At 43.3% G+C, this 137,890-nt stretch overlaps 14 protein-coding genes across 28 annotated transcripts in view; 10 read left to right on the forward strand and 4 right to left on the reverse strand.

The window, feature by feature from the left end:
- The window catches only part of grwd1 (glutamate-rich WD repeat containing 1), a 10,600-nt gene extending 3,408 nt beyond the window's left edge, over positions 1-7,192 (forward strand). The window contains exons 1-7 of the mRNA XM_023830136.2: positions 1-796; positions 1,135-1,252; positions 5,136-5,289; positions 5,400-5,613; positions 5,878-6,023; positions 6,118-6,309; positions 6,646-7,192. The exon at positions 1-796 is cut by the window's left edge and continues 3,408 nt beyond it. Of these exons, the coding sequence (XP_023685904.1) occupies positions 559-796; positions 1,135-1,252; positions 5,136-5,289; positions 5,400-5,613; positions 5,878-6,023; positions 6,118-6,309; positions 6,646-6,954 (1,371 nt within the window). The 5' untranslated portion in view covers positions 1-558 and the 3' untranslated portion in view covers positions 6,955-7,192. The remainder of the gene's footprint in view (positions 797-1,134; positions 1,253-5,135; positions 5,290-5,399; positions 5,614-5,877; positions 6,024-6,117; positions 6,310-6,645) is intronic.
- Positions 7,193-7,527: 335 nt separating this feature from the next.
- Positions 7,528-11,178, reverse strand: cdc42ep5 (CDC42 effector protein (Rho GTPase binding) 5). Its single transcript, XM_023830150.2, has 2 exons — positions 11,001-11,178; positions 7,528-9,878 (listed from the first exon to the last, which is right to left on the reverse strand). The coding sequence occupies exon 2, from the start codon at positions 9,871-9,873 to the stop codon at positions 8,953-8,955; it is 921 nt and encodes a 306-aa protein (XP_023685918.1). The 5' UTR covers positions 9,874-9,878; positions 11,001-11,178; the 3' UTR covers positions 7,528-8,952.
- Positions 11,179-21,947: 10,769 nt separating this feature from the next.
- Positions 21,948-29,281, forward strand: LOC111853345 (Fc receptor-like protein 4). Of its 2 annotated transcripts, none has more exons than XM_023830124.1 (12): positions 21,948-22,098; positions 22,198-22,260; positions 23,053-23,289; positions 24,061-24,303; positions 24,507-24,791; positions 26,730-27,041; positions 27,459-27,737; positions 27,845-27,952; positions 28,159-28,251; positions 28,487-28,540; positions 28,775-28,803; positions 28,894-29,281. In XM_023830124.1, the coding sequence occupies exons 1-12, from the start codon at positions 22,068-22,070 to the stop codon at positions 28,996-28,998; spliced, it is 1,839 nt and encodes a 612-aa protein (XP_023685892.1). In that variant the 5' UTR covers positions 21,948-22,067; the 3' UTR covers positions 28,999-29,281. The 2 variants fall into 2 exon arrangements, with proteins under 2 accessions (XP_023685892.1, XP_023685893.1); XM_023830125.1 differs by having other exon boundaries at positions 22,222-22,260.
- A 1,357-nt stretch (positions 29,282-30,638) lies between these two features.
- On the forward strand, positions 30,639-42,672 carry leng8 (leukocyte receptor cluster (LRC) member 8). The gene is made up of 15 exons (XM_023830110.2): positions 30,639-30,916; positions 31,855-31,975; positions 32,588-32,722; positions 32,809-32,883; positions 33,004-33,430; positions 33,516-33,645; positions 34,066-34,236; positions 34,325-34,567; positions 34,669-34,842; positions 35,234-35,528; positions 35,616-35,717; positions 36,253-36,321; positions 36,404-36,533; positions 36,625-36,832; positions 36,924-42,672. Exons 1-15 carry the CDS (start codon positions 30,876-30,878, stop codon positions 37,084-37,086), a joined length of 2,484 nt encoding a protein of 827 aa, XP_023685878.1. The 5' UTR covers positions 30,639-30,875; the 3' UTR covers positions 37,087-42,672.
- An 89-nt stretch (positions 42,673-42,761) lies between these two features.
- Positions 42,762-61,129, reverse strand: rbfox1l (RNA binding fox-1 homolog 1, like). The gene is made up of 12 exons (XM_023830143.2): positions 60,683-61,129; positions 57,159-57,395; positions 53,801-53,980; positions 53,510-53,563; positions 53,331-53,423; positions 53,175-53,232; positions 53,017-53,076; positions 52,788-52,926; positions 52,280-52,319; positions 51,732-51,799; positions 51,522-51,603; positions 42,762-51,132 (listed from the first exon to the last, which is right to left on the reverse strand). The coding sequence occupies exons 1-12, from the start codon at positions 60,767-60,769 to the stop codon at positions 51,088-51,090; spliced, it is 1,143 nt and encodes a 380-aa protein (XP_023685911.1). The 5' UTR covers positions 60,770-61,129; the 3' UTR covers positions 42,762-51,087.
- Positions 61,130-63,067: 1,938 nt separating this feature from the next.
- Positions 63,068-65,429, forward strand: rps9 (ribosomal protein S9). The gene is made up of 5 exons (XM_023830163.1): positions 63,068-63,164; positions 63,931-64,044; positions 64,128-64,250; positions 64,518-64,704; positions 65,190-65,429. Exons 2-5 carry the CDS (start codon positions 63,948-63,950, stop codon positions 65,365-65,367), a joined length of 585 nt encoding a protein of 194 aa, XP_023685931.1. The 5' UTR covers positions 63,068-63,164; positions 63,931-63,947; the 3' UTR covers positions 65,368-65,429.
- A 143-nt stretch (positions 65,430-65,572) lies between these two features.
- LOC111853358 (uncharacterized) lies at positions 65,573-70,359 on the forward strand. Of its 3 annotated transcripts, none has more exons than XM_023830144.2 (2): positions 65,573-66,811; positions 67,119-70,359. In XM_023830144.2, the coding sequence occupies exons 1-2, from the start codon at positions 66,328-66,330 to the stop codon at positions 67,745-67,747; spliced, it is 1,113 nt and encodes a 370-aa protein (XP_023685912.1). In that variant the 5' UTR covers positions 65,573-66,327; the 3' UTR covers positions 67,748-70,359. The 3 variants fall into 3 exon arrangements, with proteins under 3 accessions (XP_023685912.1, XP_023685913.1, XP_023685914.1); XM_023830145.2 differs by having other exon boundaries at positions 65,573-66,610; XM_023830146.2 differs by having other exon boundaries at positions 65,573-66,563.
- A 2,980-nt stretch (positions 70,360-73,339) lies between these two features.
- mboat7 (membrane bound O-acyltransferase domain containing 7) lies at positions 73,340-79,438 on the forward strand. The gene is made up of 9 exons (XM_023830134.2): positions 73,340-73,485; positions 74,361-74,440; positions 74,553-74,682; positions 74,787-74,913; positions 75,198-75,354; positions 76,621-76,816; positions 76,962-77,114; positions 77,477-77,650; positions 77,939-79,438. Exons 2-9 carry the CDS (start codon positions 74,365-74,367, stop codon positions 78,330-78,332), a joined length of 1,407 nt encoding a protein of 468 aa, XP_023685902.1. The 5' UTR covers positions 73,340-73,485; positions 74,361-74,364; the 3' UTR covers positions 78,333-79,438.
- Positions 79,439-80,902: 1,464 nt separating this feature from the next.
- Positions 80,903-90,182, forward strand: tmc4 (transmembrane channel-like 4). The gene is made up of 16 exons (XM_023830116.2): positions 80,903-81,112; positions 81,364-81,541; positions 82,000-82,148; positions 82,267-82,422; positions 83,072-83,157; positions 83,292-83,437; positions 83,721-83,868; positions 84,193-84,351; positions 84,464-84,618; positions 85,194-85,320; positions 85,412-85,509; positions 85,681-85,864; positions 87,406-87,536; positions 87,876-88,031; positions 88,331-88,409; positions 88,914-90,182. The coding sequence occupies exons 1-16, from the start codon at positions 81,076-81,078 to the stop codon at positions 88,986-88,988; spliced, it is 2,064 nt and encodes a 687-aa protein (XP_023685884.1). The 5' UTR covers positions 80,903-81,075; the 3' UTR covers positions 88,989-90,182.
- Positions 90,183-91,107: 925 nt separating this feature from the next.
- Positions 91,108-100,667, forward strand: leng1 (leukocyte receptor cluster (LRC) member 1). Its single transcript, XM_023830155.2, has 4 exons — positions 91,108-91,380; positions 91,942-92,124; positions 98,624-98,913; positions 100,202-100,667. The coding sequence occupies exons 1-4, from the start codon at positions 91,249-91,251 to the stop codon at positions 100,410-100,412; spliced, it is 816 nt and encodes a 271-aa protein (XP_023685923.1). The 5' UTR covers positions 91,108-91,248; the 3' UTR covers positions 100,413-100,667.
- Positions 100,668-102,544: 1,877 nt separating this feature from the next.
- lmtk3 (lemur tyrosine kinase 3) lies at positions 102,545-119,670 on the forward strand. 3 transcript variants are annotated; one of them, XM_023830087.2, is made up of 16 exons: positions 102,545-103,046; positions 105,000-105,032; positions 105,827-105,956; positions 106,108-106,181; positions 106,348-106,466; positions 106,826-106,913; positions 107,065-107,213; positions 107,328-107,412; positions 107,543-107,661; positions 108,495-108,644; positions 108,752-116,069; positions 116,301-116,461; positions 116,730-116,860; positions 117,311-117,639; positions 117,784-117,877; positions 118,400-119,670. In XM_023830087.2, the coding sequence occupies exons 2-16, from the start codon at positions 105,000-105,002 to the stop codon at positions 118,522-118,524; spliced, it is 9,105 nt and encodes a 3,034-aa protein (XP_023685855.2). In that variant the 5' UTR covers positions 102,545-103,046; the 3' UTR covers positions 118,525-119,670. The 3 variants fall into 3 exon arrangements, with proteins under 3 accessions (XP_023685855.2, XP_023685852.2, XP_023685853.2); XM_023830084.2 differs by lacking the exon at positions 105,000-105,032 and adding an exon at positions 105,527-105,660; XM_023830085.2 differs by lacking the exon at positions 105,000-105,032 and adding an exon at positions 105,527-105,660 and having other exon boundaries at positions 118,548-119,670.
- Positions 119,671-121,202: 1,532 nt separating this feature from the next.
- On the forward strand, positions 121,203-125,981 carry prpf31 (PRP31 pre-mRNA processing factor 31 homolog (yeast)). Its single transcript, XM_023830130.2, has 14 exons — positions 121,203-121,391; positions 121,856-122,074; positions 122,164-122,224; positions 122,349-122,432; positions 123,083-123,180; positions 123,393-123,499; positions 123,610-123,779; positions 123,861-124,018; positions 124,145-124,234; positions 124,641-124,768; positions 124,856-124,928; positions 125,177-125,305; positions 125,497-125,595; positions 125,700-125,981. The coding sequence occupies exons 2-14, from the start codon at positions 121,856-121,858 to the stop codon at positions 125,817-125,819; spliced, it is 1,536 nt and encodes a 511-aa protein (XP_023685898.1). The 5' UTR covers positions 121,203-121,391; the 3' UTR covers positions 125,820-125,981.
- A 476-nt stretch (positions 125,982-126,457) lies between these two features.
- Positions 126,458-134,385, reverse strand: cnot3a (CCR4-NOT transcription complex, subunit 3a). 5 transcript variants are annotated; one of them, XM_023830108.2, is made up of 19 exons: positions 134,077-134,385; positions 133,544-133,653; positions 133,261-133,328; positions 133,093-133,167; positions 132,617-132,706; positions 132,397-132,525; positions 132,199-132,294; positions 131,886-132,099; positions 131,573-131,706; positions 131,210-131,266; positions 130,187-131,051; positions 129,944-130,049; positions 129,726-129,867; positions 128,824-128,925; positions 128,411-128,510; positions 128,088-128,286; positions 127,880-128,012; positions 127,654-127,779; positions 126,458-127,573 (listed from the first exon to the last, which is right to left on the reverse strand). In XM_023830108.2, the coding sequence occupies exons 2-19, from the start codon at positions 133,566-133,568 to the stop codon at positions 127,475-127,477; spliced, it is 2,760 nt and encodes a 919-aa protein (XP_023685876.2). In that variant the 5' UTR covers positions 133,569-133,653; positions 134,077-134,385; the 3' UTR covers positions 126,458-127,474. The 5 variants fall into 5 exon arrangements, with proteins under 5 accessions (XP_023685876.2, XP_023685873.2, XP_023685872.2 ...); XM_023830105.2 differs by having other exon boundaries at positions 131,886-132,105; positions 133,544-133,649; positions 134,077-134,384; XM_023830104.2 differs by having other exon boundaries at positions 131,886-132,105; positions 134,077-134,384.
- A 1,299-nt stretch (positions 134,386-135,684) lies between these two features.
- tfpt (TCF3 (E2A) fusion partner) overlaps positions 135,685-137,890 on the reverse strand; it is a 3,915-nt gene continuing 1,709 nt past the window's right edge. For 4 of the 6 annotated variants that reach the window (XM_023830159.2, XM_023830158.2, XM_023830160.2 and 1 more), the window contains 2 exons: positions 137,841-137,890; positions 135,685-136,955 (listed from right to left, as the gene is read on the reverse strand). The exon at positions 137,841-137,890 is cut by the window's right edge and continues 106 nt beyond it. In XM_023830159.2, the coding sequence (XP_023685927.1) occupies positions 136,848-136,955; positions 137,841-137,890 (158 nt within the window). In that variant the 3' untranslated portion in view covers positions 135,685-136,847. The other 2 variants (XM_023830162.2, XM_072716645.1) reach the window with 2 other exon arrangements.

The raw sequence follows: 137,890 nt of genomic DNA on the forward strand, positions 1-137,890 counted from the left end.
CCCTTAAAATTTCACACACGTCCTAATTCTGCAGTCATGCTGATAACTTCCGTGCTGTGCAATGATAATATTTTTTTTAAACAAAAGGTCATAAAGTTCCAGATGTGTGGTTAAGTGCTACATACCACAAGAGCATTGCACAACTATGCAGTGCACACCCAAGTGACTCTTCACTTCATACAAAAACCACGGCAACAAGGCCAAACACCAAATATTTAGCACATTGTGTTCTGCTTTCTATAAGCATTTTTTCTGAAATATAATATCTAATACACGGATGCCCAGTTACTTTAAAATGAAGACGTTTTCCAGATTACTTCTTGTTTGTGAAACAAACTTCTTGTACATTTAATTTTATTCTGCAGATATGTCTAAAGCTTAACCACGATAAGTAAAACCAACTGGAATTCCTCTGGTACCACTCTTATCTTATCGGTTCCATGTCATTGTCTAGAACGAATGTTAAGTTAAACGAAGCAGAAAATAACATGCGACTGCCTCAGGCAGCCATTTCGGCAGAACTCGGTTTCCCAGGTTTCCCCTGTAATATTGACGGAAATGCGTTTTACTAAGATGTCCGCGCCCGGCAAAGACACGTTTCCCACAGCAGCTGATGCGATGGAGGAGATGGAACAAAGTAGTAGCGAGGAGGACGAAATGGAAGAAGACGAAGAAGAAAACGAAGGGGGAGAAAGGAAGGAAAAAGTTTACGTGCCAGGAAGAGAGGTGTTAAATCCAGGAGAACAGCTTGAAATGGACCGGTCGGCTTATCGGCTGTATCACGAATGTCAGACGGGTTCGTCATACGCCTTACATTCTACATAACATAAGGCAGTAAAATATACTGCGTAATTCTAGACAGCTTGGTACATGTAACAACGCATTAATTACGATGGTTCTGCAAGATCGATATTTTGAAATTGTAAACGTATTTTTTTTATTTGCACGTATCTTAGCTGTCTTTTTAATGCAGCTGATGTAGATGTGATTCCAGCAGTCTAGCTATGTAAAAGTAACTCTCAAACAATCACCGTACTACTTCGTTAGGCAAGTTAAATATTTTGACAGAGAATTATGTCTGTTATGTTATTGTTATCTTTGATTTACCCAGTGCGTCCCTCCCTGTTTTACCAGGCGCCCCGTGTCTTAGTTTCGATGTGCTGAGAGATGCGGATGGAGATGGCAGGGAACAATTTCCCCTGTCAATGCTACTCTGTGCTGGTACCCAGGCTGATTCAGCTAATGCTAACAGGTAAATGCCGTCCAGGGCAGTGACATCACTCTAGGTTGGGCATTTTGGGGGTTGGGTTGGTCTCCACCCATTTAAAGGGTTCCAGGGGGGAGTATTCAGAGCGTGCAAATTCCACACATTCTTTAAATTCACACCTAAAATTCCTCAGACTTTTAAAATTGCAGGTTGCAAAACACCTATCCCAGGTATGCTAACTCAACAATCAGTAACAAGTAGTATAGGTTAAACATGTACATAGATATACATTATTTTTTTTTTAAATTTTAGTATGACCATGAACAGTATCCAAAAAAAAGGGCTGTGGGTAGACTGCCCCATCACCTTGAGTGTGTCAAAGAACTATAGTGCCATTTCCTGAGACGGCACTCACTAACTGAACCGTTCCACAAAACAGTTTACAGATTCAGTATGTCCGGTGCTTTACGAATCCGTCTTGGATGTCCGTTCCGTGTCAGAGGAGGTGTTACTGGAGCGTCCGTGTGTGTGATGAGTTTATTACGCAGCCAGGACTGGAAGACCCTTGCATTTCCCCAGCGTCTGTCATAACTGGTGCACTGACCGTGGTGGGTGTTGGTTGCGTGTCAGATGCTGGCTGTACAATGCTGGGATAGCAGGCCACCATCTGGTCAGCATGCCGGTTCCACTGTTGTTTCGATCCAACCTCGACCTGGTATGATACTGGACCAGTTTGCGATGCGACAGTTCCCGTCGTCCACTTTTCCTCCCCCTTCCGGTAGTCGCGGACTAGAACCGGATCCCCAACACCGAAACTCCTGACCCTAGCGTGTGTGTCCCTGTAGCGTCGCTGGGTCTGTTGCGCTTGGTCGACCACTGCTGCCACACACGGTCGCAATAGATCAAGACGCGTGCGAAGCTTGCGATGGAGGAATAGCATGGCAGGCGTTTCTTTGGTAGTGGCATGAGGCGTATTCCTGTATTGCAATAAGAAGGCGTCCAAACGCTGTTAGACAGAGGTTGTTCCCCGTGAAGACCTCAGGGAGTGTTTAAATGTCTGCACAAAGCGCTCTGCTAGGCCGTTTGTTGCGGGGTGAAAAGGAGCTGAGCGTTTGTGCTTGATGCCATTAGATGTTAAAAAGCTGGCAAACTCCGCAGACGTGAACTGAGGCCCGTTGTCACTAACAAGGACCTCGGGTATCCCCTGAGGACTTCAATTGATTTTGCCGATGAAGTTGAGTCCATCAAGATGACTTCTATATATGATTCCTAATGCTTCACGCTCAATCTGAGCATAATTCTGCTCGGCTTTACTCAACGTGCGGGAGGCAAAGGCTATGGGCCTTTCAGCACCATTAGGCAGTCGGTGGGAAATGACTGCTCCGACACCATAGGGTGAGGCATCGCAGGCGAGTATGACTGGGAGTCTAGGATTATAGTGGGCCAGTACACGCTTGCTTGCTAGCTGCTCTTTCGCCGCACAGAATGCCTCCTCGCATGTCTTGGACCACTCCCACTTCACATCCTTATGCAACAACGCATTCAACGGGTGCAGAAGGGTGGACAGATTCGGAACGAACCGCGCATAATAGTTAATGAGTCCAAGAAAAGAGCGTAACTGACTCGTGTCGGTCGGCGCCGGAGCATCCACAATGGCTCGGATCTTATCCGGCGATTTGTGGAGTCCTGCTGAATCGATTGTATGACCTAGATATGTGAGCGAGCTCCTAAAAAATTCACACTTCTTCTTCTGGACACGAAGTCCAAATTTTTCCAGACGACTCAGTACTGCATCCAAATTCCTAAGATGATGTGCATCATCCTGGCCAGTCACTAGTATGTCATCAAGGAAACAGTGGACATTTGGAAGTCCTTGTAACACTTGATCCATTATCCTCTGAAAAATAGATGGGGCGGATGTAATTCCAAAAGGTAATCGATTGTAACAAAACATGCCCTTATGTGTGGTGATTGTGAGATATTTCCGTGAATCTGCACTAACTGGTACCTGGAGGTAAGCCTGTGAAAGGTCCAGTTTGCTGAACCGATGCCCTCCAGACAATGCAGCAAATAGATCTTCAATGCGAGGTATCGGATAATGTTCGATACACAAATCTTGATTTACAGTTACCTTAAAGTCACCTCAAATTCTCACGTCACCACTTTTCTTAATTACCGGTACTATGGGGGTTGCCCACTCACTAAACTGAACTGGGGTGATCACTCCCTGCTGGAGAAGGCGCTCAATCTCAGCTTCCACCATCGGCCTCAAGGCATATGGTACTATGCGAGCTCGACAGAACTTTGGCTTCTCACCGGGCTTCAATGTCAGTGAAGCTTCAAACCCCTTGAGCGTTCCGAAATCCTTGCTGAATACTTCGAAATGGCGATTTAGAACATTGTCCAGGGTCTCACTGGCCTTGTGCATGGTTCTCACCGTTTTAATTTCCTGCCAGTCAAGCTTGATGTTCCTCAGCCATTCACGGCCAAACAGTGGGGGTGACTTCCCCTTTAACACATATAAGGGTAATCTGGCCTTCTGTTTATTCATTTTCACCCATACTTTCAACCTTCCCTCTGACACCGGTCTTCCGTAAGGGCATGTGGGCAGATTTGGCCTCATATAATTCTCGTGACATCAAAGAGACTGCCGCCCCGGTGTCTAACTCCATCTCAATCCTCTGACCTTCAATCTTGGGCTTAGTCATCATAGCCAATGCTGCATTGTCCCCAGTAACCGTCATCACCGGCTCAATATCACTTGTTACTGTTGACACCATATGCAGCGTCACTTTAGAGTCTGAGTCTGACGTAAACTCCTTCTCACTATCGGAAGTATCGGCCTCCACCTTATGAATATTTCCTTTCGTTGTATCCTGGAATTTCTTTTTACTGGTTTTTACTACCTGCTTTTGTTTTAGGTAATTCCGATCACTCCTTTTATTTTTACACATCCGAGCAATGTGGCCCTTACACGTCCTGCAGTTGTGGCATTGTTGATCTTTGTAGTAGCAATCACGTTCATTGTGATTTATCCTACCACAACGGAAGCATTTGTCGCTCCCTTGCGACGGCGAAAACGATACTGCATGTACCATCAGTGAACTTTTTAAGTGCTCTTATTCTCTTGCTACTGCTTCCATTGATAATGCGATGTCGACCGCGCGCTGGAAGGTAAGAGCTTCCTCCGTCAGCAATTTCCTTTGAATGCTTTCATTTCTGAGTCCGCATACAAATCTATCACGCATGGCATCTTGCAAATGAGTGCCAAAGTCACAGTGCTCAGATAACCTCTTTAGGACAGCCACATACTGTACAACACTCTCTCCCTCTTCCTGATTTCGTTTATGGAAACGGAATCTCTCCGTAATGATAATGGGCTTTGGAGAGAAGTGCGCGTTCAGAATATCCACCAGGTCTTGGTACATTTTAGTCCCTTGTTTCTCTGGAGCTAACAAACTTCTCAATAAGCGATATGTGATTGCCCCAATGACACTCAAAAATACTACGTCATTTGCCTCAATAAAATGTTCAAACCTTTCGACGTATGTCGACCATTGCTCCGTGGATTCATCGAAGGCATCAATATGTCCCAGAAGCGCCGCCATTCTTGCAGCTGTAGCCTCTCTTTAAACTTCGTGTGGGGGCACAATGGTCGCGCTCTACCTCTAACGGCAAGAGTGGGATCCCATCCTCGTCGCCAACTTATTATATATTCACCATAAAACGTATCGTTATGTACGCATGAACATCAGTCCGCTAGCTCACATAAACCACACATCATGCTTATTCCCGTACTTCGTGACTGACTTTATTCGCACAAGAACAATGCAACACATTCCAGCATAGGGTAGTGTTTCCCACCCCTACCGGTGTGGAGTAGTCACAATAAATTGCCAATACATCACACTCTGCTTCGTGTTAACAGGCTCCTTGTGATGCGCATGCACAATATTTATGGCACGGAGAAAGAGAACGAGGAGAGCAGTGATGAAGAGAGTGATGAAGAGGATGATGAGGAAAGAAAACCTCAGCTGGAGCTGGCCATGCTGCCACACTATGGAGGGATCAACAGAGTGAGAGTGAGTGTTTTGGTGACTATCCATGTTGAATCGTGCCGATTACCATCAGATATTAAGCGTGTTACACACTTTCTAATTTTCTCGTTGTCTTTCTCAACTCTTCGTATTAGGTCATGCAAGAAGCGGAGCGATCCTTGGCAGCGGTGTGGTCAGACAAGGGTCTGGTGGAGATATTTGACCTCAGTCAGCAGCTGGAGGCCGTTCATAGCGCAGCTGCAATGGCCACGTTCTTAAAGCACCAGCAGGGAGAGGCCACGCCTCTCTTCAGCTTTTCAGGTCACATGACTGAGGGTTTTGCTCTTGATTGGTCACCGAAAGTATCAGGTGAGAAATTTTATAAAAATTTGTGATTTATACATAGTAATAACGTGTTAATATGTATGTACAGTTTTCAAAACAAATTTCCCCAAGTATCTTACCTTATTTTACCATCTTGTTGTAGTGCTAATATGGTATTTTTTTGTACTTTAACATTTAATTTATGTTAAATAGTTTGAGTTATTCCTTCAATGATCTACGGTGTATTAAATTCTCATTGTCGGCTACAGTTAGTACATTGTAACGACTCGTCTAATCCCTCTCCAAAAGGTCGTCTAATTAGTGCCGATTGCAAGAAGAACATTCATTTGTGGGAACCGCGGGAGGGAGGGACGTCATGGCAAATCGACCAGAGGCCGTTTAGCTCCCACTGCAAATCAGTTGAAGACCTCCAGTGGTCACCCACAGAAGCCACTGTAAGCAACTAGCAATGAACGTCACCCAGAAAACAAGGATGACAACTGAATCTCTGAAGCCTGATCAGTAAAATACCTCTTGAATCCTCTTTAGGTTTTTGCCTCCTGCTCAGTGGATCAGTCCATTCGTATTTGGGACATCAGAGCTCCCCCTAACTCTATGCTCTCAGTGGATCAGGCACACTCCTCAGACGTCAATGTTATCAGCTGGAATCGGAACGAACCATTTTTACTGTCTGGGGGAGACGACGGACTTCTTAAAGTGTGGGATTTAAGGCAGTTTAAGGTAAGGGCTTGTCGGACACTATTATTTGTTAAAGGATTATTTGATAGCTGACACTGAACGACATTTAGGTATATATTATCAAGTCACATTTCTATGAGTTTACTTGCATTTTAGTAGATTAGATGAGATTAAATTTACTTATTGATTTTTTAAAATTATTAGTCTGAAATGTGACCATGTATTATCTTGAATGTCACTGTAATTGTAAGTATAGACAAAGCCTAGACTTGGTGTTTTCTTTGTATTCTTTTATTCTGTAAGTCTGACTACATTACAGGACCTTGCAGTGATTTGCTGTGCTGATGTATTGCCACCCCCCCCCCCCCCCTCCTTTAGTCCGGACAGCCTGTGGCAAACTTCAAGCAGCACAGTGCCCCTGTGACGTCTGTGGAGTGGAACCCACTGGATTCCAGTGTTTTCGCTGCCGCGGGGGCTGATGACGTGGTCAGCCAGTGGGACCTGTCCGTGGAGGCGTGCGGCGGGGGCCCCAGTGCAGAGGATATTGCGGGGCTGCCCCCCCAGCTGCTGTTTCTGCACCAAGGTCAAACGGAGGTCAAGGAGATCCACTGGCACCCGCAGCTCCCTGGCGTTCTGCTGTCCACGGCTCTGTCGGGTTTCAACGTCTTCAGAACCATCTCTGTTTAGTGGGCGGGGGCTGACTCTTTTCCTTCCCCACTAAGCCCTCTGATGCCCCCCCCCCCCAGTTCTGCCTTTGATCACCATGTGCTGTCTATCTCTGTTGAACAGTCCGCAGGCCTTAAATTTCTACACACGACATTCATCTGTGCATAAAATAAATACAGCACTCAGTACCTGTTCTTTTTTATGTCATTGTCACTTTTCAACACATGGCTTTTTGCATCTAAATAGAATAGTAATATTTTATTGCTTCCCATTGTCTTTTTATTTCTCCAGTTTTGCTCTCCATGAGACACACAGACAGGTGAGAGTAGGCCCCCTGTGGTGGGCTTAATGGTGGTATCAGCCTGCTGTCCCTGGGATTTGAACCTGTGACCTACTGATCACAGGTATAGAGTCGTAACTAAGTGAGCCAGACACCACTTGGGTGTAATAACTTACTATGGTGGTCAGGCTTTCAGCCATATTTTGTTTTTCCCAAATTTTCCATTAGTCAGTGTGCACTACACTAATATAAACAACCAATAAGTGAACCTGGAAAATCACTGATGGATTTTAAGGGAAAAGGGCACAAGGAGATACAATTAAAATATTTATTTGATTAACCTGCAGATCTCTACATCCACTATTAAAACACTATGGAGGACTATAAGGAATGCTAACACACAAAAACGAGTTACTAAACAAGAACAATTTATAAATACAAGCTTTTACATATATGCTTCATGATCAATCCCGTACATTCAGACATCTCCTCATTTTGCCTTTACGTTTTGTGCAAGATGATTTAAGAAAACATGCTGAAATCTGAAACCTTGAGGTGAGGTGTTTCACATGTGACTTTATTCATAAAGTATGGAGCACTTTATTCAACTTGAAGAAAGTTAAAGTAAAATAGAGGCCATGACACTCCTGTTTATTATACAAATGTTGTAATGTATCACAACACACCCATGTAAAGCACCTTGGGGCGACTCTGTTGTGAAAGATGCTATATAAAAATGAATTAAACATGGATTGTGTAACATAAAATCACCAAGTCATTTGGTTGTTTATGCCATATTTTAATGGACAGTTCCCTAGCTAACTGATTTTTACAGGAGAATTTTCACACTTCCTTATAAAAATAAGTAACGAATAAACTACTTTATAAAACAAATCTTCCAGCATAAGTATTTGTGTGTAGGCGTTATTGCCATATCCATCAAATAAGATATTTTAGTATAAAGGAAATAACATTTGGTTAATACTGTGGGTTATAGTGATGAGATGCAGAGATGTGGAATTTGCCCAATGTTGCTGTGAACAGAAAACTCCAAGAACATTCAACTTAATCGCCTAACAACATTCAATAAAAGGAAACTCTTGACAAGGATTGATAGACTGTTACATAACCACTGGCAGTTACATATTCTACTTTTAGTTCAGTACTGCTGAACAACACTTAAAATTTTGATTAGATTAAATCTGATTGCTTATATGTAAACATTCATTGTCCCTTTCCCAACAATTATATATAGTTAAACTTCAAGATGTCTGACTAAAATAAAGGAGGATACAAAAATCTCATAGAGACTTTGTCCTGCTCCCTCTGTCCACCTGGAGGAATGTTCTACAAGCTTCTGTCATTCAGAGATTGGTAAAAGCTTGCTGGAGGTCTGTGAAAGTACTGATTAGGAAAAACAATTTGAATTACATCAATTAAACATGCATATGAAACTGTTTCACCAAACAGCACACGGGTTTGAAGATTTCATTTTATCTACAGGAAAACATTACACCAGCATACTGAAAGTGAAACTCGAAAAGGGAGTCACACTTGTCCACTATGCTCCCCTGCTTCCAGTTGCAGTTTGATAACAGATATTCCCAGTTTAACATTTTCCCAGTTCCCTTTTACATGACCAGTTTTAAATAATGAAAAAAAAACTATACATGATTACTGAGGACAATTCAATAGCCACTGCTGCTGTATGATTGGTCACTGTGATCTGGACCCTGCCTCTATAAGCCAATCTCATCATCAAACTCATCCTCGAACGTGTATCCCTGCTCACTGCCGACAAGCTCCTCGTCGGACTCTGTTTCAGCAAGGTGATTATCCTCTCTCCTCCTGTCCAGCGACGTGACGCCCTCGTATTCAGAACTGTGAGAAGAGGCGGGGCTCGGTGGCGAGTCAGCCACGTGATTGGATGGTTCTCCCTCTCTATCCTGCCTTCTGAGAGAGTAGCTTCCAATAAAATTCCCTTTTTTATACTCTCCGTCTGAAGGGCTTATGCACTCTAATTCATTCCTATGCTGATCCAATCCCACGCCATCGACCTCTTGATCAATGATTTCCTCCCTTTTATCGCTAAATCTCACCTTTGGTCTGAAGCTACTCCCCTTCACTTTAAGGCTGCTTTCTGCAGATATTTGCCCTTCTACCTTGCTCTCTAGCAAGCTCCCCTCTTTGCCGTTTACGTCGTTTCTGATGCTCACTAATGACTCCTTCTCGCTCCAGCTGAGCTCCTCGGCCCCGAAACTGCTGCCACTCTCTTCCTTCATACGGCCAGTGCTCCAACCCGAGTCCAGCATCAGTCCATCCATGACTCCGAGAACGTCTCCCAAGATGGACGGACCCAAGTCTAAATCGAGATCCAGGGACAGGATCTCGGAGGATTCTGACTGATGGAGTTCACAGGGCTGTGGGCTGGTGTCGCTGAAGACGTTGCTGTTCGTCGGTGGCTCTGGGCTGGTACAGGAGAGTGTGCCCGCCTCTGATTTTGTGCTAGGTGAGCTGGGACCATGGCTGGAAAGGAAAGAGGTGTCCCCAAACACATCCCCACCCCTGCCTATGTGCATGGTGTGGCGGAAGTCCCCCAGAGGAGCAGAGATCATCGTGGGGTCCAGGCGAGGCCCCCGAGATGTCTTGTGGAGCGGCATGACAGCTGGGGGGGACACACACAATGCAGGACTAATAAACACAGGAAAGGTAGCTGAGGGTGTCAGTGAACACATGCGGTGCTGCTGGTGATTCCACGTTACTACACACTGGAAAACTGTACATTCAAGACAGCAGCAAAATAATTAAGTCACTGAAAAAGACGGCACTGTTTCGTACACTTCACTACTAATACCATACTTGTTACATAATTGTTTTTTAAAAAATTAGCACTTCATAAAATGTCCTGGTAAAGCCAAAGTGCGAGCAACACATTTGTCACTTGGCACCGGCTGTGACAGAGCCGTGCTTGGACTTGCAAGTAAGCCGTATTGAGTCGATGTGTGCGCATATTTCTGAAATCTTTCCCTCGGGGGTGGGTGAACAGCTACAATTGTCCTTAAATTGATTATGAAGGCCACGCATACAAGACTGAATGTCTTACTATGGACCCCACGCACATATTTCAATTAATACAACAAGCTAAACGAGTTTTATGCATGTTCATTTATGTAACTTCATATTAATTTGAAAGGAGAGGAATCGTTCAACGTGCCGTAAAAAAGCGGTATTTTGGCCTCAACGACTTTTATTCTGTAAATAACGCCAGACAGACGTACGCAAAATTAATTTGCCACTACTGTATAGTACAATGATTGTAAAACAACGTAAAAATAGACTATAAATAACACTTTTGTTTTCTTATATTTCGTTCGTTAATGTTAAACCAACTTCTGGCGAATAGTTGAGCGAAAAATGAAAGACAATAAAACATCTGTATCCAACTATATAAAATGACTCTGCTCTGTCTTTACATAAACACAGTAGCGATTATTTCTATAGGGGATAGCGAAGCCCTCGCGCTAGACAACTATATGTCCCACTCTTGTCATTTTTCCAGTAAAAACGTGTGCGCCCTATTCTTCGGCGTCCCCTCCCATTCCACACTGAATTACTTTACTTTCCAATAAATGATACAGACAAGTTTCAGTTCAAAACCCCCCATTTTAAAAGGGACGTGAAGTTCCCCCATGAGTGCAGGAGGAAAACGTCTGCGTTCCTCCGCGAAGCTGCCTAAGGAATTCTCGCTATCGAGTTCATCAAATAAATGCAGAAAAACTAAACTTACTTTGTTTCAGTTGTGCTTGTTTCTGGTTTTCCGCCGGGCCTTTTTTCTAAAGTTCACCTTTTTGATCTTACTTTTTGTTTTTTTTCTCGCCCTTTTTGTACTTCGTTCTTTTTAATATTTCGTTTTTTCCCTTTGGGATGGGCAAGGAAGTGACGCGACTTTTATTTGGGAGTGTTTACAAGTGGAGAGCTTCAGAGAGAATGAGAGTATGAGGAAGACGAGCTGCACGGCATTTAGAAAGGACCATAAATTAATAAACTGAACCATTTCAAATCATAGTAGCGATATGTTCCTATCAAAATTATGATACCATATCGACACTTGATATTTTTTCTCGTTTTATTCTGTGATAGATATACATTTTTCATTGTCACCCTTATTTCACTATATAGGCCTATCTCGGGAAGGTATTTCAGTTGTATTAATAAAAATAATTTATTCTTAGCTATATAAATACGAAATCAACACATTGCGTACGTTTAAATCAGAACAAACATTAAGAAAGTACACTCAGAACTGAAAAAGTCATTCCAAACGGACCAGATTAGACTCTCAACTTCGTGACATATACGAGAGGTGTTATGTCAGGAATGTGCGGCTCATTCAAGAATAATTTCCATACGTCAGCAGCACAGTATATAAATTATGATGTACCGGGACACACCCACACAGAGCCCAGAACCTTCCGATACAGGCTGACTTAAGTATTGGGAAAGTGAAGATGCCAGGTCAGAGGAGATCCCACACTGCAGAAGTACTGCTGGATGGAACAGCGAGGTGGCTTATGCAATTCTCTCCATGAGGGGAGACAAAAAAAACACTATCCCCAGGTCAGGAAGTTCTGGGAAGCGGCCTCATCGCTTAACTCTTATATGAACTTAAACCTAACAACGAGTAGAATCATTCAGCGGTCTAAGGGTATATTCTATTAATATACACATTCTAATAATATGCAAGTACTAGTATATATGCAGAGGAGTTCGCTGCCATTTATCAGAGCTGTGCCTCGTTATCATAAACTCCCCACGCTGCCACTCACACCATGGGCTCTAAAGCAGTTTGGATGCTGTCGGTTGGTGATACAGGATGTGTGTCACACGTGAGCAAAGCCGAACATCCTGGAAATACAATTGTCAATGTATTAACAGGAAGCAAAGGCTAAGCCAAAACATTGTCCTGCGCCTCTGAGTCCCGTTACACAAACAAGAATTTTCATTCTTTTTCACAGCAGGGAACTTTAACACAAAGTTGGCATTTTATTTATTTATTAAAAAAAAAACACAGCACCCAACAATGTTAAATCAGATTTAGATTTAAATAATGTCAGTTAACTGACCCCCGATCTCTGCTCCGTGGAACTTCTGCATGCAAAGCGACTTTTCCAGTCGCCGTATCCAATAACCAGTGAATATAGAAAACTAATTTAACCACGGCTTAGATTAGACGTCAACCACAGAAAGGGCACAGTCACCCATGCACACCTACGGGCAATTTGATAACTCTAATTAATCTAACCATATTTTTGGACTGTGGGAGTGGGGGAGGGGGAAACCCCATGACGACATGGGAAGAACATGCAAAGTCCACTCACACATAGCCGGAGCGGAAGCTTGAAGGTTTGCCTCGGAGGTGTGAGGTAACAGGGCTAACCACTGCACCGCCGTGCCGCCCCAAAAAACTTTTACGCGTTTTTTCCAGGTCGTGGGGGGCCTGCGCCCCAAACTCCCGCACTGTGGGAGGGTCGATTGTATACGTTTGTATTTAATATTTTATTTGACAATATGTTGGGTACAGTGTCAAAAGCTGATGTAAAATAATAATTAAATAATTTTATAAAATATGTTTGACGGGTGAATAAGTGGCCTCACACGTCCAGGGCTGAGGTTGCGATTCCCAGCTGCCCTGCTGTATCTCGGTGTGGAGCTAACATGCGCCCCCGTGTCCTGCGGGTTTCGTCCTGCAATCCAAAGAAATATAGTTATAGACTTACTTGTTTATGTTTCCAGGGGCGTCGGAAATGGGGGTGGGGGGACGAGGGCGCCCCCCCGGCGTCAGAAAAGGGGAGGAGGGGTCGGTCCCCCCAATATTGGCAGACCGCCCACTCCTCTTCCTTGTGAAATTGCACCCTAAAAATTGTTAGGCTTGTTTAAAATGATGAAATCTTAATAACACATCGCACTCCTCCCATCCCGCCACCGCCGAGGCAGATTAGGTCCCCCACCAACCAATGTCAAAATCCTTTTGTGTGCCCAATGACACACTGCTTTCTGCTGTGATTCCCTGCCTCCCGGCTGTGCTTGAATCCAGATCCCTACAACCCTATTCTGGATAAGCAGATAGGAATTGGTGTTTACTTTTTTTAGATAAAATGTTTTCGATTAGGTATTTCGATTAAATATTTGGGCTTCTCATGTACATAAGCAACTACAAAATGTACACACAGGGGGGCGCTAGATAGTCATATAGAATTAAAATGTGGATATAATTTGAGCGCAAGTATCTGTATTCGTAAAACTTGTTATAAATCATATCCATCTATTCAGCAACAGACGGCTTATCTGTTGTAGGGTAACACTGTAACCTGGAGCCTGTGTCTGAAAGCACAGAGCTGGGGACATCCTAGCTATAGGATGCCACAGGTCAGATACAATACAGACAATTTTGGGATGTCAAATTAGAGATGTGTGAATCTGACAACTCAGAGAAGGAAACCCACAGACCACATAGCAATCATCCCTCAGCTCCACACACACACACACACACACACACACACACACACACAGAGCAGAGGCAGAACTCCGGCCCCCAATGCGGGAGCTGTGAGGCCGCAGTGCTACTGACTGAGCCAGCAGGCCACCGAGTTCTTATAGTTCTTTCATTTTCATATTCAACACTCATATACAAATGTAATGTGGCAAAGGTAAAGGAATCATTTTACAAGAGAACATTCCTGTTGCAAGAATGTTGTTCTGCTACCATGCAGCCACAACATAAATAGTGTATTACAAATAACCTGCTAGAAATAGCTAGCTTATTCATGCATATCTATGAAATGGAATAGAATAGAATAAATTTTATAGACATTATGGTCAAAATGTTAGTGCAAAAGGTAATTTGAAATAATACGTACTATTTAACACTATACAAAAATTAAACACGCACAGACACTCAAACATATTTCAGAAGGACTGGGGATGAATACACTCTCCTAAATGTCAATTTAAATTATATATATGTCACGATGCGAGTCCGGGCGATCCGGGAAGCAAGCGAATGAGCCGTGAACACGGTCAAAAGGGATTTATTTAGGGAAACAAAGCCGACAGGGGAGCTCACAGCAGACGACGTCAATGACAGACCTGGGGAAACTAACTCAGATGCGGACTAAATACACAAGACAAGCAGAAAAGAACGGGTAACAGGTGATAACAATCGGGAATTAACATGAGGTAATGAGGTGGGCGTGGCACACAGGAGGAGCGAACAAGCAGGTCATGACTATATATATATATATATACTCACCTAAAGGATTATTAGGAACACCTGTTCAATTTCTCATTAATGCAATTATCTAATCAACCAATCACATGGCAGTTGCTTCAATGCATTTAGGGGTGTGGTCCTGGTCAAGACAATCTCCTGAACTCCAAACTGAATGTCAGAATGGGAAAGAAAGGTGATTTAAGCAATTTTGAGCATGGCATGGTTGTTGGTGCCAGACGGGCCGGTCTGAGTATTTCACAATCTGCTCAGTTACTGGGATTTTCACGCACAACCATTTCTAGGGTTTACAAAGAATGGTGTGCAAAGAATGGTGTGCCCAGTCCTGTGGGCGAAAATGCCTTGTTGATGCTAGAGGTCAGAGGAGAATGGGCCGATTGATTCAAGCTGATAGAAGAGCAACTTTGACTGAAATAACCACTCGTTACAACCGAGGTATGCAGCAAAGCATTTGTGAAGCCACAACACGCACAACCTTTAGGCGGATGGGCTACAACAGCAGAAGACCCCACCGGGTACCACTCATCTCCACTACAAATGCGAAAAAGGGGATACAATTTTCACGAGCTCCCCAAAATTGGACAGTTGAAGACTGGAAAAATGTTGCCTGGTCTGATGAGTCTCGATTTCTGTTGAGACATTCAAATGGTAGACAGTGGCGGAGCCAGGAAATTTTCTGTGGGGTGGCCAGGATGATTATGTGATCATTTTGGGGGTGGCCACGGCCCCCCCCGGCCACCCCCTGCCTCCGCGCCTGTGCATGGATGGCTGTGGTCAGACCAGGGGGGGCCAATAGGGGGGGCCACCGGGTACCACTCATCTCCACTACAAATGCGAAAAAGGGGATACAATTTTCACGAGCTCCCCAAAATTGGACAGTTGAAGACTGGAAAAATGTTGCCTGGTCTGATGAGTCTCGATTTCTGTTGAGACATTCAAATGGTAGACAGTGGCGGAGCCAGGAAATTTTCTGTGGGGTGGCCAGGATGATTATGTGATCATTTTGGGGGTGGCCACGGCCCCCCCCCGGCCACCCCCTGCCTCCGCGCCTGATGGTAGAGTCAGAATTTGGCGTAAACAGAATGAGAACATGGATCCATCATGCCTTGTTACCACTGTGCAGGCTGCTGCTGGTGGTGTAATGGTGTGGGGGATGTTTTCTTGGCACACTTTAGGCCCCTTAGTGCCAATTGGGCATCGTTTAAATGCCACGGCCTACCTGAGCATTGTTTCTGACCATGTCCATCCCTTTATGACCACCATGTACCCATCCTCTGATGGCTACTTCCAGCAGGAATATGCACCATGTCACAAAGCTCGAATCATTTCAAATTGGTTTTTTGAACATGACAATGAGTTCACTGTACTACAATGGCCCCCACAGTCACCAGATCTCAACCCAATAGAGCATCTTTGGGATGTGGTGGAACGGGAGCTTCGTGCCCTGGATGTGCATCCCACAAATCTCCATCCACTGCAAGATGCTATCCTATCAATATGGGCCAACATTTCTAAAGAATGCTTTCAGCACCTTGTTGAATCAATGCCACGTAGAATTAAGGCAATTCTGAAGGCGAAAGGGGGTCAAACACCGTATTAGTATGGTGTTCCTAATAATCCTTTAGGTGAGTGTATATATATATATATATATATATATATATACACACACACACCACGGAGTGTACATAAAGTGCAGTTGCAGTGCTGTAGGTGTTATTATAACAATATTAAATATTGTTATTTAATATTAATTAAGGTTCAAGATTGAAGCAATTTGTTGTCATATGTGCAGTACAAAATGAAATTCTGATTTTGTGCACTGCTGGTACTGAAAAAGAAAAGAAACAGAAACTAAGAATGAAACAATAGCAGAGTAGGTAACATATAAAACAAAATTATCTACCATAGTGTCACGTCACGGGAAAGACGGAAACGAAGGTGGATTTGGGGAGAACCAATAGGGGCTTTATTTACAGTTTTTTTCAGTCGCTAACAAGCGTTTGTCCAAACAGTTGTCACATTTTCAAAACTCTAAACACAATTAGCCCAGCATCGGTCTTTTGTGGCCATACCATTCACACATTTCATGTCGTTTTCACCCAATATGCAGTCAGTGAACACATTTCCACAATCCTTACATTTTCTTAACAGACAAGCTATACCTCCCAACAAAATTATGGACTGTTTTTGTAGTATTTACGAATGTTAACACACAACATCCCAAAATAGCAAAAACAATATTCCAAACCTTAGATACAGTATAAAAACCTCTGCTTCTGCAATGATATCAGTTCAAAAACAATATCAATATCAAAAATATATCTCAGCTGATAATACAGTTTTTTACAATCGCTATGACAGTTTTTTCAAAACATTTAACAAGTTTCCTAAACTCTTAACACGGTTAGCACAACATCCGTCTTTGTAGGCTATACAATTAACACATTTCTTGTTGCTTTGATACAAAATGCATACAGTTAACACCAATTTAAAATGCTTGAACTTCTTTTACACACAAGCTCAACCAAGACCAAAACAATGTAATTTTACAGTCAAATTTACAAATGCTTTAACACTGTATGTCAGAACAGATAACATCATGTTCTAAACATAACTTATATAGGCTAAAGTCAAAGTGAACAGCTGTTTATATTGTGAATTGAAACACAAATATATTCCCTGTATTTTATTCCATTGCCAATGAGAACTATACAAAGTTCCTTTTGAAAGGAACAGTGAGCGCATCAAAGAACTCCGTCACCAATACGTCCAGGTAAGGTTATGCAATACAATCATTACTGTACTATACACAGTGTGTTTTGCAGTAAACTACTCTATAAATCTGGAGTGCATTAGTACATACAGTAGATATACAGTACAGCACAGCATTTACATACACTGTGTGTAATTACTTTCAGAGAGTCATGGAGTTGGAGACCAATCAAGTCCCACATGAAATTATCTATGTTGACGAAGCTGGCTTCAACTTGGCGAAAAGGCGTCGCCGTGGGAGAAACATAATAGGCCAAAGGGCCACAGTTACCGTGCCGGGCCAGAGAAGAGCCAACATCACCATGTGCGCCGCAATCTCCAACAACGGTGCACTCCTGCATAAATGTCAGATTGGCCCCTACAACACCGACCGCCTTCTCCTGTTTTTAGAAGACCTGCACGAAAGACTGGTGCCAGAGGTAGAAAGGGGACCGGTGGGAGACCACTTGCCAATATATGTTATCACATGGGACAATGTGGCATTCCACCATTCCCGTGCAGTCACAGCCTGGTTTGACGCCCATCCAAGGATGATGTCCCATTTCCTTACCCCTTACTCCACTTTCCTCAACCCCATTGAGGAGTTTTTCTCAGCCTGGAGATGGAAGGTTTTTGACCATCGTCCACATGACCAAATGTCCCTCCTGGATGCAATGGATGCTGCATGCCAAGACATCACAGCTGAACACTGCCAGGGGTGGATAAGGCATGCCAAAAGATTCTTCCCACGATGCCTTGCCAGAGAAGATATCAGGTGTGATGTGGATGAGAACATGTGGCCAAATGCAGAAGACCGGGCAGAATAGAAGATTACTTTGTTTTTTTATATTATAATTCCGGTGCTTTTTCTGTTTGTATATCTTGCAGTAATGTCCTTTTGCAAATAAAGTCTGTACTGCAGCAGTTCTGTCTGTATTTTTTTTTACATAAACTGTACATTTTATAAAGCTACTCTGAGATGGTCATTCACTTTTTTGTATTGAATTTCTGCAGCAAAAGAAACAAAATGCATGCATTTACTAAACCCAACAAAACAAAAATGTAGAAAGGCTTCAAATATAAGGGCAGACCTGACACATAAAATAATGCAGTTTCTGTAATTTCAGCTGATGATAGTGTTTTTTTGTCAATGTGTTATGATTGACTAAATGTTCCTGTTGGAAGAGAACATGTGTTACTGTTTTGAATAATTATTTGATTTTAAAACATGTTTGCAGTGTTTTGCTAGACATGGTGTACTGTGGTAGTTTATTATTGTATTTTGAAAATTAGTTTTGGGGTTTAGTTTACAATGTGTGATTTTGAGCATGAAATTAACCGTTTTGTCAATTGTGTGTTTTAGGTGTGATGGTGCGTTAAGAGTTTAGGAAACTTGTTTAATGTTTTGAAAAAACTGTCATAGCGATTGTAAAAAACTGTAAACAAACAATTGAATAATTGACACACAGCTGATTTATGTTGGGTAAATTGGGCCAACCACAGCTTATTCCATTCTGGCTTAGACTCATTGGGGTTTATAAGGCAAGACTTTGAGGAGTGATGTTGATGAAAACATGTGGCCTAACCCTGAAGATCGCAGAGATTAGATGCAAATTTTTTGCCTTTTTTTTAGCCCCCCTCCCCCCCTTTTTATCTTGGCTTTTTGCTGTTGTTTTTTTGTTCAGAATGCTCTTGTGTGTTTCATGGATATTTTGTTCACTGTAAGCAATACTGTAAAACTTTTTCTGTTCTATCATACCGTGTTTCTACTGTACCTCCTGTAGTAAACAGTAAAGAAAAAAAAACTTTTTACTGGAATGCTTTTGAACATACTGTACATGTGGACATACAGTTACCAACCAAGACATTTCTGGTGTCAAAATGGTGGATTGCATGTCTTGCCTGCAAATACCTGTAAAACTGAAACATAAAAGTCTATGCAGTTTTTGTAATGTCAATAATTGCCAGTATTTTGAAACCTGGTGTACTTTGATTGACTGCATGTACCTTGTGAAGTGAAAACAAGTGTTATTCTTTGACAGAATAATTTCATTTTGAGTCAGATTTATTTTGTAAAGTTAGTGTGTGCAGAGAAAGATGTGTTCTATTTTGAAATGAAGAGTTAGTATATATTTAACAAAATGTATTTTTGAGAAGAAAATTATCCATTTGGCCAATTGTGTTTTGTAGGTGTGAGTCTGTGTTAAGAGTTTAGAAAAAGTATCTGAAGTATGGGTAAGCGCTTGTTAGCGATTGAAAAAAACTGTAAACTAAAATCAGTGACATAATTTGACAAATGTGTCAACCTAATGAGCAATGCCTGTGGGATCAAGCCTCTTTCAACTGTTAAACGCTGGAGCAAAGAAGCCCATGCAGTAGTTGCTGTCCCATGCCCATCACTCATTCATGCCTACAATCAGCATATGGGAGGCATCAATCTTTCTGACATGCTGGTACACATGTACAAGACCCCAACAAAGTCAAGGCGATGGTACTTTCCCCTGTTTGGATACATCCTTGACCTGTGCATCTCAATCTGTCTCAAAAGGTTTCGTCTGGCAGTTGGACACTGTTTGAGGCAAGTCAACAAGCCAGCATCTAAAGCTGGCCGACCATCATCCTCCTCTCCACCACACATGTTGCTTCAGAAGAAACGCTACACCCCACGACCCTCACAACCACAACCAGATGTGCGTTATGACAACTATGGTCATCTGCCACTTCACTGTGACAGGCGGGGACGGTGCAACCTCTGTCCAAAGGGTGTGTCGAGGTGGAAATTCCAGAAGTGCAACGTGTTCCTGTGCTTGAATGCACACCAGTAGTGCTTTGTGGCATACCACCAGAAATAAGGGAGCTCTAATTCCCAAAAACCTGCTATTGCAGGTGGTTCCGTTGCTTACTGTTCTGTAAGACAGATTTCCAGTAATTGCATATGTTCATTTTAAAGCCACAAACAAATAACACTTCATCCTCCGCTGATTACTCTCTAAAATGGCTCCTGGGCGTTGGGTATCGCTAGTCATCCTGCACATGAACAGAGGCAGACCAAGCGTGCTTTTTCCTTTCTGTTCACCTGTCTTGATATGCATCACAGCTTTTTTGTTTCCTAGAATAGAAAGTAGAAACCTGAGTAATTCTGAAAAGCAGAACAAAAATGAAAATGACCCCTGAGGACAATTTACTTCCTGATTTGAGAGACAACTGAATGTGAGGAGTTTTGGCCCCTGTTTTGATTGCCAAAGCTAACTACCCTGTATTATCCATCCATCCATTCATCCATCCATTTTCTGTAACCACTTGTCTTATTTGGGGTCTGGGGTCCAGTGCCTATCCTGGAAGCTATGGGTGCAAGGCATGGAACAACCCAGGATGGGGTACCAATCCATCGCAGGGCACACACACACACATGTTTGAATTCATATCTTTGTGGGGACCATCCATTCATTTCTAGGGGTAAAACGCTAAACCCAACAATAACACCCTTAACCCCTACCCAGCCCTAACCTTAACCATAAGTTACCAAACAAAACACAAGATTTTCGGCATTTTTAATTTTTTTGATTGCAGTCACAAATTTTTATAAAATTCAGATTCCCTTTGTGGGTACTGAAAAAATGTTCACCACAATGTAAAAATAACAGATTTTTACCACATTGAGGGGACATTTGGTCCCCACAATGAAATACTGTGGAACTCGCATATAGTGATCAACCTATACAATAGTCATTCCTATACAAATGCTCTTTCATTTCGCATATAGTAGTCCGCTTACAGTACATGACAGTGTGGCGAATGAAAACGACAACAGTCATTTGCTCTAGAAAATACAAACAAGGTTTATAAACAAGACAACAACAGGGATGTATACATGCAGGCGCTACAGTATTATACAGTATTATAGCGTATTTGAATTATACCTAGTTCAGTAATTTCATTTGTACAGTACTGTCATTTGAAAAGCGTTTGAAACAGCTGTATTGTATTTTGAAAGAGTCAATAAAATTCTGTAAATAGCGACGCTGTCCGTTCTATTATATTCATGTAATAAATATACATAGATAGATGGTAATCTGCCTAAGACATAAAGAAAAAGGGAAAAAAACGGATATAACGATCATCTGCTGATAACGATCAATTTCTCAGAGACAGACATGATTACTGTAAACAGATTGCACTGTACATACACAACCCCCAACACACACACACACAGGTGAGAATGAGCTTGGAGTTCACAGCACAGGGTCAGCCAGCATGCAGTGCTACTGCAACTGGAGACTAAAGGCCTTCCTCAACGGTCCGCAGGCATGTGACTATTCTGCTGAGGCTGGGACTCAAATCAGCAACCTTCTGATCACAGGCACAGAAACAATATGACAATGATGCATCGGTTCATTATTTTAATTTGCAGTTCACAGGGGTCAATGTTAATGTCACACCCTGGGGGTATACACGGTCTGCAGACCCCTGTGTGCAGACTGTCTGCAGACCCCCGCGTGTAGACTGTCTGCAGACACCCACACGCCTCCACCATTAATGTTTTCCTGATATATGATTTCAAGGTCTGCTGTGTAAGGCAGAGTCTAAAGCAAGCTTCACCACCAGTAACTCACACTGCCACCTCTGGAAAACCCCTCATTTTCATCAAACTGAAGATAAAACTGCATGTGACAGGAAACATTTCAATGTATATTTTAATCTGCTCCTGCCAGAACAGAGGCAATCATAAGGCAGTAGCGAGAAAAACAGATAAAGCAGCATCTGTACTGCGGCTTGCTAACCAGTTTAGGTTTGACCTGGTAGGATTGACCCCAGATGGATTATCCCATCGTTTTGCAGCTAAACGGTAAACTTTCAGTCTTCCTTAAGTTGTACTTTTTGATTATGCCACTCTGAGATTTCATCACTTAAAATTAAATGCTTTGATATCTTCTTGTGGTTTCAGCTCAATGTGTCTGTTTTCTAACAGTTTTATTAGTCTTCATATCTAATTTCTTCAGTGAAGGAGGTAAGACAATACATATGTGTGTGTGTGTGTGTGTGTGTGTGTGTATGTATGTGTGTGTGTGTGTGTGTGTGTGGATTATGGTTATATTACATTGTGGGGAACAAATAAAAACAATGTAATAAAAATCTGTTATTTTGACATTGTGGGGACCATTTTTCAGGTCCCCACAAAGATCTGTGAATGCAATCAAAAAACAAAAAATATTGAAAGTCTCGTATTTTGTTTGATTACTTGGGCTGGGTAGGGGTTAAGGTCTTCATGTTGTGATTAGAGTTTCCCCCATATAAATAAATGGAGAGTCCCCACAAAAATATAATTACAAACCTGCGTGTTTGTGTGTGTGTGTGTGTGTGCGCGAGCGGGTTTACCTATCCTTATGGGGACATAATGTCCCCATAACATGATAAATATCTGTTTTTTTTCCCTTATGGGGACCGGTTTCCTGGTCCCCATAAGGGAAAACTCTATTTTAAATAAATCGGTGACTGCTATGAAAAAACTAAAAATGCAAAAACTCTTGTATTTTGTTTGGTTACTTATGGTTATGGTTAGGGCAGGGTAGGGGTTAAGGTTGTCATAGTTAGCGTTAGCATTTTTCCCATTGAAATGAATGAGCGGTCCCCATAAGGATATGTATACCCTACATGTGCGTGTGTGTGTGTGTGTGTTTTCCATTTAATATTTTTTGGGTATGCACTGCATGGCTGTTGAGCACTCTATGAAGAAAAAAGCATGTTTATAGTTGTATATGAATGGGCCTTCTGTGATATGTCATCTGTCTTCTGATTCCAGGATATTTGCCCACTCTGTCTATTTGCTCTAATAGGACAGAGGTTTTAAAAGACGAACATGTTCTACTTCAGTGTAGAACAAGTTGCTCAAAGTCAATTTTATGGACAAAGGACAATATAAATTTACGTTACCCTCAAACAAAACAGTTATTAATGAAAACTTCAGAGAAGGACAGTGGACTTTATCAGTGTCAGTGTGAAAATCAGAAAAGTAACACTGTAGATTTAAAAGTCAAAGGTAAGTCTGTCAGACGTCATTGCTGATAATTCAGCTGCAAGACCAGATGAAGAATTTTCTTTTTTCATTGCAATCTAACTTTCATGGAACACAGCAGCTGGATATTAAACATCAAGCAATTCTGTTCAGTTTTAAATAAAATCCAGTTTGACCAAGCTAACATATTAAGGTTTGTGTAAATGTAACCAGACATACTTACAGTACTGTGCAAAAGTCTTAGGCTGCTTAGGAAAATTTTGTTAAATTATCTTTACATTGATGTAAAACTACAGTTTTATGCTGAAGTGTGTTAGTGTAGCCATTTCAAACCCCCAGTATCTGCAGAAACCATCCAATGTACCGAAGTGCACTCAACCACTTGCATACCATGCTGGGCTACATTGTTATCTCATTAAGTTACCAAAGTAAGTTAGCAGGTCATGAAAATTAACAAATACTTGGAATTTGTTACAAATACTGCCCCCGAGGAGAGGTTTGTGAACAGAAGTAGTGTTCATCTAACCATCCAACAAGATAACAGTGACTTTTTGAAGAACAGAAGAAATTCTTGTCACTTGTGTTTCTGTTCATTTGCATATATTCTAGTGTTAAATGTTTTATTTTTGTGATCAAACATACACTTACTATGCAGATATATAGTTTTACGCTATATCCTTGATGGCCTAAGTCTTTTACATAATCCGGTGTGTGTGTGTCTGGGTCTGTGGGTGTTTGTGTGTGTGTGTGTGTGTCTGTGGGTGTTTGTGTGTGTGCGCAAAATGTCTTTCGCAGAGGTCATCATAGAAGTCACATCCCAAACAGTGACAGAGGGAGACACTGTGACCTTTTATTGTCTCACAAAAAGAAACATATATTACTATGACTTCTACAAAGACCAAAGATTCATGATCCGTAACAATGGCGAGATGACCCTAAATAATGTGGCTAAGACACATGAAGGAGAATATTATTGTGTTTCTTATCAAAAATACCCATTATCCTTATCATCATCCAAGATTCACCTCAGGGTATCAGGTAAGGGCTCGCTTTGGCCTGCCTACTATGCTCTGCCCTCTGCTGGTGAGCTTTGCCCAATGAGACCCTCTAAGTCATTGACTAAAGGCTCCCTGCTGTCATCCCAGGTCGCTGGAATTACTGCATTCAGTTTATGGCTGTCAGCTTATTATGGGCATGTGGGATGACTTCACCAAGCTGTGCTATCTCTCTCTCTCCTTCAGACTTCTTCCAGTCTGTCACTCTGTCCCCCCACCCCGGCTCCAGCGTGTCAGACACCTCCTCCCTCTCCCTGCTCTGTGACTCCCACCCCAGCTCCCCCTTAGGCCAGGCTGAGATCCTCTACAGTTTCTACCATGGTTCACAGATCCAGGCAATAACTCACCAGCCCTGGTACAACATTTCCCATGTCCAGTACTCTGTGACTGGTGGGAAATATCACTGTGTGGCCAGCATAGAAAAGAAAAACATCAAGAAAGAAAGTAATGCAGTGAATATCCACGTACAAGGTATGCCCTAGCCACATCTCCATCAGCTGTCTGCAGGCTGTCTGTCTGTCTATAGCCCCATTTCCATTTAACACAAACGTCACCATGCTTTGGCAGTGGTGTGTAGCTCAGTGGGTAAGGATGCTGTACCTCTGTTTAGGAGGTTAGTGTTAGTGGTTTAAATCCCATACCCGAACTGCACCCACTAATCTGAATGCATTGTAGACATAAACACACAACTCTCTCACACATATACATGCACACTTCACACCAACATGGGACGGGGAGGCGATGGGGGCTGAGGGGCCCCCCCTATCTCTCTGTCTCTGGCCCTGCGCGGATGGGGTGGCCCGCCGGGTGGAAGATCCATCATGGGGGGGTTCGGGAGACCCTGGCCGGTGTGGGCGGCCTCCTCTCTTGAGCCGCGGGCCGGGTGGTCCTTGGCTCTGCTGCGCCGTGGTGGGGCCCTGGCGGGCGGTCCGGGGAATCTTGGGACGCTCTGGGCCCTGCTAGGCGGATTGGGGGGTTCGGTTTGGGCTGGGTGGGGGGTCTGCCGCTCCCCGGTCGCCGTGGGTCCGCTCCTGGGTGGGGGGGGGCTCTTTGTCTATATGGGCCCCCCTTAGATCATCCTGCATTGTCGGGGGGGGTGTGCCGGGTCGCTGTGGTGGGTGGTGGTCCGTCCTGCTGGGGGATGGGCTCGGGGGGCTGGGGCCCTTCCGGTGTGTGGGGGGCTGTCCGCCGGGGGGGGGGCGGTGGTCCCGGTTGGTGGGGCCCTTCGGCCCTGGACCCACTTTCCTCGGTGCGGGGGTTGCGGGCGGGACTGGGGGGCTCACCTCCCGTCCCCCCTCTGCAGGCCTCCCTGTACGGGGGTTGGGCTGCCTCCTGGGTTGGGTGGGTGGTTGTCTCGGGGACGCGTGGCCGCGGGCCCTTGTGCCGGGGGGGTGGCGGGGTGATCTCGGTTGCCTGATTTCCCCTGCCTTCGCCTTGGGCCTGGGGGGGGGGGTGCTGTTGCTTCCCCTGACAGCATCAAATGCCAGCACATCCAATGACAAATCAGTTCACACCTACACTTGCACATACAAGAATGGTTGAGCGATCAATATCATTATTATTATTACTTTTTAGTGTGTGTTATCGATATAGGAATTGAAATATACATGTATATGGGTATGATCACGTGTGTATATGCTACATATATATAATACATATGTATAATACCTATTTGTAACATTATTCATTATTATTATTGATATTGTTGTTATAATGTTTGTTGTTTGATGTCCTTGTAATGAGTGTTATGTTTCTTATGGTTGTTTGTATTCTGTATTCCCCTACACTTCATTTTCTCCATCCCAACTACATTATTAGTGTTATTATTTCTGTATACCTTTGTTTTCTTTTTTTTTGTTTTCTCTCCCCCTCTCCCCATGGTGATTAATGTCTGTTATTGTTACGATTGTTGTTTCTGTACCCCCCCCCCCCCCCCCGCTCTTTTTTTTTCCTTCACGGTACTAGGACGGGTGAGTTCGGAGCGGCCACACTCTTTGCTCTTGAATTTAATGTAAAATAAAGTTGTCCTCCGAAGAGGGGGGGTGGTGGGCAATAAAAAAAAAAAAAATCCCATAGTAGTGGGAGTGGTTTCACCATTGACCCCTGGAATGAGGTCCTTATCCCCCAATACCTCCACAGACTCCCTGAATCTGCTTTCTAAAACATTATGTGTTACTTTCACTAAAACTATCTCTTAAACAAATGAATACCATAAAATCTGTCAAAAAGTTAAGGGCTTGTGCATTGGAAAATCTGAAACTGTACTCTCAGTAAACTGACATTAGCACATCAGGAACAAACATGCTATCACTAGAGCTTTATGAATTATTGCAGTTTCCTGTCTCTGGAACTGTCAGGTCTGCTCGGAAAATATCTAATGTTTGCTGTGTTTTCTCATTCCTTCCTTAGCTCTTCCTCTCTCGGGCGTGGCTTTGCAAACATGGCCTCGGGACGGAAGAGTATCCGAGGGCAGCGAGCTCGTCCTCGGCTGTTCAGTGGACACTTCATCCTCGCCCATGTGGTTCAGCTGGTACAGATCCAGAAACAAGTGGAGCGGCTTCGAATCGGGGAATCTTGCCAGAAGGAAGTCACACGAAAGGACAGCACAGATTGTCCTGACCGTGATGAATGAAACTGACTCTGGAAATTATAACTGCTTAGTTTCTTATGAAGATGAAATGGAGGTGGTGCCTAGCCAGTATGTTAACATCAGTGTACTTGGTAGGTTATTCATATATTTTGTTCTTTATTTAAAGGCGGCATGGTGGTGCAGTGGTTAGTGCAGGTGCCTCACACCTTTGGGACCAGCGTTCGAGTCTCTACCATAGCTGCATGTGTGTGGAGTTCGCATATTCTCCCTATGTCATCAAGGGGGGGTTTCCTTTGGGTACTCCAATCCACCCCCCCCCCCCCCAGTCCAAAAACATGCTGAGGTTAATTGCACTACTACATTGCCCCATCCTGGGTTTTTTCCTGCCTTGCCCCTGTAGCCTCTGGGATAGGCTCCAGACCCCCCATGACCCTGAATAGGAAATGTTGTTACAGAAAATGGATGTATGTCTATTTAAAGCTATATAGTTATCATTCATAACTATTTAGTCTAATCCTTACTAACATGTGTTTCCTTCTCCATCACAGTATCGGTCACTGGTGTGAATCTTTCCATCTCCACCTCCAACCACAACACCACCCTCCTCTGTTCAGCTGAGAGTCTCTCTAGATACCTTGTCATCTCCTGGATTAAAGACGGGGCCCCCCTTTCCACCCCGCCATCCCTCCCTTCAGCATACGTCACAGAACAGGAGAAGCTGCACATCGACACATCGCAGTCAGAGACACACGGAACGTACTGGTGCAGCGTGCACAATGAAATGTTGCCTGGAAACTGCAGCTGGAGCAACACCGTGCAGGTTTTTGGTAAACGGGAAACTAAACTTGAAATGGTGCACATGGATTGATGAGTGTGACCTTCCTCTTTTCTGTCACAGGGAAAAATAAGCCATGCATTTTTACTTTAATCACAGCTCATCCAGGAGCAACACATACAGCCTACTGTGTCATACCCCTCAGTCTGCTGGCATTGATTTCCATTGGCTTTTTTGTATTTTGGAAGAAACATTCGCACTCCAAGGGTCAGTATGTTGTGTTTCCAATCAATACATCTTGTGCAATGCCATTACAAGCACCGAAATTCTGTAGAATAATCACAGATACCAGCATGAGGAACATAACAAGGAATTTAAGACAAAGTGTCGAATTTTTCCCCACTTAAGCATCATTTCATACCCTGAATAGGATGGTCTACTGTAACGGTGTTCATTTTGAATTTTCTATTTAGAAATCTCACATTCTCATGTACCACAAGTTATCCAGGAAGAGAACAGAAGAGACTCCTTGGGTCCAACCTTACATTACAATGTTCAGCAAGACGGTGTGTAATTTATTTTATTTTAAATGAATGTAGATTAACATATTCGCAATTACATCAGTGGCCTGTCCATTGCTGCTATATTAGTAAATGATCTTATATGTTTAAAATATAAGATTTTCATATCATTGTGTAAATGCATGTAGTGAATGTCACTAATTTTTGGGTTTTTTAAATGAAGTTAAATCTTTTCTCGGTTTTGGATATTACATAAACATGAAAATGTGGTTCTTTTCAGATATTGTAGAGGAGGTACACTACGCAGCTGTGAATATAACACAGAAAAACAGAGGTACTTTATGAACGATATGTGTGTCACTAGATTTCCCTTCCATCTCCATTGTGTTCTATGGTGATGTTGGCCAGTTCTGTGAATCTGCATTTCTGATTGGCTGTCCAGAATAGTAATCAATTGTTCACCTCTAATTCAGAACCACCAACTGAAATATGGAAAAATGACAGACACATCTTTATATATGGTGTCTATTAAAAGACTATATCTGATCAATTTTTTTTCTTTTTTCAGGCAGGAGAGACGGAGGGAAAATTGAAGAAGTAGGAACTTTTGGATCATCTAGTGATCTGCATTGTTTCTTACACAACACGAAGTTCTGCTTGACATCTCATGTTTTCATTTTATTTCAGACTTCTGGAGATTCTGCTGTTATCTACTCTACAATTACACATCCCAAACCCTCTTTCAACAGGCTGGACCCTTTATACAGCAACACAAAATCTGTTTTCAACTGAATACATTGTATATATTTAAATATTGTTGTATATATATTCTACATACTGTATAAACATTTGTTACCCCCCCCCCCCACAGAGTACATTGGGGCTTTCTTACACAGACTAGCTTGCCAAAGTTTTAACAAATAATTTTACTGTTGCTTATATTAGCAAGTGTTTATAAAACAGCATGTTTTATAATAATCCTTTATTTTCACTGAAGCTGATTTATATGCTAGTTAAAAAAAAAGTGCACTGATAAGAACTGGTAAAAAAAATAAACATCAGACCTTTAACATCACACCTCAGTCTGTGTGTCACCAATGGTCTCAAGTTACTAAACACATTCTTTTCCACCCTAGATTTCTGACTTTATGAGGGCTTACTAGCCCCCCCTTCAGTCAGGCAGCACTAGTGACCCCCCCCCCAGTCAAGAACAGAATACCACTCTTCCCAGGATATTCATCAGGGCTTGAAAATGCCTGGTGTTCCAGATGGCTGGTCCTGCCCTTATAAGCATATGTACATCGTTTGTGTATAGATATCATATGCACCCTATATTTTTTTTATAACAGTGAAAGAAGGGGCTTTAACGTTTGAGCCAATCTACACAAGTGGCCAAAATTGTCAAAATACTTAATTTTTTTAGAGATTGTAGAACTCTTTTTCCAGTTACTTATTTAATCGTCCAATGTATGATATTTGTAACTTTCTTTGATTGTTTTTAAACATCACCGCCAATATTTGTATAGTAATTTTGAAAGCGTAATGCCAGAAATGCTAGTTGTTTCTACAGTTTTGGCCACTAGTGTATATGCTTACTCACATTCATAAACTATTGGCTCACTTTTTTCATTTCACTGTCCTGCACTAAGCGTCGTAATATAAAAAAAAACTGGGGCAAATGATTCTTTTTGTTATATTTCATAAGATTTCAAAAGGACTGATGCTGTCAAGGAGACATCAAATAAATGCACAAGTTATTGTTTGTTGTGAACTGCCAGATTTTCACTCAAAACATAGGAAATGACTGCATTTCATTGTTTAAACAGCTCCTCATATAAAGCATCTCATGTACCTTGAAAAAGTTCCACTCTTTGGAGTAATATACTTGGTCCAGTCTATGGTTCAAGCACACTACCTCAAATTCAGAAGTTGTTTGCTACTGACAGTTGATAGTAGAGAAGGAGACTGCACAGACAGTAGACAAAGATCATCCTGATCGTGGTGATGATTCAGAGAATGACTGTGCTAAGGTTAAATCTTCTACAAATGAAACCTAAATGTATGAAATTGTCCATTACTGCTACAACCGTGGGGCAACACCTGAAACTGGAACTGAAACTGGAAGTCACGTGGGTGGATCAGCTTTTATGTACACACAGGCTTAACACACAAACTATTGAATATAACACGTGGCCAGGCCCTTGAATAAATAACGAGACAAGTTACCTCGAACCTGTGCAGCTACTTCGGCTGCCCAGAGAAATCGTTTTGATAAATATTAACAAACTCGTTGTGGATTCAAAAGGGAAACGGCCTATGCGGCTTGTTAAAGCTGCTGAGCATCTGTCAGCATGTCAATATATTTTCCAGTATAGTGCGGGGACGGACCTTGCTAATTCCCCACCAATGAGAGTGCGCTGACGTTGGCGACCGAAGGTGTGACTCATGGCCGCCATTTTGTTTCAGCTTCTTCGGAAGTGAAAATAAGTGTGTGATCCGCTTTCTGACGGCCTATCTGTGCCGTAACTATCTCGAAACCATAGAGTTGTTCCCTTATTAAATTCATGCAATTGCAAGAGGTTTCGACGTTTAGGACTTTAGTGAATCTGTTGTTTTACTTTGGGTGTAAGTGATTATCAGGATCGTTAGCAGCTAGCTAGCTAAACAAAATGGCGGCGAAGTCGACCCAACCAGCCCAAACAGCTAACTGGTAAGATTCGTTGGTCTATTGAACAGTACTTTAAATTACATCTATATGTACTTAGTTTTGTGATATTAACGAAACTTTATTTACTTTATTATTGGCTCGGACGTTTAGCCAATTGTCGAATTAGCCGGAGTGCGAACTGTAAAGAGATGTCTATTTATTATTTCCTTTGAAACTCATTTCTATCTCCTATCATAACTTAAATTTCTTAGTCATTGTAATAAGCAAAGTGTCTGTTTAATGTATTGGTTAAAGCACAGCCCCGTTGTACCGTGCTGAGCTCGACGCTCCTCCCCTGCTTACCGGTACCACTGACTGTCATGGCTGAGTATAAGTTTACATTTTAACGTTTAGTTTTTAATGGCAGGGATCGCTACTTTATTGCTAGTCGCCCTGGTGCAGCTGGCTATGATATCGTGCTTCTGTTAAAATGTTAAAACCTACCGTGTGTTGAGGTGAAACGGATGGAGTGTTAAGAATAGATTGTAACTATTTTACCACATGAAATGTGTTTTTATCACAAAGTTCATGTGCAGAATATGTGGCCCGTCTGTATTTAACAGCACAGCAGGGAATATGTTGATACTTATCAAGCAGTACATCGAAACTTCAATTTTAAAAACAGTGTGGTATTTCACCGTTTACATTTTCACTGGTTAGACGAGTTTATATTCATAGTCTTTGAGGGTCAGGGGATATAGAAGCTTTCCAGATCGTTTATATAAAACCATCGAATCAGGCTTAATTGTTCGCTTTTTGACGATCTCATACCTAATTACATCTTGATCGTTGCCCAGTTTTGTGTATTGCTTCTTAAATTTTGTAAATGGTCTTAAATATTTTAAAATGCCTTCACTCTATTTCTCCATGCAGCTATGTAAATGTGTACATTTGCATTTTGTGGCCTTGATTCACGGAGTAATGCAGTCATTGGCTTTCAGGTCGTACGGTCCCAGTTCGGACACCCCAGTTCATGAGAACCCAGAATGGGAGAAGGCACGACAGGCGCTGGCCTCCATCAAGAGCCCCAGCAGCACCAAGAGCTCGCAGGCTGGCGCGCAGGTATGCTGGCCTTGGGCTTTGGAGGCTTTGTGCTCTCTTGGTTTTTCCCCTAAACCTTTGGCTGTTCATAGATCCTTTTTGGAAGTAAAGGCTGCTTCTGCATATTATAATCCCTTTCCTGGACAGGAAGTACAGGGATTGTGATCCGCATGAAAGGATACCCATTTTATCTAGAGCGTGGAAGGGAGCTTTGGTTCTAAGGGAGAGAATACAGATGGAAGAACGTGTGAATGGCACACGCTCAGAGCTAGCGTGGTGATTTAACCGGTAACCAGCCTGAGGCCACAGAGTTAGTCACTGAAGGGCTGCTGCTGGTAATTTACAAATCGTAAAAGTTAGTGTGAGTAGACAGAGTATATCTGCCCCTATGAAAGAAATACCATTTATAAACACTGTAGGATTCTCCATGCAGTAGACTGAATATACTATAGAGAACAGCCTGGATGGTAGGGGTTTCTATTCATTTCCAAACTAAGAAGTGTCTTTTAATGTACTAATCAGTGCCTGATTATTAGGGGTGCTCTCCATAGTTTTCACATGATATTTTAAGTGGCCCTGGTTCTTAATAACTGTGTTAGCATGTGTAGCTAACCTGCGCTCTTTTCACTATAGGCTGGCCAGTACCAGAACCCAGTCTCGGACCCCGTTGTTCTTCAGCAGCAGCAGTACTATCAGTGGTACCAGCAGAACCAGCAGCAGTACGCTGCCTACCACTATCCCTACAATTACTACTATACCATGAACCCTGTGAGTTTACCTGCACGCTGCAGTAAGTGTTCCACTTATTTCCTTACAGACCGTCGGTGTAAATGTCGCCTCTGTTTCATTCCCAGTATGGAGGCAGCTATCCCCAGGGTCAGTATGCCGTTCCAGGAACCTACCAAACTTCCACAACCCCAACTGGTCAGGTATTGAATTTAAGCTGCCATTGGCACGTCTCGCTTGTTTCACGTGTGACAGGAAGCACCTCTGTTGTTCCTGATTCTAACTCCCTTTTAAGTGACGGTTTTTGCATCCCTCTTCTCCAGGCTCCCCCCATGCCCATGCTGGATGACCAGTCATCAGGTTACCTGTCTCAGTCTCAGCCGCCGCCTCCATCTGCCCCACAGCCGCCCCCCCAGAGCCCCACCTCCTCTGAGCAGCCTCCTCCCCCACCTCCCCCACCCATACCACCTCCTCCCAACTCCCAGTACCCCCCACCTCCCGGCCAAGCCAATTATAACCCCCCCGGCATGTCCTACCCCTCCGGAGATTCCAACCAGATGAGGAACTACGGTCATAGCCAGACTAGAGCCGGCTACACCCCGGGCTACCAGGCCCAGGCCGCCTACAGCGCTGCCCAGAGTAACGCCCAGCAGCAGCAGCCCAGCCAGTACGTCGGGGTGGCAGGAAGAGCCGAGCCCGCCGGCAAGAAGGGCGGCAAAGGAGGCCAGCAGCTATGGCACCGCATGAAACGTAAGCGGCCTACATGCTTTACCGCCAGGCGTCTCTGGGCCTGGCAGTCTCCGTGTCTAAACGTGGCTCACCCTCCCATCTCCAGAGGCCCCGGGAGCAGGAGCAGTCAAGTTCAATATCCCCAAGCGGCCGTACGTGATGGCCAATCAGAACTTCTCATCCGAGGAGCACGAGAGCGGGTTGCCCAACCCCATGGGGGTGACTCCTCAGACCCGGTAAGGTGGCCTTTGTTACATTGTCTTCCTTGTAAACCAGTGTGGGACTGTACCGTTTGTTATTTCCTCTCACACTATAATGAATGAATATGTAGTGTGACTCATTTTAGTCCAAAACATTGGTTATAATTTTTTGGGCTTAAATAGGTGACAAACTGAATTTGTGCCTATTTTCCACAGTTGCAGCAGTTACTATAGTGATACATTTCTCATTTCCCCATATCAGGCTTCCGCTAGTCATGCCTTGCTGTTATCCCCTTGCGATTTGCTGGGTCTAAAGCAGCCTGCTTATTGCCGCTGCATCGCTTCCCATATTCCTCCTGAAAGTTGCACGACCTGTTAGTGGAGCTCCTCTAGCTGGGCTCCTCTCCTCTTGAGGCGCTCACCTCTTTTTCTCCTCCTTCCTTCTCCCTCTCCCAGCCCCCAGGACTGGCCACAGGCCATGAAAGAGTATGTGCAGCGGTGTTTCACTGCCTGCGAGTCGGAGGAGGACAAGGACAGGACAGAGAAGGTCCTGAAGGAAGTGCTGCAGGGCCGCCTGCAGGACGGCACGGCCTACACCATCGACTGGAGCCGCGAGCCGCTGCCTGAGTCAGTGCTTCACTATCCCCTGCCTCTGAAAATCGCTTCTTTTTCATTCTCGATGTTGGCTTTTCCTGACCATGTGTCTCCCCTATAGGATAAAAACCAAGCAGTCTCGTTGGGAGGCGGTCCCAGCGCAGCGTCCTACCGAGACCTCTGTCGGCCGCGGGGGCGGGGCGGGCGCAGCCGGCCGGGGCAGAGGCGCCAGGCTGGGCCACTACCGCAACGTCTTCTCGCAGAGGAGCCCCTCGTCCAGTTCGTCCCGCTCCTCGTCACGCTCGCCCTCCCCCGCCTCCCACGGCAGGCACAGGGACAGAGGCAGCCAGAGGCACAGGCGCAGGTCGGTTCGCCGAAAGGGAAGCTGCCCCCCCCTCCCCCCCCTTGGGGTGGGAACATGCGAGTCACCATCGCACCCAACGCCTGCCGCTTCTCGCCCTGCAGTGACTCCGGATCCCAGTCGGACAGTAGCATGTCCAGTGACCTCCGGCCCCAGCTGTCCCGGCGCAACCAGAAGGGCGGCAGAGGTCGAGGGAATGACCGAGACAGGGCCAGAGGCGGGGGAGGAGCTAACGAAAGAGGCAGAGGGAGGGGAGGACGAGCGAACAGGGGGCGCAAGTGAGTATGGGGCCCAGGGGGTGGGATGGGGGTCGCCTCCTGTCCAACTCGTCATGCTCAGTGTGTGACTCAGCCAGTGGCTGTTCTGAAGAGAACAGAGAAACCTCACATGATGGGCCTTTATTATGCGTGGGGGTCCATCATGAGGCATGATAAAGGTGCAGCTTAGAAGGGACACATATAGGTGAGTTTGTGCTTCTCTCATTCCCGCTGGTTTTGTAATCTAGCTGCTGCTGCTCTATGTTGTGGGATGGCAGGGCAAGCGTTGCATTGTCTCTCTCTCTCTGAGGATGGGCGCTAGGCTTTGAGGGGACTGCAGGGGTCTTTAGAGACCTTGTCCGGTTTGGCCCCCTGGGCCTGTAGGCTCATTGTTTCATTACCTGCACTTCAGGAACATGGACGATACCGGGGGTGTGACTGGGAAAAAGCGGAAGGGTGGGAACGCTGGCCTGGATTTCCCGGATCCCAACCGGGAGGCGAAGAAGCAGAGCCGGGCAGCGCGCTTCCACACCAAACTGCGCACTGAGCCCCTTGTGCTCAACATCAACTCCCTGGACGTGCCCAATGGCAGCCAGGAGGGGCTAAGCTGGGAGGACTGCCCCATCGTGGGTACCTGCCAGGACATCACCAAGAACTACCTGAGGCTGACCTGTGCCCCTGACCCAGCCACTGTGCGCCCTGTGCTGGTAGGCCTCGCCTCAGCAGCATGCCACCAGCAGTACTGCCCAGCCTGTATGTCCCTGCATGTCCATGACTCTGCTGCCATCACTCAGGTCTTGCGGAAGTCGCTGATGGCGGTGAAGACCCACTGGCAGACTCACCAGGACTATCCATATGCCTGCGAGCAGATGAAGTCCATACGGCAAGACCTCACCGTGAGTGAACTGCCCGGTGCCGCAGAAAGTGTTCAGTTTTCATACCTAAAAGTATCGACACCCTACTAAAGTGTCAAGTAAAAAAAAATACCTGTTTTTAAAAGTACTTAACTATCAAGGTGGAAAGTACTACCCATTCAAATCCATTGATCTTGCAAAACAAGACCCCATTCTTTAAAATTCACCCTGTACAAGTTTAAAATACAGAATTTTAAATTACAGTGCATCACAGAAAGGCAAACTGAGTTGAAAGAGGATAAGCAGGTGTTTCCAGAAAAAGTGGTGAAACTTGCTGAGCTTTTTTTTTTTTTTATTGGGTGACGGTAGTCATGCAGAAAGTTTGGCTCAGAAAAGTAACGAAGTGAAATTAAGATTTGCAACAACATAAAATGCAAAAGTACAAATCCCAAAAACCGTATTTAAGGACAGTAACCAGGTATTTGTGCTTCATTAACTTTCACCTCTGGTCACACCTGATGGAAAGCTGTGAGGAGAGCCCGCCCTCAGACGACCCCGTCTGTCCGTTTCCCTGCAGGTCCAGGGCGTGCGCACGGATTTCACGGTGGAGGTGTACGAGACCCACGCCCGCATCGCCCTGGAGAAGGTAAGGTGGTGCCTCGATGAGGAGCTATTGGCATCGGCCTGTGGCGTCCCCTGGTGTGGTGACCTCGTGTGTTGTGTGGCAGGGAGACCATGAGGAGTTTAACCAGTGTCAGACGCAGCTGAAGGCACTGTACCGAGACTGTCCCTCCAGCAACGTGGGCGAGTTCACCGCCTACAGGCTTCTCTACTACATATTCACGAAGAACTCCGGAGGTGGGTCCCACCCTTCAGCTCCTTGCACCAAATGGACTTTTTGCTTTTGCCGTCTCCGCCTCGTATCTCACCGGCGCTGCTGTGTCCCCAGATCTGACCACCGAGCTGGTGTACCTGACCTCGGGGCTCCGCGAGGACGAGTGTGTCTCCCATGCGCTGGCACTGCGCGCCGCCTGGGCTCTTGGCAACTATCACCGCTTCTTCCTGCTGTACCGGAAGGCCCCGCGCATGGCCGCTTACCTCATCGACAAGTTCGTGGACAGGGAGAGGAAGCTCGCTCTGCGTGCCATACTCAAGACGTGAGTGGGGAGACGTTGGCGTGCGTCTGCAGCGCTGGCCGCGCTCCTCTGCTCACTCGTCTTTGCTCTCTCGCCCTCTCCTCCTCCCCAGGTTCAGGCCAGCCGTGCCGCTTGAGTATGTGCAGTCCAGCCTGGGCTTCTCCTGTCCAGACTCCTGCCTGGCCTTCCTCACAGCCCTGGGTGTCTCCTTTCTGCCCTCGGATCCCAGCAAGATCGATTGCAAAGCCAGCTCTGCCTGCTTAGCTGCCTCCTGAGCGCGGGGATGGGGGTCGGGGGGTGACGCAACTCGGGGAGGGAGCTCCGCCGTGTCCCGGTGGCAGAGGATAGGGAGCGAAGACAGTTAGCAGGAAGCTGAGGGAGACCACGCAGTTTCACTGGGGAACCTAAGAAGAGGGGAATGAGTCAGAATGATGCGTGCACAGTCCCTAGGGGGGAGCCTCGGCAGGGGGTGGATATCTGGGGAGGAGCGGATCCCTACCTGGATGAGTTTCTAGAGAGAGGGGGCAAGGTTTAGCTGCAAGAGATTATGAAACACACAGGCCACCCAGGCAGTGCTGTTAGAAGACGGCAAATCTCTACTGAGCACAAGCAGCGCTGGTCCTCTCAGAGTCGTAGGCATTTATATCAGGGCTGTCTCCCAAAGAAGTTGCACACAGGATAGAGATTAGGAGAGTTCGGGGTGGGGGGGGGGAGGGGCAGGGTGTCTGAGCTGTAGGTAGTCTGTCCATCCCGTGGTCTTCGCAGAATTTTAAGCTAACAGTGTTTTATGTCATTTCTCCTTCAAGCCTAACAGGGGAAGATGTATCTGAAAACCAAGAAAAAACAAAAATTCGAATCATGAGCCATTAGAGGCCGTCAGTGCAGACAGCCGCCCTCAGCGCCGTCACTTCGCAAGACGGCCGCTCCACCCAGCCCAGGTGCGAGCTCAAGCCCCACCGCGACATACTCTGCCTCGCCATGACAGAAGGCGGCCGCTTCCAAGATGCCAGTGGTTAGTATGTCCTGCTCCAGCCTGGAGATGCCTCTGCCCCCCTCTCAAAGTCTTGACTGAGAAAGCCGAGGATGAAGAATTTCTGCTTTTAAGTGCCCCCCGCCCCCGCCTTACTTGCGCCAGCTGCGGCCCTCTTTCGTTGGGCAGAGAAGCCCGACCGTCTCCACCGAGAAGCAAGTCATGCCACGCCTCCTCGGTGGCTCAAGGCCGTCCTTTCTGGAAGGTATCCCAGGATCTGCCACCACTGAAACCTCGGGAATGAGGCCGCTCCACCCCTTCGCTTCACGCCCTCCGCCGTCACCCCAGCTGCATGGGTGCGGTGGTGACAGGCGTGAAGTGTGGCGTTTGCGTTCTCCCCAGGGCTACGGCAGCGTGCACGTATGTATGGCTGGTAAGGAGGGGACTGCACACGTGTGAGGCGGCTCCACCAACACGCACCACGTAGTCGAGCCCCGGATGAGCAGGACGTGCGTGATGCGGCCAAGGTGTCGGTGTAATGGGGGCTAGAGAGTCGCTCTGCTCTTTGCTAGCCTGTTTTAACCAGTGTGCTAATAAAGCTGAACCCACCCTCCCCCCATTCACAATAACCTTTGATTTGAAAACTCGGGTCCACTTTCTCTGCATTTAGGCTTAATGTACTTCCTCCCAGGTCGTATGCCTGTTTTTATTACGTGCACTAATGTTGTGGTGAAGGGTGTTTTGCTGGGCTGCCCTTACTGGATTTCAGCAGCATTTCTACTTTTTAGTGACTCATGAATTCATTAACTGGAAACTGAAGCGTCGGTTTTGGGTTCTGTAGTTAAACTCGGTCATCTATATCGACGAATGGTCTTTAATGAAATGGTATTAGGAACCTGTGTGGAGGCATGAGGTGCCGGTTTGTGGCATCTCTGTCGAGCCGGTTTGCAGATCGCAGTCGGCTTTTAGGTGCTGCTGAAGCACACGGCCTTGTGTGCATCAGAGTGAGCCGAGCCGTCTGCCGCTGGGTGCGGTGATGGGATCCTGCAGGCCGAGGCCCAAAGGCCGCCCTTTTAAAAATATCCTTTTTAGCTCTCCTTGGGGGGCCTTCTGGAGCATCATCACTGAGCTATTTATGCCGTCCTCCCCCTCGTGTTGGCGTCGCGTTAAGGGACCCTGTGTCAGAAGGGTCAGGGCCATGCGTGTGTCTCATTACTGTATATTAGTTCTTGTCTGTACATTTAGCGTTATTTCTCTTGTACAGGTTTGAAGTATGATCTTTCAATTTACATTTTTACATTTTATGCTGCTGGTAGGTTTTTGGGTTCTCTGCTTACTATTGGGTAAGTCTGAAAGGGAGCAAATGATGACTTTGTATGTTTTCTTTCAGCTGTAGGCAGTGAATTCAGAAATTTAACCCTAACTCCAAATACCTGTTTCTGTATTGTGTGTACAGCTTTAGAGTTCACTTGTTACATGCTTTTGATATCCTTGTAATGTCAACTGTGCCAAAACAAAGCTATTCATATCTTGTATAACTGCTTTTAGACCTTAGTTTTATATTCTATGCATGTGGTACATAACCCGCTGCATGTGTCAGTTTGATGTAAAGTTCTGCATTTTCTTTAAACCGTCACTGTCCTCTGAGAATTCTGTCACCTCTAAAGGTTTAACATGCATTATCTATTAACTTTCCAACTGAACCGGGCTGGCAGCCAATGGACTTACCTGATGCCTGGTTCTTCTAGAGGTGCAGCCATCAGTAACTCTAGTTACTTTTAACCTCCTAGTTTAGTTAAAAATACAAGGATAACTCCCATTAGCTGCAGGGAGGTGTGGAAGAGAGATGGCCCTCTTACCTTTGGTGAACATGGCTTCTGTTTTGGTACAGTTGTCATAAATGTTCTGTCACTGAATATCATATGACCCTCATAGCCAAAGAATCCACAGCAGGTAATGTGAATTTAGCACTTCACTGCTTATTGCTGTGGTGCTCTGATGATTTGGCCACAGGCATGTTCAGTTGTCCTGGGCTTTCTGATGTGATCTGTCACGGTGCTGACAGGTCCATGTGGACGCCCCACACGCTGTGTTTAAAAACATCCATGTCTTTCCTGCCCATTCAGTATTTTCAAGTAAAATCACCCAAAAGACTTTACAATTATGCAGTTAAACTTTCTGTGCAAAGTGGTTTTCCCTCTCCTCCTCTGGTCATATATCTAAGAATGTGGATTGTCTTTGTCTGCCACTGTACTTCACACAAAGCAGTTTCCAAGTGCAGAACATTCAGGCTATTAAGCATTCCAAGAAGAATTCTGCTTCCAAAACCCAAGTCAGTAACAGAGAGCTGCTGCTGTAGTTCCTATTTGGGTGAATACATGGTGTCCTGCAGGTGTGTGTGGGTTTATCTTGTTGTTTTTTTTTCCTTTCTTTTTTAAAAATTTTATTTTGGCTGATATTTTATGTGACTTGTATGCCCAGGTATGTCAGACATTGGGTTGTTTTATTGATTTGTGACAGTCACATCTTCGCACTGTTAACAAGTATGACTCAATCTACCAATTTGCAGTGTGATAACCCCTCTGTGGTCGAAACACCAGTGTGCCCTAGAAAACAGATCATAAAAAACCCTCATGTTTTTCCAATACATCCTCTTGGTTTTGAGGTACGTTTGATCAAGCCTTGTGAGGATGTTTTGTAAGCAAATACATGCAGCTCTGCAGATGTGAATTCTGGGCTTGTTCATCCTAGCATTTGATTTTTGTGCAATGCAGTGGTGCATATTGTCTAGGTGAAGCTGTTACTCTGATAAACAAAGCGGGGGGGGGGGTTCATTCCGATTCAGTGCTTGAAAGGTGGAACGTCTTTCTCTGTTTCTCATGAGCAGATGTTTTCTTTCCCCTCCCTGCAGTCCTGATAGCAGGAGCAAAGCGCTTGGGATGTATGGGGAGAGCTTTTCAATGGCAAGAAGCCAGCTGGAGAGGAGACAATGAAGACTGACCCATCGTACAAGTCGGCTTCTCTTGCCTAAACCGAAATGTCAGGCTTTAATTCCGCAGAGAACCTGTTCTGAAGCCCGTTTGTGTTCTCATTGCTGTGGAATGTGTACACATGTTAGCCAAGGGTGTTTAATATTCTCTCTCATTGTGTAAGGGCTTGTTTCTACTCAAAGGAGATCAAAGCATTTTACCAGCTTTGATGTTAATTTTTGAGGATGTGGTCTCAACCATTTGAAGCGTCACCTCTTGAAGAAGCTCCTTAGGTGGTTCCATGTCAAGTGGAGTTACATTCAGTCATCTAATGGGTTATACTGTAAATCCAGAGATATTTGGGGGCCAGGTTGAGTGTTATAAATTCAATGGGTGATGTGTGCTGGTTTGTGCTTTACTCATGTTGGAATTTCCCACAACCAGCATCTCTGTCATTTTTTAAATTACGAGTTGAATTTTTTTTTTTTTTTTTTTTTTTTTACTTTTGATAGGTTAAGGTATTGTTTAGAAATTTATTACAAAACAATTGTGACCCTTTCAGAGCATTGTATGCATATGTGGTAGTTAATGTAGGATTTTCCAGCTCATTTCCTCAAGGTAATGTTAAGTAAAAATCTGGTGGCATGTTTAGTTTGGCAATTAATTCCTGGAACAAAATTGTATAATCGGTTAGTCAGTTAAATGTTTTGGCCTCAAATATATTTGGATGTACAGTGATGTGTAGTTACAGGTGTCTTGTTTTGGCCCAGAAATGTGACACCCTTGGGTTTCTGTGTGATACATGTTTCTGCATGTGATGATTTATAGCGGTTCTGGCTTTTGTTTAATAGTTTCTGAAGCAAAGTAAATTCCTGGTGAGATTGTTTTGACCTTAATGCTGGTCTGTCCATACTGCCCCTTTTTCTTTTGTTTCCCTAGGATGTTTCTAAGGCTCAAAATGTAATGTTACAACATCTAAAAGTCCCCGTGTCTTACGGGCAAACCTTGTTTAGGTCAGTCATTTGTAACTGCATAGAATGGTCCCGTTTCACATTTAGTCATGTTTTGTTTAGGGCATAAAATCCCCTCAGTATGGATGGGGGTAAAACAAAAATCAAATGTCTTGTCCCATTTCCCTCCCTTTTACTGAAAGGCTTGAGATTTGAGTTCCTTGTTTTTTGTTGGTTTTGGTGACTACCCGGCTAGACACATCCCCTTATCCCAGAATAACTGAGTGTAACTCTGAACGCTGCCATGTTTGTGTGTGAATATGTGATGTTCCTTTATAAACTTTTGTGTCAGTAACTAACACAGCCATTTTCCTTCATGAATGCTCCTCTCCACATCTGTTTTACAAGGATTTACAAGGTCATCTAGGGTTTTTTGTTTTTTTTTGTTTTTTTTGCGCCATTCTGGGTCTGAAATGCTGTCTCCTCTGTCTGCTCCACTGCATCTTAAGCCTAGATAGATATCTGTACATTTTTTCCTCCAGTTCTCTCCCTTTGTTTTTTTTTTTTTTTCTTCTCCTAAATCGTTAAATGTTGCTTCCCTGTAAATAATTAACTATTTGGCAAATGAGTGAGTGTATGTGCTCTTCATGGTATCTGGTTGTTTGAAAATCACCTTTCCTGACCTGCTCTTTCCTCATGTCCCATTCTCTGCTTGCCTCTCCTCTCTCCGTTTCCGCTGGTCTGTCCTGTACCCTCTCCCGCTAAGCCGAATGTTGCGGCCGCACATTTGTTAGTAAGTATCGTTCGAACGCTGCTTTTACCACCCGGTTTCTCTTGCAGCTCGCCAGCTCCCTCTAAAGGATGTGACATGTCTCCCTGCTCTCTTGCTGATGTTGAATGAGAAGGTATACTGCTATTTTGTAAATACCGGTGTAAATATGTCATTTAATAAAACTTGGTTTTGGAAAACAATGACTGGCAAGTTACTGCATCCCTTCTGGGAGCAACGTCCAACAGATCGTAATTAGTTGGTATGTAAATTGACAAAACTTACAACAAAGTGAAGATTAAACTTGGAATTTAATTTTAAAATTGTCTCTGATGACAGAAGGTGATACATAGTACAGCTTGGAAGGCAGTAATGACAGTAGTGTTGGGCTCTCCGTGAAATACAGTACAGCTTTAAAGGCTGGGTCACATTTTACAAGGCACAGTATAGCCACTCTCAAACTGAGAAGTGGGTGATTTAGTGAGTGAGCCGCTTAGAAGGATGAAAGATTAATAGGAAAGAGAATTAGAATAGAATGATGCACAAATGCAGAAAGAGTGCAGGCTACAGTGTATTTTTATTCAGAATTCACAGAAATTAATATTGATTTGTTGAAACTGAATGTCTTGTTTTAAATTGTGTTTTGGTGTAGGATGTGATTATTAGGCCTACACCTGGGTTAGTTCTATAGTGTCTTGTGTATAGTCCTACCAAACAGTCCACATGTGAATGGCATTGGGTTGCTGCTTGGACTTTTATTAGCTAATAGATATCAGGTTTGAAAAATGCTGTTGTATTGGAATGTGCTGTTGGTGTTTGAAGTTTTCAGTTGTGGACAGTTTAATAATCACTGCTGTGTCAATATCTTACATTTCCCTGGTTTGCTGTAACACATTTGCCTTCATTGGAAGGCATTCTGATTGCTGAGTAATGCACATTACTGATGGTATTCAGATCAGCATGACTGACATGCCAGTTAAAAAGTAGTCCATGAGGAGACCTACTGATGGCACGGGAAAGTAGGTCACAGTCAGGCGTGCAAATGGGAGTATCTAAAAATACAGCGGATTTGCCGTGAGTCATACAGCCTGCTGCACATCAGGATCCAACAATAGCTGGAACGCAATTAAAATTGTACTGGAGAACCAGGGAGAAAACGCCTGGCGGAGCAATTTTAATGTGCTGGGATTCCTCGCTGGGACTCCTCACTCCCCTCCTGGCCAGGCACGGTGCCAAACCTTAAGCTGCTCGTTGTATCGGTCTACATGCCAAATGGATGTACATGAACAGAAGCATCATTCATACAAGTAAATTTAACATGTATGATGGCATGAGCAGAGAGCACAACTGGAGCATAACTGACTGGCTACATAAAGTAGAGTGAAGACAAACAGAAGGAAAGAGGGTTACGTTACAAAACAGGAGTGTAGCCGGACATGGCAGAGATCAGAGCAGGAAGGTGATGTTTAGCAGGTAAGAGCAGGCAGGACCGTGTTAAATGCTGAGGGTCAGATAGGGCAGGCGGCTCAGAGACCCACAGTGTGGACGCCGCTTGACAAATTGCCTGGGCAGTGAATAGGAATAAGCTATTCTTTGTAATAAATATGAATTGTTTAAATGGAAAACTTGGACATTAATTTCATAACAAAGAACAAACAGAAACAAAGAACAAAAGCGGCACGATGCCACACAGCTAAGTGCCCTTACTATGGAGTTGGGGTCCAAATTGAAATCGGTGATAAACAGAGTAGAATGTAATTAAATATGACATTATTAGAGGGACTTGATTTGTTCACATGGATATGATGCAGCCTATATGTATAAGTACAGGGTTCTACGGGGGACAGAATTGTTTGATACGAGGAACTAGATTGGATCATTTAAGAAGCACAGAAAAGCAAAACACAGATAAATAGAGGAAATAGAGAAGAATGAAAGTGTAAGCGATCATGTAGCTAATTGGGATAGGAAAGGTTTAGATTAGTACATTCAAAAAGCAAAGTAATGGTAAATAAATATAGTTAAGAAGCAATGGAAAGACAGTTCACACTAAAAAACAATGCAAAGTAAACAGTATAGGTTAGTACAGTGAAGACGGAAGATAAGATGAAAGCAATAGAAAAGATACATTCATACAGGAAAAAAGCAATGGAGGAGTATAGGAGAGCATATATAAATACAATTAAAAGACTGGTATAGAACGAAGCTGTGAAATACAGAGTATAGATTAATATAATGAATTAGCCTAGAAGAGATTTTAATACAGCCTGGACACAATGGGAAGACATGGTATAGTTTCATACAGCAAAAGAAAAGAGATCAGGAAAGAGAAAAGCAATGGAAATCAAAGAATAGATTGGTATAATGAAGCAGCAAAGTTGAGAGATTAATATAGTGCAGAAGCAAGACAGAGTATAGTACAAACGACAATGTACTCAAGTTATAGATTGGTACAGAAAGAAGTAATGGAAAGGAGAGTATAGATAAGTGAAATATCAAAGTAACGAGAGTAATACGGCTTGGAAGCAATGGAAAACAGTTTACAGATGCTCCTCTACTTACAAACGAGATACGTTCTGAACAGCCGTTCGTAACTTGAAATGTTCGGAAGTCGCTATTCAACATCATTTTAAGGGTATACACAAATACAAAGAACTAGGATGCTGGGAGTACGCACACTACGCTGCTGCGCAGTGGGAGTAGTGGCCAGAAGTCAGAATTTGTGCGTAGAAAAAAAATTATGTTGCAGACAGGAAACGGGAGCCTAAAGAACACAATTTGGACTTACAGTCCTTCTCGTTCGTATGTCTGAAAGTTCGTAAGTTGAAAGTTTGTAAGTAGAGGTGCGTCTGTATATCAAAGTAATAAAGTAAAATTACAGACTGGGAGAGAAAAGGCAATAGAACACAAAGTATAGATTAATATAGTGAAGTAGAAAAGTAGAGAAATTGATATAGCCTGGAGCAGTGGAAAACAGAATAACTATAGTAAAGACATAAAACAAAGTTACAGATTGGAACAGAAAAGGCAATGGAAAGCAAAGTATAGATTAGTATAGTAGAAAAGTAGAGAGATTAATGCAGCCTGGAAACGATGGAAAACAGAGAATAACTACAGTAAAGTAATAAAGCAAAGTTATAGACTGGGATAGAAAAAGCAACGGAAAGGAAAGTATAGATTAGTATAGTGAAGTAGAAAAGTAGAGAGATTAATGCAGCCTGGAAGCAATGGAAAACAGAGAATAACTACAGTAAAGTAATAAAGCAAAGTTATAGACTGGGATAGAAAAAGCAACGGAAAGGAAAGTATTGATTAGTACAGTGGAGTAGAAAAGTAGAGAGATTAATACAGCCTGGAAGCCATGTGAAACAGAGAATAACTATAGTAAAGTAATAAAGCAAAGTTACAGACTGAGACAGAAAAGGCAATGGAAAGCTAAGTACAGTATAGATTAGTATAGTGAAGTAGAAAGGTAGAGAGATTATTACAGCCTGGAAGCTATGTAAAACAGAGAGAATAACTATAGTAAAGTAATAAAGCAAAGTTACAGATTGGAATAGAAAAGGCAACGGAAAGCAAAGTATAGATTAGTATAGTGAAGTAGAAAAGAAGAGATTATTACAGCCTGGAGCAGTGGAAAACAGAGAATAACTATAGTAAAGTAATAAAGCAAAGTTACAGATTGGAATAGAAAAGGCAACGGAAAGCAAAGTATAGATTAGTTTAGTGAAGTAGAAAAGTAGAGAGATTCTTACAGCCTGGAAGCCATGTAAAACAGAGAGAGTAACGATAGTAAAGTAGTAAAGCAAGTAAGCAAAGTTACAGATTGGAATAGAAAAGGCAACAGAAAGGAAAGTATAGATTAGCATAGTGACATAGAAAAGTAGAGAGACTAATACAGCCTGGAAGCAATGGAAAACAGGGAATTACTATAGTAAAGTAATAAAACAAAGTTACAGATTGGAATAGAAAAGGCAACAGAAAGGAAAGTATAGATTAGCATAGTGACATAGAAAAGTAGAGAGACTAATACAGCCTGGAAGCAATGGAAAACAGGGAATTACTATAGTAAAGTAATAAAACAAAGTTACAGATTGGAACAGAAAAGGCAACGGAAAGCAAAGTATAGATTAGTTTAGTGAAGTAGAAAAGTAGAGAGATTCTTACAGCCTGGAAGCCATGTAAAACAGAGAGAGTAACGATAGTAAAGTAGTAAAGCAAGTAAAGCAAAGTTACAGATTGGAATAGAAAAGGCAACAGAAAGGAAAGTATAGATTAGCATAGTGACATAGAAAAGTAGAGAGACTAATACAGCCTGGAAGCAATGGAAAACAGGGAATTACTATAGTAAAGTAATAAAACAAAGTTACAGATTGGAACAGAAAAGGCAACGGAAAGCAAAGTATAGATTAGTATAGTGAAGTAGAAAAGAAGAGATTATTACAGCCTGGAGCAGTGGAAAACAGAGAATAACTATAGTAAAGTAATAAAGCAAAGTTACAGATTGGAATAGAAAAGGCAACGGAAAGCAAAGTATAGATTAGTTTAGTGAAGTAGAAAAGTAGAGAGATTCTTACAGCCTGGAAGCCATGTAAAACAGAGAGAGTAACGATAGTAAAGTAGTAAAGCAAGTAAAGCAAAGTTACAGATTGGAATAGAAAAGGCAACAGAAAGGAAAGTATAGATTAGCATAGTGACATAGAAAAGTAGAGAGACTAATACAGCCTGGAAGCAATGGAAAACAGGGAATTACTATAGTAAAGTAATAAAACAAAGTTACAGATTGGAACAGAAAAGGCAACGGAAAGCAAAGTATAGATTAGTATAGTGAAGTAGAAAAGAAGAGATTATTACAGCCTGGAGCAGTGGAAAACAGAGAATAACTATAGTAAAGTAATAAAGCAAAGTTACAGATTGGAATAGAAAAGGCAACGGAAAGCAAAGTATAGATTAGTTTAGTGAAGTAGAAAAGTAGAGAGATTCTTACAGCCTGGAAGCCATGTAAAACAGAGAGAGTAACGATAGAAAAGTAGTAAAGCAAGTAAAGCAAAGTTACAGATTGGAATAGAAAAGGCAACAGAAAGGAAAGTATAGATTAGCATAGTGACATAGAAAAGTAGAGAGATTAATACAGCCTGGAGCAGTGGAAAACAGAGAACAACTATAGTAAAGTAATAAAGCAAAGTTACAGATTGGAACAGAAAAGGCAACAGAAAGCAAAGTATAGATTAGTACAGTGGAATAGAAAAGTAGAGAGATTAATACAGCTTGGAAGTCATGTAAAACAGAGTATAACTATAGTAAAGTAATAAAGCAAAGTTACAGACTGGAATAGAAAAGGCAACGGAAAGCAAAGTATAGATTAGTTTAGTGAAGTAGAAGAGTAGAGAGATTATTACAGCTTGGAAGCAATGGAAAACAGAGAACAACTATAGTAAAGTAATAAAGCAAAGTTATAGACTGGGATAGAAAAAGCAATGGAAAGCAAAGTATAGATTAGTATAGTGAAGTAGAAAAGTAGAGAGATTAATACAGCCTGGAAGCCATGTGAAACAGAACAACTATAGTAAAGTAATAAAGCAAAGTTATAGACTGGGATAGAAAAAGCAATGGAAAGCAAAGTATAGATTAGTATAGTGAAGTAGAAAAGTAGAGAGATTAATACAGCCTGGAAGCCATGTGAAACAGAACAACTATAGTAAAGTAATAAAGCAAAGTTACAGACTGAGACAGAAAAGGCAATGGAAAGCAAAGTATAAATTAGTATAGTGAAGTAGAAAGGTAGAGAGATTATTACAGCCTGGAAGCTATGTAAAACAGAGAACAACTATAGTAAAGTAATAAAGCAAAGTTACAGATTGGAATATAAAAGGCAACAGAAAGGAAAGTAGATATTAGTATAGTGAAGTAGAAAAGTAGAGAGATTAATACAGCCTGGAAGTCATGTAAAACAGAGAATAACTATAGTAAAGTAATAAAGCAAAGTTACAGATTGGAATAGAAAAGGCAACAGAAAGGAAAGTAGATATTAGTATAGTGAAGTAGAAAGGTAGAGAGATTATTACAGCCTGGAAGTCATGTAAAACAGAGAATAACTATAGTAAAGTAATAAAGCAAAGTTACAGATTGGAATAGAAAAGGCAACGGAAAGCAAGGTATAGATTAGTTTAGTGAAGTAGAAAAGTAGAGAGATTAATACAGCCTGGAAGTCATGTAAAACAGAGAATAACTATAGTAAAGTAATAAAGCAAAGTTACAGATTGGAATAGAAAAGGCAACAGAAAGGAAAGTAGATATTAGTATAGTGAAGTAGAAAGGTAGAGAGATTATTACAGCCTGGAAGTCATGTAAAACAGAGAATAACTATAGTAAAGTAATAAAGCAAAGTTACAGATTGGAATAGAAAAGGCAACGGAAAGCAAGGTATAGATTAGTTTAGTGAAGTAGAAAAGTAGAGAGATTATTACTGCTTGGAAGCAATGGAAAACAGGGAATTACTATAGTAAAGTAATAAAACAAAGTTACAGATTGGAACAGAACAGGCAAGAGAAAGGAAAGTATAGATTAGCATAGTGACATAGAAAAGTAGAGAGATTAATACAGCCTGGAAGCAATGGAAAACATAAAATAATTATAGTAAAGTAATAAAACGAAGTTACTGATTTTCAGTATTTGTGCTGCTACTGGTTTTTATAAACACCAGCTTCTACATAAAAGACACACTATTACAACATTTCAAAGCCATTGCAGAACATTTTTCAGTTTTGACAATTGCATTAAGGACGTGAGTGATTAGAGAAAAGTTGCTGAACAGGAAATAACAGAAGCAGAGCAGAGGTGAAAATATAATACAGCAGAAAGCGTACAGCCTGATTAACGCATTGGGGGGAGGGGGGGTGAGAGAGAGAGAGGGGGGGGGGGGAGTGACACACGCTCTGAAGATCTAAGATCTAACAGAGCTGTAAATAGCAATCATACAAACCAGCAGAGAAAAATATGATTAGAATATAGATAAGGAAAAAAAAATAGTGACAGTGAGGTACTGCAGAGGAGGTGTTTTGTGAGAAAAACACCTGACACTGTTATGATTTCACAAGAGAAATGGCAGGGAGGTGAAACAGAGAAACACTCCAAGGAAGTGACTGAAAAGCACAAAGGAAACAGGAAAAGTTCAAAGTGGAATGGAGACCTCACAGTTCAGGGACCATACCGTCACTTTATGTACTTACTGTATTATAGAACGTAATAATGACCATTTTGTCATGACTATTCAGAGTCTTATACACTAGACCAGCAATTAATCACTTTTGAAGGAGCTTTTTATGTATTATATATGCTGTTTTATATGTGTTTAATGTTAGGCTTTTAACATTGAAGGCATTGTCAATGTCTCATGTGTATGGTGGCCTACAGAGGACAAACAGGGCCATGGTTAATGTTGAATAATAATAACACGCAGCAGGAGTAACAGAATGATTCAGAAGCATTTAGTGAGAGGTCATACAGCACAAAGAGGTCACAACAAAACCAAACTGGAGAGAAAGACAGGAAAATACAGAGCAGAAAGAAGGGATGCACAAAAACACAGAAAGGGACGAGTGTAAGAAAACAGAGAAATCAGAGGTTTATTGACTTAAAAGCTAGAGAATGTTACATAGAACAGAAAAGAGAGAGAGTGAAAGATGGCCATACAGTTACTTTTGGAAGGAAGGCCTGAAACAGGAAGTATAAAAAGAAGATAATAACAGAACAGCAGAAGAGAAGCAAAAGAGTGCCATTGGATGGGAATCAGGAAAGTCAGATGGGAATAACCATACTGTGCTTTCTCTTAATTTAGGACATAACCAGAGAAAGGACTCACGTAACCAAAACATAAAATGAGAGGTAGTTTTTATGGCGCGATTAGAGTAGGAGCAGCAGACATTATCATCTTGAGAAAAGTATTTCTGTGAGTCATTTACCATCAACACTGCACTTGTCGTTACTTCATTTCATCCTGTACTTTTGGTGAACGCTCACTATTTACACACTGTCCTGTTTGCTCACACACGCACACACGCACACATACACACTCCAGACACTACATTTAGGACTCTAGCTTTGTCAGGTCTCCTAGCTCTGCAGATATTATTGCACACTCAGTAAAATTAAACACAGTCAAATTTAAAACATCGTCATATCCATAGAATAAGTAGGTTCAGTAGATACCCATGTCCATTTGTGTGCCTGTATGGTACAGCACGCATATAAAATGTCACACTGTCCCACTGCATAGTTCCTGCTATTACAAAAATAACCCACAGACTGCAGCAGCCCTGACTTACACCTCTAGGTGCAAAAGAGCTCCTCATTTGTTGCAGCACTTGAGGTTTCAAAACCAAAGTTGACTATCAAAAAAAAGTTTATATAAACATTTTAAGTCACCCCTTTTCCACAAATCTCTACTTAAATAAATATTCGACTACTCAGCTACATTATATACAGGCAGTGTTAACGTCCTTACGGGCAGTATGTCAAACGTGAAGTGAAACATTCCTCAGCTTGCCGTCAGAGCCCGTCTTCTGATGTGTTGGGACCGGATGGACAGGAAGTGACATCACAGTGGGATCTCCAGGGGCTCAGTATGGTGTGAAGCGGTTGTATCCTCCTCTATACAAGCTTGCCTGTTCATACAGAATAAATTCATCTTAAAACTAAGTTGTATTTGTTATCTATAACATAGGGTAATGAGTCAGCCATCCGAGAAAGATGATTGTCAATTATTTTATCTAAAGCAGGAAGAGCTATTTTTTTTTGCAATGCCATATGAGTGTGAGCTGTATTTAAGATGTCCAATCACAGATTAGGAGCCCATATACTGTAAAACAGATTTATGGGTGGAGTGGCTCTACAATTCTGTGGCCATAGTTACAGGCTGGAATCTCATGGCACGCAGAGTAACTGTTGATTTTTATATTTCATATGTACAATTTGTATAGTCAGTGCAATTGTATATTTTGTAATATATTCTTTTATGACTTTTATGATATTATAAACCCAGTGGTTTTCTCACCATTGTTCCCACTCCATATGTAGCTGTGGGCCCCACAGTATGATGGTATGGATCAGCGGCGGTAGCGTAAACTCTACCATAACTGGGAGAACATTTTCCATGCAAAAAACAAGAAGAAAGATGATCACAGGAGCTGCAGCACATCTTCAGGGAGAACACACCTCCTGTGAGGCATTTCTCTTGTTGTCCAAACGTTTGCTGTCTTCTTACCCATCACTGTAGGTGGCTGTGGCTGCAGAGGCTGATTGAGCTACACGGTATGCAGCTGGATAACCTCCCTGTGGACGATGACACGAGGACGGCGATGAAGCAGCCAAATCACACGCAGCACTGTCTCATTCAAAGAGCACGTCAGTGTCTCCCATTCAGAACGTTTGGTCATGATCAAAACTTTAGAAACCAAACTGCTATTACTGCACATTCATAATATTGTAATCAAAATTTATTACTGCACCTTCTGGTCAATTCAGGTCATTGCCCATTTGTGCAACTATATTCATTACCTATTTTTAAACTGTATTTTTAATTGTCTTTTAGGTGTATGTTTTATGCCTATTTTTCAGTATATAATGCTTACATTTTCAGATTGTCAGTGTTTAAATGTCTTTAACATTTACATTCTGTTTATTACTATCTCCTGCATCATGCTCAACGAGATCATAAATTCATCTCTGTGTATTAATTAATAAATTAATAATATTAATAACAAATTAATAATAAATTGCCCACCAGGGTGACATGTAAATAAAAGGACTTACGTATACTTCTGCTCCATATAGACCATCTTGATACACCACCCTAAAAGCATGCATAGAAACTCTGGTTAGCGGAAAACTCAGAAAAAGGAAACTCGTTGCATTTTACTGGTCTTCATACGGTGGACTGATGTGTGGATAATGTGTTAAGGTGATTCAGAGGCACTGGATGGCACTTTGGCTGAGTGGGCGGACTGTTGCCTCACATATCTGTGTTTGAATCCCACCTTCACTCTGAGTGTGTGGAGTTTGCACAGTTTTCCCATCAAACAAGTTTCCTTTGGGTACTTTACTGCCCTCCCCAAGGACAGAAACATGCAGTTAGGCTAATCGGGGGGCCCTGAAGTGACTGTTTGTAAGTCAAGCTCCTGATTGGATGGATGTGCTTTTGCAGCATGGGGCCCCCAAGGTTTAGAATCCTGACCAGGATAGATGGTTAGAAGATAGAGGGTTAGATGGAAGAGTATGTACTCCATCTTCTGCATACGTATTAGTGCTGGGGGGAGCTTACCCAGGGTAGGCGGGGACAGCGGTGGGCGTGGCAGCTGCTGCAGAGCGAATGGTATTGTAGACCGCACGCCCCCGCCCCCGCAGAGCAGATCCTCTGTATGCCAAGGTGGGCGTGGCCACGGGATATGGGAAACTGGCCACTGGGCACAGAAAGAGGCCAACATCACAGGAGTTATCTGACTGAAAACATCAGCAGATGCACCAGATAAAGCAGCGGCAAAGGCGCTCACCGGTGTACAATTCCGGGGCATACATTGCTCCCATCACTGGATTGATCTTCCATCCAGCAGCTGCAAGGAGAGATCAGATGCGAACTGTATAAAAAGTGTAGAGCCGAGGAGAGGGCCCTGAGGTACCTCTAACAAAAGTGAACAAAATAGAGCCTCACCATTGACCAGTGGAGTCTGTGGCTTCTTAGTGACCACTCTAGCTGTGGCATTATTTACCTGCAATAACAATAACAGACATCCTCCGTGATATTGGACATTAGGAAGGTAATTATAGGTCATCAAAGAGGAAGATATAAGATCGCAGTCTGCCTTACCTCTATTTTCCTTCCTTCAACAATTGTCCCATTCAGTTTCTCCCTTGCTCTGTCTGCTTCCATCGCGTTTTCGAAGGTCACAAAGCCAAAGCCCTGAGCACAGGATGATCGACAGCAAGCTCACACCACTAAGCAAACATACCCCATAAAGAGTCATCCCTCAATTATTCTCTTCCTACCTTTGAGCCACGCTCATTGAAGATTATTTCCACGTCCAAAATCTTGCCAAATTGCTGAAACACAACAATTTAGTACCTTTAATGACCAAAATCCATGACCCAGATCAGGATAAAAGGATGGATGGATGGATGGATGGATGGATGGGTGGATGGATGGATGGATGGATGATAGTACAATGTTTATTCAGAATCATTTTTCATCAATTCCTTTTCATCATCATTTTATAAATATATCGAACATAAATCATGTTGTGTAATTTTGCATAGACGTATGTGCTTTTGTTTACTCACGCCGAACATCTGCCGGAGGTCAGGATCCCGGAATCTAAATGGGATATTTGAGACATGAAGCCTTTTTGGCTGAGCTTTTCCAGAGCCTTCGTCCTCTGCGCCGCCCCCTGCCCCACCTCCCGATGACACAGAGACACTGAGAGCCTGTGGGTCAGAGGTCACGGGGGCTAAGGGGTCATCCTGGGGTCACAGGAGAGGGAAGCAGGCAAGGAGGCGGAGAGGAAGGAACAGGAGGAAACATTTGATGAAGAAGAGGACAGAGATGCAGCAGAGTAAAGAGAGAGAAGAAGAGATAGAAATAAAGAAGTTACAGTGGAGAAAAAGAAAAAAACTGTTAATACTTTTGCAACATGACATTATATATATCCAAATAAAAAGTATTTAAGTATTATTGGTCTCTATCAGGGGTGGTGAACCTGTTCCATGGAGGGCTGGTGTGGGTGCGGGTTTTTGGGATGACCTCTCAATCAGCCAATAACAGTGAGTCCCCAGGACTGGATTTAAGAACCACTGATTTATTATTGGCTGATTTTAGAGGTCATCCCAAATACCCGCACCCTCAGTGGCTCTCCGTAGAACAAGTTCACCACCATTGATCACTATTAAACCACATTGTGTGTGTGTATTATCATTCATGTTCTATTTTTTATCAGTCAATAAGAATGTGGTTTCAAATCCTATTAAAACAACAACATCACTTTTCCAGATCAAGTGTCAAGGCTACTGAACAAGTAAGCATTCCCCATCCAGTGTGCCTACTCAAGCAGCTATGAGGAAGTGTGAACAAATCTTCGTTTTTAGTGAGGTGGCTGAATACATGCCCGTTAGACAAGGAAACGCCAGTACCGTATATTCACCTGCTATTGTGGAAATGAGAGCAGTCAGCGAGTTGAATCAAACAGCTTCAACTCAGAAAGTTTTAGCAGTAGAACAGAGAGGCAGAGAGGCAGTTAATACGTACTGCATCTCAATGATTGTATTCTTAGCAGGTCGGAAATCCACATTTAAAATGCCATACGTACAGTATGAACTAAGACGCTGCTCTTTGACATCAGTGAAATGCCCTCATGCAAACAAAACAAAAGGAGGAATGTGCGTCAAAGCCAAGACATCCACCATCCCACAATGCACCACGATGCCAGTGTGTGTGTGACAACCTAACACAACCAAACTGTTACAACCCGCAAAAACAAAAACAAAAAAAATGGAGGAGAAAATTATTTAATCAAAAACAGCTTGAGCAATAGAAAAGAGAGGGGAGTAAGAGAGTGGAGTGCAATTTAAAGGCAAAATGGAATATAAGAGAAAACGAAAATGGAAAATGTTTAAAAACCTACAAATTTATAGAAGTAGGTTCGGGAGAGTAAGAAAAAAGAAAGGAGGAGAGATTAATGTGGATCAACGAAAAGAACTAATGCAGAAAGATTCTAAGGAATTAGCAATAGATGGAGATTGAAAGCAAATAAGGGACAGAGTTTGCAGAGGTCTGCAGAAAAGCAGTGACAAAAAAACGAAAAGCTAGGAGAACGGAAGGCCACACAGGCAGCAGTTTGTGCCAAAAGCTCGGGGTGGCAGGGAGGGGGATGAAAGGTGTTCAGATATCAGTCTGGGGTCACGGTGCTGCTTTTTTGCCAGAGGTTAAAGGTCATTACCCAAGATTCCAAAGGGGCATTTATTATTAGGAGGGAAGACACAGGGGGAAGACAGACCCATTCATAGCTTAATACAGAGTCATACAAGCACACAGCTCTGCACTGGCTCTCCATATCTAATTTAGAGCCTAGAGCAGCAAATCTCAGGTAAAACATCCACATGTTCATTCTGGCACATGACATTCAAACAGTGGGGTCACAGGGGGGGCGGGGTTGAGTCGGGTGATGGTGTCATGTCACGATGCAAAATGTTTTCTGAACCTGAGCGATATTTCGGAGTGGGAGGGGTCATCCGGTCCGCCTACCCCCCCCACCCCCCCTCCTGGGCGACGTCTCAAATTCCGAATATCAGGATCATGTAACACAGGGGGCTCTAGCAATGGAATATATAAATGTTGCCATAAAACACCTTCAATATGGAAAAACAAAGACGTAACTGTTGGTTATATTAGCTGAATTCACAGGCGGCTTGATTTTGTTGAGATTCTGCACTGCAGTTGGGTAAATGCTCTCTTAGACTTAATATGGGTGTTATAAACTTGACAGCATGATATATACGTATATATATAGACGCTTCCCAGGTTACCATGGGGTTACATTCCAATAAGGCAAAATATTGTAAGGTGAAAATGCATATTTAATGCAGTACACCTAACCTAATAAACATTACAGCCTAGCCTACCCTACATGCTTAAAACATGTACATTAGCCTACAGTTGGGCAAAATCATAAACACAAAGCCTGTTTTATAATAAAGTGTTGAATATTGTAATTTATTGAATAATGTACTGAAGGTGAGAAACAGAATGAAATTGGAATACCCATCGTGAAGTTGAAATATCCATAACATATCCATCGTAACCCAGGGAGCATCTGCATATATATCACCATCATTTATAAAAACAAAATATATCAGAAACTATATACATCTCACAGGATAGCAAATTCTCTGTTTGAGAACCTTACAAAGACTGCATACATTTAATAATGATACACTCTCTCAGTCAGTCACCTTCACATCGACTCCTCTTCCATATGCATCCTTCATTTGGCCCTGACCTGTCCCTGTCCTAAACCTGGTATTTGGACATGTGCACACGTGTTGACACTTATTGGGATTACCTGTTCTATTTCAGGAGACAGTGGATATCTCTGAAAGACACCCCCCCACCCCCCACATTTCCTTACATGGCTGCAGTGCTGGAGGTGAGCGTGTAAATAGCCTACATTTAGGGCAGCTGCCTGCAACCTCCTCTCATCTAACACTGACATGACTGACTGACGCATAGAACACCCACTTTCTGTCCGTAGCCTATGGAATTTGGCCCGAAATAGTTTGCCAAAAACACACTTCTCTCTTATGATGTGAAATGACCTCCTTTGTACACCAATGCAACTTTTAATTTCCAGTCAAAATTGAGGAATGGTCTCTTGTTGACACAAGCTAGGTTGGCTTTTGAGAGTATTTTGTTTTTTAAAAAAGATTAGCATTGATAAGCAAAAAAAAATATTTGTCACAATCAGATGGGCCAAGATAAGGTAAGTCTTGCTTTCCTCTGTACTTTCACTTAACAGGAAATCCCTTTCCTTTGCATCTGTCCATCACTTTCATGCTACTAACATATCATTTTCCCACTACACACAGCTCTCAGTTACACACCCCCCCCCCCCCCCCAGCTCAGAAAGTAAGCCCCTCCCCCCCTTACCGTGCCGCTTGCCGCTAAGGTTTCCGCTCCCTCGTGCTGGGAGCTTTGATAAACCCTCAGCTGGTGATGATCCTGGTACTCTGAACCTGGATGGGCAGGACTAAAATCCAGAGGTGGAAGTCTGCTGGCAGGAGTGGGTGGGGCTTGTCCAGGGGGTGGGTAGGAGGGGGGTGGGGCATAGACTTGGGGGAGGGAGGGGTCCCCGCTGCCAGGCCCAGCCTCCTGACCCGGGGCACCCTGTTAGTAGAGAAAACCCAAAGAAATTAGTAGAAATGCCTGGGGATGTGAACACAGCGCTACATTTTGCTTTTTATTTTTCAAAACGTCACTATGTTGCTATCAAGATAACAGGACAGAAATATTTTAGTGTTTTATAACATAATTCTACATATACGATGGTTTTAGACATTCTGCAGTTATAATAAGCCATGGACTTTTTGATCAGAGGCATGAGTCAGACAGCAAAGAAAGGCTAATAGATAGAGAATAATCTACGCCTATTCTGAGATGGACTGTAATTATCCAAGTGTTTGCCAACTTTCAAAATACAGCTGTAGTTACAGAAGTTATATATGCATCACAGCAGTCCTGACATGCTGAACATTAATAAATTCAGACAAAAAAGATGCTAAAAGAACAAAAACAACAATAATATTTAACAAGCCATAATTAACAAGATACAAGGTTGTTAATTGACCAGTGTACATACAAGCAAACACAGAGAAGCACTCTCAATTATTCAGGAATGGATCTTACCCCCTCACTGCATTCCAAGGAGTATGACTCACGGAGAAAGAACAGCCTCATATTTAATGTCACACAAATTCCCGCCCACAAACACAGAAGTTGCCCCCATTAGCCAATAGGAATGCAAGGCAAACCCCCTGTGGCTTAGTATGTGAGAAGGTCTGGCCAGCTGGAATCATCTGTCCATATCAATCATGTTGCTCAGAAGACTCCCTACCATTTTTATAAAGCTGCTTTTTGATCATTTTGTGTAAAAATGAAAATACTACTTCACAAATATGTAATATGCATAAATACAAACAGAGTGACATTAATACTATACCCTACTCACAAAATCCTTATCTTCTGAAGTTCCAAAACCTATATTTTAAACATCAACTGACTGAAGACCTCTTTCATTGCAAACTACAGTATTTATCCTGAAATGTCAATAACAAAAAGGGAAGTTCCACCTGTGATGGAAAATAGAACTTTTGTATCAATAATAACAGCGAACTTAGCAACGCTGATATGTACTATATATCCTATTATATTCTTCTATCCATCCATCCATCCATTTTCTGTACACACTTCTCCTATGCAGGTATGCAGGTATATATAATTATTGAGAGTATCTTTACCCATTTGTCTATGCACTCTGGTTAATTAATTAATTACATTCACCTGTAGAAAACTGGCCATATTTTTAAAACATTGCCCATTTTAAGGCTTTGCAATGCATGGCCCTTCCATTGGCCTCTGGAATATGTACAAATTGACAGACTAATCTTCAGGCTTGTGAAGACTCCACGTCTCACACTCCAATTTATCAGCCTGCAGACTCTTTTAGCAACTGGTGAGATAAGCTACATTAACCGAGGGTGTCTGCAGTGGGAGAAGCTGAAGGATGAATTGGTTACACATTCCCACAAGCACAGGTGGCCCCTCTTATCCTGGAAAGTCCTTTGGTTGGACACTAAGTTTGGATGGCCCTTGACAGGTGGAGGTCTTTGGCTGCTGCTCGGGAGGGGGGATCATCTGCTGTGGGAAATTCATTCACAGCTGTGCCTTTGACCGGAGCGAGCAGGAATAGCCAGTGTCACGGGACGGGATGGAGACCAGCGCAGATCTCAATGTTAAAGTCACAAGGACGCAGTCAGAATGAATCGGCCCAAGATACAATGATGTCAGTAAAGGTGAAAGTCACAAAGGAATCATTGCTGATATTCTTCACATTACAGCCAGCATTACCCCAGTGATAATGTCATTTGCTATTCCTGTCAGTGTTTAAACAGTACACACAGTGTTATCTGAAAGCCAAAAATAAGCACATTCCTAAAAGTAAACCCAAAACGCTATCACTGTATTTCGATAAATGATGTTAAATATAGCGCCTAAATCAGACGGCTAATCCGCATTTTTGGAGCTTGTTCTGTTTTTATTTTTGGTGCGTGAGCCACGTTTTAAAAAGCTTCATTTGTGAGAACTGTAACAAGCACCTGTAACGGCTGCTCAATGCTTGTCTGAAATGTCTCCCATCCACTCAGTATCATCATGCTTCAAAGTCATTCTCTACTGATCGGTTCCCTTCCTGTGCTCCCTGTATTGAGTCCCCCACTGCAATCCTGCACGGAATAAGTGTTTATGTTAGGCAGGCTTTTTGATTCTTATATTCTGGCAATGTCCCATGCTTTGCAACCAATGTATTCTTTCTTTAAAATGTACACGTTAATACCATTAAAGAAGCCCTGACACGTTTAGTAAAGCAAGACTATGAAGCTAGGCTTCATTACCCTCCATCCCATCCATGTCACCCCCCCCCCCCTCACTGTTGCACCATTTGCTGCTGAGTCCACAGCCCCCCACCCTCTTCCAGCTGTCACTGATTCAGGTCAAAGGTCGCAGCTCCAGTGCCAGCTGTCGGCTAGGTCATCAGCGAGCAATAACGCGGAGCTCGGCAAACACACACTGACACATGGCTCTCACTTACACCTACATGGGCGGAAAGTGAGCAGATGGGTATAATCATCATTTTCACTTCACGTTTTGCATGTATGCAACTGTATGGCCTCACTGATTATCTTTCAACATGCTTGCTAGCCTCTCTATCGCCCCCCTATCTCCTATCAAACCAGAGCACACAGCCACTTGTGCTAATCTGCTCTTTAAGTAGGAGGCTAAAAATATGTCGGACACGACAGGAAAAGATCGCGGCAGAGAAATTCCAGAGACACACAATATCCAGCATGATATTTACTTGTAAAATGTCAGAGCAGTATTCACTAGGTGATGCAATCCCAACTGATCTGTCTTTAGTTACATAGTGTCTTTTGGCCAAGATTTTACTTTTCGGTTAAAACTATAGACATATTTCATCTATTTAGTAGTTATCTGTCTTTGTACAGCCAAATGAGTCTAGCAGATAATTTGTACATATTTCAGAGTTTGTAAGAAATTACAAATATTGCTTTGATTTAGAATGCCGTTTTAAATTGGAGCTCTCTACAATAATAAAAGTTCCCCACAAGATTAAATAGTGATAATATAAATATAAATATAAATAATATAAAAATCGCCCTATCTACACTGCTAGATGTGGTTATATGGACATATGTGGACATATGGTTGTTAATTTTGATTAATTAACTACGTGGGTTAATTAGGTGGGTTGGGGTCGTAAGTCAGCTGTAAGTCTCAGGGGGAAAAGAGGATTTAACAAATGTTACAGGTGATGGAAAATTCAGAGAACAAGACCGATCAGACGATGGACATGCATGCAGAGGGAGAGACTGAATTACCTGAACAATGCTGGGGTAGCAGGAAGCGGTTTGAGGGTAAACAGGCAGTCCATAAGGCTGGAGAATCACGGTAGGAGAGGAGAGCATGATGCAGAGAGATGGAGGAAGGGAGGAGAACGGATGGGAAAGGATGGATGGAGGGGAACCGGTGGAACTGAGAGGACAAGATGAGAGCAGGGAGAAAAAAAAAGTGTACAAACAGAAGGAAAAATAAAAACAGTATCCTAAGGAAAAGAAAGGCAGTCCAGAAGGTGGAAAGAGGACTTAAAAAGGTTGGAAAAGGCACCCGCAGCTTGTTAAGGAAAAAATGTGTTTTGAGGCCACGAGACAAAGAGGGCTGGACAGCTTGCCCGGGTAGAAGACGAGGAGATGGAGTGAGTAGGAAAACATGAACTTCTGCGTGTCTGTCTCTCAGCCAGGCAGCTTGATGGACAGGCACAAATGCAAAGAGTCCAGTTACAGTGCTGCAGAAATAGATTTACCCTCCCCACACCTCAAACCCCCTCCCCATTTTGTCTTGTGTGTCCACATCCATTTACAACTTAACACCGAACTCTCTGCATTGAGGTGGACTGAAACAACAGGTACAGCTCTCTGAACACTACAAAGGAGCACTTCCTTTTAGTGATGTATTTATGCAGCACCACTTGCTGCATGCAGGTCTGTCATCAGCTGAGCTCCACGCTATAGTGGCTGTTGGTAACTTCCGGAAGTAAAGCCATTGTCAGGGATGCACCGTTGACATTCATGCATGCTTCACACAAACTTCTTTCTCAGATCATAGGTATAGTATAGAGATTGATTTACCTGTACATTTCCAGATGTGTGCAGAATCACAATAGAATGAATAAAATGATTTTCATAATGTTTTGTTGGGTTGTACTGTACCCTGTTGTACAGTATACTGGTTCCATAGTCTAATGCTTAGTTCTCCGTGGCCAAGTCTCACTGGAATATTTGTTCTGGTTTTCCAGGCTGCTCTCGCCATCACATGGTACCTTCCCTTTCTGCTTCTCCTGTAAGTGTGTGGTCTTGCATGATAAAAGCTTTGTTTTGGTCACACCCGATCTAGTCCCCCCCAACCAGTGACCTGTCATCCCTTAGGTGTTCCATTGAATATACTGCATGTTCTTTTTGCACTTGTCTTTGACTGAATCACCCCCTTTACGGTTTATTGTTATGGTTCTGGCATATTGTACAGCTCTTGCTCCATTTGCACTTTTTACTGGCCATTCATTGGAGGTGTACCTGCTGTAGCCCATCTGTACTTATGTCTAACTTGGTTCCTTCACTGCAGTGTACTAGTTAAGTACAATCTGCCTCCCTTGTAAGTCACTTCAGATAAAGGTGTCTGCTGAACATATACATTAAATTAATTAGTTAATCAATTAATCAATAAATCAATAAACTAACTAACTGACTAACTAACCTATTAATTAATTAACCACCAAACAAACAAATAAATATGTAATTTTCAAAAAACAACTACTGATGACTGTTGACTTCGTTGATCGAACTGAAATATAAAAGAACACCAGTAGGGGGAGACAAAGAAAGGTTTGCTTGCTGGCTTATCCGTTGTTCATAACTGTTGTCCCATCCAGGGTGTTCTCTGCCTTGTGAGCTATGCTGCCTGAAGCTAATCCACAGCCCCATATTTGTAAAGTCTGCCCCCCCCCCCACACACACACACACTGCAACTACACAGAGAATAAGTGTTTATGTTAGGCAGGCTTTTTGATTCTTATATTCTGGCAATGTCCCATGATTTGGAACCAATGTATTATATAAAATTTACCATTCTTGCTGAACAGTTCCTCAAGATGTGCATTGAAATTGCTGCAAAACTGGTTTTAGATTAGATAAGCGTTATTGAAATACATGCTCCTTACAGATGGAACTATAGCATCTGAAAACAAATCATATTTTTCTTCAGGGCTTTTCTTCCAAAGCTTTTCTTGGGAAGTACAACAATGAGATGCTCATATGTTAGTAGGTGTGGAGTATGTTCATATGGGATGGTGTGTGACTCTGTGGGTTAGGATCTTGTGCCCATCATCAGAAGGTTGCCTCAAGTCCTGGGATTGGCTGCATGATGTCACCATAAAGCAGGGTTTTTTGAGTCCTTAATTACTCCAGGGAATGGCTGACCCAGTGCATGTAACTTTGGATAAAAGTATTTCCTAAATGAATAAATGTACTGAGCCCTATGCTTTCTACAGTATATGCATTATTATAATATTACTTATACAAGCAATTATTTAAAATGAATGAACACATTCACTAACGACCTGTGAACATTTTTGCGGAATAAAGATTTAAATCTACTAAAAACTACAAATTCCAAGTTCTCTTGCATCCGGGCAAATAAAGAGGGATGGTACACTAAAGGCTCACGGTAAATGAAGTTCTTCGGCGATCTATAAAAGATCATGACTCGCCACCATGCGTTCTCTTTACTGGACGAGCCTGAGAGTGTCAGGTATTATTTTCTGCTAGTGAAACATTTCAGTATTTCCCTCTGCCCTTTTCATTTTTAAGTGCATGTAAATTACTTTAGTACCTATTTTTAAAACCGCGTCGGTTTAATGAACACTGTATCAAGTGAAAAACTTAATGTTTAAGATTAAGATGTTTAAGTAGCAACGTGGTTGCTTGCTAATGCTAACGCTCGAGTGGATCCGATTTAATGCCTGATATATGTATCAACTGAATTGGTTTTAGATTAATGTTTTTCGTGCTTTATGATGTACAATATTAGTCCAGACCGCGTTACTCTATAATAATACGTGTAGTAATAATCACATTTTCTGTCGCCATGGCGTCGCCATCTTGCTTAGTTTTAGTGAATTGTCTGCACTATTTGCAGAGCCAAGGCCAGTGGTATGATTTAGCCCATTCACTTTGGTGAGGAAAGTTAACTTTATACCGGATTGATTCAGATTAGTATACTAATGACGTTACCGAAATGCTTAAGATCTTGAAAATATGTTAAAATATTTAGTAACTGTACTTAACGCCGCTCATTTCCGCGCCCCGGGCCTGTTTTAAATGCAAACACTGTGGAGGGTAGTTCAGGTCCAGAAGGTAAAATCCAGAACATGATTTTGAGTTTCTTGAGTTCTGATTCTTTGAATTCAACTAGTTCGTTGAAATAGAATCTTGGTCTGGATTTTTAACTTTCTGGACTTAAGTTATGTGTGTGCCTTTTCAAATATACATCTAATGGTGAATCTTCTATTTTCCAGGCACCTTTTGACCGACCATGCCGGTTGCCAGAAGCTGGGTCTGTAGTAAGACCTACGTCACCCCCCGCCGCCCCTTTGAGAAGTCCCGGCTTGACCAGGAGCTGAAACTCATCGGTATAGATCTGCATTTGCAGTCAGGCTTGGTGATTACTGACTCTGGATCTGTACAATGTGACCAATTCTGAACAATTTTTCAGGGGAGTATGGCCTTAGAAACAAGAGAGAGGTCTGGCGTGTGAAGTTCACTCTGGCCAAAATCCGCAAGGCTGCTAGAGAACTGCTCACCCTGGATGAAAAGGATCCCAAGCGACTATTTGAAGGTAATTATCATGATCTTTAATTTATTTGTGCAGAAAATGTGTTGCATATCTTATACTAAGTGTTCATGAGCGAATGTGTATTCAGGCTTGCATTTCTATGTACTGCACATTGGTATTGAGTAGCTTGTGTTCTGTTTGATATTATTGCTTTTGCTACTGGGTTAATTCCAGCTTGGTTTTGGTGTTTAATTCTTTTGTCCAATTAGATGAGAGTAGTAAGGTTCAGCTACTTCTCATTGGTTAAATGTAGTTCTGTTTCCCATTAAGGTAATGCTCTCCTGAGGCGTCTGGTTCGGATAGGTGTGCTGGATGAGGGCAAGATGAAGCTCGATTATATCCTCGGCCTGAAAGTTGAGGACTTCTTGGAGCGGAGGTTGCAAACCCAGGTCTTCAAGCTGGGCCTGGCTAAGAGCATCCATCATGCCAGAGTGCTCATCCGTCAAAGGCACATCCGGTGAGTGAGTCGGGGTGACGGTCAGATGGCCTGAAAGGCTTTTCCTTTAGCATATGAAATGACTTTGCAAAGACCTGAGGATATTGAAGCTTTCCTTCCCTCTTCACCGTGGGTCCAGCTGTTTCGGTTCCACCTGAGCGCTTTAAATTCAGCAAGGTCAATTCGGTGACAAACCGTATACCTTGTAAGAGACTGGTTGATCCAATCCTGTCAGTCGGGATGAAGTTTTTACTTCCTGTTGAAGATTTGGCAGGTAATGTAGATCACATTGACCTGACATCTTGGTATATGTACGGGCTCTCTGTAGTTCTACTGGTTGGAATTTGAATTATTTTCTCAGGCCGATGATTTAATGTTTTAATCAGACTGTCAGGGGTGTCAAGAATTCCTCGTGAATGAGGCCTGAGTTGCACATTTTGCAATGTGGCTGTGTTGGATCTGGTTGGAGTACTAATGTAAACTTAGCCTTGTTGTTTTTCCTCCAGTGTCCGCAAGCAGGTGGTGAATATCCCATCTTTTGTTGTGCGCCTGGATAGCCAGAAGCACATTGACTTCTCACTGAGGTCTCCTTATGGCGGTGGAAGACCCGGCCGTGTGAAGAGGAAGAACGCCAAGAAGGGCCAGGGCGGTGCTGGAGGCGCCGATGATGAAGAGGAAGATTAAGCCTGAGGAATTTGTCTGCCGTACTCCTGCAATCTTTTCAATAAAAAATCTGGAAACCTGAACTGTCCTTGCCTTTTTATTTTCCTGAGGTCTGAACCACATATTTGTAATGCTATTCAATGGGATGTTTAACACAAATTTCTTAGTTTTTGCTCCTGTGGTGTTAATGTGTCAATTTCATGTATTGCTCAACCAGCCTATCATGCAGATGGGTGATTGTCCATTTGTCATCTGATTATATAAGCATTGTAAGTGTGGTTCTGTAGTACCTAGAAGGCATTAGCATAACATCTGACGTTTGTATAGGAGAATTTTTTCCTGTGGTGCCTTGTTTACGTTTGACTTTTACAGCGCTGTTAGAATCTAAGTTGGCTACCAGCTGTTTGGATTCTTTGTTTAGCATTGTAGCGTAAGTAAGATCGCATTTCAACTACGTGGCTCTGAAACGGGTTCGTACGCAACTGACCCAAATTGAATTTCATGCCTATAGCACTGTGTGAAGATGAACTGGTAAACTGCGAAGTCGCATTGCGAAACTCACAAGCCTTTGTTTAAAAAAAAAAAAAAATCGATGGCCAGTAGCTGCTGCTGGTGACCGGAAGCGGCGGTTCGGTGACGTAAATATGCAGCGACGCGGTTCTCCTTTAGACACCTGACAGGTTTAGTTTTATTGTCTTTGCGTTTCCGAGTGTAATTACGAAACATCTTGTGTACAAAACCTAATAAATACTGTGCACTTGTATCACAGAGGGTTTCCGCAGTAATGGTTTTCCAAGCTTTGGCGGGTCATCGGGTTGTGAGTTTTAACGAGGCGGAAATTAGCTGTCTTCCGTGTTAAAGGTGGATCAACTGAAGCCGGAATTGGGAGTTTGTATTTAGACAGAAGGGTGTAGAATAAGAACTCGTCAATATAATACAGGTTTTTAACTACATGCATATTTAGAAGGCTAAGTTTCCGATATGATGACCGATATGGAGGCAAGTCTGTCCGTGTCACTCGATTTGTCCTCGGTGGTCGAGGAAGCCTTGCGTTCTGCAGTGTGCTCGGTGCTCTCTGAGATCCAGAGGCTGATCGGAAAAGATGTGGCCGAGCTGCGAGCGGCCGTGGCCAGGAAGGACTGCGAGAACGAGGAGCTGCGAGCCCAGCTGGAGTCGGCCAGGCGGGAGCTGCAGGAGCAGGCGAGGTTCAGGCAGAGGTACCGCCGGCACGACGGCGTGGCGAAACCCTGTGACCTGGATGAAAGTAATCGCTCATGCACGTCGCGGCCGGGCACGCATCGTGTCACACATGGGGGTGCAAGTCATTTGTACCTCGGTCATGGCTCGCTGGCGTTCAGTCATAACTGGGACCAAGTTACACGGCATGACTTTACAGAACGGTTGGAAAACCTTAAACAGGATCTGACTCTAGAAGCAGACTGCAGTGTAGACACGGCCGAATCAGGTAGTACATTCTCAGGTTTAACTAAATATATTCCGTATATAACAATGATGTTTAAAATTTAACTAGTAAACAGGTATCTCTTCTCCAACTTAAAACGTCATGGAAGTGGCAATATCAATGACAATCATTTATAGCAGTAATGTATTATATAGTTTTAAGCAAATTACATCCAGCCAAGCTTTTCTGTGAGATTATGTAAATAATAAGTGATACACGTGTAGCCTATTTGGAAATGTGAAATTCAGGGGTATGGGTTTCTTTATCATTGTGGAACTTAATGAATTTATGTCCCCAAAATCCAACACAGAGCCTGATTTGATCTCTGGCCCTGAATCTCTGGTGACTAACCCCACACTGAGGAAGAATGAGGACAGCGACCTGGACAATGCCAGTGCTGCTATGGATCTCAGAGTCATTGAGGTGAAGGAGGAGGTTGCAACCAGCCAGCAGCTGTCTGCTGCGGTAGAATCTGCTGGTTCCACAAGGCCGAAGCCTTACATTTGTGGTGATTGTGGAAAAAGTTACCTCTGGCTAAAGAACTTGAAGAAGCACCAGAAGATCCATACAGGTGAGGCGCCATTCAGCTGCAAGATCTGCTGCAGGCTATTCTCCTCGCAGCAGGTGTTAGAAGAGCACCAGCGTGTGCACACGGGCGAGCGGCCGCACCGATGCACCTCCTGCCCGAAGACCTTCAACCACCTGTCTAACCTCAAGAAGCACCACCTGATCCACACCGGGGAGAAGCCGCACCATTGCAGCCTCTGCGGGAAGCGCTTTCGACAGATCCAGCACCTGAAGGAGCACCGCAAGACCCATGAGGACAGCAAGCCTTTCCGCTGTTGGGAGTGCGGCTGGGGCTTCAACCATGGCTCCAACTTCAAGCGGCATCTGCTCGTCCATACCCGACAGAAAATGCGCCACAGCCTGGCCACCTGAGCCGTCCGGAGGTTTTGTTGCCATTGTTGTTCCCATTGTTGTTTTTTAAGTGGTTCCAGGTAAAGTCACCTTCATCTTCTCTGGAACACATCCATTGTCTGAAATCATTTAATATTAAAGAGCATCTTCAGAGCTGATAATGTGCTAAAATTATTGCCTTATTTTTAGAGTGAATGCTTAATGCTAGAGGGCATCAGTTAGACGGCTAGTGGCGAGACCTAAAAGAGGAAGTAAAAGCATTTAATTTATCGCTAACAGTAATATAAATATGTTAATGACTGATATACTTTGTTTAATTTGATAAGATTCTTCATAAACTTGAAAAAGAAAATGGATTTATGTTTGATACTGAATTTGATTTCATTCATGCTTTATGTTTAATCAAATAATGCAATACATACACTCACCTAAAGGATTATTAGGAACACCATACTAATACGGTGTTTGACCCCCTTTCGCCTTCAGAACTGCCTTAATTCTACGTGGCATTGATTCAACAAGGTGCTAAAAGCATTCTTTAGAAATGTTGGCCCATATTGATAGGATAGCATCTTGCAGTTGATGGAGATTTGTGGGATGCACATCCAGGGCACGAAGCTCCCGTTCCACCACATCCCAAAGATGCTCTATTGGGTTGAGATCTGGTGACTGTGGGGGCCATTCTAGTACAGTGAACTCATTGTCATGTTCAAGAAACCAATTTGAAATGATTCGAGCTTTGTGACATGGTGCATTATCCTGCTGGAAGTAGCCATCAGAGGATGGGTACATGGTGGTCATAAAGGGATGGACATGGTCAGAAACAATGCTCAGGTAGGCCGTGGCATTTAAACGATGCCCAATTGGCACTAAGGGGCCTAAAGTGTGCCAAGAAAACATCCCCCACACCATTACACCACCACCACCAGCCTGCACAGTGGTAACAAGGCATGATGGATCCATGTTCTCATTCTGTCTACGCCAAATTCTGACTCTACCATTTGAATGTCTCAACAGAAATCGAGACTCATCAGACCAGGCAACATTTTTCCAGTCTTCAACTGTCCAATTTTGGTGAGCTTGTGCAAATTGTAGCCTCTTTTTCCTATTTGTAGTGGAGATGAGTGGTACCCGGTGGGGTCTTCTGCTGTTGTAGCCCATCCGCCTCAAGGTTGTGCGTGTTGTGGCTTCACAAATGCTTTGCTGCATACTTTGGTTGTAACGAGTGGTTATTTCAGTCAAAGTTGCTCTTCTATCAGCTTGAATCAGTCGGCCCATTCTCCTCTGACCTCTAGCTTCAACAAGGCATTTTTGCCCACAGGACTGCCACATACTGGATGTTTTTCCCTTTGCACACCATTCTTTGTAAACCCTAGAAATGGTTGTGCGTGAAAATCCCAGTAACTGAGCAGATTGTGAAATACTCAGACCGGCCCGTCTGGCACCAACAACCATGCCACGCTCAAAATTGCTTAAATCACCTTTCTTTCCCATTCTGACATTCAGTTTGGAGTTCAGGAGATTGTCTTGACCAGGACCACACCCCTAAATGCACTGAAGCAACTGCCATGTGATTGGTTGATTAGATAATTGCATTAATGAGAAATTGAAGAGGTGTTCCTAATAATCCTTTAGGTGAGTGTACATCTACTTCCTGGTCTGCAATGAACATGTTTCATAAAATTGCAGGAAATATTTAAAAACAGATTGCTTACCTGGTGCAGTCTAACTTACCACATTTTTAATAGTCCATTTTCAAGAATACAGTCAAGGTATATTTATGATATAAACTTTGCAGTACAATAGTGATGTGGGGAAAAACAAACTGTCATAGTTTACTACTAGATTTAAATGGGTATATTTGTGGAAAAAAATTGCTGAAATATTTTTATAGAAAAATGTGCTTCATTCATTTAAAATGTTTTTAACTTATTGTAACTTGTTAACTGAATATTGACAGGATTTTGTGTGTGGGGTAGAACTGTAGTCCAAACCCATAACATCTAAGTCAGTGGTCTCCATCATTTTGTCTTTTTTTTTTTACAGTGAGAGCTATTTTTACAAATGAGTAATGAGTATATTTTGCCGATGGGGAGTGATAGGGGTGGCTTATGCATGAAGGTAATGGTCTAGTTGTTGCATTCGACTAGACATGTCTTTGAGATCGACAATCACCCAGTTTGCGACCACTAATCTAAGCAAATTCTCCCTAATTTATAACCAAGCGTGTTTTGAGTGCTGATTGCTTGTTGAGGGTGAAACACCTCACTGTCTGGGTTTCCAACCAGGCTTGGCTTTAAAAAGAGAGACGAGTGCAGTTTGCATGAGAGAGTCTGTGCTGGTGAAGTGCTGTGCAGACGCCTGCGCTGATGCCCTGAGTCTACAGTGCTGACTCTGCCTCCAGAGCTCTGACAGAGAAACAGGGCTGCACTTCTAAGAAACAGTTCCTGGGCCTGTCATTTTAAAAATGTTTCCTTTGGATTGATGCATTTACACATTTTATGTTTGATCTTTGCATTTTGACACATTGTTTTATTTGCAATCTTTGAGGTCTTTTGTTGTAGATAGTATTTTGCTTTAAGAAAGACTACTTCAAGGCAGTTAATAAAAGCTGAGCTATCATGATAACATAACGTGTTTGTCTTTATGATGATCCTGCGGGTGGGAGCTGACCTGAATGGGTGTTCTGAGTTTGTAAAAGGGGAAGTATAGATTGGTGTCTGGCCACTTTATTAGGTACACCTGTTCAGCAGGCTCATTGGAGCAAATATCTGATCAGCCAATCATATGTCAGCAACACAGTGTATAGAATCATGCAGATACAGGTCAAGAGCTTCAGTTAGTGTTCACATCAAACACCAGAATCGGGAGGAAAGGTGATGTAAGTGACTCAGTGTGGCATGGTTGTTGGTGCCAGATGGGCTGGTGTGAGTATTTTAGAAACTGCAGATCTATCTGGATTTTCGCACACAATACAACCATCTCTAAGATTTACAGAGGATGGGCTGAAAAATAAAAACATCCAGTGAGTGGCAATTCTCTAGGCGAAAATGGCGTGTTGATGGCAAGCGTCAGAGAAGAATGGCCAGACTGGTTCAAGCTGTTAGAAAGGCAAGGGTAACTCAAATAACCACTTGTTAAAACCAAGGTATGCAGGAGAGCATCTTTGAACGCACAACACGTTAAATCCTGAAGCAGATGGGCTACAGCAGCAGAAGACCACACCGGATGCCACTCCTGTCAGCTAAAAACAGAAAACTGAGGCTATAGTGGGCATAAGTGGACAAACGAAGATTGGAAAAACGTTGCCTGGTCAGATGAGTCTTGATTTCTGCTGCGACATTCAGATGTAGGGTCATAATTCGGCATAAATAACATGAAAGCTTGGCTCTATCCTGCCTTGTACCAACAATTCAGGCTGGGTGTGGTGTGGAGGATGTTTGCTTGGCACACTTTGGGCCCCTTAGCACCAACTGAGCACCACTTAAATGCCACAGCCTACCTGAGTATTGTTGCTGACCATCTCCATCACTTTTTGACCACAGTGTACCCAGCTTCTAAAGGCTACTTCCAGAAGGATAATGCCCCATGTCATAAAACACTATAAATATCATCTCCGACTGGTTCCTTGAACATGGCAATGAGTTCACTGTACTCAAATGGCCTATACAGTCACCAGATCTCAATCCAATTGAGCTGCTATGGGATGTGGTGGAAAAGGACATTAGCATCATGAAAGTGCAGCAGAAATATCTGCAGCGACTGCCTGATGCTATCATGGCAACATGGACCAAAGTCTCTGAGGAATGTTTCACCTTGTTCAATCTATGCCATGAAGAATTGGGGCAGTTCTGAAAACAAAAGGGGGTTTAACCTGGTACCTGCCAAGGTATACCTAATAAAGTGGCCAGCAAGTGCATAGAGAAAACCTGAGAGAAAGAGATTAATTGGATGATGGTGCTTAGATGTTCTAGAGGCCATTAGATGTTCTTCTGGATCAAGGCAAAATTGAAGTCATTTCACACAGGATTTTGTGACTTATTACCAAAAATTGCAAATGGAAAATGGTGCCCAGGCACATACCAAGGGGTAGAAATTGTAGGGAGGAATCAGCACTAAATATTTAGTCAATGAAATGACCAGGTTGACATGGTCCAGTGAAGCCAGCAGTCACTCAGCCTGCAGTCGGTCGTTCTCCTCCAATGGCTGAATCTTGCCTATGATTGCTCAGCCGCAGTTGCTCTCTTTCTTGATCATAATATGATAGATAGATTATTTGATTGATTGCGAAAGAGGCAATGCTTTTTAAGAGATTAGCCTAGATTTAGCCTGGCGGTCAGTCTGATTTTATTTCGTACAATATCTAGCAGGAGTTTTCACACAGCACTTTGTTGTTTGTTGACTGAAATAATCTAATCAAGCTGATGATGTAAATGTTCCTTACAGAAACCTGTCCATCTTCCAGCCACTTATCTTGATCAAGGACAAGGGGGGGTCTGGACCCTGTCCCAGGCAGCATAGGGCATGAGGCCGGGGAACACCCTGGACAGGATTCCAAGCACAAACACACACTCATGGGGAATTCAGAGACAGAAAGTCATATAACTGCACGCATTTGGGCTGCAGGGGGTTAACTAAAGCATGTAGAGCAGGGGTCTGAAACTCCAGTCCTGGGGGGTCGGAGCCCTACACAGTTTTTGGTTCACCCTCATTTAACACACCTGATTCAACTCCTTGTGCTAATTACCACACAGCTCTTGAGCTGAATCATTTGTGGTGGAACAGGGAAAGAGCTACAAAGGGCTCCGGCCCCCCAGGACTGGAGTTTGACACCCCTGATGTAGAGGAAACCTACATAGCACAGGGTGGACATGCAAGCTCCACACACACACACACACCACTGATGCTACCCACTGATTCACTAGTTACATTTAATAATTTTGTAACAAAACAGTCAATTACAAATGCACATTACTTAAAAAAAAACACGGTTGCACCGAGATCTAAAAAAAAATTAAATTAAAATTTCAGAAATTATTTTATAAAGTTACCAAATAATAATGTTCGTCTTATCTACTGAAATATACACTACGTGAACCCTATACATATTTTTATCCACTGTACTCGGTAAAATATTGCGGCACAATTTTACTGCGGTAGAGATCAGGAACCAATTTCTTGTGTAGCAATGCCTCTTGTTCGTAACACGGTTACGTAACTTAACCAAAAACACGGAGTTATGAAGTAGTTTCAGTGCGAGTGGAATCGTGCCTTTGTTGCTTCGTTGGTTTAATTAACATAAAAATATGAAGATACCACCAGTAAAAACGGGACATTTTGCATAATCGTCATCATAATATCATCTGGGCCATTAAAAATATCCACTCGCCTCTTAACGTTTCCCTTGGCGAATATTAAATGCATTTCCGTAACTAGTGCATTCTACACCACATGCAACACTTAAATATTTATGTTTTCTAATCAAATACAATTTGTCAGCAAGAAGCGCTACAGTGTCACCGAAATCCTGGCAGGGATCTCCGGGGAATTGAGCGCCAGACACCGAAGTGGAGATGCCGATCGAGGCCGAAAAACGTGCGTGGGAGTGGGGGAAGGAGCGGCGTGTGTCTCGCAGGGGCGGAGCGACCCGGGCAGCGCAAGTTAGAAAACACTGCCCTGTTAAGAAGCAGGAAACCAATTCGTTTGGGCGGGTGGTGACAGGCGCAGGGTCCGGGGCTGTGTGCAGGCGTTTTTGTAACGTGAGTATCGTTTAAATTGGTAACGTCGTCTCCTTATCCAGTATCGGTCTAATAAATAGCACTGATTTGGTCTGTTGTGTAACAATCGCTAGTATTTGTGGTAGATCTGACTGCCGTGTACGATGGCTGCATATGTTGAGCCTCATATTCAGAATTATGAAATGTGAATTAATGCCGTAAGCTGTTAATCTTGATGTTTTGGTAAAGTTATGGGAGATTGGTCTGTTCTGAGCTGCAAATAATTCTATATGTGCCCTGTATTACACGGAGCAACGCGTGTTCCTGCACGCAAATATCCATTTGCTTACGCGAACATGACTGATTCATCATCCTCCGACTATGTGGCAACCTTTTCCGGTGTCAGGTTGAATAAAATAATTAACAGGTTTTAGATCTCAAGTCTTAAGACGTGTCTAATGGTGATATAACGTGTTCAAATAGCCTGCCGATCAGCTGTCATCGTAAAGCAGTTCCCCTAGTTGTCTGCAATTATTGGGGCTTGGCATGTAACTGCGCAAGAAGCATTGCAGCCCTGGAGAAGTGGTATATCTTCAACAATCTGGTAATACACTGCAAAGCAAAATAAAAATGCGAAAATTGAAAGATACAGTTGAGTTTCCCGCTAACCCCCTAAAAATAGCGCAGCTGTAGTGGAAAATGGGTTAAATCTGGAACCAGCGGGTAGTAATGATAAGTAAATCAGGGATATTTGTTTCTAGCTTTACCTTTTTCAAAAACATAGCACGGTTTTACGGATAAGTGCCCCCCCCACCAAATGAATAACCTTCGTACAGTAGTGCTCTCTAAGAAATATCTCAGCTGTCCTAGATATTAATATAAACAGTCACTGTTGTTCTCTGTCTGTGTGGAAAAAGAGGCATGTCTCCAGATGAACTCGTCTATCTCGCAATTCTTGCTGCTTCCATACCTGTTGGATTCCTCTTCCGTTACTTGAGTGAGTGTTTCTCAGTCGTTACAAACAGCTTATGGCTTTCTTTGTATAATCATTATTAGGAAATTATGTTTAACCTCCGTTCCTAACAATTACGCCATCGCACTCCTAAAAGGTCCATCGGCCAAGCAATGGTCAGCTCTGCTCCTAGGGCTGTCCGTTACCATAGCGACCTGCCAGATTCACACTCTGCACTCTCTCGTCACTGTGCTGGGAACATGGATGATCATAAAGTATGACTGGAGGTAATAATTACAGGAGTAATGACCACCCGCATTTTGTATATACGTGGCGTACATGCGTGTCATGGCGCATAATAAGTTTCTGATTTTCTCTCTCACCCCCTCAGAGCTGCACCGTCTCTTTCTTTGGGATGGACCTTTCTCTATCTCCTGTTTTTCCGTCTGTCGTACTTGTTCGGTTTGCCATCTCCAACGCCATTCGCCAACGCAATTCAGCTTCTTCTTACTCTGAAGGTAAGTTGGAATTTGTACAGTGTTTTGTGTTTTTTGCTGTGCAGCGGAGCCCCTCCAGCAGCTGACGGTGATGGCCATAGAGGCCGTCTTCTATTTGTGAAATGGGTCAGCCATTGTCCTGATACTCCTAATTAGGACCTTTATCAAAGCAGAGGTGATCCTGCCCTCTCTTGGATGATCGCTGTTATTACAGAGATTGCGTCCTGATTGTCTTCCGCACTGCATGCTGCAGAAAAAGATTAGGCAGAATGCTGAGTGTAACTTTGGTCTGTGTCATTATGCAGATGGTCAGTTTAGCCAATGAAGTTCAACAATATCACCTGGCAAAGAAGGAGGATGTGACATCATTCTCCAAGTCTCCCCTGATTTGTGGACTGACACAGGAGCCTTCTCTCTATGACACAGTGTCTTATAGCTATTGCTATATTGGCCTATTCACAGGTGAGCGTTCCTTCATATTTTTCATAACTTTGTCTGGTTCATTCTACATTTCACCCTTAGAAAATCACATGTCTAGGTTTGTACACTTTTGCCCATAAGTGTTTTGTGTCAGTCTATGTTTGTTATTTCAAGCTAATTACTTTTGTAATTAACACAGAAGAAAAGCTGTATGACTGGGTTGTACAGAAAGCGTGCGTTGAAGAACATGTGTGTCATAAATGATTATACTTGGACTGGCTGGTAGACGTGCTGTTTTTTCCATTTTCTTTGATTGTGTATTTTTCTTTATTAAAGTTCATAATGATCGAGGATATCCATAATAAAGTCAGAAAATGTAGTATAGCTAATTGCTATTATGTTTATTTCTGCAATATGCATGTTACTAATAAAAATAATAAAAAATGAAATCTTGACAGGCTCTGCAGACTACTGGAAAGTTTTGACCATGTTGTGACAGGATAAATACTCAAGCTGTGCTGAGTTATTAATGGTTCCCATTCAGTAAATGAGGGTCATTCAGTAATTTGAATTTCATCTATTCAGTCTTCCTTGTTTCTCTGCCTCTTCTTCCCTGCTGTATTGATTTATAATATCTTAGTTTCCTACCTGTACGGCTTTGGCTTCCACCTTGTCTTCGTTCCCTGGTTCCCTCATCCCTTCTGACTCCTGTCTTCTCGTCTCCCTCCTCGTCGGTCCCCATCCCACGTCTCCCTCCTCGTCGGTCCCCATCCCACATCTCCCTCCTCGTCGGTCCCCATCCCACGTCTCCCTCCTCGTTGGTCCCCATCCCACGTCTCCCTCCTCGTCGGTCTCCCTCCTCGTCGGTCCCCATCCCACGTCTCCCTCCTCGTCGGTCCCCATCCCACGTCTCCCTCCTCGTCGGTCCCCATCCCACGTCTCCCTCCTCGTCGGTCTCCTTTTATCTCGTTTCCCTCCTCGTCGGTCCCCATCCCACGTCTCCCTCCTCGTCGGTCCCCATCCCACGTCTCCCTCCTCGTCGGTCCCCATCCCACGTCTCCCTCCTCGTCGGTCTCCTTTTATCTCGTTTCCCTCCTCGTCGGTCCCCATCCCACGTCTCCCTCCTCGTCGGTCCCCATCCCACGTCTCCCTCCTCGTCGGTCCCCATCCCACGTCTCCCTCCTCGTCGGTCTCCTTTTATCTCGTTTCCCTCCTCGTCAGTCGTCTTCTCTTGTTTCCCTCCTCACCAGTCCTGACTGTCATTCTGCTTTTGTTTCTGTTATTGTTCTCGGACTCCAATGTCTCCAGGTCCCTTCTTCCGGTACCAGACGTATGTCGACTGGCTCCAGCAGCCCTGCCCCAGGGAGCTCCCGGGTCGTGTCCCGTGCCTCCAGCGCCTGAGATTCGTGCCTCTTTATGCAGTGTTCTTCCTGATTGTCAATCACTACTTTCCCCTGGCTTACGTAAGGACAGAGGAGTACCTTGACCATCATTTCCTCTTTAGGTACGAGTTATTCCAGGCTTCATTCTTTCTGTGTTTCCATGATCTGCCATTTAGTCCCAGTATGAGTCTTGTCATGCCTTACAGTCGATGACACATGTGACCTGTTGTGGGCGGTCCTCCATATTGGTTCCTTTCTCTGCTGCAGGTTGTTCTACATGACGGCAGTGTTCTTCGTCTTCCGGATGAGGTTTTACGCCGCTTGGTGTGGTGCAGAGGCCGGCTGTATCAGCTCGGGGCTGGGCTGTTACCCAGAGGGGGCACAGTCCAAACCAGGAGGCGGGCCCAGTGTTCAGTACAGGTTTATATACAGTAGAGCTCTGTAGTTATTTTTCTGTTTGTTGGTGTAAGTGGATCCTTAAGCTTTTCCACCAATTAACTTACTTCCCTTTAACAAATAGTGTAATAGTGGTTTCCCTCTGCATTATATCGTCTTACTCACTCTCTTAATATTTTTCCTTCTGTATGTTTCACGCCCCCTACAATCTTTTGATAAGTGCCCATAATAGCACAATACTGCATAATAAATGGACTAAGGCATGCATATTAAAAAGTAGATAATTCCTATATATGAGTGTTCTTTGCCTCCAAATGAAAATGGCGAAGCCACACAAGCTCAAACTCCACATCGTTAATGGTTTAAACCTGCCTGCCTTTGTTCAGCTCCGATCCTGCCTCAGCCACCTATGACTTCAGAACCATCCAGAACATCGACTGCTACAACACCGACTTCTGCGTCAAAGTCAGGCACGGCATGAAATACTGGAACATGACTGTGCAGTGGTGGCTGCATCAGTACATCTATGCCAAGGCACCCTTCAAAGCTTACACGCTCAAGTAAGACTTCACCCCACCGTCTAATGGGCGTGTTTGGCCTAACATTGGCGTCAATATGAAATGCCATGATTAATGTTTGCAGCGTGCATTCTTTGTTTCTAGAAAAACTCAGACCTTTAGCCTTGTCCTGGATAATTTTCTCTGATTCCCTCTAATTTGTAAACATGTATTAGAATCGCCTAAACGAATGTGTTGTACCTTCTGATTTTTGTATCAGAAAACGAGCATAAACCGCTTGACTAGTATGGTTAAGTGGAAGCTCAATGGCTGCCTCTATGCCTTTCTTAGGGCTGCCTGGACCATGTTCATCAGCGCTTACTGGCACGGGATCCACGCTGGCTACTACCTGTCATTCCTCACCATTCCTCTCTGCATGGGGGCGGAGTCTGCTCTCGAGAGTACCGTGCGAGCCAAACTGGGTCCACAGGGTCAGAACATCTTCGACTGGATTCACTGGTTCCTCAAGATGAGAGCTTATGATTATATGTGCATGGGCTTTGTTCTGCTGAGCTTCAGTGATACGATCAACTACTGGAGCTCAATCTTCTTCTGCATCCATGTCATAGCTGTGATGTGTATGGGGTTAGGGATGCTATTGAAGGGAGGGAAACAGGAGAGGAAACTGGAGCGAGAGTGCAGAAATGACGAGGATGGGAAACGGGAAACAAGGACCGAGGGATAAGTGGAGACATGTTTGCCAAAGACGCCAGCACACAGTTAAGGAAGGAAAACAATTGTTATGCGTTTTGTAAGGTTTGTACTGCACCTGCTGTGGAAAAGGCATTAGAGACAAAAATTATAAACATTTTGTACAATAACACAAGAGTTTTAAAAAAATACATTGATATGACGGTACTTGGCTCAACATTTAGTCCTTGGTGTTTTTCGGTGCCAATTAACACCATGAGTATTGCTTAGCTAAAATGTGCGGTTTAAAGGGATGGCATTCATTATGTAGTAAACAAACTGTAAAGTTTCACGAGACCCTGTTTAGCTGCAGCATGTCTGTTTAAATTCTATCCGAAACTGCTTATTTTGTTAAAGCCATAGTGAAGAAATGGAAACTAATTAAATGGTGATCCTGTACAATGGCACAGTCGTTTCACGGCATTTTTAGAGTTTACAAAGGTATTTATTTCATTGTTCCGAGGTGTGTGTTTAAGTGACTGCAGGGTCCTAACCCTCACGGCGAGTGTTGGATCGTTTGTCGGGGGCTGAAATGTGATTTTATGCACCTTGTGGTCTTTAGTATTATTAACATTGTTACACATTGGAACAAAAATGTATTGCTGATATTTGTACTCGCAATGGAATACTTTTCAAATTGTATGTAATTTAATAGCAGATTAATATGGCAATCTCCCAGGTAAAATGGTTCCGTGTGTAAAATGAAGCTGGAGTAGCTGCAGACCTAATATTACAATGAGTTTTTATGGTAAAGGGGGTGTTTTGTATATGTACAATGGTTCAGGCAGTCTCAATGATATTTTTAATATGCTCACTTTGGGTCCCTAATTTTTTGAATAATTGTAATCTGGGGATTCGGATTCTTCTGTTTAAGAAATAGTTTTAGTTTCACGAAAGGCAGCTTTGAGATCTTGTCCACTTTGTGTCATGAAGCTCTGAGTCTTGTCTCTTACTGCCAGTATATAAGAGCTGCCTCCTGAACAGGTTGCCATCGAGGCGACAGACCAACACGTCTTTCAGCGCGTTTTCATAACCTTCATTTCAGACAAGTAGTTCCCTTCACTTAGGGGCTGAATAAAAATAATAACAAATGAATGAAAATCTAGATTGTGTCTGTTCTTTGTTCGTGGTTCATTAATATAGCCCATGTTTACAACCTACATCAGCTGATTAGATTGTATCGTGATGTCCAGAGCAGAGGAATTTGAAACATGCTCCCCCCCCCCCCCCCCAAAAAAAAAGAATCTGCCAAAGTCTTATTTTTCTTCTATTTTTCTCTGTGAATTGTCCTGACTGAAAGTGCCCTCCCACTAGAGTAAAAATAACATGGCCGTTACCAGTATGGAGGCCTCTCATCTAAATTACTCATGTACCCTAGAAACGTATTGTGTTTACATATTTCAGTGGCATATTTATGAGTGCCATAAATTCTCTAAAGCTCAGTAATGGATATAAGGTGTTATCTGGAAAATCAATTAACTGTTACCCTATGCTTTATCCATCCATTTTTAACTGCTGATCCTGGTCAGGGTCTTGAGAGGGGAAGGAGTCTATCCCAGGCAGCATAGGGCATGGGGCTGGGGGACACCCTGGACGGGATGCCGGTCCATCATGGGGCTGAAGGACACCCTGGACGGGATGCCGGTCCAACAAAGGGGATGAGGCTGGGGGACACACTGTACAGGATGCTGGTCCATCATGGGGCTGGGGGACACACTGGACAGGATGCTGGTCCATCATGGGTGCTGGAGGACACCCTGGATGGGATGCCGGTCCATCATGGGGCTGAAGGACACCCTGGACGGGATGCCGGTCCAACACAGGGGACGGGGCTGGGGGACACACTGGACGGGATGCTGGTCCATCATGGGGCTGGGAGACACACTGGATGGGATGCTAGTCCATCATGGGTGCTGGTCACAGGATGCTGGTCACAGGGCACACACTCTAGAATTAGTATATATTAATTGGAAATTTCTTGTTTTCTGTCTGCAATAATTTACCCAAGGGAGTACAAGATAGCAAGGTGAACCGTTTTAAAAACTTTCAGATGAAAAAGGCCCTGGTTTATATAACTTGAGGTAGCTACATGTAACAGCGGAATAGCTTTTCTGTTAAACCGAGACGGACCATAGATACAGAGATGGCAGTCTCTGTTAAACTGAGACAGGCCATAGAGACAGAGCTGGCAGTCTCTGTTAAACCAAGATGGACCATAGACACAGAGCTGGCAGTCCTTTTTTGAGCTGCTGTTTTGTTTTAATTTCCTGTAATTCAATCCAACTCTGATACCCAGATATTTCATCCATTCATAGAGTTATTATGCAAGGCACATCCAACACACAACTATCGACTACACCAACCTGTTTAATTCTTGTTTATAAATAAAGGACCACCTACTAAGGCGTTTGTGTTTTTTGTTGTTGTTTGAAAACTCTGCAGTTTGACATACATGCTGGATATTTCAGATAAAATGTAGTATCTGAGTATTGGGTTGGGCAGTATAATGTTTACAGTGGAGGTTTTGAAGGGGTTAAGATATACAAGGAAGTTGGTGAACATTTGCATAGGGAACAAAGTCCAGGTGACATCTTCCTGGAAGGTAAACCAGTGGGGAAATGAGATAGAGGGAGCTGTTTTGAATTTTGTGAATGGTTCTTTGAAGTCCAAATGTATTTCTGCAGTGAGTAAACCCTTCGCTGAAAAGTGTCCGTGAGAAGCAGAGGTGGTGAACCAGCATGTCCTGGGCGAGAGAGAGGCAGACCTTAGATGCAGGTGGTAAAATGCTTCAGCTTTTAAATGTCCGGGCCGTGTGTGTGATTCATTTTCCATTTCTTTTTCAGGATTCACAATCTGCATTGTGTTTTCTGTCTTGTCAGTAAAGAAAAATACAATTGTAACAAAAATATCTGTTCTCTGCATATGAACGGGGTACATCTGATTGAACGTCACTTCCTTAATGAAATTTGTCTTTTTAACCGTTGTGTCTGATGCCTTTCCCCGGTCTCTCTGATTTTGATCCATAGGTCAGATTCACTATGGCCCCCATCAGTCATTGAGACTGAGGGAGAGGCCCTCTAATTCAGCTGTCCAGCGTCCTCCTCAGTTCAACTGGAATGCCGACCAGCCAGAAGAGGGGGCCAAAGGCAGGCCCCGGAACCTCAAAGAGCTCCCTCTACCCATGGAGCTCAAAAAGGCCATAAGGTATCAGAGCCAGTGAAAGCCTGAGGCAATGTCAGAGGCAGTTATTTGTGTGCGGCGTGATCAGAGTGGTTATATGTCTGGTAATATGCAAAAACCAAGAAGGGCGGAATGAAGTGTATGATGTTATTCTACGTGTATATTTTTATTATCAGAATTTAAATATGACATAGGCCATAGAATTAATTTAACGATGCTCATTTAATTGAAAGTAACATTTTCTCATTTTTCATGTCAGAACAAATAGGATCTCCTTCAATTAGATTAAATGTGCATTAAATTAACAATGTACCTATAAGTGCTTGTTATTTACTAACAGTTTAACAATTATAGTAATGCACATACATCTACTCATGTGACCCTGACCGGGACACATGGTTAGAAGATGGATGGATGGATGGATGGATGGATGGATGGATGTCTTTACCTGTGTCACTTACCTTAGTATTTTGTGAATGCAGACAAGTACAGCAGATGAAAGTGCCAGTAATGTCTAACTGGCAGTCATGGAAGATCAGCAAGTCCAAGACCATGAAGAGGTTTCTAGAAGAATCAAGGGAAGTTCTAGCTTATGTCGCGCCATGGCGGAGAACTCTACACAAAATTGGGGGTGAGACAAACACCTCCTAACATTCCGGTTCTTGGCCATATTTTGTAGTGAAATGGTCTCATTTAGGTTTGTGATCACACTGATTCATTCCTGAATGCCTGTTTCGCCTTCCCACCAGGGCACTTCGGCGGTGGTGTCCAGTCCTACTTCCTGTTTCTGCGCTTTCTTGTCGTGCTCAACTTCCTGTCATTCTTGCTGATTGCGGGGTTTGTCCTGGCCCCTAGCATTGTCTTTCAGTCCAGTCCTGGCAACTCAGAAACTCAAAACAGCATCGGTAAGACCAGTCTGACAACTAGCAACAGCTTTGATTACCTGGACAGTAATAATATCGGGTGCATGTTTTCTTTAAGGGAGAATACTTACCAGCGTGTGATATTTGTTTTGCTGGTTTGGAAAAATTCACATATCAGATATAACAGTCACAGTCCCCTGTATCTCTGGTGGGTCCATAACCACATCCGTGAAGAGGATGCTTGACATTTCAGCACCAATGTGTTGCAATGTCGGGCTCTATTTAATTATTTGTTAATCATTGAAGTTGTTGCTTACAGTACAGCGCTATCTATTATTGCAACGAACTCAGAGCCACCCAGGACATCTCTGTGGTTACGGACTTAATTACACATCACAATCTAAACTGACAGTAAATGTACTTTATAATTTCACTGTGTGTTTGGCTCACTAATGTGTCTGCGTTACCCCCTGAAACTGTATTCTAGCAACCTCCTTGCTTCACATAATTAGTTTTTCAAGTCTCAAATAACAATGAGATGAAGTGAAAGAAAAAAACTATTTTCAAAATAAAGATCTGGCAAAGATAATCAGCTTTTGAGTTTAACTTCACTGATGATTCATGGTCAGTGGGAATCGTGTTGAATTATGTACACCAGCTGTGTTTTCTTTCTTTCGTACTGTTTATTTAGATCAAATAGAATGCATGATCTACAGTCCCGAGCCTCAGAGCCTCTCAGTCTTTTACCAATATTTTCTTGACCTGCTCACTGGAATGGTGAGGAAACCAGTCAACCAGATTAGCTGTTATTTTGCCTCATACATATTGTCCTTGATACATTCGCATTCATGAGCATCCATCAAATGAACAAAGAGCTGCTTCTGCCTCACAAGACTTCTCCTCTTCCCCAGGGGTTTATGGAGTACTCATACCTTTTTTACGGTTTCTATAACAATACGGAGATGATGAACTTGCAGCTCTCCTACAACATTCCCATGGCGTACCTGCTAACAACAGCTTTCTACTTCATCTTCTGCTTGATCTGCATAGTCCTCCGGTGAGTGAACAGACCTAGGCCATGTTCCACGAAATATTTGCCATCTAGCCCTCTTGGGCATGCACAGTGACGGCTCTCTCACTTATAATCCCTGCAATCTCTGCAATCGGGATGAACACAACAAAATTCTTGATAAAAGGCAGTTTTGTTGAGAGTTCACACATTTTGTCCTTAAAAGTCTTAGTTTTATCTTTCTGAAGTTCATGGGGACATGATCTGGTGTTTCCATGTTTTTATACTGTACACCCAGTGTCTGATCAGCCCTGTGGTTCTGTGATTGCAGGATGGGGGCCGTAATCCGTGATGTTGTGAAAACGGGCGGAAGGGCAGTGGGGGGATACAGTACACTGGTCTTCACAGCCTGGGATTACGGTCTCCAAGGTAACCGAGCCACCAACCTGAAACAGAACAACATCCGTTACCAGTTACAGGTACGTGTTCCTACATGTGTGATGATCCATGCGTGTGCTGCGTGAGATCTGCACACTGTGTGTGATGATCCATGCGTGTGCTGCGTGAGATCTGCACACTGTGTGTGATGATACATGCGTGTGCTGCGTGAGATCTGCACAATGTATATGATGATTCATGCATGTGTTGCATGAGATCTGCATGCTGTGTGTGATGATACATGCGTGTGCTATATGACATCTGCACACTGTGTGTGATGAGACATGCATATGCTGCATGAGATCTACACACTGTGTGTTGCGTGCTCCTGTCTGTCATTCGCTCCCTCAACATTGCCTCCTTAGATGGACCTAGAGGAGGAGCGCATCAGGAAGGTGGCTGCATCCCTGACAATGGCACAAACTGTGCGCCTGTACTCGCTGCGTGCCTTCCTCAACCTCGTGGTCTTCGGGCTGATCGGTGCAGCGTTCTACGCCATATTCAAGGCTACACAGTTCAGCCAGGTTAAGCTTTTTGGCAGTCCTTGCTTTTCTTTGGCAAGTAACAAATAGCAATCCACACTTTTATCCCTTACTCACGCCTGCTTCTCTAACCCATAACATATGTTGCCTTTAGAGCCAGACAGGGGGAGACTTTCTGGACCTAATTGTGCAGTACCTGCCCTCAATTGTCATAACAGCAGCAAACTTCCTGGTGCCATTCCTGTGTGACAAGATAGCTCTACTGGAGAGACACTCTCCCAGCACCACAGTCATCCTGGCACTCTTACGGTGAGCAGAGAACTGAGACACTATGTGGGAGGGGGCTTCAGAGAGAGGGGGGTTTGGCAAATATGTCGAAGACATATTTAAGAATACTGAGGCGTGGAGCTTGAGGATTCTCACATCGGGAGCCAGAGCCAAACAAACCATTTCAGTTCCTTGCCAGACTAGACTGCAGAATCTACTTTTGCATACCAGAGATGGAACTGGTGATTGGGGGCAATGCAAAGTTACTCTTGTTTATTACATGCAGTATAAAGGAGCTAGCACTGTTTGAAAAGGCAGATAAAGACACAGGATAAGGGTGTGAAGATGGAGCGATGTGTGGCTCTGCAGGTTAGGACGCTGTGCCCTGATCAACGGGATGATACGGGTGATGTCACTGTTGGGCCCTTGAGCAAGTCCCCTAACTGCATTTGCCCCAGGGACTGACTTTGAATAAATAAATGTAAATGTGTGAACAATGACCAAAGGATGGAAGGGCCCTTCAAAGTGAATGTGAAAGTATAACAGGAGCTTTTGACTATTTAACCTGCAGGGTAACTGCATGAGGCCCCAGGTGACCTGAAATCTCTCTCCTGCAGGGCAGTGTTTCTGCGGCTGGTCAGCCTAGGCGTGCTGCTCTTTACTCTGTGGAACGGGATCACCTGTAACGGAGTCACTGAAAGCGCGGCCTGCTCGGTTTGCCAGTATAACCACAAGCAATATCCGGTACATGCTGTCCCCGTGGTGAGGTGCGATGCTCTGCTGCGGTCTCGGAGGAAGAACATGAGGATCACGGTGTTCTGCCTGTCTTACACAGTGCTGGGAGACTCGAGTGGGACAGGAGATGTACAAACTGACCGTCTTTGACTTTATCACCGTCATCGCTGTGATGATTTTGGTGGAGTTTCCGCGCAGGTTAGTGTTTGGCGTTCGGGGCGGCTCAGCCTCACCTTTCCTTTATGAGTGAGACCTATGCTGACTCATGCTTCCTGTACTTATACTGTTTTGAAGAAAAGAAGTCAGAGAGACTCTGCTCTTCACATTCCTGTGGCTCCTTTCTGGTTCTCTCTTTGCCCATTTATATAGGATGCTGGTGGATCACTGCCCCTGCAAGCTGGCTCAGTTTGTGGGGCGACAGGAGTTTGTCGTTCCCCAAAATGTTCTCGGTCTGGTCTACGGCCAGACAGTGGTGTGGACCGGTGCCCTCTTCTGTCCACTCCTGCCAGCCATCAACACCATAAAGTTCATAATCATCTTTTACTGCAGAAAGGTACTACTTGGTGTGCTGAACTCCACAGGATATGTTTGCATATAAATTTGCAAGTCAGTCTACATTCCTTTGCTTTGATTTCCACACTCCAAAGGCCTATCTGCTTCTGAGGAGGTGTTTTGAAAAGCCCTTGTGTCCCTGAATGGCTGAAGCTCAGTCACTAAAGTTTCTGTTGTAGGAGGTCACCACAGGTCTATTCTGTGAGGGAATAAAAAACTAAGAATAGATTTGCGGCTGTCAGCTGAAATTTAGGGAGTATTTTTACACAAGTTCAGAGGCTTATTAACACAATAGAGGGACATCAAAATACTCACCTCAGAGCAAGACCCAGTTTCTTGTCTCTTTTTAGTTTTCCCTGTTTTTTCCCATCGTTTTTTTTCCCCCCGAGTATTCATTTTGTAAAAGTGCTTTTTTTCACCCAGTTTTCTACCATGAATGCAGTGTTGCAGAAATTTTCAACGAGAGACCTGATTCATTTATAAAGAGAATTTTTGGTAACACTTTACCAAAAACCATGATGCACTACAGATACCTTCATAATGCATTATAATGCATTTGAAAGTATTATTAACATGGTTATAAATATTTATAAAAAGGAATAACACATTATAGCCAAGTTTATTATGCATTATGAATGCTCTATGCAGCTCTCATCTATAATGCACTGTAAATATCTTCATAATGCAGTACAAAGCATTCTTAATTCTTATACTGACCATTATAATGCATGAAAGCTTCATAGAACATTCATAATGCCTAATAAACATGGCTGTAATAGTTTATGGTTTTTTTCTAAATAGTTATAGCTGTTTATAATACCATATGAATGCATTGTAATGCATTATGAAGGTATTTATAATGCATTATACATGAATGCTTTAAGTAAAATGTTATTGAATTTTTTATTGCATAATTGGTCTAACAATCAAACTAAAGTATAAGCATAAGTTCCCCAAACTGTTTGAACAGCGCACACATGCACATCGACCAGGGTCAAGGCAGTGAGCAAAGTTAAACAATTTCTCAGGGCAGACATAGGGCCCAAGCAAAGTAGATTACATCATCCCGAAGATGCAACAGAAAGAACTGTTTCACAGACAGAACATTCCCATGGACTCAGGCCTAGCATAGCACCTGGCCTGATAACAAGCCGATCCTCCAGACCCACGGGACAGGGAGGAAGGATAGCCAAAACAGGGAAGGAAAGTGGCCCAACGTGCCCTCGGATCTACTTCTCAGGGCCGCGGCTACAAGACAGCAGAAGACGACACTACTGGGAAAGGTCATTTACAGCCCTGCACCCAAGGCCTGTAGGTCCACAAGAGTGCTGCATGCAGTCTGTGTTCATTTCTAGGCCTTTACAAACTTCCTCCACAGCAGAACCGTAACATGCACTGTATTCAATTTAACTGTGAATCCAATGAGGTGTAATGTGCCCCCGCCCTGTGCCACCTAGGACCGACTCCAGAACCCCCATGACCTTGACCAGCGTAAGTGGTTGGAGGATGGATGGATAGATGACAGCTTTTTTTTTTTTATAGATTACACTTTTCCAAAATTGCCGCCCGGCAGATCGGACCTTCCGTTCCAACAGCTCCAACTTCTTCTTTCTCCTGGTGCTCCTTCTGGGCTGGAGTCTCGCCACGGTGGCACTGATCTATGCTGCGGTGATGTGGGTACCAGCCGAAGACTGACCCTGACCCCTCATTCACTTTAGACTTTGAGTATCTGGGACCTTAACAGAGGGAATTTCATTATTAAACAAGCCTTTTGTGTAGGGTGTGGTTTTCTACGCTTTCGGCAATATAATAAAGGAAATACTGTCACCTCATTTAAAAATAACAGGGGGGGAAACTTGCATTGGAATTCTTTACCATTTATTGGAAAATGAAAAATGCCCCTGCAGTGGATGGATAGATGGATGGATGGATGGATGGATAGATGGATGGATTAACAAAAATGAACAGCATCAGATGGGAGACTGAAGCCCGATCATTGTGTTTCTCTTCAGGATTCATCCTTCCATGGGCTGTGGTCCGTTCCGCTTTCTCTCCATGATGTGGAGTGTTGTGCCTGATTCTTTGCAGTTACTCTCAAACTCCAGCAGAGATTTTTTGTACTTCATGGGCTCACAGGCATTCTGCATCCCCCTCTTTGTTTTGCTATGGTGAGTAGTAATAATAATAATAATAATAATCGATCCTTTATTGTCCCCATGGGGAAATTCTTTTTACACCTCCCTCAACTTGCTCTTTGTAGACTAGTGGTCTCCTGCTTCCCCTTGTCTCTTTACCTGGTCAGTCATCTTTACAGATCTATCTACTAAATTCTCCGTTTGGACCCGTGGTTACGTCTGTCAGATTGCATCTATTATTGACACATGGAACTCATGAATATCTTTGTTAACCAAAAATACTTATTGAGAAGGATTAGATTTCCTAATAATTGTTCTTCTACTCTTAATAGTGTAGTCTTGTGCTACATAGCTGCCCTGGCTTCAATTTATGGAAAGACTGTGTCCCTGCTTCAATCACAGCTTAAAATGGTAAGTTTTCTGTCCTTCAAGACTTCGTCATAACAGTACAAATAACATAACATTAGTACAAAAACATACAAATCCAAAAACATTTCTGACTGCACTTTTGCCATTAAACGGTCATTTGGAGAAGTCGATTAAGAAATTAACTGTTAATACTGACAACTACCAAATGCAATATATATAGTTTTCTACTTTTGCTATTTTTAACTTTGCAAAAAAATTTGAGATATTATAATCCATGTATTTTTGAAAGAGTTCCTTACATGTATTAACGTAAACTGGTTGAGTAAAACCACTGACCACTTACCAGAAAAAGCAGTTGGAAAATGGATGGATGGACAAACATTCTTTTATTCTCCAACTTTTCCATATTGCCTTACAGACATGGAATAATGTTAAAAATGGGAATGTAATATACCAAAGGCATACAAAAAGCTAATACTGTATTTTAACCAGCATATAAATCTAAAAACACACATATGTGTGGTTGGTGATTTATTTTGACTGCAGGAGGGACGTGATAAGCAGTTCTTGGTCAAGAGGATAAAGGAACTCAATAGCGCTAGCAGAGGAAAGAAACGGTGAGGCCTGGAATCCAACGAGCAGAGACTCATTTGGAATGAAATGAGAGGAACATCTCATGGAGATACTCTTCAAGACACAACAATTAATGCCACATTTTATTCTTCTAACAGACCATTAGGTTTACCTCATGTAATGGTTCAGTAAGTGTTTTCTTTTTTAAATATATGAACTATTGATCTATTATTGAATGTTTTATTGTTAGATGTGTCATAATTTGAAACAATAGTCATGTCCATGGTATGCTGGACATTGGTTTGTGGATCACTGTCATTTATGGTGGTCAAAGAAAATCTCTGATTACTTCAGAAAAATCTGTATTTCTGATTTTTTTTTTACTAACATGTAGTCTGCCCATAAATAATAATGAAGTTTATTAAGAAATATTTGAAAATCAAAAATATGAATATTTGAATTTAGCAGCTGCTGGAGCCTTGTCTTTCACAGAAGTTTAGTTCTTGTACCAGTTCCTGAGGCCCAAGTCAGTTGATTGGTATTTAGATCTGTCTTCCAGCGTCCCAGGTTTGACTGGAACAAGGGCATTGGAGAGAGTTTGATATTGGGGGAGACAACACTCCATAAATAAAATGCAAAGGTCTTTTTATTTGAGGGGGGGGGCAACTGAAGGCAAATTAAATGTTGAGGGATACATGACCCCTCCCCATTACTACACCCCTGAAGTCTACACCAAGTGTCTTGCTGAAGGGTCCAGCAGCAGCATCACTCTACCAAATAGGGAATTTGGACTGACTGCAGGAGCACAAGGTAGGGGGAGTAGGGGAATCTATCAAATAGTACACTCCTAACTTTGTACAGTACTAATGCAATTAGTAACATCAGTCACACTACAAAATGCTACCAAATAAACCACTACTTATTCATAATACTGTGATTATAACATTTATTTTTCTGGTTTGTGTGAAATCGTTAAGAATAATAAAGCCATTCTGCGTACCACCAAGCTGAAATGGTGTAGTCTTGACTCTTGGTTGACAGTGTTGGGAAATTGATGCTCAAGTGCCAGATTAACACAAATGGATAAGAAAAGGTTTTACCCATCAGGTGCCCAGTTCATTAAAAAAGAGGAAAGAAGAGGAGAAACATGCAAAATATAAATGTATACAACTATTTAATCTCTTTATGAGTATAATGTTATGCATGTAATGAAATAGGCCAGTGTAACACTAGGCATGTTTGTTAGCCAATAGGGTGACAGTGTAATAGTTATATTCTCTTATTTTTAAATAAATGTACATATTACAATTTGTTTTCTATCTGTCTTTCTTACTTCTTTTTGATATTTATTATTCTTGTTCTGTGTATATTTTTATATTGACATAGTTTTACATTTCATTAATTATCTGTATCGTTCCAAATGTGGGGGCTCGCGCTGGGCGCCATTCAATCTAGAACCGCCAGTGATTAAAGCCCCAGAAGTACGCAGACGGCTCTGTACCCAATTTTGCGCGTCGATCCTGCTACCTCTCGCACGCTTAGCGAGCACACTACCAACTGAGGAAAATTTTCATTAAAACATCTTTCGTTTTAATTGTCCATAAACTCAGAAATTAAAATGTTTTCAGTTTTAATTTATAAGCCTATTCATAATAACTTATAAAGGGAGATCCATTATATCTGTTTTAAATGACGTATGAACAACGTACGTGTGAATCATTTTATTTCCAAGTTAACATGGCAAGCAAATGCAGAATATCATGATAAAAACAGTTTTACAGTGAACGTATGTGAATATCAATAATACAGAAATGTAACACTACTGAACAAATACATACCGTACACATGCGCAAAATATCTTCAGAAACATTTATAAAGATTATAAAGCCAATTAAAAAAACAATATGAAACTGTACAATAAATTTATACAATTTTTCCAAAACTATATTACAGATGTCAATGCACATTTATTTATTCTGGGAGCATTCATGCATCCGCGACCCAGATGGATAACGCGGTATAGATAATGGATGGATGGCATTCATGCATAAATGGAAAACATGTATGACAAACAATCAGTATTCAGACCAAATGACTAATGAAGTGTCGCGTTCTGGCCAATCACGTTGCGGTTTGGAGGTGGGACTTAATTTCAGACCAATAGCGTCTTTTTTTATCCGGAAGCTGCAAGGGAAACAACTTCGTTTTCTTTTCAAAATGTCGCTCTGACCCCAGTCTCTTTTTCGTACATTGGATGTAGAGCTTTGATGGCAAATTATTATCCACACAATTACATTAGTAATCGAAGATGAATATCTTACCGAAGAAAAGCTGGCATGTCCGGAATAAAGATAACATTGCCCGTGTGCGCCGAGATGAAGCGAAGGCGGCCGAGGACGAGAGGGAGGTCCGGAGGCGGATAGAGAGAGCGGAGCAAGAGGTAAATCCTACGGCGAATGGCACGTCGCTTTCATCGGTGTAGCTCGGCTGGAGTTTTATCGATGCAGCCAGGTGCGCAGATGTAGTTACAGTATTGGTTAGGGACCAAATCGGCCCCGATACCGCAAAACACACACGGTACTCCGACGGTATTCTTGGGGAAATGCCGTCTGTAGTGAAACATGCACGCCCTCGCATGCACCCACATATCCAACCATCTATCCATGAGAACAGGAACATAATAACCATCAAGTTTATTCCAGGAAGCACAAAGCAGGAGGCCTGGTCAGGATCCAGACACACTCACCAGGGGTAATTTAGAGACACCGGTAGGCCAGGATAAAGGCACTGGTGTACCCAGAGAAAGTGACATGATGAAACCTACTTCTACTGTCTTTCCTTATTCCCAATAATGCATTTTTAATTTTATATAAGCAGAAATTAAGAGGTGACAGGTCGCGAGTGCTGAAATATCGAGTGCCTTTTTATGGTGACATATCTGCCATGATGTGCAAATAAGTGAGTAATTATCAGGAATTGTCTGTCTTATCTTCCTCACCAGGCACGAACAGACTATTTAAGACGAAAATCGCGGGCAGCTCTGTGCAAGGGAGAAGAAGTCAAAGCAGTGGTGGGCACACCGGAGCTGGGCGGTGAGGAGGAGCATCTGAACCTCTTCCCGGTCGAGGAAGCTGGGCAGAAGAAAGGCAATGAGGAGTATCTGAGGGAGAAGAAGGAAGAGAAGGTGAGAAGCTCCATTTTTTTCTGGTTAATATAGTGAATGTTTCACAATCTCTTGTTTGCCATACATGCCTAGCCACAGGCAGCAGTAACACTTTCCAGCCTCAGAGAACAGGCCATTGCTGGGCTGGGTGGGATCCTTACAGCCTAGTTCATACTTCTCTTTAATGTGCGTGCGCTTTCAGGCTGGGGACAGTCACGTGGCAGCTTGTGTTTGTACTACCTTTGGCTGCGGCTGTGGATGGTTGCAGTCGGTGCATGCAAACAGCAGCGATACTCCACCAGACCAGCAAAGGGCAGATGTATTGCAAAAAACATAGATACAAGCAGTGTAGTGAAATGGGTACATTTTTATGAAGCTTTAAAGTTGTTAGCCAAGGCTTGGGTGGTATTATTGTAATAAGGCACACCACAGGATTTTTGTAAGTATTATATAGTGCTATAAATTACTGTATAATGTATGGACAGTCTGTAAAATTAGATATGTGGCTAACTCCTACCCTCCTCATACAGCTGCTCACCAAGCCCCATCTTATCTTTTTGAACTGCTTCTCTCCTACCAGCCACCCTGTACTCTTCCGGCTCTCTCCTCATCCCCCCATCCAAACTCCATGGTTATGACGACGGGCATTTTCCCGTTTAGCTGCCCCACTTTGGGTCTCCCTCCCCAGTGACATTTGTCAGTCAATCTCTCTCTCAGATTTCAAAACAAAGGCATATAACCTTTTCAAAACAAAGGCTCAGGCATATAACCTTCCCAATCTATAGTGTTTTATTGTTTTCTTAATTCTATGTAAGCATCTTTGACATCTTGAAAAGCACTATATAAATAATATGTAATAATAATAATAATAATAATAATAAGACAGGTTGGGCAGTGCATGTCTGCTTGTGCATCTGGCTGATTGCAGCCTTGTGGTCATGCTGTATTCTCCTAAACCAGGTGGTGATGATCCCTGTCAGGGTGCTTTCGATGGTGGCTTTGTAGAAGTTCTTTAGTATTTGAAGGGGCAGCATGAAATTCCAGAGATACCAAAGGTGATGCAGGCATTGGTGACCCTTCCTCACTAAGGAATCAGTGTGCAGATACCCAGTCAGGTCTTTAGTTTTGTGAACATTGAAATACTTGAAGCTTTCTGCCCTATCTCCCAAAGCATCCTTTATCCTGATGTGCTGGTAGATCCTCTGCTGTTTCCTCACAAAGTCCACAGTCAGCTCCTTTGTATTATTAGGAGCAGACTGTTTTCCTGGCACCAAAATAAGCTCTTCACCTGGCCTGCTCCTTGTTATTGGTGACCAGGTCTACCACAGCTGTCTCGTCTGCAATCTTGACAGTGACGTTGGAGTCGAATTTGTACAGCAGTGATCCCAGTTCCAGTCCGGCCTGCAACACAGTTTGCAGATTCTCCCGCTCAAGCACACCTACTAATCCTGGCAATTAGCTGGTTAGCTGAATAAGGTGTGTCTGAGCAGGGAAACCTGCAAACTGTGTTGCAGACCAGCCCTCCAGGACCGGAACCGGGGAACACTGATATACAGAATGTACAGGAAGGTGTGCTATGTGGAGTTAATGGACGATGTGAAACCTTGGTTTGTGTATATGAAAGCGACAGAAAAACTCTGGTCTGCAAGGTGGAGAGTGAAATTACAATGAGCTTAAGACAAGTTTGCTTTGTTTTCTTCTTTTGAAAGTTAAGTGATGCTGACAAATTTGAAGCCTAGAAAAAAAATAGGCGCAAACAGGGCTGGTCAGTGCTATAGGCAACAGGTCGGCTGCCTGAGCACCAGCTTCAGAGTGGCTGACTTGCCAGCCAATGGCGTTTTGCCTCAGAGGGGGTGCGGTGATGCTCGCCTAGTGCACCACATTGACTAGGCCCTGGGTTCAGGTATGAACTTCCTGTAACATGCCACTCCTTCATATTATTACCGTTGGACAAATACAATGCAAGGTTTTGAAAATTCAATTGAACTAAAATACAGCAACTTTGTGAGCTAAGATAAACATGTACAGTTAAAGTCAAAATTATTAAGGAGCTGATCGTGGACTACAGGAGAGGAGGGTGGAGGGTACTCCCACATCTAAATCAAGGTAACAGAAGTGGAGAAGGTCAGCTGCTTCTTAGGAAATAACATCTGCAAGGATCTGAGCTGGTCACGCCCCATAAGAGGTCATGAAGTCAGCAAGACAGTGGCTCACCTTCCTTCAGCGGCTGAGGAGGTTCGGTATGAGCTTCAAAATACTCACCAACTTTTACCAATGTACCACAGAGCATTCTGTCTGGCAGCATCATTGCTTGGTACGGCTGCTGTGATACCCATGATGGTGGTCAGTAGGGCTGCACGATTTGGGTAAAATATCGAATCGCGATTTTTCTGACAGAAATTGCGAGTACGATTTGATTTGCGATTTTAAAACATATGACGCAGCATGAGATACCATCAGTATTAACTGGTCTATATTCTAATGCAAGGATGAGAATTTAAAGATGTGATGTGTCAAGTTAAATAAAGTAATAATGAAAACAATTGCAGCAAAAAGAAAAATAGCGATCTCGCAGGTAACGCTTATTACCCTCTTAATAACACTAGAACCGCCTTTTCCCACACCAATGAACAAGCAAGAAATACTTCGGTGTATGCGGCCCTTTTGTTTGCGCTATTGTGTTGTTAGCTGCTGTTATTAACAACTAATAACGCTCAAAAAACCGTAATGTTTATAACAGAGTGGCTGTTCTGTCCTGAAACTGTAAAGCTAGAATTTTTTAATCGTAGTATGCATTTTATAAAATGTTGAATAAATAGAAGTCGTTCGTTGGTGATTTCATGTTGGTCGAAGTTTCCGCTTTTTAACAACTGTATATGGTTATTTTCTATACAAATCAATTCAGGTGAAACAAAAAATGTACATGTTCATGGTTGCAAACTCTTTCAGACGGCAAATCTATATTCCATTCTGAACTTAAAACTAGCTGCATCAAAAACGTTACGGCAGTTTGCAAACCCTACAGACTATTTACAAGGTAATAAAACTTACATACATGTAAATGTGTGTGCAGAACAGAGAACGGAAAATCTAACTCCATGCAGCTGACCGAAGTTGCCAACCCTGCATTTTATTTTAAATGAGAAGTAAAATGCAGTTTTCGACTGAAGCAGCTTATCATTCCTTTGCTTTGTTACTCGGACAAATACAAAACAAATGATTAAACATTATATGCGTCGCTTTTTGTATGTTTTCTAAATAAGACCGCATGCCCATACCCAACTGTAATAGCGATTAAAGCGATCTATTCTTTTAGTATTTATGTTAAAGCAAGACTTTTATTTTATTACTGTTGTTGGATTAATCTTTCGAAACACTTAAATTGAATAAGCACAAAAACATATGACATAAACACCACTGTATTATGGGTTTTATGGCTTTTTTTGGAGGTCATCGACTCCACTGCTGGAAGAATTACTGACTCTCTCATTGTTGTTTTGAAGGGTTAGCGGTATACTAATGCTATTGCCTATTAACAAAAACCAAAGGTATGATACGCTGAAGTATATTGCAGCTGGTGTTTAAAAAGAGCTCGCCGATTCTATTGATAAGACCTTTCTGAAACAACCTCGGACCATGAAATAGGAAGGCAATTCACTTTTAGCTCAGTAGCGGAATCAGTATTTTTCCATAGCGCAAATGTAACGTTTTCCTTGGGTTTCACGTGTTTGCTGTTTGTGGGTCTGTACGCCTTCTTGGGCCACTTCTGATTGGTGAGCATGACTGGCAGGCAAGAAGCACGGTGCTTGTGATTGGTGAGAATGACTGTCACACAGGGAGCATGGCATGAATTTGTAAAACTATTCTCACAGCAGTTTTAAACCCTGGGTCCGACATGCTGTATAATGTATATCCTAAATCGCGATTTTTGCGACTTGCTAATCACTAGGGATGGCACGGTTCATGAAAAAAAACCGAACCGTTCGGTTCGCTTGTCTCGGTTCGGAGCATGCATGCGTCGCACGGTTCGACGGTTCATGACATGCGCAATGTAGCCTCGTGCCCCGTATGTGACATCAGTGTGTTTCCCTTTCACGCGAAAGAATAGGCTATATGCACAGAGCGGTGTGACGTAGTTCCGGTAAAAGTTCAGCCAGCTAAGTAATTTCCGGTAGCCTTTCATTTGCTGCGTTTAGCTCGTGTTTTCGGCGTTACCACCCTGTCTCTGAAGAAAACGTTTAAATTTCAGCCAACACTGTTGTGCGCCTTTGTTGTGTGACTTTATTTAATGTGCGGTTAGGCACTTTGTTAAAGAAAATTAAGTTATCTGTGACAAAGCACTCCAGTGAGTGTCATGCCTCGATCGTCCGCTCTTTCCGTGTGCCACGCCCCCTCGTTAACCCTGTGTGGATTCCCCGTGTTTACCAGCTGTTCCTGATTGTTGTCAAATTTGTCATTACTCCATTGTATTTAGTCCGCGTTTCCGTTTCTTTCTCCAGTCCGGTCATTATATTGTAATTCTGCTTTACCGCTCGTCTGTGTTCCTTTTGCTCATTAAACCCCGCATTCCCCCGATCCTAGGTCTCCTCGCCTCTGCTTCCCCGGTCAGCGTTGTAACAGTGAGCCTGCTTCCATGCTGCAATGTGAACATTTGCCATGTTCCTAAAAATTCTGTTTATTGCACAGTGTCTGACCACACAGACCTACAGGCTATTGCCAGATGATCATACTAGACATATCAACTGGACATATTTTGCACTATTACAGATTGATGTCTTGTACATACACAGAAACTGATTTTATCGATTACTCAAGAACATTCAATATAATTGATACCAATTTTTTTCACGTTTTATATATATATATATATATATATAACGAACCGAATCAGGCTTAATCAAGATAGGTGATCTATCATTTTAACGATCCCCAATTAAATTAACCCCGTGGACCGGACAAATACAAAACGAATGATTAAACATTATATGCGTCTCTTTTTGTATGTTTTCTAAATAAGACCGCGTGCCCATACCCAACTGTAATAGCGATTAAAGCGATCTATTCTTTTAGCATTTATGTTAAGGCAAGACTTTTATTTTATTACTGTTCTGGGATTAATAATGTTTAATAATTTTAATAATGTGCTTTAAGTCAAGTCAAATTCAGTTTATGCATGATTACATGATATAACTTTTTTAATACTGTATCCTAAATTGTGGATAATTAAGCTATATATCATATGCTGAAGTACATTTCTGGAGTGTTAAAGATTAAAAGAAAAAATAACAAGAACCGTACAGAACCGAAAACCGTGACCCTAAAACCGTGATACAAACCGAACCGTGGGTTTTGTGAACCGTGCCACCCCTACTAATCACGTTGTTTCAAATCGCGATTTCGATTTGAAATCGATAAATCGTGCAGCCCTAGTGGTCAGAATTTTTAGCCTTGATGTGAATATGCTAAAATCCCTGAGCATATACACACTATGCACCTCAGCACTTGGTAACCCTGCTCTGTTGCTTTACGTCATCTGCTGCTTTTGTGTCTGAGTTTGTTGTTCTTAAACACTTTTACTTTGCAGTAATACCACTTATAGTTGACTGTGGAATATCTAGCAGGGAAGACATTTCACAAACTGACTTATTGCAAAGGTAGCGTCTTATGACAGTGTTACGCATTAATCTACTGAGCTCTTCAGAGCAAACCATTATTTCACAAATGTTTGTAAACCTGACTGCATGGCTGGGTGCTTGATTTCATACACCTGGTGCAGTGGGTCTGAATGAAACATCTGAATTCAGTGATTTAAGTGGTGTGTTCCAATACTTTTGTCCTTTATAGTGCAAGTCTGGACCTCATAAAGAAGGTAGTGGATGCTCATCTTAAAGGGGGAGATACTGCCTTTTCCAACAGTTTCACAGTGTCTAGAACAGCTGTACATTGCATCATTGCAATGTACAAGGACACATTCTGTTAGAAATTAACTTGGATGTGGTTGCAAGTGCAATATATCAAATATTTTGGAGAGGAGAATTGTCCAAGACATCAACAAGAACGCCCGGATCTCTGCAAAGATAACTGTCTTTGAGGTCAACTCCACTGCTCACACAGCCACATATCAAAGCTAGACTTACGTTTTCCTGCGACCATTTGAAACATGGGGACGAGTCTTTGGTCTGATGAGACAGAACTGGAGCTGTTCGGGCACATGGATGTTTCTTTTGTTGGTTGAAGGAAGGGAGAGGGCTTCAGCTGGAAAAACTGCTGGAATTGGGGAACCCTGGTGTACAGGGAGGGCAGCAGAGATCTCAGGACAGGGTCCCTCGGAGACGCCGAGTTGAGGATGGGGGTTGGTGAGGTGTTGTGGCCCACTTGTACTTTCTGGGATCTGTTCGACAAGAAGTTCTAAACCCATGTATTTTTTTTCTGTAACAAAATACTTAGTTTAATTTTAGAGACAACAGTTCTGTGTTATAATGACATCACCCCTGACCCATGCTCTCTTTCGGCGCATCAGGAACGGCAGGAGCGTGCCATTGGCCTGCTGGTGTCCCTTGGCCCCGCCCCTGGCACTGAAGCCACGCCCTGGTACCTGAAAGACGGGGACAGTAAAAGCAAGGAAATTGCTGACAAGAGCGCGGGATGGACGGAGCAGGAGAAATGCAAGAAAGACAAGCGGCTAAAGGACAGCCTGGACCCCTTAAAGGAGGTGAAGAAAGCCCTGGCTGTTAAAGGTAGAAAGGAAAAGAAAGAGAAGAGCAAAAGGAAGGACAAGGCAGAACGAATGGAGAAGATCAGTGGGGAGAGGTGAGCAGAAGCAGCCAATCAGAATCATGCATGTTATGTTTGAATGCTAATGACGGTCAGATTTAGTTTGTTTTCAGAAAACCACTGATAATGAATAAAACAACGATGTGGAGAACCACAGCAGCTAAAGGAACACATTGGAGCCAGATGTCATATAAATATATATTTATGCCTGAAAGAGGACTTCTGGAACCTGACTTAGCTGTTTTGACACACATTATAAATGAGCACAGTAGTTGCTGATGAATATAAAGGATTTCCTCAATGTCTTTTTTTTTTTTTTTTTTTTTTTTTTTGCTTTTGCATGAGACAAAATCCCAGAGCAAGTGTCCCAAATCTGGGTGACTCCCAGATTAAATTAAACGCCTGTAGAATTAAACACAGATCAGACCTGATATCTTCTCTGAGGTGGATGAAGTCGCCCAGTTAACTCCTTGGCATATCAGATCTCCATTCAGGATGATTTATGGGATTGCTCGCAGAGAGCTCTTCAAGTTGGAATTTAATAAAGAGACAGTTTTTTTGGCTTTCTAACTTGGTTGTTTACCCTGTTTCAGTCCTCTGCAATAAGCGCTTGGCAGTAATATGCCAGGGTATATATTTATATAGATCTTTTAAATGTGATAGTAATGCACAGAAGTGTTGCTGTGGATCTAAGGAGGGGCATCCTTGCCGCATGGGACGGTGTGGGGTTCACTGGGATTGGACATTGTGCTCAAATCCCAGGGTCAGCAAAGTGATGTCACTTCCAGGACCCTGAGCAAGACCCTGAACTCCTTATGACTCCAGGGACCATATGACCCTGATTTCTCAATTGTACATGGCTATGGTTACATGCATCTGCTAGATGAATAAGAATGTAAAGGTACCAGCAACTCACAAGCATCTGGCATCTCTCCTGAATGGCTAACTAAGCTGGCAAACCAGACAGCGGGGCGATTTTCACCTCTTCTCGGTGGGAGAGCATCATTCTCGTGATGTAGCCCAGATCTCAGGCTGATTCCACAAGCCATTCGACATGCCCTTTGTGACACTGTAATATTCACCTATTCCATCTTGCGTGTTCTTGTTCTGTCTGTATTTGATGCTACTTCTTAAGGCATATTGTCCAAAATGAAATCTTTTCAGGTTGGGGGTGCTGAGTAAAACTGAGCAATTGCAAAGTTTTGTGGGTAGTTGAGGGCTGGTTGAAAACCTCCACCCAAACCGTCAAATGTTGGACCGATCAATGGATGCTGGTTCCCTGGGGGGTAAATTGCTAATAAGCGACTGTCCACTTTCCGGGCAGCTCCATGGAGAGATTACGCGCAGAGCGGCTGCAGAGGGAAGCTGACGAGAGACGGCGGTCGCAGGCTTTGCTGGAACAGAGGAGCAGCCGTGGAGGAGAAGCACAGGGGCAGACAGAGCTGCAGGAGAGGGACAGGCCCTACAACAGCGCCTATTTCCCAGAGCTGGCCCGGAAGAGGCAGCGGCGAGAGAACTACAGTGGCCATCTCTGAGGCACAGAGGACAAGACCTTCGGAGAAAGGAGATATCTTTCATGGTCAAGGAGAAAGACGCTCAGAAAGAAAGTGTTAATTTGGAAAGACTGTCAGAAGGATTGTGTGTGTGTGTGTGTGTGTTTGTGTGTGTGTGTGGGGGGGGGGGTGGATTGTTTCATCTAATAATTTCTACAGCATTCAAATAGCCGTGTTTACAAGAGCAGATTCTGTATGATAATTTGTCTGCAATAAATGTTTTATGTTTAACAAAGACTTAGTGGCTTTGTGGAATTCAACTGCCTGCATGTGTAGGTGTGCAGACCATTCAGAAGATGCTTCCTTGTGTTACACTCAGTGCCAGAGTGTGGTAATGCAGCTGAAGATCATCTTAGAGCCTGGTGCCGAAAGAAAAAAACCCTTCACGTTATTAAAGTGCAGGTATCTTTGCTAAACATTACTAACCAACAGCACGATATATATGCAGGTGGTAAACCGATGCAAAGCTATAATCCAGCAGGAAAGTAAAATTTGAAATATATGTGTGTGTCATAAATCACAGTGATAGTTTTGAAATGTCTCCATGCATAGCAATACTTTATATTTCAAGTATATCAACACTACATGAGATTGCTGTGTAATGTTTAATGTAAATTTCATATTCGTTGAATACGTAACATTTTTTCATAGACAGTAGGTACTTTAGGAAGTACTGGATAGGACACATTTTTGCCTCCAGCACCACTTTAAGAGTAAATCAGTTGTTTCACCTTTCTGCATACCGCTACTGTACTGAGCTGTTATTTTTGTAACTCTGGCCTCCCTGTTAGCTTTAACGAGTCTGGCCATTCTCCTCTGACCGCTCATCAGCAAAGGGTTTTTGGCCACAGAAATGCCATTAATGAAATGCCCCCCCCGTAAACTCTAGACCGTTGTGAATGAAAATGCCAGAGAGACTCTGTTGAAAACCACTCAGATCAGGTGTGTTGCCCGCTGTAATACCCAGACAGTAAGTTGACCTCTTGATCCTAACTGAGTCTTGTATGTATCCAGTTGCAGCCCAGCGATTGGTTCTTGGGAGAAGGAGCAGGCAGTTTGCATTAAGGAACAGCTGTACCTAATAAAGTGTCCAATGAGTCCAAAAGTCGGTGTCCAAATTTCAGGTGCATGAGTCTCAAAGAAACCTGCTAAATTATTTGCGTCATGGGGAGCAGCCCTTAAAAGAGGAACAGTGGTCAAAACTGGCCAAGTTTGATATACAGACATGACCAAAGAAACCGAGTCAGCAACTCTGTCAAAGCAGGGCCGCCATTCAGAAACCTCTTGCATTCAAGGCTAATGACCATAGATGCATCAGCTGTAGGGAACACAAACCTTGACTCCAGAGCAGTGCAGCAAATTTAAATGGCCTGATGAGTCTCTGTTGACTTTTCCCTGCATCCAGATGGATTTATGCTTGGAGAAAGGCAGACGACACCACATTTGACCCACAATGTCCATCCTATGGAGGTCAGCAGGTCCCATCATGGCCTGTGATGGAATGTGTGGCCATTTTACAGGAGCAGACACACCCTACTGTGCAAACACTGTCCCTTTGTAATGTTCCCGCATATACACTGCTAATCCAAATCTAGAGTGGTTTCATGAGCGCCAAGATGAAGTGAAACCGCTTCCATGGCCTCCCCAGTCTCCAGATCCTTCATGGGATGTTTCACAGTGCCGACTGTGAAGCTGATTTCCACCGCCTTCGTCCCTCAAAGACCCGGAGGCATTTCGCCCTGAAGAATGGTCTGATGTCCCGCTACACAAATTTTAGGACTTTGATGACGGCATTCCAAGAAGGTCTGAAGCAATTCTGAAGGTTAAACGATGATTATATTCCTTATTATGTCCTTGATGTGCATATGTTTTAGTTGTTTCCACATTTCATCTACACTCTCTATATCTGTGTGTAAAATTTTGTGAGATTTACAGAACAGTAAGTTACAAGACTCAAGATTCTGTATCACATACACAGTTATACAAGTACAACGTGTAGTGAAATGTACCATAAACCAATGTACCAAGACATAGATAAATTACCAAAACATACGTAGAAATGTGTTTCACATGTTCACTGACCCATGCACAGAAATGCTCAGACAGGCGGACGGACGGACAGACACGCAGAAAAGAATCGTAATAAGAGCAGCCTGGCCGCGTCTTGCGTAGCGTTCGCGTAAAGCAGAAAGATACACGGTGATGTTCGGTGAAGCGAAACGGTGTAAAGAAACGCCGCCGGAGGTGGTTTATTTTTAAATGCGATTGTCGTCTTGGGTCAGGTTTATATGTTAAATGAGAGAACCTGGTAAACCCTCCGACCGCCGCTGAGGGTCCGGGCTACACAATAGACCATCTCTCGCAGCGTGTTTAATTGCGGATTAAAGAAAAGCAGGCGGAGGAGGGGACAGGAAAAACAGAACAACAAGGGGACGCTTGATCATTACCCAGGCTAGACAAGGAGTGGAGGGCGACATAGGTGACATCGCGACTGTCGCTCGGATGATCGTGCAGTGGATCCTGCGACTATGCGACGACAGTGCTGGGTGATAGTATTAGCGGGGATGATGTCGTACTTCAACCCGGAGAGAGCCCTGGGAGCCCCGCAGAGAGAAGGTGAGCTGTGTCGCTGGGATGGAGTGCGTTTATTTGGGGGGAGAAAGAAGGGGGGTAGCCTTATGGAGGTAGGAGGATGGGAATGAAGGAATCGCAATACTACGCTGGTACTGAGATAATAAAACACTCAAGACTGAAACAAATCTAACCTTGATGGGGGGATATTTGCCTTCGTAACGGGCGGCCTATTTAAATTAATTGCCTAGGTGCTATAATTACAATGATAGCGGGAAGGAGTAAACAAATACGATATTGCAGAATAACAATGGCTGAATATACTGAATAAATCTCATCATAGGGGCTTTTCCTTATAAAACGCTTATCTTCGATTGATACACATTTTGAATATATTCTTTTTAAAAAATCTGAATGATACGATTCCTTAGCCCCAAACAGCATCAGCTACCTCCGTCAGCAATAACCTAAATATGTGCCTAGGACAAGGTATGAAGATCAGATCACGTTAATGGGTTGGCAATGAATGAAAACAAAAAATATATAACAAATGTTGTAAAATAGGAACATCACGTTTAAGGATATACCAGTCTAGCTTCCGCCATGATTATAATAATTTATATATATATATATATAAATCAGTAAGTGTGAACATTGTGATCCCCCGTGTTTAAGTGCGCGTGATTCTTATTGCTGAATAGTGTTTCGTTTAGCGGCTGATGGGGGCTCCGACAGGCCTGTGTTTATGATCCTGATCCTGTTCATGCGCGTGTCTGTGGACAGGATGCGACGGGGAGAGGGACAGCGCAGCATACTAACAGAGAGCAATAATAAACCCGCCTCACAGCCGAATGCTCCTAATGACCGGGCATTTGTTTACGCCTTAAGAGAGTATAAGATACACGCATTTTACCTAACAACGGTGCGGTTTAAGATTTTTTTTTTTTAAGCTACGTGAGATCTAACAAAAGGTCCGCTTCATTCTAGTATGTATGAACAATAATGTTGTTTTTGGGTATAACTGAGTTCGTGGTTATTCAAAATATATCAATATATTAATATTCAATAATCGAATTCATATATACACACACACACACACATTTGATATATATATATATATTTGATGTTTAATGAATATTTGATATATATATATATATATATATATATTTGAGATATATATATCTCAAATATATAAGAAATGCTTGAAAGAAAATTAATCAGTCTTCTATAAGAAATTGTTTTCCACTCCATCATTAATTATGAGGAAAGAACATTATGACTCACAGATAAGGCAAAAAACAAAGCAAAAAAAAGATAACAATGGTAAATATCAAAATATACATTACAATTCATCAACAGGGCTTCAGTTACCTGCTTCTATGTGCATAATGTGCTGGGCCTTCATTTAATTTATCCCACTCAATAAAACTAATTTGCCTGTTCAATAACAGCCAAGTCAATGTAAGTGTTCAATAGTTATTACATGTTTTAAGTGTTTGTTCCTTCTTGAAGCAAGAAGTTTATCTTTAGTTTCATTAAACATTCAGCTCTTTGAAGTGATTAAAGGAAGCATCGGAAAGAAATTTCTTCCTGTGATTTTGGGCAAAAGATGACTTTTTGCATCGTGGAAAAAAATATGTTCCAAGTTTTGCTGAAGAATAAAACAGCAAATAAATAGTCAAGTGAAACATCTACAGCTTCTGAAATAAAAGTAAATAAATAACACGTAACACTTGACAAGTCAAGACAAGTCTGATCTCTAGACTTTGGGTAGGTTTCAAGATTGCCCGTTCAGTACTGATCTAAACAATAAAAAATATTAAATTAAAGCCAGTGGCGGCTGTGACACATGCCAATGAAAGTAAATAAAATATATAACAAATCACTTGGATCCCTTAATACTTTTGGGTTGTGATTTTTCAGACAGCAGACTGGTAACCAGTTAGGCTTATCATAGAGTCTTATAACCACCACCCCTCCCCCTTCTCTTTTTCACAGATGGTTCGCTCCACAAAAATCGACCAATTTGAGGTACAATATTAAAAATGCCCACCCCTTCCTTCTCACCTAGTACCTCCCCAGTATAAATAATAATAAAACCTCCAACCCTTTCTCTTAGCAGTTCCTCCGAAATATGTTCTCCTTCTTCCCTTCTTTTTCTACCTTACCTTTTTAACTGTTTTTCACAAGGAATATCACCTTTGATATTTCGATCTCTTCCCTTTCCCTATCAAAATACAGCCTTTTCTTTATTGAAACGGTGCTTTCCTCTGTGAGTTTCCAGATGGATTCATAGAGTTTTCCCTTTGGAAACTACGCTTCCATGTGCCTCTGCAATCCTAACTCCCTTGTAACATCTGTTTTCTGAGCAATCGCTTTGATGATAATACATGTTCCCTCCAAATGTCTGAGCTCTCCTCTGTCCTGCTGTTTACCCGAACTGAGAGATGGGAAATCCCGATCTCTCTCTGCTTGGCCTGATGGGTTACACTGACACTCTTCCGCCTTTCCTTTTTCTCTTTCAGTCTCTCTGTCCAGGGGTGCTGCTCTCTTCCCTCCACCCTACGTCATCATTCTGATTTCTTGCTCTGGACTGGTTTCCTTCGTTCTTTTACTCCTGGCCTGCCTTTGCTGCAAACGCGTGGGCGTGGGATTCAATGTAAGTTACGTGGTGCATGTCTTGCTTGGCGTGTGTCACTGCGTGTATGTCTTTGAAGGAGGACGTGGCATGTCTGCTTCAGCGTGTCTTTCGTTTATGGTGTGACGGGAATGGAGTTGAGGTTGCAAACTTACCTCGCTTCTCCTCCCGCCTCTTCCTTCTGCAGGAGTTTGATAATGCTGAGGGTGAGGAGTCCTCAGCGGCCTCTAGCCCCCCCCCTGAAGACAGCCTCTCCTCCTGCCCCTCCCTCCCTGAGGTGTACACTCTGCCCCTGCGGGACCGGCCTCTATGCCCAGGTATACCCCATATCCCGTGTCTTTTATTGATTAAGTTGCCGTTATCTTCACGTATGTCACTTGTGCTGGTGGGGCTTCTGGTTCCTTCTGAGTTACACTGGTATGATCAGCAGTGTTGGTCTGACACGGTTCCCTTTTCCATTGTCCTCAGACTCTGACTCCCAGCGCTTTCGAAGACACACTCTCAATTATCTCCAGGAGATCGGCAGTGGCTGGTTTGGAAAGGTGACAGACGTCCAGTCCATTACAAAATTTGCGTGCAGTGCCAAAAACATGCATAACACGCCATGGCTGATCGAAAAATGTTCTGGTCCATTTAGCAAAGTTTTGCTTCGTTTGTTAATCAGAATTATTAGTTCTGGAGACTTCATTCCTTGATGATTTGTCTAAGGTGATCCTGGCCGAGGTCCTGTGTGACTGCAGCTCCTCCCAAGCTGTCGTGAAGGAGCTGAGAGTCAGCGCCAGCCCACTGGAGCAGAGGAAGTTCCTGGCTGAATCAGAGCCATACAGGTAAAGTCGACGCAACTCACTCACACCTGTCTGTGGAATATATATGGGGAACACATTGAGCTGAATCTCAGATTTGCTGGGCCGGCATGGCTTTTAAGCGCGGTTTTGTTGATGTTCAGATATGCTCACTGCGAAGCTGTCTTAACATGACATTTTGCCTGTGTAAACCCTTAGCGATGCTGAAAGAGGGAGGCTCCGCTTCTTGACAGCAGTGCTGCTGACCTATTTACTCTGCACGCCTAAAATTATAATTACACTTGCAGTGTCTGGCAAGCCCCCTGCCCCCCTCCCCGAGTCGGCTGCCTTCGCTGAGCTATGCAGTTCAGTGCTGTGGGCCGTGGGTCTCTTTTTCCCCACAGAAGCCTCCAGCATCCCAACGTTCTCCAGTGTCTGGGCCAATGCAGCGAGACCATCCCCTTCCTGCTGGTCATGGAGTTCTGTCAGTTGGTAAGGACCCAACTGTACAGTACGCTCTATGGTGTATGGTCAGCAAACAAAACAAAAAAAGACGTACCATTTGTTTACACACTTGTTTTAGGATTTAGCACCTACACATGGATGGCGATAAAGGTGTCTGTTTCTCTTTGGTTTGTTTTAGGGTGATTTAAAGAGATATTTACGAGCTCAGAGGAAGTCAGATGGCATGACTCCTGACCTTCTGACAAGGGACCTGCTGACTCTTCAGCGGATGGCATTTGAAATCACATCTGGTCTGTTGCACCTTCATGAAAACAACTACATTCACAGGTATGTTTCTGCAAGAAAATGTTGGCTTAGTATCCCATCCTCTCTGGTGGTAAGCCGTGGTGGATGACTGGTATGAGGATAAGTTTAACTGAGGTGTTCCCCCATACCCTGCAGTGATTTAGCTCTGAGGAACTGTCTTCTAACTTCAGACCTGACTGTCAGGATTGGAGACTATGGTCTGTCTCATAACCATTATAAGGTACGACGAATGTGTGATTCGTGATTATCGATCTGCCCTTCAGTTCCCAGTAGCTGCTCTTACCGTATATATGTGCTGAAATGCTCAAACACATTTGTCTGCATCTTCTTTCTCAATGCCATGTTTTTAGGAGGATTACTACTTAACACCGGACAAGCTGTGGATTCCGTTACGTTGGATTGCTCCTGAGCTGTTAGAATTTCGGGGAGGGCTAATCGTTACTGACCAGACTAAAACCAGCAATGTGTGGTGAGGACATTATCTTATTGAATAATGACATTTTATGCATAAATACATACATACATAAATATACACTACCAGTCAAAAGTTTTTGCACTACACAGGTTTATACCACTTTTCAATTTATTTCATAAACTGCAGATTTTTTATTCTTGTTAAGCACTGGAAAATTGAGTGAGCAAATATAAATGAAAATATAAAGGAAACTTGTTTTATTTGATTATAACGTGGAAAGAGTATGTAAGTGCATGTCTGACATCCTGTTAACTGGTTCTAGGTTGTCCTTTAACTTTAAATGCATGGAATGAAACAGCAGTATTTAATGTCCCTTGTAGAAAGAATGCCTCAAATTTTCTCTACTGTTATAACTGCTAGAGGGGGTTACTTGTCAAAGATATGACATTTTCTTGCTAATAAAGGTACTCAAAAGAATTTTAGCAAAGAATTTTGATTGTACTTTTAGTAAATGTTAAGTGAGTAAAATGTAGAAAATCTAAGTGTGTGCAAAAACGTTTGACTGGTATGTATGTATATCTGCACCTTAGCAATTTTAGCCTAAATACTCTTGATTCTGATCACTTAACCCTCTAGAGTCTGAGCCCTCTCACCCACTTTCACCCTACCCTACTTTCACCCTACCCTAGGAGTGGGCTGGTGTCACTCTTTATCTTCAGCTTTGCTTTCCTGCCCAGTCTCTTGCTCTCTGTCATCACGTATCCTGTGCTAATAGCCGTTTTCAGTGTAGCATCAGCAGATGTTATGGTTAGAAGAGATGACACCCAGCAGAGGTCCTGCTCTCAGCCACTCTCTGTCTCTTTCATTCTGCCGCTCTGTTTATACAGGTCACTTGGAGTAGTGATTTGGGAGCTGTTTGAATTTGGCTCCCAGCCTCACAGACACCTGAGTGATGAGGAAGTGCTGACATTTGTGATCCGGGAGAAGAAGATCACCTTGGCTCAGCCGCGGCTGAAACTCTCTCACGCCGATTACTGGTGTGTCTCGTCTGTGAATCAGTTTCTTCCTACATTTGCTTCATTGTATTTATCACCCGTGCCTTTACTCTCTTCTTACCTTATCATATTTTCATTTCCTTATCCAGGTATGAGGTCATGCAGTCCTGCTGGCTTCCCCCATCACAGCGCCCCTCGGTGGCAGACATCTTCCTTCTCCTTTCGTCCCTGCTTGCAGCAGAAAGAGGGATGACTCGCAGGGGTGTGGGAGAAGACGAAGATGAAGAGGAGGACGAGGAACATGGGGGGAGGGGATGGAACGGAGAGAGTGAAGAATCCTTTGAGAGGCGCTGGGACTCCCTTCGTCCGCCGGCATTCCAGGCAGCGGCAAACGAGCGACAGAGAGAAAGAGAGGAGGAGTGCTGTAGAGGCGCAAATGGCAACTCATTTCCGCTGTTAGACCCTGTGGGAAACACGATTACTCCATCTACTTCTGAACTGGATGACATACTCACAGTCACAGAGACAAGTAAGGGATTAAACTTTGAGTATTTCTGGGAGAAGGCGCATGGAAGGCGAGGATACAAAGCCCTCCCACCTCCGCAACACATGCAAACTGCTAATGCTACACACAGACATTCCCTGGACACTCCCACTGTGGTCCCCGTGATCAGCGCTCGCAGTCCTTCTTTAGCCAGCGAGTACTACATTCGCTTGGAGGAACATACTCCGCAGGACAAATCCCCCACTCTTAAAGGAAAGGCACATTCCCTACCTGCTTCAAAAGGCCATGTCTTGAGATCAGACTCTATGTGTCCTGGGGATCTGGAACTTGTGGAAATTCGAAGTAGCACCACAGGAAAAGTGAAAGAGGCATTTAACCCAGAAGATGACTTCCGCAGAGGGGAAACACTTATTCAGACTGTGAGATCAAGTGAGGTTAAAGTTCTGCTGCCCAACACCGGTCTGGTGGAGCTCAGTAGAGAGGGTTGTAGTAGGGTTACAGACTTTGCTGTTGTGGACGTTGGGAATAGAGAGGATGAACCAGAAGCAGATGCAAAAGAAACATTCTCCAGATCTCTGGGAGTTCCAGCTTCTTCTCTTCTCAACAAACCTCGTTCTGTATCAACTTCATCTGCCAATCACCTTCAGACACGCCCACTTCCAGCACCTCCCCTTGGATACCACAGAGTATATGGATCAGCCCACTTTTCTAGTTCCTTTCCTACTGGAAAGACAGAAATTATTGCTGAACCATCACTGATGGGAACAAGCTCTTCTTCAAAAACAAACTTTGATCACCTAGGATTCCATCGGCTCCACGAAGCTCTCCCACCTTCCCCCTCCCTTTCTCCTTCCATACCAACTTCCTCTGGTCCCATGCGTCCACCACCTCATTCTCAGCCTCCCCCCCTCCCACCTCATTACACAGCTCCAAGAGGTCTTTGCAAGAACTATCCAGAAGTTCCTGGAGAAACTTATTTCTGCCAAATAAACAAAGCCTCAAATGACTCACGACAAGACCCAGTACCCTGTGATTTCCCTGACAGAAGACCCTTCTTGAGGCGCTCACAGTCACTGGGTAATTCCAAGGAAGACTCGTATCCTCAATCAACAGACAAAGAAACCCTTTACCAAGACTCATTTTATCCTAAAATCACACGCTCTCAGTCCATGATTCCAGAAATTGAGAGTGAAGGCTCCTCTAGCCCTGTGTACTCAGATGAGGATGATTCTCCATTTTCTTCCCCCAACAAGTTGCATTGTGGAACCTCTATTCAGCATTTAAGACTGTCAGATGACACGGATCCTGCCACCAAAGAACTCTTTTCTAGAGGAATGAGAAGAACACAGTCACGCCTTGACACCATTCTCCCGGCTATCTGGAAGGAAGATGCAGAGCTGCAGAAGGAGGTAGCATCCACAACCAAAAAGTCCCCAATGCACTTGTTTCTGACTGAGATCTCCAATGTTAATGAATCTAAAGATGGAAAATTGGAGGAGGGTTCATGGGACTTGGAAGGTGGACTAAAGAGTGAACTTCAGCCAGAGGGTGATGCAGCAGATGATTTCGTCCTACCTGCAGAAGGGACACGTCACTCCCATTCACTGATGACAGAGTCGGCCTCTGTGGGACAAATTAAGTGTCCCGAAGAGACACAAATGGGCAAAGATTATGTTGTCAGAAAGGGATCCATTCAAAGGGAATTATTCCTTACTGAAATTGACACAGGGAAGATTGATACAGATAGAAGCACAGCTGTGGAAGCAGACTCATACCAGTATGTGCAGCCTGACTGGGATTCAAAATTCTGCTCTGCCAGACATTCTTCTAATCTTCCTACCTATACAGAAGTAGACGAAGCTTTCCCCAGAGAGATGAAAAGGTCTTGTTCCTTGATCTCGGAAACAAACCCAGACAGAGAAGTCTCTGAGCCCCATATCAAGGAAATGAACAGAGAAGCTGTTCTGGGGGTCATTCAGTCAGCTGAGACATTTTTGACAGAGATTATGACAAAAAAAGATGGATCAGTATGTGCTTCTGCGGAAAAAGACTTTTCTCCAGAAACCTGCGATCCTCTTTCACCCGAATATGAATCAATATGTATAGTTCCTGGTTCATCACAGACCATCATTTATCAGTCAGAAAAACCAGCAAGTGCTGCAGATCAGCGCTCTGCAAATGCAACTGAAGCTATTTATGCACAAGTGACAAAGCGTTCAAAGAGGCCTGAGATTAAAGTTACAATACGGCCTGAAATCCCAGTACTGCAAATAGGATCTGACAAAGTGACAGCAGAAACCCAACAACTAGAACAAAGAAGTTGCAGCCCTGGAGGAACTGCCAGCATTTTTCCTTCTGGGATTTCACAAGTTGCTGGCATGTCCAACTTAGTATCTCACCATAAAACTCAATCACCATGCAATTCTGATTCTCGTGCTCAAACTGACGGTTTTGTCTTCTCAGAAATAATGCCAAAGAATGGCCTTCTGCTTGAACAGATGACTCCTGGAATGAAAGAATATTTAGCACATGGCAAAACCAGCTCTTCAAGGTCAGAAGAGAACGAAACAAATGCCAAGGTGAAATTCAGACAAACTGACCAAGTACAGGAAGTATCTGTAGACTCTCCTGATAGTTCTTCCACCTTAGGGCAAAAATTAAAATCTCAGCAGATAGTGGACTTTCTGGGAGAATCAGAATCAGTCAAGTCTCAACAAAAACTCTGTGAAGATTCCACAAATGCAGAGCTTGTAAACATTGAGGATTCCAATCACTGTCTTGCCACATCAGAGACTGCAGAAAAGGAGAGTGGTGGAGATCAAATTGAGATGTGCATAACTGGACTTCACAAGCAAACTCTAAGAGTGGAAGACAATATTTTGCACAGCCTAACAGATACACTACAGCTGCATCTAAGTAATTGCAAACAGACAGTAAAAAGTCACAATTCCCCATTCAATGTGGACACTTCAATTACCAGCTTGAAATCAAATGATCCTGACATTTTAAATGAAGCAAAGTTTCTTTCACGAGACTCAAATGAATCAGATTTGGGTAGAACTGTGGATGTGTTCTCAGTAGGCACAAATATACTGGACAATTTGAAACCTGTCTCACAAAAAGGAAATGCTGTCTGTGTATCAGTTGATAGCAGTTGTCCAGAAGCAGAATGTGAGATCATGAGTGAGCATCATCGTTCATTGCCACATGTGGCTTCTTTGCCCTTAGTCTGGGACCCAATGTCTGACCCCTCTGTTTCTGTAAATACTCCGACAGATTCTGCCATGTCACCGTTGACATCAAGCTCTTTGGATTGCCTGACACCAAGTGATCCTTGGGGTGGGGGAGGCGCTGGAGGCTGGAGAGCACTGGGAACTGAGACTCCTCACAGGGACTCTGCTTATTTCTCTGACAGTGACTGGGAAGCAGAAGGTGTGGGTAGAAGGGGTGGAGATGGGATTATTCTGTCGCGACCTGGCAGTAGTAGAGGTGGAGACAGGGGAACACTGATGGATATAGAAGAGAAGACGGAGGCAGAAGAGGAAGTCGAACCATGGCGGAACGGCTCTAAAGCTGAGCTGAGTGAAACTGAGAGGGAGGCGGATAGAATTTATAATCAAAAGACTGGGATGGAGAGAGAGATGCAGAAGGAGGAACAAAGTAGCTTGGTGCAGATAATGGCGATTTCAGAAAGTGCTGAACAGAAGGAATGTGCCCATGATGGCAGTAATAGATCTCGTCTAAAGGAATTTACGGGTCTTGACATTAATTTTACAGAGGAAATAAGTGACAAACCAAGCTGGACAAAGACGAGTGACCTGGGAGTACTTAATTGTCATGCATCACCATCTAAAGCGTGTGCTAGTGAAGAAAATGTTGAATTTATAGCTAAATTCTTCTCAACATTAGACAGTGAATCACTGAAAACTTTCCCATGCGGAGATGGACCTGATCCAGTTTCTCATGGAGACACTAAGGAGATAAGCTCTAAAGCTCCAGTAAATGAAGATTTTATATCAGTATCTGATACAATTGCTGAAAGGGAGAGTTTAAAAGAAAGCAGTGATGCTCATTTGTACCCACAGATGTGGGGAAATGAGCCAAAATCAAAACAGGATGCCCTAGATTCTGACTCATATTTGAAATTTGGAGAGAAAACAAACAAGAAGGATTCATTGACCGAATATACTGTTGATGGAGAGTCTAGATTAAGTAAGTTCTACAGTGTTCCTACTAATGCCATAGTACCAAAGGACCAAGTGCTAGACTCCGGCTATAGGGAGTATACAGACAAAACAAATGCACATTTGACTCAGTGTTACTGGGAAGAGGGAAGTGTTGAACCCCCAGGAAGACTAAACTGTGAGTTAGAAATTGGGCACACAGATGCCAATGAGCTTGGCCTGCGGAATCTTTGTTACTCTGAAGATAGTGATGATGAAAGAGCAAAAGCAAAATCAGATACTGAAAAACAGTTAGCAGTTGGGGAACTGATCTTCACCGCTAAGGAAAACCTGAGAGATAACAGACAGGGTGATACAGGGCTGAAAGAACCAGCAAACAGGGTTCCGGAAAGCATCTATTTCCTTAGAGATGTTAATACAGAGTCTAAGGGGTTGGATCTAAAAACCAAGGAACTGTGGGATGCCATGGAGGATCATGAAGAGAGCAGCGGAGTGACTGTTACGGGGGAGTTGGATTGCTATCGATTCCAACAAGGAAACCTACATCTATGGCCAGTGGAAAATGACCAGTGGGCCTTAGCAGAGACTCAAAACTCAGAGGCTGAATTAGGCAGTGAGCTCCTTCCAGGGGTTAGCAAGGAGGCTTGGGTTAGCAGAAATAAAGAAATTAGAGGACATAGTTTCTGGGAGGTAGAGAAGAACGATCAGTTTGCGAAGAGTGAGCCTCACCCTGCCAGTCTGGAGAATGAGGAAGCAGTCAAAGATGAGCGGCAAGGCTGGAGGGACTCACAAATTCAGTGCCTACCTAAAAAAAATGCTGAGGTCCTAACAGGTCAAAAACAACCTGGTAACTCAATAGTAGATATACAGCAAGAAGAAAATTTTGAAAATCCAGAAATAAATTCTGCACAGCAGGATATCACAGATGAATGTCTTATTTTAGAAGTGGAAAATCTGGAAAACCCAGAACAAGAGATACTGCTAGACCTGAAGAGAGACTGTAGTATACATATGGATATAAACAGCGATTTGGAAGCAGGAAATACCGGCGTGAACTCATCCTTACAAAAGAATCAGGGGTTGGACCTTACAGAAGAGAATTTTAACTTCAACACCTGTTTACTGGTTAAAGAAAAAAAGCAAGACGTAGACACTGTTGGGTTACAGAATAGTCTTGGACTTCCTGATTCATTCATGACTCACAAAGAAACAAAAAACAGGCAATGCTCTCAAATAACTCATTACCAAGTAAACAGAGATCAAACAGAAGATGCCAGCAAGAACTGTGAGGCTGTAATGACAAGAGAAAATGCACTGGATATGTGTAGTAAAGATAAACTTTTGGACTTGGAAGATCAACTTCTCCATATGCCAGAAACAAGCTCATCCATTCTTACTGGGAGTTTACTTCAGCAAAATGTCTCACATTTGGGAGATAATGGTCTTAAAACGGACAAAAGTGCTCCAGGCCTCATTTTACAGGATTTGTTGCCTGTGAAGTCTGTAGAGGACAAATCCACTGTAAAGTTTGGTGACAGCAAAACTCCAAAGGTTCACCATCCGAGTTATCCACAAAGTCTGGAGCTAGGATCCTCCTTGGCCAGCAATCAGTCAGACTTTCCAGCAAGCATAACAGAATCCCAGGCTAAGCTGCAAAAGAATATGTCCCAGATGTTAGATAAAATTTCTGTTCCTGATTGCATGATCATCCAGAATCTGACAGAGACTCCTCGCCCGCAAACTGAAATGACTTCCCAGTCAACAACTGTACCAGAAAACCAAACAGAGAACAAAAAATCCATGAGTATGGAATGTACCATAGATGATGAGAAGGATCCACAGCCTTTTAGCTCTAGTGTTGATTTTTCCAGTGCTGCAAAAAAACAGTATTCCAGAATGTCTGAAGAAACTGCTACTAATCAATCAAACCAGTTAACTGTTCAAAATGTAGACCAAAATTCAAGCAATTCAGTTCTGGTTGACAAATTAGTGACAAGCACAAGTATGCCAACAGACTACCAGTCTGACATGAATCTCAGCCATACTTCAGGTCTGAACTCTGAAGGGTGTACACCTCCTCAGCAGTCCACTTCCAGTTCTTTCAAAGGAATATCTACACATCTGGAGCCCTCAACAAAGCATTTAGACCAAGGCCCTCAACCTACATTACCTGAGATTTTCTCCCTCCCATTCTGCAGTACGGATCAAAATAGCAAAATTTCTCCATCCCCAAAGATCTCCCCCCAAGCGTTTTCCCAGTGCTCACTCAGTTCAATCCCTGAGTTATTGATCTCCGAGTGGAAAAACTTGGATGAAGAGCCTTTGGAAGACTTTGAGAAACTGGAGCAGCTTTGTTGTATATCAGGTGATGAAGAAAGCCTTGGTGACCTCTTCCTGGGGAACTTAGAACTGTTGGAGTCCCTCAAAAAGACTCCAGAGAAAAAATCCAAGGATTTTGTTGACAAAGATGATGACGAAAAGATGATTAATTCTTTAAAAGAAGAAGACCGCTTGAAACTAAGAAGAGAAGTTGATGTAGACACTGAAAGTTTAACGCCTACATCAGAAAGGCCTGAGCAATCTCTAAGGTCCAGTTTGTATCAACCTGAATCAAACCAGATTGTTTCAGATTCTCTGTCTATGTCTGAGTCTTCTTTTGGACATAAGAAATGTAATCCAGTAGGTTCATCACTGGTTTCACCAAGTATCGCAGTCGAAAATACCAAGGGACCAAGTCAATTGTCAAAGATGCCAACAAAGAATGGTTTAATGATGCAGGTATAAATCATTACATTTTGTTGATTACAATATTAAACACAATGTTCAGTAAAATATCCTCTGAATTCCTTGGATATAGTTACATGGAACATTCATATGAAATGATATATTGTTGCATGAATAGCATCATGGCAGTCCAACATGTTAGCGTGTTTTGCCATATGTGCCTCTTGACAGGGGAAAAATAGTAACCCTGCCCCCCCATCTGCTTTCCATTTCCATATGCTTTAGGTGTGTGAGGAGAGGCTGCAGTTCTCCCTCAGCGAGAATGTCAAAAGAAACATATTATGTGGACCAACAGTGAGTGAGGCCGTCATTCTTCGTCCCTGGGGGGAACCCAGAGATGAAACTGACACCAAAATGAGAGAAAAAGACAGCGAAGATGGTGACCAGTAAGATGTTTGGATTTATGGTGTTCAGTGTGACAGCTTGTGTTGCAAAAGTTTGTTCACCTTGTTGTTCTGCATCAGATCTAGTTGGAACATGAGCAAATAATTTGAATAGGTTGTTTGAATTCTTGCATTTATCCCTGTTATTAACTGTTCTATTGCATTCACAGAAATACAAGTAAATACAGAAACAGACTTGTGCACTTTTTCAATTATACATTTTAATATTTAAGATTTAATACATAATAATATTTAATAATATTTTTCTTAGCAATAGTAAGCCCCAACTATCAGGCCAGCCTGGGATCTTGACCGATTCATCAGTGGCCACCAGTGGGTCATTCACTGTGATTGGGCAGGAGGTCACACCACCTTTGGCTGTGTCAAATCAAGCAATGAAAGGTACCTTCAAGGCACATACATTGAAACTGACTTTATGTATATATCTAGATGCTCAATAGGTAATAGTTTTATGATCTGCAGGTTTTTTTTCCCTCTAAGAGCACCTTAAAGCTAGATACTAGTTTGTCCATATGTAAACTAAGTTAATGGATCAAACACCAAATTTATTGACTTATTGATTTTTAATTATTAGTTTGCACCTACACAGGACTGCTAGGGTGAGCTGTCCCTGTGTTTTCTAATGGACTCTTACAGTTATATTCCTTTGTTACAGTTTTAATTGTTCCACATTTTGAATGCTAGGGATGGAAAAATCTTACAACACAGTGTGTTTGTAATGTCCTTAGTGACCTTACAATAAAAAAAAATTATCTAATAGTTTTTCTTTTAAAAAAAAAAAAAAAAGGTGATACGAAAAATTTTCACTTTATCTTTCACCTTCCTCCCCAGCCAAACTGGCTCGCCTATCTCTCTCCCTGCCCCCCCTTGCGCTCTCACTGCCCCTCCCCACAAACAGGGTGGGATTTTGGGAAACGGGAATGAGCAGAGAGAAAAGTGGGCGGAGACGGGGTGCATCAACTGGAAGTGACCCTGATGATGAGGAGGAGGAGGACCCAGATGAGGCCGGGAGGGTGATTGTCGTCACAGAGACAGATGTTGACCGGAGAGCGGGCTTGAGGAGCTTGCTGAAGTCACCACGAGAACCAGTGGATAAAGAGAGAGAGCGAGCAAGAAACGTTTCCTTTTTCGATGATGTCACCGTCTATCTGTTTGATCAGGTTGCTATTTTGCACCATCTGATTAAAATTCACACAGTGCCAGACTGTTTGCCGTGGATGGTCTTGATTATGCATTGTTCAGTCTGTTCTGAAATTAATTGCTTGCATAACAGTTCAGACTGTCTTGTTCTGTTATTATGACAGGAAACTCCAACCAATGAGCTGAGCACAGGCTCTGAGTTCAACAGTCCTTCAATGTCTCATGTGTCAGGTGGTGCCCAGAACTCTGAGGTGTCAGGTAAGCAGTACAGATAGCAGTACAGTAAGTAGCACATTTTCTCTTATGCAATTTAGTTATATATATATTCTCACAAGCTATCTGCAGACTTACATAGTCCTTGCATTTGTCTGAGTTTGCCAAATTAATTCAGAACTAGTTTTCCAATGGGTAGGCAAAGAAAATCATAACAGTTAAGTTAAACAAAAGCAAGAGTGATTTAAAAGTGAGTTCAAAGCTACTGCTGGGAATAATGTGAATCTTTGACCCATTTATTTTTAGCTTGATTCTAAATGTTCATTCTTGTGTTTCAAAAGAGTCTGAGTTTATTTTTAACTCAGAACGCAGATAAATAAGAAGTGAAAACTTGTCCTTATAATAATGCTACTTATTCATTTGAGTTATAATTTTAGCTTAATACAGCAAAAACTTTTTAGCTTAATGCTGCCCTGTACTTACCTGTATTCTTCCGTCCAAATCTGTATCTCAGTTGTATTTAAAATGTAATCTCATCCCTCCCATCATGCATTGCTTCCCGGTTAGGAGCGAGTGCTCTGGAGTCCAGAGAAAGTGCTGACCTGTCAATCAACGGCAGGGTGCCAGCAGCTCATCCTATGACGTCGTCCCGCTTCACTGTCAGCCCCGCCCATGATCCTCACTTAGTCTGATGTGTTTTTCTATTTTTCCTCAGCTGAGTTCTCGACTGACGTATTGGACAATGTCTAAAGGTCTTTCTCCTGTCAACATCTGGTAACATAATTCCAGTCAAGAAATAAAAAGGTTTTGCCAACCTAGAGATTTGTAACGAGCCAGATTTGCTCAAAATGACCTTGCTGCTTTGTCCTCAGTACAAAGTATCATGTGAAATGGATAACTGCCATTTTGTGGGAGTCTTTTTCTGTGGCCACTCACCTTTTTATTCTAAACTGTCTTTGCCCTGTACTCCCCTACAGGAGGCACTTTGCTTCGTATGTACAGGCTTAAATTGAAGTTATATATTGTTTAAAAAAAAAAAAAGTTAATCAAATGCGTGTAAGTACACCCGGGGATGAACCCCAGTGGAGCATTTTGAGTGAAATCATTCAGCATTTGTATTTTTAATAAATGTTGTGAATTTATCACATGTATACAAAGTCATTTTTGCGTTGCGTTAATTTTTTTAATTACCCTTAGGAAGCATGATTCTCTTTGCAGTTTTATTTTACACATTGTTCCACAGCGTCAAGTTTGCATCACATTTCTTTAGTCATTTATATGTTTGTATTGTTGTGATATTGTCATGATAGAAGTTCTTACTCATTTGTTATAAAAAAAAAAAACTACTTGGGACTTTATGCACCTACTATTGAACATATTTCTTGGTATATTTCTCTTTCCAACAAATAATAGAGCAAAATATTTTTGCAAGCCCATTAAATGCCAGAATATTTGGTCTTATTTTATCTTTCTGTATTCCTCTTTGTATTTTCTATTTATATGTTGCTTTTTATTTGCTGTTTGTTTTATAAAGATTAGTTACCTTTGTCTTAGTTATATTTGCAGGAAGGAATGTAGCTCAAAACAGGAAAAAATAAGATTCTGACTAAAAAATGTCTATTGGTAGTTGTATTCATTTGTTATTATTACATATTACTATCCAGTCAGCAGCCCATGTTGGATGAGTACATTTAGTTGTTTCATGATTATCCAATTTAAACTTCTACTGTTTAATTCAGGGGCTTCATGATCTACTGTACAAAAAATGTGAAGGGGAAAAAAACATGGAAAAAACTGTGAAACATTTGTTGGATGCGAATAAATTGTACTGTCTTCTACTCACTATTGTAGAGTTTTATTTCCATGTGAAATAGTGACCTGGGAATACCTGTATTTCTTCATTATTTTTATGTGGGCGGCAGGGTGACCTCACACCTCCAGGACTGGGAGTTTGAATCCATCCCCAGTTCTCAGTGTGTGGAGTTTGCACACACATTTGCATATTTAATGTGTATTTGCACTAGTTATCTCCCACCATCCTAAGACATGATGTCTGGCTAAATGGAGTCTCCAAATTCGCCCATAGTGTGTGATTATGTGAGTGTGGGCATCTTATAGTCATCTGTCTTGGGTGATCCTCTGCTTTGTAGCCTACAATAGTATAGGGACACTGCAACCATGTATTAGCTAAGTAGAATGGCAGAGGGATGTATGTTGTTAATGTTTCAAATCATTATATAAATTCAATTTGGAAAAATTATGGAAGTTTTGGAGAATGTTAGACACTGCACTCGTTTAGTCTAACACTCTTTCTGTCATGGCTGGTCATGACTGGCCTGTCTTCAGTGAAATCCAGCAACACTGAACAAACTTGCTTTTGATGTCTGGCCTCCTATTTCTGACAGTTGTCATAAAGTATATCCTAGCTTAGTTTTCTTCAGTTTCACTACAGCTTATCATTTATTGTACATCAACCCTGTTAATATAATTTTCTTCCCAGTTTAAACACTGGGTGATGTATAATAAAAATACCATGATGTATACCAATGGTGTGACATTCATCAATGATTTGTTTGTGGGGAACTAGTCCCTTACAGGAACTAATCCCTCATATTCACTTCCCTACACAGATTCCTTGTTTTTGTTCTTCCACATCCTCAGAAACGAGAACTGTGAATGAGAGACTCCTTCTCTCAATGACTTGAGTGAGTGAATGAGTGGAGAAACTCCAGGGTGTTTCTCCAGGGTGTTTCTCCAGGGTTGCCAATTGTCACACATCTGGCGTGACACACACGCTTTCAGACTCTCACGCTCATGCAAGAAATTGTCATAACTGAAATACATCTACTGATGTAGTGTACAACCTACATGTGCAGCGATCTCCCATATGCTGCAAATGGATTTTAGAGATGCAACATTTTCACGATTTAAAACTTGCTAGCTATGAGATGAGGTGTTATAGGCCTATTTGCATTTTTAATTAACATGAGTGGGTAAGGTAGAATATTGCCAAGACTTAGACTATAATTCAATAAATATTATTTTTCTCACATGACTTATTGGTGGTATTTAGCTTACTCCTAAGCACTATTTAACCTAAATAATAGGTTATTTTTTTGACATACTGAAGCACAAGTGTTTCAGATCTATTTCATGCAAATAGGAAGTACCACTGAATGAATCTTTTAGGTGAACTGAATCGAGCTGTGTCCCAAAAGGCAGTCATTTCGGCTTTATCTTTAAGGTATAATGAAAGCCTTCGTCTTTAAAAATGGAACAACATGCTTGCTTTACGGTTGTATGTAATTTCGTAAGATACACGTCTAATTGGCTTTCCAAGCGCGTGCGCAGATCATTAATTCTATAAACCTTGGCCTTGGCTGACGTATTAATCACGCGACTGCTCGGCGCGACATCGTGAAAACGTTTAGGCAGACGCTGTTTGCTGTTTGGCTTTGTTTTGCAATTTAATTATCTTGTAGAGACGGTATAAAAAACAGAATACAGAAAGTTTGGATTTTTTTCTGTCTTAAAACGACAGCACTGTCTAACCAGCAGGGTAAGCGCGTCCCATTCTTGTGGTTTAGGAACATTAATGTCGTTCCAGCATTTTTATCAAGTTCTAAATTGTTAGTTTAAACGTATTTCTGCAGTAAATTATTCCTGAAGCCAGGCTTCCTTCGTATATATTTTGTTTACTTGTTACAGTTGTTCACTTGACAGGATTATATTTATAGATGCCTAACTGAGTGCTGTTTCGGTTAAATTATATCTCGTGTAATTTTACGTTCAGGTGCAGTGATAATGATTTCGTCGCTTAAATATTTTGTACCAGCACAGCATTTAGATAGATATTACGCCTGTATTTTGAAAAATTCTGGTATGCATTTACAAGTATTGAATAGTAATTGTACAATAGCTTCATTTTCGTATTTACCTGCAGTGTCTTTTGCAAATTACTGTTATAGAAGATATGCGGTGTTGGCGATATTACAGATATACTTGGTTTCCGTTTTGTTTCAGATGTCTCTGGCTGATGAACTTTTAGCAGATTTAGAGGAAGCTGGAGATGAAGGTGAAGATGGTCTTTACCCAGGTGATGAAGATGGGGATGGTGAAGGGGAGGCAGGTGAAAGGGACGGAGTGGGAGGAGGCTTGGAGGACATACCTGAAGAGATGGAGCTGGACTACAGTGGAACTGAGTCAGTCACATCAATTGCAAAACTCAGACACAGCAAGCCAGTGAGTCTTATAGAATATGCCACTTCTTGTTGCTTAACGGCAGTTTGTGTTCTGTTCTTTCATTGATAGTCTTTTCCTTCTCGATACAGTTTTCTGATATCATGGAGAAGATTTCTGAGTATGTAGGGAATCAGCGAAAAAACACAGATGGTAATATTCCGATGTTTGTAACTTTCTTCACTATTAGTATGGTGGCAAAGGCTTCCTGTTAAGTGTGGGGTCTGTTTCCATCTTTACATAACCTTTTGCTCCTCTAACACACGGTGACTTTTAGTTTCAGGTCCAGTAGAAGCAGACCCAGAGTACAGATTGATTGTGGCTGCCAATAACTTGACGGTGGAAATCGACAATGAGCTCAGTAAGTGCAAAAATGTGCGTGTGTATATATTTACAAAAAAATGTACATTCCAGGTTTCTGTCATTTTCAGCACAAAAGTTTGCATTGATTTTAACCTTTTTTGTAAGTAAATTTAAGTGTAGTGATTACATCACATAACAAATGCCTCGCCTAACAAAGCAGTTCCATTACTTCTGCTGCCATACATCTACAGAGTTGTGGGTTTGAATCCCACCTCATCCTCTGCATATGTTGAGTTTGCGTTTCCCTGCAGTCCAAAAACATGCCACTAGATGAAATGGTTTCGCCAAATTTCCCCTAGTGCAGGGGTTTCAAACTCCATTCTTGAAGGGCCGGAGCCCTGTGTTAGTTCTTTCCCTGTTCAACCACAGGACTGGAGTCTGACACCCCTGCCCTAGTGTGTGATTGTGCCTGTATGCCCCCTCCTAAATGGCTGGCGTCCCATGCTCAGTGTCCCCTGGCTTTTGCCTTGTGATCTACAAACACAGTGACAGATAGTGACAAGCACTAGCTAAGCAGTATCACTGTATAAATGATGTTGGGGCGTGCTTTATGTGAGTCATGTGAGTACCTTGCTTTAGACGTCTGCCTTTGGTTCCTTGGATGTTGCACGATTCTTGTGTGATTCATCATGCTGCCTTTTGCTACAGACATCATCCACAAGTTTATCCGAGACAAATATTCAAAAAGATTCCCTGAGCTTGAATCCTTGGTACCAAACTCTCTGGATTATATCCGGACTGTCAAGGTAAATATTGTTGCTGTTGTGTTTTTTTTTTTTTTTTTTTTTTTTTGGTGTGTGTGTTTTTTGAAGTAATTTTAGAAAACGCTTTCAGTACAATTTGTATTCGTAAGGGACTGTATGACTGGTTTGTGTAAATAAAAATAAAGAAAAAAACCTTTGTGTGCATAAGAAAGTGAATTGAATAATGCAAGTCTCTGCCTTTGACTCTTTCTTAGGAACTGGGTAACAACTTGGATAAATGCAAGAACAATGAGACTCTCCAGCAGATTCTAACTAATGCCACCATAATGGTTGTCAGTGTGACTGCTTCAACAACCCAGGGGTGAGACCTGATACCACGCAGACTTGTAGAGGCCAGAGGTTTCATTTTGTGCCTTAATTTAAATCCATAAAACAGCATTTTAAAAGCTAACCCTCGTTAATCTGCAATAGGTCATTACTGGGTGATGATGAGCTTCAGCGATTGGAGGAGGCTTGTGACATGGCTCTGGAATTAAACCAATCGAAGCACACGATCTATGAATATGTGGAGTCCAGGATGTCTTTTATTGCACCCAATCTTTCCATCATCGTCGGAGCTTCCACCGCGGCCAAGATCATGGGTGAGTGAGCCGAAGGGCTGAATGATTGGAGATATCTCTCCCGAAGTCCAAGTGTCACGCAGCCTGACTCTCTGCACCCAGGCATTGCCGGAGGCCTCACCAACCTGTCCAAGATGCCAGCATGTAACCTGATGCTACTGGGCGCTCAGCGTAAGACCCTGTCCGGGTTCAGTAGCACCTCCCTGCTCCCGCACACCGGCTACATCTACCACTGCGATGTGGTGCAGTCCCTGCCCCCTGTGAGTATGTGGCAGTCCGCAGGCTGGTTTTGTATCTGAGTGTTCCTGGCCTGCCGAGCTCCATTTGGACCCCCAGCCGCTGTTCTGTGACGCGAGATGACAGCTAGTGCGTGTAAACATCCACAGGACCTGCGCAGGAAGGCGGCCCGACTAGTGTCAGCCAAGTGCACCCTGGCTGCGAGAGTGGACGGCTTTCACGAGAGCCCTGATGGCAAGGTAGGTGGGTTTAGTGGGTGATTTGGGGGGGAGGGGGGACTTTCCAAGCTTCGAAGTGGTTTAGGCCTTTAGAGTGGTGCTAGCCCAGTCATATACAGTGGAACTAAGGTGTGTATCATGGGCCCTGATTATTAGGTTGGCAAGCTAACTTGTAGGATTTAAGGTAGTCTGGGCTAAATGTCAGTGAACAAAGACAGTCCAGTTAAGCTGGAATACCTTAAATCCGATAACTTATCTAGCTAACATCTCACTTCATGATACAGGCTTCCAGTCTGCTTATGCAATAATTCTCAAGACGTCTTTCTGTTGCATATGTACTGTTGTAGTGAAGGGAGCCTGAAGCTGGCTCACACTTTGCTGTGGGTGGGTGGGGCTCTTTTTTTTTTTTTTTGCTGGTTTTTCTCAGGTTGGCTGTGAACTGAAGGAGGAGATTGAGAGGAAGTTCGACAAATGGCAGGAGCCGCCCCCTGTGAAGCAGGTGAAGCCCCTGCCCGCCCCCCTGGATGGACAGCGGAAGAAGCGAGGGGGGAGGAGGTATGTGTGCGTCCCCGATTTTGCTCCGTTTGTAAGGTTCATGGTTTAATGTCCGTCTGTCATCCTCTGCTCACCGCTTGCTGTCAGGTACCGTAAAATGAAGGAGCGTCTGGGACTGACAGAGATCAGGAAAAACGCCAACAGGATGACCTTCGCCGAGGTTGGTGGCTTTGCCTGCCCGTCCCTGTGTACCTCACACTCATAAAGGCTGAATCATTGGGGGGGGCTTCTCCTGCTGTATGTAGAAACATGGCAGGTTTTCATGCAGAGTTCACATGTGGTGTTAATTGGTATCCAGTTCTTTCTGAAAGAATTACTTTTCAGATTAATTTTCCAACAGACAGTATGTAGATGCTGACTTAGTAGGTTGTTAGATTCATGCTGCATTCACCCCTGCCGTCCTGATAGATCGAGGATGACGCCTACCAGGAGGATCTGGGCTTCAGCCTCGGGCAGCTCGGCAAGTCGGGGAGCGGACGTGTCCGGCAGGCTCAGGTTAACGAGGCCACCAAGGCCAGGATATCGAAGTCTCTGCAGGTACCGTGGTGTGAAACCATCTTCCGTCACCCTCGTGCATTTGCCATGGGTCACTCATACGCTGCTTGGCTGTGATTGGGCCAGCTGATCTTCCTGCTTCCATGATGCTGTTGATATGTAATTATATGCTTTGATATTGTTGAGAATCTGTGTGCATCGGTCACGTGTGAACGCTGTATCTCTTCCTACAGAGGACTTTACAGAAACAGAGCATGGTGTACGGGGGCAAGTCCACCGTCAGAGATCGCTCCTCCGGGACCAGCTCCAGCGTGGCCTTCACCCCCCTGCAGGTGGAGCAGTGCTTATCATAACCCCACTAACAATACAGAATGATGGTCCCCCTTATACAGACTGGATTACTCTGAGAGTCTATAAATCTTTTCTCTTCCACTAGGGACTGGAGATCGTCAATCCCCAAGCGGCAGAGAAGAAGGTGGCTGAGGCCAACCAGAAATACTTCTCCAACATGGCGGAGTTCCTCAAAGTCAAGAGGGAGGGTGAGGGTAAGCTGTGAGGCCTCTGAGCTTGAGCAGCCGTGGGGGGCTTTGATGTACATAGATTCCCCCCCATGGACTCCTAGCTCATATGTAATGTGCAACTTCACAAGTTTTATGCAGCTTCTGTTTGGTTGGAGTTGCATGTCATTTTGTTTTAATAAAGTAACCATCCTATGGAACAGTTGTTGGTCAGAGTCTCATGGTCATTGACTGCATACATCCATCTCTTCTGCAACTGCTTGTCCTATTCAGGGTCTGGGGGTTAGGGGGGTCAGGATGGGGCACAAACTCATTGTAGGGCACACTCACACCTACGGGCAATTTGGTAACTGACTTGCAAACTCCCCACGTATGGAGCCCTGGCAGTGACTTGAATCCTAGTCCCAGAAATGAGGCAACTGCGGTAACTACTGGCCCAGGTGACATACATTTTTTTTTTCCCCCATACTTCAGAAAATGAGACTGAATTTTGAAGTATGGTTAAATATTGTACAAAATTCTGATTTTCAGGGTAAAGGTTAAATTTATACTTGAAGTGGTGGGAGTGAACACACCTGTAACATTCATGGGTAATAGGTTTGAAATATCAAGCATGTGATATTTTCCAGTACTTTGACATTTTAAAACATGCCACCAGTAATCATGCACCGGCAAATGTAAAAATCAGGCTTTAGTATTTACATCCAGCAAAATTTCACACACGGCAGTAAAAATTTAAATTTATGAAAACATTTATTACAGTATTAAATCCACTCCTCCTTTTGTGGTTCTGACCAACGGCAAGGAGGCTTCAGCTTTGAGAGACAGCCCCATTGTGCTGGCTCTTCTCCCCAGCAACCTGAAATGATCCACACACTATATCCTTCCTGAAGTCCTGCAAGAGATTGCACTTCAAAGGATGGTTTAAACGAAAAGTCATTCAATGAGCCCATTTAAGCCTGAAATCTGGAAAAGGCCAATGAGGACATGAACAGCTGCGGCAGAGATCGGCTCACACCAGCAGCATCCCTCTGCTTACTATCCTATTCAGACAGATGACTTGGTTTTCGCAGGCAGGACTACCTTGGGTGGCTAGAGGAACCTGCAAAACTCAGCTGGTGTTACAGGCAGTAACTGACTGGGCACACAAACAGCCACCAAATGGCTTGACTGGCTCCCCCTGCTGGGGACAAAATTATTAGCCTGGCACTAGAGCTTTATAGCTGACAAGCGCATGTGAGCAGGGGGAATAGTACAGGCCTGGTAAGATTGGTCCTACACCTTCACACCCATTGCATAGCAGGTTTATACCCATGTCAGCCTGAAATGCAAGTCAGCAGGTATAGACACAGGAACACACATCTGAGGGGGGGCCTTAATGCCATCACCAGCAGGCACACACACGGTATGAAGGGCCGCAGATCGCAACGGCGTCACCGATAACCTGGTCCCGTATTTTTCCACTTCTTGACATGGCCATTTCGCAGCATTTAAATTACACCGAACAAAATACCATCTTCCGCCATTTAGGTCATAAAGAATTTCAATCACATTACAGGAAGGGGGAGGCACGTGCATTAAGAGGCGTCTCTCAGGGGGAAAACTCTGCCTCCGGTTGGCATGCCGGGGTCACACGAGGAATGTCAGCCGGGCCGCAAACCGCCCCCATCCCCCAACCCCCCCGCTGGCAGCCTCACTGGAGGTCGCGGTCTTCCAGGTAGCGATACTCGAAGGTGAAGCCCTCCTTCTTCCTCTGGCCCCATTTTTCATAGTCAAAGTAAATGTAGGTCCCCTGGAAAGCAGAAGCCATTAGAAGGCAGCTTAGTCGCAGCCAGACATGGCAGCCTACCAAGCCTCCGGGGCGGGCTGTACCTGCTCAAACTCATCTGTGATGGTCTTGGGTTCCTCATGCCTCTGGAACCACATCATGTATTTGGTGTGGAACCTCCACGACTGCTTCTTCAAGGCCTTGGCTGCCAGGTATTGCGCCTTGGTGCCCTACGGGGTAAAGGAGCAGCTATGAACCCAACTGCAATGCTGCTCCCCCCCCCCCCCCCCCACGTTTGGGGGATGGATGGGAGCCGTCGGCTCTGCCTACCTCAAGGTAGTAGAAGATGAAGAAGAGCGTCTCTGTGGAGAGTCTCTGGTAAAACTCCACAGAGTCCGAGTGAGGCGGAGGCACCAGCTGGTGGAAGGGCAGGGTGGGGCACGCATTCCTCATCAGGTACTGCCTGCAGGAACACACAAGTCAAGCCACGGCACATCCACAGCCACCTGGGGCGCCCCCTATCTGACGGACAGGGTACCTGATTCTCTCTGAGTCGGAGGGGTGAGGCATGTGCGCCCAGGCCGACTCCTGCATGGCCTGCTGGTAGAGCTGCTCTTTGGAGAGTGGCACAGGACCCAGGGGACACACGCCCAGCGAAGGAGGGATGCTTACTTCAGACAGGGAGGGCTGGGGAGCAGCTGGCAGGCCGGGGGCAGCCGCAGAGCCGGTGAAGAGGTCTACAGCAAGCAGGAGAGGGTACACAGTCGCATTTAGGAGGTATAGGGGAGGCACAAGCATTAGCCAAGACTCTTCATCAGCCTGCACCGCACCGAAGGACGCCCTCCGTTAGCCTGTGCTCACCTCGGTCAGGGAGAAGCAGACCTGGCACTTCTGCCTCCATTGCCGCGCCCATCGCCGCTCGCTCTGCCATAGACTTCAGGGAGCTCAGGGGTTCCGGAGCCTTGTGGGGCCGAACACAGGAGAGTCAACAAATTCGGCTCATCTTTGCCTCCCAGCCACCTTATCATATCCCTCTACGTTTAGAATAGCGCCCCCTGGAGCCCCAGCCTTCCTCCCACTTAACTAATCGTGATCGGCCATCACGGAGTAGTGAAATAACAATATGCTGCAGGTAAGTTGTTAAATATGTACTTCAATGACAAAAAATGACTAGGAAATGATATTTCATGAGAAAACACAGACAAACCCAGGACGTTACCCTGGCACCAAGCTCCTGCACGCTGACCCGCATGTGCCATTCGCCAGCCACCTACCTGACACTGCTTTCTCTTCCGCGTGTTTGCTGAGGCCGCGATCGGTCCCGGCGGCTCTCCGGCCCCCGCATCCATCAGGATCTGACGGAGATCTGTAGCAAGCTGAGCGACAAGAGAGAATGGCCTACATGAGTACTGTATATATATGATACAAGTGATTTAACTGAAACACCCTCAGGGCCAACAGGACACTTAGGGTGTCAAGCTCGTGTGTAGACTTTGCAAACAACACATCTGGGTGGATTTCTAAGGTCACACAACACTGCAGTCAGGCATGTTAGTGTTACTGAAGCCCAGTTCAGAGCAGCTACACTGTCTGAGTGAGACATACGGCAGCGGCGCGTCTAGAACGTTGGAACGGCACCTTTTTTGGTGAAGCAAAATTTGGTGAAGCAGTTTTCAGGTGCGCGCTCTCTCTCTCTAATTTTTCTTAATCAAACATTCTATTTTTGATGCCCAATGAATGTAGAAAGACGGGGCTTGCGGTAGCAATGCGGGCAGTGTGGACCACCGCAAGGACACGCACTGCACACAGCACGCATGCACTAAGGACAAACACTGACAGGGGAAAACCCAAAACTCCATCCACACACAATATTCCATTTAAACATTCTGCATAAACAATAACTGCTAGGTTTCTATATCTAAGATTTAACACTATTAGAAAGCTGCATTTAATTACACATTTTAATTAATACACTTGGGGGCAATTCCCAAATAAGGAAACCAACAATTATCTGGATATCAAAGTAGCTAGCTGGCATCTCAGCACTGGATGGACATTACTCAAGTACAGGTTAAGCCACATTAGAAACATCAAAATGACCTGGAGGTATTGGTATTTACTCAGCACCTCAGTCCACCCCCCCCCCACCCCCTCACTTTGACAGCACGACTCTCACCTTGATGCCTTCTGAGCTTGATGGGTAGGAGTGAGGCCCGTTGAGCAGGCTGCCCCCTGCTGGCTTACTCTCGCCATAGGATGGTGAGGGGGAGCTGGGGGACAGACTCATGGAGCGCAAAAGACTGGAGCCACCGTCCTTACTGAGGGAAGGAAGGTGGGCACGTTCAGAGAGGGTCGAAAAGCACGCATAAAGCAGGAGTGCAACAGAACACTCACGGCTGATTGGCTGTGGAGCTCAAGGAGGAGGGCTGGCTATCTGGTGATTGGCTGGTACTGTTGAGGGCGGAGTCAGGCAAGCTGTCAGCAACAACAGCACTGTAACCTAGAATAGAAGCAACATACAAACACTATAGCTATTGACTATATGTAAAAACATCATGCACATTCATCTTGGTATGCTTCAAAATACTCAACACAAAGGCTAATCAGTTTGAAGCCATCAAAAATGCAAACACTCACTTGTGCCGCCGTTCTGTTTCTGTCCACTAGATGGCCTGACAGGAATGCCACTTCCTGTCCCGCTTGCCCCGGCGCTCCCTATGCTGCTACCTATCACCCCCACGGAACTTCCTGGAGTCACACTGATGGGGGTCATGGACACCTGCGCCGAGGCCGTGATGGCAACCTGAGTACCAAGGCCCAGGATCCCATTGCTGGCACCAGCGAGTCCAGGAGCTGAACCAAGCAGTGCCACAGAAGTGCTGCTGCCATTGTTACTGCCGCCGCTGGCCCCTCCGGGAGAGGCTGCACTACCCAAGCTTCCTCCGACCGACCCCGCCAAGCCGACTCCTGCCCCTCCTGACGCAGCCGCCTGTGCGTATGCCGCAGGGGAGGAGCCGGACAGGAGGGCGGCTGCAGTACCGAGAGGCGCCGGCTTCCCGGAGAGGCCTAAACCAGAGACCTGGCTCGTACCATTTGGCCCCGGTACTGCACTTTTGGCCAAACCCAAACCCTGACCTATTCCTACAGCCAATGTGGGAGTAGATCCCGGAAGTGCCTGGGGTTGGGAGCTATGGCCTCCTGAGCCAGGGGCAGTGGAACTGGGAGGCGAGGCAACGGAAGACGTGGGCAGGAGAATGTGGCCTGAGGAGCTCGGGCTGCTGGCAGGGGCTCCGGGGATACAGGCTTTGGCTTGAGACAACGTCTGCAGCTGCTGCTGAATGACGGCGCTAAAGGTGCCAGAGCTGTGGCCGAGCCCCCCCATGCTGCCCCCTGTCCCGCTGCCCCCTGAGGATGTGGCCAGCGAGATCAGCGAAGCCGTCCCAGAAGAGGACGAAGAAGCTGACAAGGACGATAACGAGGGATTTCCGTTCTTCACAGGTGACTGGAAAGGATGAGAGCCAGTTACAGCATATAGTGGACTAGCAGCACATCATTTAAAATGGCAACGACAAAAAGCAGACTAAGCAATTCTTTCCAGGTATTTTAATGTCTTATGCTTCCAGAGACTGCAGGCATTATTGAGACAGATCAGTTGCGTACCTGGCTGACATCACTATCTGTAGAGCGTCCCCTTTTCTTATCATCTTCTGAGTTATCCTGAAACACACACTCCCACATGTAAGCCTTGGCGCCATTTTCATAGATACTGAGCATGTTAGCATTAGCAACATCAAACACTCTCATATACTCCTATACTGCCAACATGTTCTTACACAAGTCATTGGGCCTGTTTCCTCAAGTCATCTATGCCCATTATGAGTTTAAAACCTCTTAACTAATAAGACAACTAAGCTACCAGAAGAGTTTATAAGTGGACTAAACAGGTCTAGAATCATGAACTGGCAACCCAATTATGATAGCAAAGAGGTGACAAGAAAAGCAATGGACCTAGGAGTTCCTTACCACAGCGCAAGCAGCTGGGGATGGAGGGATTGGTGAGGAGGAGGTGGTGGAGGTGGGGGTGCTGCTGGAGTGCAAGAAGATCTCGTCCTCCATGTGAGAGTGCCCAGGTGGAGAAGTGGCCACCACAGATGCAGCTATGGGCCAAAGGAGCATTAGTTCAGCCATTGATTTTGAAGATCTATTGCAGTTCACTTAGACTTTTGAAGACAGAGGATGTCAGCTATAGCTCATCTCCGAGAAATGTGTAAGGAACTAGGGTACATAGTAATCCAGCATAGCCTGAGCATCGTCGAGGAACTTCAGTAGGACTTACAGATGTCCTCGAGGTCAAGGTCGTCATAGAGGAATTCATTCTCCTCAAAGTCGGGGTCCTGTGAAGAGTCGAGATAGTACTCCACATCATCCTTGATCTTGCGGATGGCGTCCACTTGCACGGAGTCGTTGTCCAGCATGCGCAGGATGGTCTCCAGCATGCGGATGTGGTACCTGTGCTTTTCGATGAAGTGCTTCAACTCCTCGATGCGGTCCTGTTTCTTTTAAGAGGGGAAGAGAGGATGCCACTGTTCGGGTATACACCGGAAAAAAGTGGCCATTTTCTCTGAGGAGACCGAAGGAAAAAAACCTACTTCTTTATCGCCCTTCTTCTTACGAGTCTGGACAGACAGAGACTCCACTTCACTCTCAAACTGATCCACCTGCATATTTAGAGTGTCTATCGTGTTCTGGTAGATAGATGGAGGACAAGGAGACCATCACTGTTATTCCTTTTGACAATAAATGACACCAAATCCACCATGTCTATGAATTTCTCACTGGGTGCCTACCGTTAGCCACTGGCCAACCTCCTCCTTCTCTCTCTGGGCAGGGTCCACCTTCTGGGCCAGGCCTAAGCCCTCCTTGGAGTAGGCCTTCGTCTTTGTCTCACGCTCCACGACCTTGAACCGCTCCATTTGCTTTGAACGGAGAGAAAGTGAGGCAAGGCCCATCTGTCAAACACGTCAACGTCAGACACGAGATTCGACATGCAGGAACACCCCGCCCTACCGTCTCAATAAGTTTGCGGTTCTCCACCAGCTGCCTTTTGTCTTTGATTTCACTGGAGGCCACCCAAGTCTTTATCTGGTCTCGGAGTCGCTGGAAAATAGAGTGGTCAGTGATGAGGGACAGTACATGGAGGCACCCCACCAAACAGCATCTTACAGCTTGAAGCCTACCCCAGGCAGCACAGGACGCAAGGCTGGAGGACACCCTGAATGGGAGTCCATCACACAGCATACACACACAATGGACAATTTAGAAATACCAACTAGCCTGTCTGCATATCTCTGGAAGACAGGAGGAGTCCAGGGGACATTGTGGAGATCATGCTAACTTCACACACAGAAAGAGACATGGGACTCAAACCCCCCAACCCTGGAGATGTGAGGCAGCAGTGCGTAAATAGAACTAAATACAGTTTAACAGTGACTGGTACAAGTGCACACCCCAGGCAAACGTACAGCTAATCAGTTGGTTCATACCTGTAATTTTTTTATCTCTTTCTTGAGGTCCACTTCATACTTTTCCTTCTGGTTAGCATTGGCCGCATTGTGAAGCTAGGAAACACCAATACCACTCAATTGCAGAGGTGCTCACCTATACACTGACAACCACACCGCACACTGAACAATAACACAAAATATGCTTACCTTCTGCCAGATGTCTTCAAACTGTTCTACACCTTCTGCTACCTTCTTCAAACATCGATCTATTTCACCTGGGTGGAGACTGATATGTTTTAATAGGTGCCCAGCCAAGGCAGTCCCATAAAATCAACCATTACATCATTCTCAGCACTCATTTTGAGGAAAGGACCCGTTAAATCCCGTTTAACTAAATTCATTCCAATAAACATGCATGATGTCTTTAAAGAATGCTATAAAAACACCACGTGGAGCCTAAGTATCAAGTTTCAAGAAATAAACACATTACCTTGTAGCTTTCTCTTGTCTGCCATGACGTTGTTACTATGATACTGTCTGCATGCCGTCTGTGACTTTGATAGGAGGAAGACTTCTGGTAAGACCCAGGGTGTCGACTTTCTGCAACAAAGCATTAGTCACCAAACAACATAGAACCAGAAAAAACTACTACGCCTTACTATGTGCCGGAAGACATTAGCATCAATCCCAATTGGTGACCCACAATGACAAATTCATCTGATTTAAGGATCGACTGATGCTCTGCTTTAGGAGCGCTTCCTGGACATACACTATCAGCCACTGACAAACTTATGTGCATCTGAGAGACGATACTCATAAATATGAGACGATCCCAATCATCGCAAACCTACCCAAAAAGCGAGTAAAGTAACAATAAGGAAAACAGGCACCGCGCTGCAGAAAGCAGCAGTCTGCTCAGCAGACGGGCTCAATCTGGCCATTTCACCCGGCTTAAGAGGCCAGCGTCCCGTATACGCTGTTTAATAATGAGGGTATAACTACCAGGAAGCTGCCTTTCCCTACCTGCAGCCGAAGGAGGCGAAGACACAGATGTATGTTAGTTTGGACGACAGAGCAGAGAGAGACAGCTCAGCAGCCTGCCGTGCAACTGCAGACGTGGTGGGATGAGCTCTTACTTACGAATAACCCAGATACTTTGGTTTTTACCTGAATTACACGTCTTTCCGACTGTGATTAATCGTTGTGTAGTATTATTCTAAATCCCCTACTATGGTTTTATTGCACTTTATGATTTCTGCTTTCGGTAAACAATCAACCGCATATCAAAGATGGTCGCCGAGGGTCCCCCTTTCCGTGCCGCTGTAACGCGGAGGGCCTGGCCGCCCGCCATCTCGGGAGTCCATTGGACGACCGAAAGCAATATCCATCTGCTATTGGCTAATATTGTCCGTCACTCAGCTCCCATAGCGTTACTACTTCCGTAGAAATATCGCCGTGATTGGCTTAAATTCTCGACTGAAAGGCGATAATGAGCGAAATGGTTTAGGAAAGGGCCTGATAGCTTCGGAATGAAAATTGTCTCCATCCTTCTTCATCCGGATGCTGTGTCTGTATGTTTCCTTTTGGATTTAATGACACAGCACTGTATGTTCGACTGTGTTCTACATACTATGCGTATGGCCAAGAATTCGGCCGCTAGAATTAATAAAGTTTATCTTATCTAATATAATGCAGCGTTTCCCTCTTTGTGAAGTCATTTAACCAGTATTGTTAAAATTGATATACCGCGCTATGTTGACCTGGGACATAAAATAACAAATATAAACGAAATCTGAATGTAATACTTGGGCATCCATCAATTGAATTTCATAATTAAATCCTTGATGGATGATTGATTTGCTTACTTTTGCCACCCACAATAGGACAAAGTCCTGAATATCAGCAGGCAGGTTGGTGTTAAAGGTGATGGTTTACTTGATACTTTCCGCCCATGTTTCATGTTATTTTCTCTTTCCTCTCATTTGTTTGCCCTAGTTTAGATTACACTTGTATTATTTTCATGTATATTCTTAATAATTTGCAAAGTATGCATGACTTCCCTGCAACCCTGACTATAACTGGCTGGCTGGGTGGGTGGGTAGATAGTTGGATGGATGGATGTGCAGGCTTACAGGATGACTTGTATTTTGGATGAAGGGCAGCATCAAGTTAACACTACTCTCTTCATCAGTGGACCTTGTTAAAACTTTAAACATGGAACTTTTAGACAAATTTAGTGTCAGCAGGTAATCTCAGAGAACAATGCATTTAATCAGAAATCAAGGCCAATATCAGCATATTGCTATCTTAATGTGAAGGCACTTTATTCATTCCAGTACTATAACCTTTAAATTTTGGATAGGGTGGCTGTATTAGTCATTTTCAAGGGGTCAAACACATAGAATTACAGCAGAATGAAGGACTGGCTGTTTTTCAATCCTGTGTTCTAGGTTGCAGCACTCTTTATACCACCTGCCTGATTATGTGTAATATAATAATCATATTTGTCTTCTGAGATCAGATGCAGATGGACCCCTGACTGGACCGTTTTTCTGTTGCTGTATGTCTCATCATGAACTATTCTGTGTTATGTCAAATAACTTACGGCATAATGACTTATCTTAGACTGAATTAAATTGAAACTTTATTTGTCATTTACACAGGTACAGAAATTCCAGTACATTGGAATTCTTGCATGGTTTCTTCTGTCAAGGTTTACAAACAACAAAACAGACTCTGAGAATTAGAACAATAATTCAGGTTTTTACTATAAAATTAAATAAACAGATACAAATATAAACAAGGAGCTTTAGGGATGGACAAACACAGTGTCTTCAGTGTCGGGGGGGGGGGTAAGTGTATGAGACCAGTTTGTCGATGACATTGGGTGGGACTGGGAGCTTCTGAGTGTTCTTAGGAACCATCTTGGGGATGCTAGGAAGGAGCTGTTGTAAAAACCTCCTGCACCCGATAATAAACTCTGTTCTTTGGTGTCAGAGGCAGGGGGGACACTGGAGATTTTGGGCCCCATGAAAGTACATCATAATGGGCACCCAACCCAGACCAATCCAGCTATGTTCCACATTTTTAGGGCCCAAAACGTCCTGACTTTCCCCCTCTATGCAATGCCACTGGTGTGAGGTTAGACCCCCTTCCCGCTGAACACTGAGTGTCTTGGTTGATGGGGGTCTTTGAGGACGGCCCCTGCTTTATTCCCAACTCCTTTATGAAGCGTAATCCTTACTACTACATTATGGTTACTTTGGTGAATGATACAGCTGCAATTGTGCTTCTGGAAATTTTCTGGAAAATTATATTGGTCACAACAGCATTTCCTCAAATTCCCCCAAGCAGACATGCACAACAGAATACTATAACTATTTTACCTCCTATACTCTTTACTTTTAAGTTTGAACTTATATCCATAACCCATTAATCCATTTTCTGACTTCATTGTGATCTATACTAATATAACTTACAGGATATATTTTAAAAGCCACATCTCACAATAACTGGTCACCATTTTTAATGCAAAACACAAAACGACCGTCAAAAATTTAGACAAAGCATTGCAATTAATATAAAGAACGCTTTAATTTTAATTTTATTTTGCAATAACTAAAATACAAAATAATGTTATAAAACTATACTGTTATTTTTATGTGCTTTATTTTTCCAGCAAAGCACACCATACCAATCAAATCTATAATTCACTAGTAAAACTACCAAAAGGTAGAATTAACAAACATATGCACTGAAAGTTTTATTTAAACTGATACTGTACTGTGAGAGTCCTATAAGGGGGGGGCACTGTGGGTGTTGGGTAAATGAGAGAGCGCTGTTGGGCTCGGGAATCCTCGGAACTGTGGGTCAGTCAGCATGGAGAGGTCTGCTTCTGACTGCTGGGAGGCAGGAGATGATACAGAAAAGATTATGATTAAATTTGATGCAACAATATTATATTGTTTTGTGCCTCACAATGACAACTGTGTACAGATTATCTGAAGCAAGACAAGAGGGCAGCTCGCTTATAAATAAGGATGTAAAAAGCCCCAAATCCAGATCTTTCCATTTTCATGATGTCCACATAGGGCAGTGTTATTCAACTCACGGTCCTCGAGGTCCGAGCACTGCTGGTTTTCCAGCCTTCCTTTACCTGTCAGTCAGGTGTGAAGCCTCTGACCAATCGGAATCAGTAATTATTAAACAACTACCTGGGAGAACTGAAAACACGGCCTGGATTTGGAATCGAGGTCCAGAGTTGAAGAACCCTGACAGGGATATGGGGGAAAAGGAGAGCTACAAGCCTGTCAGCAGACTTGCCAAGTACACCGTGCCTGGTATAAACTAAACCCTGGTTTAGTAGCTGCTTAGTTTCATTGGCCATACTAAATCTCAACATGATCTCTTCCCCAAAGACCAGAATGTCATGACTGATGACAAATTCACAGACTACATGTTCATTCTGACACTGGTGTAAATTGTTACACCAACACTAATAATAATAATAATAATAATAATTAGTACTTTATTGATCCCCGTGGGGAAATTATCTTTACGCCTCCCTCAACTTGCTCTTTTTTTTGTAGAGCAAGCTGTCCGCGAAGGGCAGCCACCTGTAGCGGCGCCCAGGGAGCTGGGGATTCAGGGTCTTGCTCAAGGACCCGCAGACGTGCTGAGGCTGGGCTTGAACCGGCGACCTTGTGATTACAGGCACACAGCTTAGCCCACTGAGCCACACGCTGCCGGTAGCTAGACGGTGCCTCTCTGTCTCTGGAGTCTCTCACCGGTGCTTCGCGGTCCTTCTCCTTGGGGACACGATGTCTTTTCTTCTTGG

Source organism: Paramormyrops kingsleyae, chromosome 9 (assembly GCF_048594095.1).
Source record: "Paramormyrops kingsleyae isolate MSU_618 chromosome 9, PKINGS_0.4, whole genome shotgun sequence".
In the NCBI taxonomy this organism is placed as follows: Eukaryota; Metazoa; Chordata; class Actinopteri; order Osteoglossiformes; family Mormyridae; genus Paramormyrops; species Paramormyrops kingsleyae.

Bases quoted from the DNA above. Each gene is read 5' to 3' on its own strand.
- cdc42ep5 (XM_023830150.2), bottom strand. From the start codon at position 9,873: ATGCCGCTCCACAAGACATCTCGGGGGCCTCGCCTGGACCCCACGATG.
- LOC111853345 (XM_023830124.1), top strand. From the start codon at position 22,068: ATGGATTATCCCATCGTTTTGCAGCTAAACG. The intron at 23,290-24,060 runs GTAAGTCTGTCA...TGTCTTTCGCAG, and splicing joins TGTAGATTTAAAAGTCAAAG to AGGTCATCATAGAAGTCACA. The intron at 28,804-28,893 runs GTAGGAACTTTT...ATTTTATTTCAG, and splicing joins ACGGAGGGAAAATTGAAGAA to ACTTCTGGAGATTCTGCTGT.
- leng8 (XM_023830110.2), top strand. From the start codon at position 30,876: ATGGCGGCGAAGTCGACCCAACCAGCCCAAACAGCTAACTG. The intron at 32,884-33,003 runs GTATTGAATTTA...CCTCTTCTCCAG, and splicing joins CCACAACCCCAACTGGTCAG to GCTCCCCCCATGCCCATGCT. The intron at 36,322-36,403 runs GTAAGGTGGTGC...GTTGTGTGGCAG, and splicing joins CCCGCATCGCCCTGGAGAAG to GGAGACCATGAGGAGTTTAA.
- rbfox1l (XM_023830143.2), bottom strand. From the start codon at position 60,769: ATGCTCTCCTCTCCTACCGTGATTCTCCAGCCTTATGGACTGCCTGTT. The intron at 52,927-53,016 runs GTGAGCGCCTTT...TTCTGTGCCCAG, and splicing joins TGCCCCGGAATTGTACACCG to TGGCCAGTTTCCCATATCCC. The intron at 51,133-51,521 runs GTGAGAAAACCA...CTGTATGAACAG, and splicing joins CATATGGAGTGGGAACAATG to GCAAGCTTGTATAGAGGAGG.
- rps9 (XM_023830163.1), top strand. From the start codon at position 63,948: ATGCCGGTTGCCAGAAGCTGGGTCTGTAGTAAGACCTACGTCACCCCC. The intron at 64,251-64,517 runs GTAATTATCATG...TTTCCCATTAAG, and splicing joins TCCCAAGCGACTATTTGAAG to GTAATGCTCTCCTGAGGCGT. The intron at 64,705-65,189 runs GTGAGTGAGTCG...TTTTTCCTCCAG, and splicing joins ATCCGTCAAAGGCACATCCG to TGTCCGCAAGCAGGTGGTGA.
- LOC111853358 (XM_023830144.2), top strand. From the start codon at position 66,328: ATGATGACCGATATGGAGGCAAGTCTGTCCGTGTCACTCGATTTGTCC. The intron at 66,812-67,118 runs GTAGTACATTCT...AATCCAACACAG, and splicing joins TGTAGACACGGCCGAATCAG to AGCCTGATTTGATCTCTGGC.
- mboat7 (XM_023830134.2), top strand. From the start codon at position 74,365: ATGTCTCCAGATGAACTCGTCTATCTCGCAATTCTTGCTGCTTCCATA. The intron at 75,355-76,620 runs GTGAGCGTTCCT...CAATGTCTCCAG, and splicing joins CTATATTGGCCTATTCACAG to GTCCCTTCTTCCGGTACCAG. The intron at 76,817-76,961 runs GTACGAGTTATT...TCTCTGCTGCAG, and splicing joins GACCATCATTTCCTCTTTAG to GTTGTTCTACATGACGGCAG.
- tmc4 (XM_023830116.2), top strand. From the start codon at position 81,076: ATGTCCTGGGCGAGAGAGAGGCAGACCTTAGATGCAG. The intron at 83,158-83,291 runs GTGAGGAAACCA...CCTCTTCCCCAG, and splicing joins TTGACCTGCTCACTGGAATG to GGGTTTATGGAGTACTCATA. The intron at 84,352-84,463 runs GTTAAGCTTTTT...TGTTGCCTTTAG, and splicing joins AGGCTACACAGTTCAGCCAG to AGCCAGACAGGGGGAGACTT.
- leng1 (XM_023830155.2), top strand. From the start codon at position 91,249: ATGAATATCTTACCGAAGAAAAGCTGGCATGTCCGGAATAAAGATAAC. The intron at 91,381-91,941 runs GTAAATCCTACG...CTTCCTCACCAG, and splicing joins TAGAGAGAGCGGAGCAAGAG to GCACGAACAGACTATTTAAG. The intron at 92,125-98,623 runs GTGAGAAGCTCC...TCGGCGCATCAG, and splicing joins GGGAGAAGAAGGAAGAGAAG to GAACGGCAGGAGCGTGCCAT.
- lmtk3 (XM_023830084.2), top strand. From the start codon at position 102,959: ATGCGACGACAGTGCTGGGTGATAGTATTAGCGGGGATGATGTCGTAC. The intron at 106,182-106,347 runs GTGACAGACGTC...GATTTGTCTAAG, and splicing joins GCAGTGGCTGGTTTGGAAAG to GTGATCCTGGCCGAGGTCCT. The intron at 106,467-106,825 runs GTAAAGTCGACG...TTTTCCCCACAG, and splicing joins GCTGAATCAGAGCCATACAG to AAGCCTCCAGCATCCCAACG.
- prpf31 (XM_023830130.2), top strand. From the start codon at position 121,856: ATGTCTCTGGCTGATGAACTTTTAGCAGATTTAGAGGAAGCTGGAGAT. The intron at 122,433-123,082 runs GTAAGTGCAAAA...CTTTTGCTACAG, and splicing joins GGAAATCGACAATGAGCTCA to ACATCATCCACAAGTTTATC. The intron at 124,929-125,176 runs GTTGGTGGCTTT...CCGTCCTGATAG, and splicing joins ACAGGATGACCTTCGCCGAG to ATCGAGGATGACGCCTACCA.
- cnot3a (XM_023830105.2), bottom strand. From the start codon at position 133,568: ATGGCAGACAAGAGAAAGCTACAAG. The intron at 132,707-133,092 runs GTATGAACCAAC...TCTATTTTCCAG, and splicing joins AAGAGATAAAAAAATTACAG to CGACTCCGAGACCAGATAAA. The intron at 127,574-127,653 runs GTACAGCCCGCC...TCTGCTTTCCAG, and splicing joins TCACAGATGAGTTTGAGCAG to GGGACCTACATTTACTTTGA.